General features: G+C 31.3%; 8 protein-coding genes and 3 pseudogenes across 18 annotated transcripts; 5 read left to right on the forward strand and 6 right to left on the reverse strand.

The window, feature by feature from the left end:
• The first annotated feature begins 2,742 nt into the window (after positions 1-2,742).
• LOC129292426 (extradiol ring-cleavage dioxygenase-like) lies at positions 2,743-3,876 on the forward strand (annotated as a pseudogene).
• A 2,323-nt stretch (positions 3,877-6,199) lies between these two features.
• LOC129291991 (extradiol ring-cleavage dioxygenase-like) lies at positions 6,200-11,868 on the forward strand. Of its 4 annotated transcripts, none has more exons than XM_054929481.1 (5): positions 6,200-6,528; positions 6,610-6,980; positions 9,814-10,111; positions 10,262-10,632; positions 11,460-11,868. In XM_054929481.1, exons 1-5 carry the CDS (start codon positions 6,298-6,300, stop codon positions 11,647-11,649), a joined length of 1,461 nt encoding a protein of 486 aa, XP_054785456.1. In that variant the 5' UTR covers positions 6,200-6,297; the 3' UTR covers positions 11,650-11,868. The 4 variants fall into 4 exon arrangements, with proteins under 4 accessions (XP_054785456.1, XP_054785457.1, XP_054785458.1 ...); XM_054929482.1 differs by having other exon boundaries at positions 6,202-6,528; positions 9,820-10,111; XM_054929484.1 differs by lacking the exon at positions 6,200-6,528 and having other exon boundaries at positions 6,841-6,980; positions 9,833-10,111.
• Positions 11,869-15,510: 3,642 nt separating this feature from the next.
• Positions 15,511-16,482, forward strand: LOC129292084 (zinc-finger homeodomain protein 4-like). Its single transcript, XM_054929604.1, has one exon. The coding sequence runs from the start codon at positions 15,712-15,714 to the stop codon at positions 16,432-16,434; it is 723 nt and encodes a 240-aa protein (XP_054785579.1). The 5' UTR covers positions 15,511-15,711; the 3' UTR covers positions 16,435-16,482.
• Positions 16,483-19,139: 2,657 nt separating this feature from the next.
• LOC129292218 (uncharacterized) lies at positions 19,140-23,147 on the reverse strand. The gene is made up of 6 exons (XM_054929779.1): positions 22,858-23,147; positions 21,552-21,612; positions 20,826-20,899; positions 19,893-20,010; positions 19,742-19,800; positions 19,140-19,218 (listed from the first exon to the last, which is right to left on the reverse strand). The coding sequence occupies exons 1-6, from the start codon at positions 22,998-23,000 to the stop codon at positions 19,140-19,142; spliced, it is 534 nt and encodes a 177-aa protein (XP_054785754.1). The 5' UTR covers positions 23,001-23,147.
• A 6,279-nt stretch (positions 23,148-29,426) lies between these two features.
• LOC129293229 (peroxidase 47-like) lies at positions 29,427-35,281 on the reverse strand (annotated as a pseudogene).
• A 2,384-nt stretch (positions 35,282-37,665) lies between these two features.
• LOC129293230 (PHD finger protein At1g33420-like) lies at positions 37,666-45,851 on the reverse strand (annotated as a pseudogene).
• A 115-nt stretch (positions 45,852-45,966) lies between these two features.
• On the reverse strand, positions 45,967-54,719 carry LOC129293227 (histone-lysine N-methyltransferase ASHH3-like). 7 transcript variants are annotated; one of them, XR_008589120.1, is made up of 15 exons: positions 54,417-54,719; positions 53,176-53,225; positions 52,480-52,609; positions 52,113-52,227; positions 51,156-51,255; positions 50,422-50,500; positions 50,147-50,318; positions 49,954-50,034; positions 49,729-49,855; positions 48,647-48,674; positions 48,404-48,476; positions 48,218-48,263; positions 48,068-48,140; positions 46,750-46,865; positions 45,967-46,332 (listed from the first exon to the last, which is right to left on the reverse strand). XR_008589120.1 is itself a non-coding variant. In XM_054931066.1 (14 exons), exons 2-13 carry the CDS (start codon positions 53,203-53,205, stop codon positions 48,069-48,071), a joined length of 1,053 nt encoding a protein of 350 aa, XP_054787041.1. In that variant the 5' UTR covers positions 53,206-53,225; positions 54,417-54,719; the 3' UTR covers positions 46,486-46,865; position 48,068. The 7 variants fall into 7 exon arrangements, 1 of the variants encoding a protein (XP_054787041.1); XR_008589121.1 differs by having other exon boundaries at positions 45,967-46,411; XR_008589119.1 differs by having other exon boundaries at positions 45,967-46,427.
• Positions 54,720-57,674: 2,955 nt separating this feature from the next.
• Positions 57,675-62,160, reverse strand: LOC129293255 (uncharacterized). 2 transcript variants are annotated; one of them, XM_054931117.1, is made up of 8 exons: positions 62,057-62,160; positions 61,830-61,941; positions 61,689-61,749; positions 61,094-61,132; positions 60,364-60,476; positions 58,881-59,121; positions 58,110-58,156; positions 57,675-58,012 (listed from the first exon to the last, which is right to left on the reverse strand). In XM_054931117.1, the coding sequence occupies exons 2-8, from the start codon at positions 61,935-61,937 to the stop codon at positions 57,833-57,835; spliced, it is 789 nt and encodes a 262-aa protein (XP_054787092.1). In that variant the 5' UTR covers positions 61,938-61,941; positions 62,057-62,160; the 3' UTR covers positions 57,675-57,832. The 2 variants fall into 2 exon arrangements, with proteins under 2 accessions (XP_054787092.1, XP_054787093.1); XM_054931118.1 differs by having other exon boundaries at positions 62,041-62,149.
• A 9,641-nt stretch (positions 62,161-71,801) lies between these two features.
• On the forward strand, positions 71,802-72,461 carry LOC129292427 (trypsin inhibitor B-like). Its single transcript, XM_054929979.1, has one exon. The coding sequence runs from the start codon at positions 71,802-71,804 to the stop codon at positions 72,459-72,461; it is 660 nt and encodes a 219-aa protein (XP_054785954.1).
• Positions 72,462-76,055: 3,594 nt separating this feature from the next.
• LOC129292428 (trypsin inhibitor 1A-like) lies at positions 76,056-76,733 on the reverse strand. Its single transcript, XM_054929980.1, has one exon. The coding sequence runs from the start codon at positions 76,731-76,733 to the stop codon at positions 76,056-76,058; it is 678 nt and encodes a 225-aa protein (XP_054785955.1).
• A 16,677-nt stretch (positions 76,734-93,410) lies between these two features.
• LOC129292429 (kunitz-type trypsin inhibitor KTI1-like) lies at positions 93,411-94,055 on the forward strand. The gene has a single exon (XM_054929981.1). The coding sequence runs from the start codon at positions 93,411-93,413 to the stop codon at positions 94,053-94,055; it is 645 nt and encodes a 214-aa protein (XP_054785956.1).
• Positions 94,056-136,097: the final 42,042 nt, after the last annotated feature.

Here is a 136,097-nt window from a genome sequence, read left to right on the forward strand (position 1 = left end):
CATATTATTATAAATTTTATTGTATGAAAATTGATATATTAGTTAACATTTTAAGAATTTATTTTTAATTCATAACAAGTGCTCTCTCTCTCTCTCTCTCTTTTTGGACGGGCAGACAAGGCGTGGAAAGAAGGGTTCAATTTATAATAAAATCAAGAAAACTTGTTAAATTTTAGCATCTTTTCCTATATGAATATGGCTGGGTGATAGAATTAAATTTTTGAGCACGTTTACATAAATGCTCTTAACTTTTTAAATTTAAGTTATTGTAGGATTTGATCTCACCATTTTTTATTTAAATTCTTTTACAATAATAGGTGATGGTAACTTAGGTCAATTCCAACCACATGACATTATAGCTAAGATAGAAGTTCATCAAAATTTATTGCTTTCTAATTATGGAGATCCATTGGAAGCAACAGTCTCATATACTTATTCTATTTTTTTAAAACAATTTATCTAACACTCAATATTTCAATGATAGAACAATTATTGCTATTACTATGAAAGTTATCAATCAAGTTAATGATTATATGTATTCATTGCTTCTTGGGTGAATTCCCTGAGTTCTTAAATTATGATTCCATTTACAAATCAATAAAAAATAGTAATTCTTTTGATGATTTGTACAATACCTAATTTCTTAATACAATCACTTGCTTTGAATTACCTCCTCATAAACTTTACTTAAAGGTTAAGACCCTTATAATATCGCTCCACAATATAGACCAAGCATTTGGTATGTGCAATACACACTACTCATATTGAAAGAAATGTCATAGAAGCCATAACTTTAAATAGCTCAAAGTAAAATAAAAAGGATTAATTTGTCGAATCGATATAAATCTTTCAAAAAGTATATAGTCTTTTCATATGTAAAGAAGGTAATTTTCAATAATCATTTCATTTGCAATGACGATCAACAAAAGTCAAAGATAATCATTGTGTAATATTAGGTTATATATATCAAAGTCAATCTTTACACATGACCAATTATATGTGACTCTATCAAGAATTAAGAGCATGGAAGGCTTGATAATTCTCTTACCTCACGGGACATGTATTATAACGAATGTTGTTTACAGAGAGATATTTAGGAATTTAGTGTAATGTGTTTAGCTTCTAAATCTATTCAAACGTGTTTCACTTTGCATATAATTAGATATTGACATAATCCTTTTTACATATGCTTAGTTATCACGATTTCCATACACCTTGAAGTAATAGGTTTCTTGATTTTTGAGAATGTGTTTAATCTTAACTTAGACGACATGTCTTTTAACCGAATGGGATTGAATTTATATAATTACATGCTTCCTGTGCAACACACAGGATAATAAACACTAGATATATATAAGAATATCAATGGCCATTATTATCTTGAAATTCAGCTTTTAGATTTTGAAGTGTTACATTGAGATTAATGATTAGCTCAATTTACAATGACAACTTTGATTATGTGAAATGCCATTAAAACTTTCTCCAACGATTCTTCACCCAAAAATAAAAAATACTAGTGATATAATATCTTCAAGCTTGACAGTTATTCTTATATTCTACTCCCTCTTGTCTACATTATAAGATATTTTTTTTTCAATTAAACTTGGTTTCAAATATAGGACACTTAGTACTTTTTAAAATTATTTTTTACTTTAATCTTGTAATAATTAATAGGGACATGAAATATAATCTAACTAAACACTTTGTCTCACTTTTCATAATAAAGGGGTTAAAGACATGTCTTTTTTTTTTAAAAAAAAAGTAAGCAAATAACTATTTCTATTAACAAGTGAAATGTGATTATAAGTGTTTTATAATTTGAAATAAAGAGAATATTTTGAACTGTATTATAAATAAAAGGGCATTTGTAATAGAATTGAGAAACAGACGAGCTGAGCCCTTATGACCTCAAGTTGATGAACTTGATTATCCTGAAATTGATTATTTTTTGAATCCTAGCTTTTAGTCATAGAATTTAGGGTTGAGCCCATAAACATGTTTTTATTTGTTTTTTTTTCAATTTTTAAAAATTAAAATTTTTAATTATAATATTTAATACTCTTTTTTAAAATACAAATTAGTATGTTCAAAAATTTAAAAATATTTTATTTTATAGGATTGAAATAAAAATGAACCATCTGAGTTCGAGCTCATTTTTCAATCAAGGCGTAAGCTTTAAAACTTAGTTTTTTAAAAATTATTTTTTTAAGTCTAACTTTTTATAAAAATAAATTTAAATAGATGGCTCGTTAGATCTCACCTTCATTCCTAAATCTAGATTCATTGATTGGACTCTCTGTTTTTTGGGCCCTCTGATCATTCTGAGGATTTAATCAAGTTGCAATGGGATCTCGGAAAAAGAAATGGGATGTTCTATGATGAGGCATACGCTTGTGAAAAGAGCAGCAAGAGACGGGCCACCTTCCTCTCTTTTTCTCAATCTATGACTGTAAATATCAGAGTTTATTCAAAGTCTCACTATTACTTTTATTTTGAGGTCACAGAGTGGGTGCCGAGATGTGTTGCTCAGATGCTATGCCACATCACCCGACCCCATCTTTTCAGTTGTTGTTAGAAAACATAGTAACAAACACTTACAAATTGAAGTTACTCTCTATGGTTCAGAAATTGGAGAGTGAATCTAGTTCAATTACCTTTTTGATGCCATGATGGACTCAGCTTTGAATAATGTCCTGAACTCATCCCATAATCCCCTACCACCATCCTAAACAATCCCAATCGATGTTCCTTGTTACTTTTGAAGCATATCCAGCACCAGGAGCTCCACAGTTGGCTAGGAGGGTGAAGGAACTCCTCCAAGCATCTGGTTTCAGCCATGTCGATGAAGATCGGACTCGAGGACTTGACCATGGCGCCTGGGTTCCTCTTATGTTGATGTATCCTGAGGCTGACATCCCAGTGTGTCAACTTTCTCTTTCATCTAACAAAGATGTGACATATCACTATAACTTGGAGGATGGAAGTGTACTGATCATGGGTTCTGGAAGTGCTACTCATAACTTGAGCACAATGAAGCCTCCTGGAAGCCCAGTTCCTTCCCGGGCATCAGAATTTGATACTTGGTTTAAGGATACCCTTCTTGACGGAAGGTATTGTTCTTTGTGTTTTCATATTCATAAATCATATTGGTTTGTGGCATGCTTGAGCTAAGTAAGCAAGTTGTTTGGGTTCTTCAGCTAACCGTGTGATTTAAACACTAAGGTGTCAACAAAAGATAGCACAACCAAATGTGGTAACTGTGCTGCAGTGTTTTTCTCAGGAAACTTTACATTCCAAAAGGTCTAAAAAATTATACCTATTTTTAATAACGAGTTACAACAAGATTTGTGGAGACTTTCTGCTTTAAGAAAATTTTTATTAAGATATTTTAAATCATTGGAAATAGTAATAGTTATTTTGAGATATTTTAACCTAAAAATTATATAGTTTTGGTTCTGAGATGTAATTCTCCCAGAAATAGATCATCTAAGTGGATGCTTGTCAAGCCAGCCACAGGCTATTTGCTCTTTAGTAAAAAGAACTCCTCACGTCGTACTCTGTACAAGTGTACATTGTTTTCCCCTCTCATTGGGTTTGTGTAGTATTAAAAACTGAGTCAATTTGGTTGGAGATGTAATTAGGGATTTTGCTTTAGACTGTATAGTTGTGTGCTTGAAGTTGAGAATTGGTAATGCAGATACGAAGATATAAATCATTATGAAGAGAAGGCACCTCATGCGAGGAAGGCTCATCCCTGGCCTGATCATTTCTTCCCATTGCCCGCAGCCATTGGAGCTGCAGGCGAAACTCATCCACTATAGCTGGGGCCTTGGCACCATCTCTTATGCCTCTTACCAGTTTTCTGCTGCCACCTAATTCTAAACTTTGATGCGTTATAGTTGGATAAATTTGCGAGAGTTGTATAGTGCATGAAGAGGTGGTGGAACAGATCAGAAGAAATGCACTGCACTGGTGTGTGTGTCAATAAATCCCACTATTTGAAATATTCACTTGGATTAATCTTTTACTTTTGATTGGCTCATTGTACCATTGATTTATATGCTATATTTACATAATTGTTCAGTGAATTTTTTTTTTTGGTCAGTAATTGTTCAGTGATTTATTATTTTTTGTATTTAATATTTTTTAAGGAATTGGTTAATGAATCTTTCAAGATAGGCTTAAGTTTATAGAAACTGGCAGGCTTCTGCATATTTCTATTTTCTAGGCATAGTAGTCAAATGGTTATTTATAATGTAAATAGGAAAGTATGTCTTTAAATTGTAAATCTTACTTACTAAATCTCGATCTGAAAAAAAAAATTAAATGATTTTAAATGTAAAACTTGACATTTTTATATCTTCATAATAGATTAAAATTCGAGATGATAAATCTAAACCTTTTTTTTTGGCCAATTTTTTGCTAGAAAAATCCAACATTTAAACATAAATATAAGGAAAAATAACAATAAAATTTCACTGAAATATATAAATGACAATTAGATTCTTCTAAATGCCATAATTTCTCTGAAATTCTCAAGAACCTTTTTGACATTATTGATTTTAAGTTAAATGACTAAATTGCCCCATGTTTAATATAAAAAAATAATGGGTTTATATGAAAAGTTATAATTTCTTGCTCAATTCTTACGATTTACAGAATAAAAGTTGTGATTGGTTAAATAAAAATTATAATTGATTATTTTCAAAACTTAAACTTGAATAATAAAATAAACTTTACATGAGAAATTATGATTTCACATAATAAAAATTGTAATTATTTGAATAAAAATTGTGATTAATTATTTCAGAACTTGAATTTCAGTAATAAAAGAAATTTCACTCAAGATATTGTGATTTCTTATTCAATTTTTCTAATTCACAAAATGAAAATTATGATTATTTAAATAAAAGTTATGATTGAAACTAATTATTTTTTGTCCTTGTTTATCAATCATAAAAGAAATTTCATTTAGAAAGTTGTGATTTTTTATTTAATTTTTATAATTCATAGAACAAAAGTTATAATTGTTTAAATAAAAATTGTGATTACGAAAATGGAGCTAAACCCTCTATTTTTATTTAGTCATTTAAATAAAATCATTAATTTCATAAAGTCATTTATGAATTTTAGAGGAATTATGACAATTAGATGTAAACTTGTTATTTATCCATCATTAACTTGCAACGTAATTTCAGAAATAATATAAAATAATTTTTTTTTAGCCAACTGAAATTATTTCAGATAAACCCACCGTAGAATGTGGTTAAAGTTAATGATTCAAGCCTTTCTCATAATATATATAAGTAACACTAATAATAATAATTATTATAATAATAATACAATACTCTCTTCCCACAAAAACAAAACCTCTGATTTTAACTCCCCATCTTTGCATATTTCAATATATAGTTTTGGGAAAATAACAGAATTAATTACTCTGTATAGGACCAAATAAATATGATAATACCCTACAAGATCAAATAACCTAAATGTAATCAAAATTTATTGTAAAAAGATAAAACTACCCCTCATATGTGTGTACAACTCCAAAAAAGTAACTTACTAGTGGAGAAAAATAAGTATTGTGATTTGGTAAACAAGTCTTTATTTAAAAAAAGTTCAATTTACATTTTAACAACAACCAATTTTTTAATTAATAAGTCCAAAAAATTTACTTAATAGTGGATAGAACCAAGTGTTGTGATTTGATAAATGAGTTTTCATTTGAAAAAAAAACAAGTCTTATTTTTATTTTAACAATAATAAATTCTCCAATCATAAAAAATATATAGAAGAGGTAGTTTTATTTTTTCACAATAAATTTTAATTATAATTAAGTCTTTTTTATTTTTTCAGTATAATGAAATTCATAAAGAAGTCAAAATATCGACATCAAACACCAATGAGTGATAGGATAGGGATAGGGTCATGTCATTCTATTCATTGTTGTGCTGGCAATTTTGAATCTGATAATGACAATGGAAACCTTGCTAGAACTTTTGGTGCATTGCAATGTCGACGAAGGCGGTCCGAGAAATACAAGCACAAATCTACGCATACACGCAAGAAGTATATAGATACATATAGTTTTTAATATAATGAAGTAATATCTTATCTTCACTCGGTGGAACGTGGAAGAGATCAAAGTCAAATGTCAAAACTTTGAAAATGGGATTCCTTGTTTCCTTACAATGGCGGATAATACCAAGTGCTGTTCCAGATGCTCTGTTTATAAAAGAAATATTCACATTGTTCATATATAATTTAGTATAGGATATCAAGGAAGAAGAAAATATGGGAGTGAAGGAGACGTTTTACATATCACATGGCTCTCCCACACTTTGCATTGACGAATCGATTCCGGCGAGGCAGTTCTTGACGGCATGGAAGGATATTTTCCCGCAGAAGCCTTCTGCGATTCTGGTCATCTCTGGTCACTGGGACACCAAATTCCCCACCGTCAACGTCGTCGATCGCAATGAAACCATCCACGATTTCTACGGATTCCCCAAAATCATGTACCAGGTTTCGCCTCTCTCGTCTTCCACTTTAATTACTATCCATTCTTGTTTGAATTTGAGCATTGACTGGGTATTCAATGAATAGCTGAAATATGCAGCGCCGGGGGCTCCGGAGTTGGCGAAGAGGGTGAAGGAGCTTCTAGAAGCGTCGGGGATAGAGCGCGTGGAGGAAGACAGGAAGAGGGGGCTGGACCACGGCGCGTGGGTGCCACTGATGCTGATGTACCCGGAGGCGGACATCCCGGTGTGCCAGCTGTCGGTGTCATCGCACAGAGATGGAAGCTTTCACTATGAGATGGGAAGAGCGCTGGCGCCTCTGAAGGAAGACGGAGTTCTGATCATTGGGTCTGGAAGTGCCACTCATAACTTGAGAGCCATTGGTCCTCGAAATAGCCCTCCTCCAACTTGGGCTTCTGATTTCATCGCCTGGCTGAAACACTCTCTTCTTAATGCAAGGTAACTTCCATCTCTGATTACTTGTTAAGATTACAAAAAATTGAATATTCACTGACTAAGATGATATAACATTATAATCCTATACGTAAAATTTACAAATCAAACCAACCTATTTGGGTGATGAATAAACCTCATTTTGCAGACTTACCTGGGACCAAGATCTTTGTTAATTTGTGATCTTTCCTAAGTAGGGTGAAACCTCATAACTCGATACAATGATGTGGCCTGATTTAGAATACCAACTTGGTGATTAAACACCAATCATATCGTAATATTCCAACATTACTCAAGCATGAAGTCTTGGATTCGAGCACGTGAATGTAAAAATGAATGAGTTGACTTTGCAGATATGAAGAAGTGAAGAGATACGAAGAGAAGGCGCCGTATGCTCGAATAGCGCATCCGTGGCCGGATCACTTTGTGCCGCTGCACGTGGCGTTGGGGGCTGCCGGAGAAAACGCAGAGGCGAGAGTCATCCATGAAAGTTGGGATGGTGGCTCCTTCTCTTACGCCTCCTTTGGATTTAAAGCAGGGACTCCCACTTGATCTGCATACGCATTTATGTTCATCCACTTCATGTTTTCTCTCTGGTCTCTGTTTTTATGTTCATGTCACAAGATTCAGTAAACTTCTTTTTTCTGTTTTTTTTAGTAAAAATATGATGTGATGAAAATCATTTAACGTTAAGAACTAAAATATGTTCTTACCCATATATGTATCAGAAAATTCAATTACACACACACCACAATGGATTCTTTTTTAAAGATAAATTATATCTAAATTAAATAACCCTCATCCTGTTTTAAACTTTATATTTTATTTTTTAGTGATTTTTTACTTTTATATTTTTAATTAAAATGTATATCGTCCTAACATTTCATATTGCTATATATAAATATAAATGGGATAAATTGGCCCACTGGCCAAAAAAAAATATTGTAATTAAAAATTTAAAAAATTTATCATTGATATAATATTGTTGACAAATATAATAAATTGACTATAATGTAAAATATAATAAATATTGTACTATTTACTTAATTTGGTTCTATAATATTGACTTTTGCATATATAACTAATGTTATAGGACTAAACCAAATAAATAACTCAACATTTATTATATTTTATATTATGACTAATTTATTATATTTGTTAATGATACACTAATGTATATTAACTTTTTATAAATTTTTAAATTTTCAATGATAAATTTTTTGTATATCAACATTAATAGACCATACTTCCAAATTTTCAAAAACTTTGTTCATATTTTTTGAGTACAAAATTTTTTTTGGCTAGTGGACCAATTTATCTAATAATATTTTAATTTTAACAAATTTATTATCATAGTCACACTCATTAACTATATTAAATTAAACAAACTTAGCCTTTTTCACAATTATTAATATTAAATAATTTAATATTCAAAATGACTATTTAATAAAATTTCATTCTATATTTAATAATAATAATTGTCATATTTAGAAAATATGGTGTTCAAGCTTAACTAAAATGGTTAAAAAAAAAACAAAGGGTGAAGGAAATTTAGCCAAACCGAAAATATCTCTGCTTCTCTAAGTTTCTCTCTATAACCACCCCCACCTCGCGTTTTGTTTTCGTATTAATGTGAAAAAAAAAAACTGTTGATTATATAGTTTTAATGTGTTTTAGTATATAGTTTTGTAGGTTTTTTTTGGGGGTTAATTTAAGCCTTTCCAGTTCCTGTTAGTTCCTTTATTTTTGAACATGTCTAAAAGAATGGCAAGGTGTAATTAACAATGTTAATATGCTTACCTATAATTAGTAACGTTATTAATTTTTAATGAGATGGAAGTATAATTTAACAAATTGAAATATGAAATAAAATAGGGTAAACAATATTGATAATTTGCTAAATAATAATTCCACCTCACTACAAATTAATAGCATTAATCATGCATGTGAATATATATTTAACATTGTTATTGTCATTATAGTGGAAATAAGAGGAATTGGTTAAGGATTAAAGATATGGGCAAAAAAGTTTTACTGCGATTCATGCATTCTCCAACATTACAACGGGATCAAACCTAAGGAATTGAGAATAATAAAATACAAAAAAAACACTACTTTTGATCCTTATATTTTGTTCAAGTATTGATATAGTTTTTGTATATTTTATTTTCAGTATTTTAAATCTTTATATTTTTCTCTATCTACAATGTTAGTCCCCTGCATTTTTGAAGGGATGTTGATGTGGTACAAATAAAATTAATAATATTAATATGTCAATTAACATTATTAATTCTATGCTTTCGATATGGAATTTTCAAAAAGTAAAAATTGAAAAAGCCTACATTTTTCTAATCATTTAATTAATGATAGAGGTTAATCTTTTTTATTTTATCTTATGTAAGTTTTTTTATGTTTTTATTAAAAAAATTTTGTTAGTATCAATTTAACATATAAATACAAAGTTAATGATATTAATTGATATATTATTATTATTAACATCATTTATGCTACATCAACGCTACATCAACGTTCGTTTAAAAATATAAAAATTAATATTATAGATAAAAAAATATAAAGATTTAGACTAAATGGAGGGACTAGAAGCAATGTTCCCCAAAAATAAAATTATAGCAACTACAACTAAAAGTCAACGACCAAAACCTGCTATTGTATTTCTCAGAAATAGTCAACGACCAAAACCTCATGTGGAGGCTGGTTAGGTGGGGTCCGGGGGAGATACTTCTCACCTTCCTACCTACCTATATTAGGATGGGATCTGTTTCCATTTTCTAACAAGAGCTGGCAAAAACTGAATCGGTTTGATATATACGTATATAAGTGACAGAATGAATAACCAGATTCAATCATCCAACACAAATCTGGTGAGAAGGGGATTAAAGATGCAAGCGATCAAGGAGACGTTCTACATTTCGCATGGATCGCCGATGCTGTTGATCGACGAGACAATTCCGGCGAGAGGATTCCTCCAGAATTGGAAGAAGGACGTGTTCCCGCAGAGGCCTTCCGCCATTCTGATAATCTCCGCTCACTGGGACACCGACTTCCCTTCCGTCAACATCGTTCCTCGCAACCACACCATTTACGACTTCTATGGCTTCCCCAAGTTCTTATACGAGGTTCGTTCCCATTTCTTCCCAGCTTCTCAAACTTCAGATCTCTCTCGCTGTGACAAGATTTAGGGGCGCTTCAGGGATTAATTTCTTCACTGATACTCACAGTAGCCGGCGATCGATCTCTGAACTGAAACTGTTAGTTACATTGTGCAGTTGGAGTATCCGGCACCGGCGGCTCCGGATTTGGCAAGGAAGGTGAAGGAGCTTCTAGAAGCGTCGGGGATAGGGCGCGTGGACGAAGACAGAACGAGGGGGTTGGACCACGGCGCGTGGGTGCCACTGATGTTGATGTACCCGGAGGCTGACATTCCGGTGTGCCAGCTGTCGGTTTCATCGCACAGAGATGGAAGCTTTCACTATGAGATGGGAAAGGCATTAGCTTGTTTGAAGGAAGAAGGCGTTCTGATCATCGGATCTGGAAGCGCCACTCACAATCTGAGAACAGCTAGCCGGAGTGCCGTTGCTGATGTTCCTTGGGCTGTTGAATTCATTGCCTGGTTGAAAGACTCTCTTCTTAACGGAAGGTACTATTATTATCATCTTTGCTTTCATAACGTATGGTAATGAGCCTTGTAATGCTACCAACGAGTCATAAAATTTAACGTACTCTTACACACTGGAGAAAAACTGAATATGTAAAGCCTTTTAGGAGTAACTGAAACTTGATAAGTTGGTCCCCAAGCAATATCATCAATCTATATATGCTGGTTTATTGCCAAATTAATGTTTAATTTTTCAAGGAAAAGTTTGACATGAACAATAATTATAATGGTAGATGAAATAATCATAATGGGATAAAGAAATTTAAGCCTATAGCTTAACATGTACTCTATTCTGTTTGATATATAATAATTTATTTTTTAGAATTGATAATTCTCTTTAGAAACACTTTGCATTAAAAGATTGATTATCAATTACTTTCTTCTTATTTTATTCTTCCATAATTTTTTATAATTAAATAGAGTAAGAAACTGCTGCATATACGGAGGGAAAAATATTTTAAAGGTGATACGTTAATAAAAATAAAATAAAAATTTATTTGTTTAATAAAACATCAATATCTTAACTTCTTTTCCTCGTTCCAAGTAAATTAATTAGAGATTATATATATATATATATATAGAGAGAGAGAGAGAGGAGAGAGAGAGAGCTATATGAAGTATACTTTTAGATGAAAAAAAAATACATTATTGGCAAATTTATAAGCATGTTGATTAATTGATTGACACCCTGATTATTTTCAAAGTTTGTGATGGAGGATTGTAATTTGCTTTATTAGCACTCTACAATTGAGTTGACAGTAGGATTATATTTTGTTGATTGGAATGTAAAATGAATATTAAAATTGCAGATACGAAGAAGTGAAGGAATACGAAGAGAAGGCACCGCATGCGAAAATGGCACACCCAAAAGCAGAGCACTTGTTGCCATTACACGTGGCATTGGGTGCTGCCGGAGACAATGCGAAAGCCCAAGTCATTCACGACAGTCTCCGTGGGGGCACCATTTCTTATGCCTCTTTCAGCTTCACTCCTCAATGATTATCATTATACTTAAGGATCCATGATCTTCAGTTTAATTAACTCTCCTAATTTCACCTGGGATAAATATATATATTTGATCATCACTGTAATTATCCTTTTCCATCATCCCAAATTAAAACATCCATCGTGTTTACTTCATCTTTTACTGTGTACATGCAACCGCAGAACTGCAATATATATATATATATATATAAAGAATCCAAGTATTGGAGACTCCCTCCTAATTTCTACATTATTGTCATTTATGTGTTTTTGAAATTGTATTCAAATAGAGTACTTATTAATTTGTGTAAACCTTGTTAGTATATCGTATCAAAGTATTTTTTGAAAACGTTTTTGAATTTGAATGTATGTCATAATAATGCTGATTAATTTTCTCATAAAAAGGAAGAATTACTATTAAATCTCAAATAAAGAAATAAATTATTTTGTCAGTCCGTTCACCAATCAAAATTTTATATGTAATGTTAAACTTTAGGTGAACATGATTTGTAACTAATAATTTTCTTATTTGAAATTTATAGTAATTTCCTAAAAAATAATTATAATTTAAAATCTTAATTACATGTTCACTCTTCATATGTTTGATCTTTTTAAGTAATTTTTTGATTAATTAATAATTAAAATTAATTTTTGTTAATTGAAGGGGCAATGTACACTGTAAATAATTTTACAATCCTACAAGTAAATTTAGAGGTAAATTTGCCATTTAATTCAATATTAAATAATGATATATTTAAAATTATTGGCAGAGTTTCTTTACCAGACCAAAACACACACACACACCTAGAGTTTATTGGGCTTGAGTTTAGCTATTACATATCTGAGAAGGATTTCGAACCAAAAACATATTTGGATTGGGTCAAGGATAGTCTAATGATCTCAATTTCACATGACAAGTACAAACAATGCAAATGATCAAGGATACATGATGTTTTTTAATGAATCCTGAATGTTTTAGGTGGTAACTTCTTAACAAGTATGTGTAGGTTGCTTCTTTTGATTTATTTTTTTATGTAGAAGGTTGAAATTATTTTTAAATGACTCAATATCAAAGATATATACGAGTACCTTTTTATTAATTTTACTCGATAACTAATTATCTTTAAAATGTTTATCTTTTAGACATTTACACACAGCTTGGGAAATGCAATTAATACATAAAGAATATTGGTTACATTACTAAATTTACTCCTAAGGCTTAATAAATATTGTTTTGACGTTGTTGTAATAAATAAGAGTATAATGAGAAAAAAATCTTAAAAAAGACTTCTTAAGGTAAAAAAAAATTCTTAAAAGATATATAAAATGAAACAAAAAAATTCCCTTAAAAAGACTTATTTTTAAGTAGAAAAAACAATGGTCTTAGTTTAATTATTGATAGATTTTATAGTAATTAATTTTTTTATGTGGAATTTCAACGTAATTTTCGTTTTCTATATGAACCAAATAATACTAATTTTATTATTTTTCTGAACACTTACTTTATTTTCAACTAAGAAATTCCGATCCCGCTAATGATTTGTACCTTATACACACACATACTACTCCCTCCGTCTGCCGTTATATGAAAAAACTGACAAATGCTTTTCTATTACAAATAAAATTATAAAAATCAGGCACGGAAACATTTATCATTATTTTAAATTATTCCCGATTAAAATTAAAAGTTTATTTTCACCAGACACAAACAGAGACTTCACATCACATATAAAGATTAATTACAAATATATTTTAATCCAAAATTTTAATTTCAAATATTATTATTACAATTAACTTACTTTTTTTACACTGGACGAGTTGGTTAAAATTTACTTAATATTTGAACACAATAAGAGCATATATTTGGTAGGATTTTAACGCAAACTGATAGAGTGGGCTGAGACCACCAACCAAATCTCAGGACCCTCCAACCCACTTTTAATTATAAATGGATTTACTCGTCGCAAAGCAAGGGATGATGATACCAGCTGTTCTTTATTATGTTTGGTTATGTATGATTAATCTATCCTTTTATAAGATCTTAATTAAGGTTTATCACGTTTCACAGTGTAAGCAAAGCAGGCATACATGAACTTCGCTCTTTTTAATTGTATGTTCTCTTTTTTTACATTTCAATCCCACCAACAAAAGACCTCCCTGATCTAACTTCCAATAATCCATCCATTAAAAATAAATTAATTTATCAGTTTGATTATGAGCAATAATTGACATGCAAGAGTTTGGTCTGACCTAGAGATGACAATGCAATAAGAATGAGATTTCAGATAAATATTGAAATCGAAACAAGAATTTATTTACAACCCAAATTTTATCTTGAATACAATCCTATTTAATATTAGATTTGAAAAATATTATTGATAATTTTGTAAATTAATATTTGTATATAGGAAAGATATAGTTTGGAGTTATTCCATTCCAACTTTGTCGTTTGAACCCAGAATATAAAGGTTGTATTTTCACTGATCCCATGTCAAATTTCAAGTAACATTGACTTATTCAACTCAAATAGAAGAGGAAGGTAGAAAAACCTGTAGATCAGACCTAAGTTGTTATCCCTATTCACCATTGCCATTTTACATTTGTACTTCAAAACTTTAATGATAAAGTGACCTTTTATGATGTTCTGATATATGAATCGTCTCTCTTCTCTTTTTCACTCCTTAACATTTATATTTAAATGGAGAGCTCTTTGTTGCTTCACTTGCAAAATTCCTATCCATACTACAATTCCTCACTCACTTCTATCCTTCACAGTCCTGTCAGGAGTTTTCTTCTATTTCGTGTCAGAGTCATAACCATTTCCATGATCGAATCCCTTTTCTTCTCAAGAGTAATCTAAGGTATTGTTCTGTTCTAGCTATATAAAGTTTGTAATTTTTGTTCTGTCTTGTAACTTACTTTTTTTTACACTGGACGAGTTGGTTAAAATTTACTTAATATTTGAAACACAAAAAGAGCATATTTTTGTTGATGTTGACGCAAATGATAGAGTGGGCTGAGACCACCAACCAAATCTCAGGACCCTCCAACCCACTTTTAATTATAAATGGATTTACTCGTCGCAAAGCAAGGGATGATGATACCAGCTGTTCTTTATTATGTTTGGTTATGTATGATTAATCTAATCACTTTTATAAGATCTTAATTAAGGTTTATCACGTTTCACAGTGTAAGCAAAGCAGCATACATGAACTTCGCTCTTTTTAATTGTATGTTCTCTTTTACATTTCAATCCCACCTACAAAAGACCTCCCTGATCTAACTCTTCAATAATCCATCCATTAAAAATAAATTAATTTATCAGTTTGATTATGAACATATAATTGACATGCTAAGAGTTGGTCTGACCTAGAGATGACAATGCAATAAGAATGAGATTTTCATATAAATATTGAAATCGAAACAAGAATTTATTTACAACCCAATATTTTATCTTGAATACAATCCTATTTAATATTAGATTTGAAAAATATTATTGATAATTTTGTAAATTAATATTGTATATAGGAAAGATATAGTTTGGAGTTATTCCATTCCAACTTTGTCGTTTTGAACCCAGAATATAAAGGTTGTATTTTCACTGATCCCATGTCAATTTCAAGTAAACATTGACTTATTTCAACTCAAATAAAAGAGACAGGTAGAAAACCTGTAGATCAGACCTAAGTTGTTATCCCTATTCACCATTGCCATTTTTACATTTGTACTTCAAAACTTTAATGATAAAGTGACCTTTTATGATGTTTCTGATATATGAATCGTCTCTCTTTTTCTCTTTTTCACTCCTTAACATTTATATTTAAATGGAGAGCTCTTTGTTGCTTCACTTGCAAAATTCCTATCCATACTTACAATTCCTCACTCACTGACTCTCTCATAAACCCAGTTTGATCTCAAAATGTTCTATCCTTCACAGTCCTGTCAGGAAGTTTTCTTCTATTTCGTGTCAGAGTCATAACCATTTCCATGATCGAATCCCTTTTCTTCTCAAGAGTAATCTAAGGTATTGTTCTGTTCTAGCTATATAAAGTTTGTAATTTTGTTCTGTCTTGTAACATGGACTCTAGCAATTATCATGTTGAATGTAAAAGGGCAAGCCCTTCTTCTTCTTCAACCATTAATGAAGAGCTTAAAGAACAGAAAAAAAATAGTAGTAAGGTACAAGGAATGCCTCAAGAACCATGCAGCTTCAATGGTGGACATGCAATTGATGGTTGTTGGGGAGTCATTTCTTTAGAAGAAGATGGCTCTCTTGAGGCTTTCAAGTGCTCAGCCTGCAATTGCCACCAGAAACTTCCACAGAAGGAGATTCAATGCTATTATTCAAATTCCTCCTCCTCCAATACTTTCTGTTATAGCTCTGATCAGCATTATCTCACCCCATTGCTTCCAAATACTCCTCAGATCACAAGCCCCATCATTCTGGACCATCTTTTATTGTCTCCCAAAAAAAGTGGGTCAAATCTTTCTGATCAGTCACATGATCGAGATAGTAATAGGGATCATGGGGAAGAAGATCATAGGAATCACTATAAAGAGGTGGGAAAACTAGGAGATGAGAAGGTGACGATGAAGAAGAGGTTTAGGACTAAGTTCAGCGCAGAACAGAAGGAGAAGATGATGAGATTTGCAGAGAAGGTTGGGTGGAAGATTCAGAAGCTTGAAGAATCTGTGGTCCAGAAGTTTTGTGAAGAGATAGGAATCAAGAGAAGAGTCCTCAGAGTTTGGCTGCACAATAACAAGAACACTTATGCCAAAAACTTGCGTACCACTGGTTAAATGTAGCATCAGTTTCTAGCTTAATGGATATGTTTCTTTGATTGGTTTAGAATTGTCTTTTGTTCTGTCTTGCTCTGCGATCATTCATATTTTGTTTCATTTCCTGCTTGAAGATTTTTCCCATTTATTCATATTATCTTGGATCCTGCGTATTTTTCTTTCTGAGAACAATGTAATTATATATCACTATATATTTTGCAACTAATTAGCTTCCTTTCTCTCAAAAATTCCCACGCCTCTTTAATTAGATTTTGATCTCTTATGAAAGAAAGAAATACGTTCTCTGAACGAATATATTGCATGAAGTTCTTGATGCTTATACTACAATGATAAGAAGTTTTATCCAACTAATGAGGTCAAACATATAAATATTACAATGTTATAATGCTCTATCAATAACAACTCTCAAAATATTCTCTCTTCTTTTAACAAGAAACATTATTTCTCAAATTTATCTTAATTATTAATTTAATCTCTTAAATTTATCGTAATTATCAATTTGATATTTTTTGCTAAAAGAGAGGAGATAACATAGTTAAATCTACGAACATGAATAATAGATATTAATTGCAGCTATGTAAATTAGTACAAAAATTAATTATTTAAGTAAAAAACTCAAAAATTTAAAAAAAAAAAAACATGATGTAAGGAGGCTTGATTGATAAAATTAAATTGAATTGAAGGCTACTTTATTCACATCCAACTATATACATCAATGTGTGTGTTAAGTCATTAATATACCTTACATGTTATATTAGTGTAATTTCTATTTTAAAACTTAAAGGCTAGCATGATAATTTAACTAAGTAAACGACAAGAATCAAGCTATACTGGATTAATATTTCAAGGATTAAATAAATAATTGAGAGAAAAAATTATAGATTAAAATAAGATTTATTCTTATTTTTTAACAAACTTTTTGGAACGTAAGTGTCATCCCCCAAATTTCAAAATGTATTTACTAGTTAAACATCAAATATTTTAAAAATTCAAATTCTTCGTCATCTTAGTAATTGTATCTGCTTAAGCACATTACACAAGTCAAGGCTATATATATTATGAAGCTAAGGCTATATTATGAAACAATGAATACCTAAGTCCTAAGGCATTATGTGATACCATGCATCACTAAAGACTGTGTTTTAAAGTGGGGAAATTGCGCAGAAAGGGTCTTGTATTTTCTTCTAAGAATGCGCAGAAAGGAAATTAACTTTGAAATGAAAGTCTATAATTGAACTTGAAGTCTTCCCCGGCAAAGCGTTAAGATTATGGCTTTGGATACCAATTATAGGAAAAGTGATTAAGAATAATTTTTTACAAAAAAATATATGATAATCATGGGCACTAATTGATGTTTCCATGATCCTTTTATGGTTGTAAAAAGCTAACAGCAATTGATAACCAGAACTCAATTATCTAAGGCGGCAGGTGGATTTGCTTCGTGGCAAATCTTTACACTTATTTATTTATTTTTTAAAGTTGATAATTAAAAACCAATTTAATTAGCATGAGTATTAGGTCTTTTGTCACTTGGAAAAGTAATTGAGGGTTTCATTTTCAGCTTGGTCTACCCTTAAATTGGCAAAAAAACATTCCAGATCTCAGAAAAAAGTTGAACAATTTAAAAATGTTTGTATTTTTTATCTTGTTTCTTTCAAAATAAGTATATTAAAATTTCAAAAAGTGATAATATATAAATCAGCTTTATTATTCAAGTAATCCATAAGAATGTATATCCATTTTTTCTATTAAAGACATTCTAGCATAGATTCTCTCTAGCGGAGACAATTAGAGTAATCTTCACAGAAATATGCGGAATGAAATCAATATGTTGCAACTTTAGGTGGGTGTAAAATATGTAGACGTCAACACAAAAAAAAAAAAAAAAAGAATTTATGTGCTGTGTAATGTGTTACATGTGAATCCTAAAAATAGAGTAATACTAGATTGCCCTATATTTTATACTCCTTTCTCTCAAATAAATTTTAGATTCACGAAAACTTAGAGCATTCATTGGCGCATGGGATGTATGATGGACCTAGAGATATAATTTGCTCATATCAAAAAATTTATCCTTATTTGAATGAAGAGAAAAATAAAGGGGGAATAAAATTAGAAGGAAAACTTCTAAAATAATAAAAAATTTACTTTTTTTTAATTTTTCTTAGTTTTATCTTCTTTTTTTCTTCCTGCTTTTCCTTCCATCCAGGCCAAGCCTCAATAAGAAAATAAAGTCTCTTGTCCAAGAAATCATCAAAGAACAACAGGCTATGCTGAAGAACAAGATCAATTCACACCTCATTTTCACTGTTATTAGCTAAATTAATAAAATATAATACACTTACAATTATCATCAAATGCAAATATCAAACGATCTCAACTATGTCATGTAAAAAAAAAAAAAAAAGCCCTCAATTTTCCCAATCAACACATACAAAATTGGTGAATTTGGTACCTAGAAATTTGATGATTCCTATTTCCTTGTAACTGCTTACTATCCTATTCTTCATAAAAATATAATATGAAGGAGAACATTTCCTCAAGTGTCCAACAATATTATGGAGATCTGGAAAACATCGTCGCATTATGCTTTCGTGAAAAAGTCTGATGATGACAAATAACTAAGAAACTTTACCAAAGTATTGGAGAATCTCAATCCATCCATGGTGGATTAGGAAACAATGCTAGAGTGTTGTGATTATAACTTACAAATCAGTGTCAAAGCAAGTAGCCATGATTTTTGAAACCATGGCTCTTGCAAAAGGGATGTAGCTCAAGCTATACCTGTCAAGCACGAGATCAGAAATGGGACGAATTATCAGATTGCAGGAACAATAACAAGCATAAGATGAAAATAGGATCATCATACTTCATTGTTGCAATTCAAATTCAATTATTGAAATGGTAACTACATTTTTGTTAAGCAGATACTTTCGAACGTGGACATAATTTAAATAGGCTGACTGACTATACGGTGTTATCTTCCTATCCTGAAGTATTCAAATAAAAGCACATCTAGAAGGTTTAATTTGTCATGTCAATGACTACATTACCTTAATTATACAGCAAAAGCAATTTTACAAACCTATCAATATGACCACGGGAAGATATTAATTTGGATCCTGAGGTAAAGGCACAAGGTAAATTTTGGGGGTGGGGAGAGAGGAGGGAGTGTATGGGGCTAACTCAGTGAGTCCTATCTACTATCACTCTCCAAATTTATCTGCTGCAATTAGAGAGTAAATGAAGAGAACTGAAATTAAATATGTTACTAAGGATAAGGAAATTCATGAAATTTTTGTCATACCAAACTAGAGCCCCAAACTCCAAAATAATTGCTAGAAGTGTCAAAAGTTTGTTACGAACCTGTCAATGCAAAAAGGGGAATATGATCATGGGCAATATGAAAGAAAGAATCCTTTTGCAAGAACATTATGAGTAGATATAATGTGACTTACATATAGAGCACAAAATAAGGCGATTATCATACTTGCTAGGTATAGAGCTGTTGCATAGATACGAACAGGATCAAGCATCATTGTCAGCTGCCTCTTGGGACCAATGAGGAATGCTGTGCTGCCATTAAAAGACTCTAACTTAGCATCCGAAGAAACAGAACAGCCATGGAACTGAGTTTAACAATAAGTATAAAAGAGGGGCCGCAACAATTCAATTGAGATTTTTAAGAGCAGCATGAAATATTAATGCACAAAAAGCAATCACATCATTATCAAAAACTCGAGTGAACACGAGAGATGATGAGAGAAAAAATTAATTTGTAAGTTAACAAAAAAACTCAGATAAACCCACAAACAAACTTCAGCAGAACCTTCAGAGAACTTAACTCTAGCACTAGCAGTCCTCTCAACCAAATTAATCCAGTCACTTATAGCAGAGAAGAGTTGATGATGTAAATTAGACCAAGTCATCTTAATTTTCAGGCTTGGTGATCTTAGCATAGTAATATACATTTATTTATAAAATTGTTACACCATAGTTAGAAGAAGACACATTACACTATATTTTATCAGCATGGAATTTCATCTCCAAGAACTGAAAGAATGCCGCATGAAATCAGTATCTTCTAAAGCATTGATAGTAAGATCCAAGTGCAGAAGGAAATGAGAGAAAATGAGAGAGATATCTTGTAAGAAAGGAGGGCAGCTCCTTCCTCCTCATTATCAAACTTCTAAGAAGCAATGGCTTAGAGGAGAAAAGATGAGAGGGTAGTATCAAAATAAGAGGATGGATAAACGTGTTCCCACCAAAAAAAAAAAAGAAGAAGTTCAAAATTCATGAATTCATAAGCTGTGGGAGTGGAAGAGCGTGAATGAATAGAATGATCAAACAACATCATGGTGTAATTATTCCTTTGTAAAGGTAGAAGATACCTTCCAAGTGAAAGCAAATTGCCAAGAGTGAATGTTATCCCAAACTTGATTGGATTGAAGAAAACGAGCATAGACTGTAAGATTAAAAACAAAAATCAAACAACTACCATCTTAACAATTACACATGTATGCAAACTAAATCTGAGTTTGGAAACTGATAACTTCATGAATCTAGATACAGCAACATTCATTATGATTCATAAGCACAATATAGACTAACTCTTGAAAATTAGGCAATTTGAAACCAATATGCAAAAGCAAAAACTAGTAAAATTTTGTAACTTCTAGCTATTGACCTTTGGAAGTTCTGTTTTACTTCTTCCAAATCCAATGCTCACTGTTTTTGATAATTCAGCTTACATAAGAAAATGCAACTTGCACGACCCTGACAATAAAAATTTAAACGGCTAAAATGCCTAAATGAGCATTTCAAAAGAATGTTTTTCAAAAGCTGCAGTACAGGATATCAATAAGTGATGGTATGCTTTACAAAAAAAAGTGATAGTTTAGAGGAATTCTCATTAAAGAATGAGTTTGTCGGAGTCAGCTTCATAAATCACAAGATGCCCATAGTACATCCTCTAGTTTTACATTTCACAATTCAGTTCTGCCTTGAGCAATCTAAAAGGATGAGATCATCTTCTAAAAAAAAAAAAATTCACCTCATATTAGATGAGTTAAAATACTAAATAGTTCATCAGTAAAATCACGGTGTGAAAAACTTACCAATAGTGTAAAAGTAAACCCAGCAACAAAACATATGGCGAAACCATATAATCTCTGCTTGATCACAAGCAGTGAGTTGATTAGTCAAACTGTGGAAAGATGTAGTATACAGATATCAATCAAACTTTTCAAATTTCAGAGTGACATGTGAAAGTTTGCATGAGAAGGTAAACTTTAGGATGGTGACTTATAATATATAAAAGCTAGAAAATAAAGAAACAACAGGGCATGATCCAACAAGTGCAATGGCTAACATTTAAATAAAAGATCGTCATTATCCTCCTAAAATAATATAAGTAGACATTTTAATACGAAATATAAAGAAAAATTTATCATCACTCGAATCCCGTTTTTTAATATCATTATTTTTGCTGAACCCCACATCGTCCATTAAGTAATGTATTCCAATAACCATCTCATTTTGTAACTATCTAATATGTTTAGCAAATAAAATTGCAGAAGTGTGGGAGCCATGTAACTCCTCCAGTTTATATCAATAATTGCATCCCCAACATAGCCAAACTTGCAAGAGGCTGTTTTCATTGGAAGAATTGCAGACAGGCTTGGAACTTCATGACTATCTACTTGCACCCCAAGCTTATCTGCTTGCACCTTGTCCTTTGATTCTTCAGCACAATTTCAATCCTAAGGAGGGACATAAGAGCAATTACCCATTTCTTTTAAGAACATTTTTTTTTTGGAACTAGAAGGAGAGGTACTAAGGCCCTGAAATTATAAGAGAGATTGAACCAGCAGCCTCTCACTTAAAAGAGAGCATGCATGCAATTAGGCTACAAGTTCATCGGCTTTCTTTCAAGAACATTGAAATAGTTTTTTTACTATAAATGTCAGACGGAACAAAAATCAACCTTTAGCCCATGTTTTCTACTAGTGTCCAGTCAGATCATGGATTTTTAGATATCCTCTAGCTCATTGCCACCAATCACTTACACAAAATAATGTCCGGGTTGATTTTAACGCAGTAGATCAAGTTAAATTGAAACATCTCAACTTCGAAACCAACGAAAACGTGGACTCAAATGTTCCAAGAACGAAGTCGTTAGAGCCAAGAAAGCGAAATGAGTTATCAATCGCAAGGGATCGGCGATCAGACATAAGCCGCTGAATAATAATAAGATAAATTTTATTCACCAATTTCCCATCAAAAGAACGAAATGAAAGCCAACTGAACGAATTCCACAATTATATCTGAAGTCCAGCGTAATAATTTTCTCGCTTCTCGGTTACAAAATCAATCAATTATAGAAATATCATCAGTGGATTCCATGCAAGCAAACACCTGTTTGTGGACAAGGTGCAGTTCTGATTAAATTCATCCATGAAGGAGAATGAGTTGCTCTCCTCCAATACTGCAGTTTGTTGTTCGTCTTCCACCTCCATTCCCACCATTTTCTTAACTTTCTCGACAGCTTTGTTCATTTTTTCCATTATTGTCCCGCACTTTCTCGAGAAAATGATATATACGATGGATCTGAGAGAATTACCAGGACGAAATCTCAATTTAAAGGAATAATTTGGAATTGATGACGGACAGAGTCTCTCTGCTTCACTTGTGATGAAACTCCACTCCGGGCGTTTTTTCTTTTATTATAACGCGTATCCTGTGAACTATGCATGCATACAAATTATACTTCGCTTTATAAATTATTTTACCAAAACTATGACTGCCAATAAAAAAATAAAAAAAAATTAAAAGTATATAAAATTTTAAATATATACAATATAATATTTAAAAAATAATTTTATATTATTTTTTTACTCTTATGAAAGATAATTTTAAAAATGCTTGTTAAATATTAATTAAAAAGTCATACTATAACTTATAAATAAAATTAATATATTTTAAAATATGATCTTATAAATGAAATTGAAGAGAGTATATATTAATCTATGTAAGGGTGTTTTAAAGCCTTTATGGGAGTGTCTCATTTTATTTTAACAAGAGAATGATAAATAAGAAATTTGTAAAATATATTAATATCAAATAATATTTTTTAACTATTAATGTTTTTAAATTTAATCTTCTATACTATATTTTAATATTTTTAATTTGATATTAATATTTTATAAAATTATTATTTGTCATTCTTACTTTTTTTTTTTTAAAGTCATCTCATTCTAATAAAAATGGGGACAACGGGAGAGGATCAAGATGGGACCAGAATATCCTGATAAAGCTGACATGCAGGGAGCCAAGACAACTTTTGGACAAGAGAAAAAGCTAAATATAATATTAATTAAAAATATTAAATTATGTAACTTGTTAAGTATAAAAAATGAGATTACTTCGTGTTGCTTGTATTGCTTCTTCCGTGCCATTTTCGAATATCTTCCATATGAGAATTTTGGAAAGCCTTCTATATCCTACCTTGGGAAATAGTTTGTCTCACTTGACGCCCTTATTCTAACAATGTCCATTTATCTATTCTGCTCTTGTACCAGCACTTGGGCAAGTATGCATTTGTTGCTGTTATACAATTTAGGAAAAATATCATTTAGCGACCATGGAACCAATTTAATATCAAAATAAAAAAATGATAATAAAATATTTTAAATTATGCAAATAATATTTTAGTCTTATAAAAATCATAATTCTCCCTGAAATTGTTAAGGGATTTTCTATTATTAAAAAATTAATATAAATGATAAAGTATTCATAATTCGAATATTAATTTTCATTCACAATTTTTAATTTAAGATTCACAACTTTTTTTTTAAATTGTAAGAATTTAACAATAATTTATAAGTTTACACTTGAAATCCTGATATTTCTCAAGTGTTGCAAATATCAATTGTCATTTATAATTTTTGTTCTAAGATTCATAACATTTTTTTTTTAAATTGCAAAATTTTGACAACAATTTGCAAGTTTGAATTAAAAGCAATTTTATCATTTATATTAATTTTGTAATGATAAAAAAGTTTTTAAGCACTTAAGAGAATTATGACATTTTGAGCGATCAAATACAAATATCATTTACACATACAAAGGAATTTTATTGTTATTTTCTCTTTCAAATAAGGACAAAAAGATTCTGAAATGTCATTCCAAGAACAGAGGATTAATCTGAAAAAAATTTTAAATGAAAAAATTATAATACATTACTTTTCTTTTTCTTTTTTAAAATTTGTCAACTAACAAACAGTTTCTTGTTAAATATAATGGATATTTTTTTAATTAGTAAATGATTACTGATTAAAACATCATCTATATTTGTTCTTCTCCACAACCTAATTTTTTTCAAATTCTTGAACTTATCAATTCTCAAATGTTTTTGTTAAATGAAAATAGGTACTTGTGAATTAATAAATAATTACTTATTAAAACATGGTCTAACTTGTCCCTATTAACAATCAAGTTCTTTCAAACTATTAAACTTGTCAATTAGCGAATGACTTTTTGTTAAATGCAAATAGGTACTTATTAATGAATGAATGATTACTTGTTAAACTTAATCTACACAATTATCCCTTCCCAAAATTAGTTCTTTCATATTTTTAAATTATCAATAAACAAATGACTTCTTGTTAAATGTAAATGAATATTTGTTAATTTAAAAATGACTACTTATCAATTAAAAAAAAAGAAAGCAAGAGTATTATAGTTTTTTTATTTAAAATTATTTCAAATCAATCCCTAATCTTACAGTGATATTTTAAAATTTTTTTATCTCTGAATGAAATTAAATACCTTAGTGGTACTTAAATGCTATTTTCCAATAATTCATAGTGTCATGGCAGCTGGAAGAAAATTCGTTCCGCACAATAGTTGTCTTCCTCTTTAGACTTGCATCAATTCATGGGAAAGAAGTTAGAACATCTAGTCAAAAGAAAGAAGAAGAAGAAGAAGAGTTAGGACATTAATTTTATTGTTGATATTCTTTTTCTCGATTTCTTGACTAAATCTGACCTAGGGTTTTTCTACTCGTGATAATGAGATGGTCATGTATTAAAAAAAAGAAAATAAAAATATACACTAAATATAAAGAAATAAACCATAATATAATTTATATAATAAAAGATATATATACATATGCATATAATATATGGGACGAGAAGTTATCTTGAATCTCATCCTGTCCTAAACTCTTTCATGTCTTGTCTCACAAAGTTTCATTCACTTTTTTTTTGTTTTTTGTTTTTTTGTTGTTGATAAAGACACGTTCTAACATTATTGAAATGGAGCTAGGCTAGATGCAACAAATATAAAGTTGAACACTCCTAAATGCGTGTATATATATTCAGTGAAATGAGTAGGAAATGACATCTAATGTAATGTAATTACTTAAGAACAAATAAGTTATGCTATTGGTATTGAAAAATTAAACAAGAGTTTTGATTTATTTATTGTAGATTTTTATATAAAGTCAATTTGATTTGATTGATTGAGTCAAGTTGATGTGAGTTAATCTTAACCCTTTCAAATCAATCGAATTGTGGATCAAACTTACATGAAATTAGATTTTAGATTAAGATATTTCAAATCAATTAAATTGAGTCAGGGATCAAACTTACATGAAGTGATATTTTAGTGCCAAGGGTCTTTTTTTTAAAAAAAAAATTGTACACAAAAGATTGTCACGAATTCTAATTTGTTTTGGATCATTTTTATCTTTTAATTTAAAAAATTCTTCCTCCCAACATCCTGACATTAATGCGCTTGACATTTGTCAGTGTGGGTTTCACTTTTAAATTTTTTAATATTTTTATTATAAAATATTAGTTGTAAGCTTCACGTTATATTTTTTTATAATTTTTCTCATCTCCCTCTCTTAAACAACTCTTCACTGTCTCCTCTTATTCATCATCTTCTAACTCATCTCCCTCTCCCTCCCTCCCTCTATGGAACTCCGATCTTCTAACACGATCCACTGCATTCACCTTCTCTTTGGTTAGCTCTATGCCTGCAAGCTTATCGACAAGCGCCTCCTCTCCTATCCCACCGGATGCCCTTGCATGCCTACACAATGAACTCAAATACATGTCTCTCTCTTTCCTCACCCCAACATTCTCTTAGCTTGCCTTCGTTCTGAGTCATCACCTTCATGGGCTGTGCCAGTTTCACTTTCACCAGGCTTCTCGAGCCACCTTGGCTTGGAGCATGAACCATGCAGAATGACTCCCATAAGTGCAGCAAAGCCTCATCACTACATCTAGGAATCTTCTACGGTGCACCTATCTCGCTTCTAGCTTCATTCGGATAAGAAGGGCATGGAGTTCAGATTATCTCCTCCAGCATCGCCTATGGTGCACCTTGATGAAGAAAGAGGAGGAGAAGATCACGAAGAGAAAGCTTGAGTACTGCATTGAGCTATGGAGGACGTTGGTGGAGGGGAGAAGGGGGGGGGGAGAGGGAGAAAAATTGGGGACAGTGAGGGACAGAAGCAGAAGTAGGATTGAAGGTTGTTGTCCCATGCATGTCGAAGCCCCATCAAGCACCTCCCACAACTCAGTCGAGAGACTATCCCTTTCACTCAAACGCAGCGCGAAGGCCTCCAGAATTTGACCGTTACTCATATAAAGCACCCGTTCCCCCCGCATTGGTTTTAGAGCACTGCACAGTCATAGGCTCGGGTTCCTTGGCTAATGGTGCCACTGTCACTCACAAATCAAGTGGCTCGTTCAATCGAGTGTGTACAGACGGGATCCTCGACTCCACTGGGATAGTTGGTGAAATCTCATGAAATGCTTCTGCAAACCACCTTAGAGAAGGGAAGCTACAATAAGCTTCACAGCTTCAAGCCCATCATCAATGGCTTCTCTGTTCACCCCACCCATCGTAGGCCCTCTTTCTTCATCTCTCCCCAATTCTATCCTTGAAGGCGAGCACCGAATGAACTTGGAGATGGTGTCGGCCACAACGATACATGATATATTGGGAGAGGAGAGAGAAAAGGAGAGGATAAGAAATATATATTAAAAAAAAGTAATGTGAGGTCTGTAAATAATATTTTATAATAAATTTTTTTTACATTAATGGGCATCAGACGAGTTAACATTGAGGTGCTGGGAGATAGCCTCTTTTAAATTAAGGGGAAAAAATGACCGAAATTAAGTCTAGGAACCCAGATCTTTCGAGGGGCAAATGTGATTTTTAAGTCTTTATATTTCCTCTCTACTTCTGTGATTCAAGTTTGCTTTCATTGGATTGTTGAAACCTGGTGTGGAGGCTTTGTACAAACGTCTGATCGGCATCAAGAAGTAAAAATCTATTACATGCGAAGGGATTTCTTCCAAGCTCTCCTGAACAAAGTCACCAATCGCACTTTGATTTAGCAAGGTTACTCTTCACCTAATGCAATGCTTTACAACTGTCACTGTGTCAGCCTCCCTGCCTCCATCGTTTTCCTTTTTAATCCTCTTCCTGCTCCTTTTATTTGTAATATTTGGCCCAAAAAAAAAATCAAACTTCCATACATATTTCCATATTTTATTAAGACATCACCCAACAATTTTTTCTTGCATGAGATAGACTTTGGCATAAACTACATTATTTAATATATTCCTCTCTTGTAACTTCGTAAATCGCGATGCCAGCCCCTTTTTCTTGATTTACCCATAATAGTTTATGTGCCAAATCATTTTTTTTTATATACAAAGACGAAAGGCTAAAAAAACTAGCCTATGCCCCTGCTTCACAGTGCCCGAGTCTTCGGCCAAAATGGCATGATGTTCATTGGTTGCAGCTGAGGGGATGATCCCAGGCATGATGTTTCCATGACAATCCCATGTTCGCTATGTTCAACACTACAACCAGCAGGAACGAGGTCCAGCACCTCATAAAATCTGTCTCAAGCTCCACCTTTCGAAATCCCATGTCCTAGGCAAGTCTCAGACCATGTGCCAAATCACATTCTATAATTACGTAATATACACTAATTTAATAGTCATATAAAAATACAATTCAATTAATAATAGAGTTTGAAAACGTTCATCATCATAATTAGTTTTACACTAATCAAATATATTTTCTGTTCCACTAATGTAATTTATCACATTTGTATGAAAGAATATAATTTTGGTTACAGTTCCTCTGGTCTCCTATATAAGCAAAATCTACCCTAATTTATTGGTCTTAGATATGAGGAAAAATATATTGCAATTAATAAAGATTCTCATTTTTGGACCTTAGTTTAAATCAATTGTTTTATATAGTTGTAATTGGAGGAAATAATGGCAATAAATGATCATTAGTAAAGAAGGAATAAAGTTTAATTAAACATTAGTACTTCAATCAAAAAATAATCAATCTCAAACTCTAATTAAAAGAAACACTTTCTCAAGTTCTATTTATAAAGTAGAGAGATAATAATTTAAATTTTTTATATTTATAAGTAATGTCATTAAATTTTTATTATAGATTTTTTCTTTGGGAGAATTACTTTAAGATCCTTTGTGTTGTCATTTTTCTAAATTTAGTTGTTAGTAAATTTGGGAGTAATTAATTGTTTTAAGTGTGACTTGTGTGATTCTCCCTTTTTTTGTGCCTCATTAAATATTGATCAGAAAAATACATTATTTAAATAATATATATATTCAATATGGGCAAAAGTTGAAAATTTATTATTAAAATTTAGATTAATTAATAAGAAAATATATAATTATGAAAATATCAAGTAAATAGAAATAAAATTATGAATTTTTCATCTAAATTCTTTGAAACACTAAATCAAAACTTAAACTAACTTCGAAGTGATACTTTTTTAAACTTTATGAAACAATTATATTGATATATATATATTATATATATGAGACCGAAGGAGTATTAACTGGAATGAACTTGAAACCCTTTAATAAGATAGGTGGTTTGAAATTTTTTTTTTAAATTCGATGAAGCTTTAGTCCAATAATATATAGAATAGCAAAGAGTTATCATTTATTTTTTGAAAAAAAGAAGCTAACTATAAATTCTAGATCACAAAAGAAACACCATTCAGCACGTAGATCATACCAAATCTAACAGACAGGCGATTGAATAAGCAACAACAATAAAATACAACAGAGGTTGTCCTTGTTCACAAATACTCGAGTACAAACAGAAACCATATCATCGTCTCCTACAGCTTACAGATCATTGATTTCCGGCAGTTGGCTCGAACTTGGCCATTGGAACCTTGTTTACGTCAAGCAAGCCATCTTCACCATAGCTTGTTGGAAATGGAAGAAGAACATGGCCTGGTTGAAGGCATATGCGTCCACGAAGCTCCTGGTTTCTGGATGGCTGTACAGCGTCTGATCGGAGGTTAGGAGGCCGTTGTTCCTCGTCAAGGCCTGGAAGTAAAGGTTGTCGAACTCGTTCTTCGTGGCGTCGAACGTGCTCTGCGTTGTCGCCGGCGCTGCATGTGTTGGACAGTGAGGTTGCGAATTCTGAGTCCAACGTCGGATCTGCTTGGTTTAACCGGTTCTTGAATGACGAACACCTTGCCACTCCTAGTGTATGAGCTCCTGCACATTCCAATAATATCCATCATGCCATTACATATAGCTTCAATTCAAGAGACTTTAGATGCTTTAAATCAAATCTGACACAGATTTAATATTTCTTCCTTAAGTTGATGTTTGGTTGTTTTGAAACGTATATAAATCATATATTTAGTATTTTATTCACAACTTGCATATGGGCTCGGGGTTAGTTATGAAGATGAAACTTAGAAGTACTGAAAAACTGAGATTGAAAACTCTTGGTTTTAAAATTTGTTTCGCCTATTGATTCGGTCATTAAAATGTAAAATTTTTTTTTAATCAAGTTCTTAAAATTTTATACACAATTTCATATCCTTATATGATCTCATCGAATTAACACACACACATATGTATATATTGTTTTGTAGTCATCCTTGAATTAAGAGATTACATTACATGAGTGTCAGATATTATATATATGACTTCTCATTATAATAAGGATAAATTTTGTATAGTTATAAAATTGTAAACATTTGATAAATATCAAACTTTAGAAATCAAATTGACAATTGAAATAATTTAGAAGACCAAAAGTTTCAGTACCTGAAAAAAAAATTTAAAATTATAAATATCAATTCAAATTGTTGCAAATATAAAAATTTTGTTATAAGTCAGATGTTTAAACTTTACAGGTTCTTATTTAAATTGATAAAATCAATCATTTGGTACCTATAGTAATTCACTTCTTGAACTTTAATTTATTAAAACTCAATCCTTATAGTTTTAACTCGAATATAACTTAATTCTTAACTTGTCTCTTACAATTCAATCCCTATAGTTTTAATAACTTAAATATTAATTTCTATATTTTAAAAAAATTAAAATTTTAATGTTTATGATATTAATAAAGATTAAAAAGGTTTTGCAATTTAAAAATTAGTAATAAATTTTAACATAATTTTAATATTTATAATTTATTTTTTAAGATATAGAGACAAATATTTAAATGATTTAAAACTATATGGATTGAATTGTAAAATCAAAATTTAAATACTGAGTTACGATCGAGTCAAAACTATAAAGATTAAATAATTAATTTTTCCTATTTAATTACTTAATTATAAACAATTCAACACATGTCTAGTTAATAAAAGAAATTATTTGCTGAGCTGATAACAAAAGGAGTGTTTATTTACCAGAGAGAGCGACTATCTCGCGGGGAGTGAAACCACGTTGGCAAACACTCTGATAAGTTCGGAGGCATTGAAGGTGGGGAAGGGAAGATTGATTGTGTCTTCAATTTTGGACCTTGTTCCATCCTTTCTTCCTTTGGGTATGTCATACATTGGACCACCAGCCTGTTCGCGATTCATCATAACAATCTCATCTTATTCATCATTCATAACTACGATCCAAAATCTATTTTAATTACACTAATCACATTAAAAACACTCCATCTACACATATAAAAAGCTATGCAGCTCAAGAAAATCATCATAATTAAAGAAATATTCTCTCATATTTTACTTAGCTTGCTTGCAGATATAGGAATAAAGCATTGCACTTCTTAATGTAATTATTATATTAATAAAAGTTCCACCATAGACCCCTTAATTGTTATATAATATATATATCTATATGATTATGTTAACTTTTTTAATCTTTACGCTCTCTAAAATCCGTCCTTGATCGGATTAGAGCTGTTATGAAAGGCTTGAAATAACTAGCTAGCCCTTAAGGTGCCATGCTTAAATATTGAAAAATGTAGTTTAATTAGTTATTTTTCTAACTAAGACATGCCTCTAATGGCTTGAGAGCTAAATTACTTAAAAAATTAAGAGGTTCTTCAAACTATTTCATGATGAAGTTAGGGAGAAATTAATAAAAAAAGAGCAAGTGAGCCCCGCTCTTTTTGAGACCCACTCCTCTCTTTTCATTCCTAGATCTCTAACTTTTTTTTTTTTCTTGGTTGGAATGGATCATCTCTCTCCAACTTTCTTTGAAGAGTTATAGAAAATTCTGGTCGTACTTCCCATACAAACATAGGGAAAACAGAGGAGAATAAATTCATATCAATTAGTTATTATCAAAACTTAAATTAAAAAAATATCCAAATAAATTGTTGTTAATTTAAATTTAGTTATTATTAAAACCTAAATGAATACTTGTTGATAAACATTAACCAAGCTGATAAATATTCATTTGAATTTTAACAAGTAATCTTTGATTGATTGAATTTGTTTCATAATCCTTAATTGCTATTTTTCTTACAAAAATATGTTGGCTAAGAGCCTTCTAAAGTTTATTAATTATTGGCTTACCTTATCTATCTTTTACAGATGAATCAAGTAAAAGAAGTCTAAGCATGTTCTAGCAATCAACAGGGATACATTTTTTATGTCCACTTCTTACATCCTCCTATCTACACTTTTTCTATCCTTGTCATATATATATATATATATATATATATATTCATGATGCAATATATGGATTATTGAATTTGTACTAACTATTTTATATACCCTCTCCGTTAAAAAGTAAGACATTTTTAATTAAATTTAACCCCAATAAAGTAGTTATTTATTTTCAAACTAACCCTATTTTTTCTTATTTATCCTTATTTGATAGGGTGTTTCACTTTAAATAAAATAAAGTGATTTATTAATTAGAGACACTTTAAAAAAAAGACAATAATACCTTAAAAGATTAAAAATGACTAATATTTTTAATATCTAACTTCTCAAAGAATGTTTTATATTTTTAAATGGAGGGAGTATTTTTTCAAACCATAATATAATATATTTTCTATAAACCGTGCTTGATTTGAAATATAGATATTTTGTTAGATTTTATATTTCTTTAATTATATCCTTACTTTAATATACTCCACTCAAATAATTAATGAAAATGTCTTGAAAAAGTCAAATATTAGTATGATTGGAAAGATGTTAAAAAATTTTAAAAATAAGATTTTAACCAACTTTTTAAAAGTGTAAATTAGTTAACAAATTTATATGGTGTAGTGTGGAGGCAGTAATAAATTAGATTTCAACAGGTCTAAATTAAATTAGAATCGGTAGCATCATCATATAAAGATCTTACAAAGAAAACGGCATCTCGAGCAGCCATTGCGAGAATATCGGCACAGGAAACCACGCCGGGGCAGTGTGTGTTTCAAGCTCTTTCTTGATCATATCAATGACTTCGTAGCCTCTCAAGCTCAAGTTTCCTGGTGAATCCTTTTCTGCTGTGTTATCCTTAGTAGAGTCAATCAGAATTGATCCATCACATCCCTGTTTGTTAATAGCAAGTAGTACAACACAGAAGCAAGCAATTATGTAAGTTCCATATCATATATATATATATATATATATAAAAGAATCAGTAAGCTGTATCTTGGCATGATATTTATAGAACAACTTGTTCATGAAACATGCTCGACATCCTCTAGTGGGGAATATTTTAGTCACTAACTGGAAATATTATTGATCAGTATCCACTATATCTCGTAGTGGCGGTTCATGTGGTGGTTGGTATATACACACGAAGTTGAAAATGTGGGATATTATATGATAAAGATGAAGAACAAGTGCTGTTTGAAATTATCCGGCCATTGAAGGGTTAAACAATAGTGCAATACGGTCAAATCTAGCCAGCTTTAATTCCTTGAACAGAACTTCATTTTATTAATTTATCGTCCTTACTTTCCTGAAAATTGTAATTATAAAAGTAAATAATTATTGATTAAATCTCATTTCCTTAGATATACTTTTATGATGATCTCTTCAAAATATAAATCTCAACTAGAATATTGACCCATGCATTACGCAAGCGTATCCTAAATTCCTGGATTGTGCTTAGGATGGATGTCTCTTTAAACAAGCTTATGTGATCGCTTATGGGATCATGACAAATTACAATTATCAATAAAATAAATAATTAAAAAATGGCTACAAATGAATAAAACATGGAACCCAAAGCAAGCCGCATCCATCAAATTTTACCACTATTCATAAGCTACCTGTTTTCTAGAATTATATTATAATTCATTAACTTCCTCTCTCCCACAAGGGGAAACAGTACTCCACACCAATTTACTCCTTTTTCTTTTCTTTACAAATTTCACGCACAAAAATAGGCACACCACACCATGACCATTTTACTACACATTAGAGTAAGTTCTACTTAAAAGCAAGCCTAGTGAGCAAATTAGCACTTTTTTACACTATGGCCACAACTGCATGGGTGGTTTCACGTTTGTATCCAATATAATCTGATATCAAGTGTTCAAAATTTAGCACTTCTTACATAGCCACTAACGGAACTGCATGAATGGTTTCATGTTGTAGGATGATGTGCCTAAATTTGTCGAGTGTACGTCTGTGGCTGTGTGCACGCGTAAGTGATATATATATATAATATACACCAGAGAGAGAGAGAGAGGAGAGAGAGAAGAGAAGAGAACCTGAATGAAGCAGTCATGGAAGTGCATTCTAACAAGACCAGCTGCTAGGTTTGGATCATTCAGCAAAGCTTGGTTCACAATGCTCCTAACAACAGGTTCAACGAAGGCGCAGCTAATTACGTAGTAATCCATGCTCAGACTATCCGGTCCAATCCTGAAACTACTTGTCACCATCACCTCAAACAGCAGAATCAAAGCCACCGACTTAGCCATCGCCATCTTTGAATGCTTCATAGACATTGATATGATTTGTGGCAGCTATGTTCTAAGATATATATATATATATATATATAATAGTGAAGGAAAGGAAGAATGAATTTAATTCTCGAGATGAGGGCGGGGATAAAATACTTGAAAAAGCAGCAAACTGCTGTATGGAGAGAGGCAATTATATGTATATATAAATGCTAACAATTAGAAGGGAAAAAAGTCGAAGATAGTGCTTTGTCATGTTCTCCTGTTCACGCAAAGCCACTTTTACCAAACGCAAACTGATCCTATTGGTCAAGGATATAAGCTGATAAACTGAATGCATGTTAATTGCTTGTAAGTTGACACATAAGGAAAATTCACATTCAGTGGCTGTCGAATCAGTGTTAGCCAAATTTACGGATTACAGTCATAAACTTTGAAATGCTAAAAAGATTATTTAACAAACGATGAAGCTGAAACTTAGGATGCAAGATGAGGTGGACAAAGTAAAGGTGGAAAAGACAAGAATAGGCACAAATCCCTTTCCTCTCAATCTCTTCTAGTACTACTGAGAATTTGTCAGAAAGAAAAAGCAAATAAACATTACCTCAAGCTTTTTAGGATTATTGAGAAAGAGAATTTAGTTGGGATTACCCCCCCGGGGAGCCTCTCTGTCACCCCCCCCCTCTTTTTTTTTTTTTTTCCTTCTCTGGGGAACAATTTTCCTAAACAAGTAATATAAATGAACATACGAAGCATGTCATATATTCTTGAAATAGTGGAGCAACCTAAACTTAGGAGGCATATTAGTTGGTCTATCACATCATCTCAACTAAAAAAAAAAATAAGGCCATTAAAATTATCTCTATATGATCAAAAATAAAAATATTTGGCATGTAATGAAATGGGCATTATATAGTGTAGAGCTCTTTAAGTCACTGCTTTGATATCAATGGGTGGTGAGAGGGGACTGGCATATCCCCATTAATTAATCAATACATGTGATCACTGCTTAAAGTCATTTGGTATTTCTTATCTTCACTTTGAATTGTAGATAAATATGTTTAATCGATACATTTACAACATATATATAGTGCAAAACTCGAATATTATACTTTGCCTAATCTTCACTTGCCGCCTGGTGGCTTCAAACAATCAGATCAATAGAAAGTGTTTGAACTTTCAAGGCTGATAGAGAAATCTCTGGACCTCTAAAACGATGAAGAACTCAAGTCCAAGTTTTGGGTTTTAAGTAAGATAAATATTCTAGTGACTAGTATGATGGTATAACCCTACTTATAATTATAAAACTACTCAATGGTGCCAAGACTTTATTCTAATGGGATCTAATGGAAGTCAAATGTAAGTAAGTGGGGCTGTTGTCGAAGTGCATACGACCTAGCTGGCTGCCATAAACAAAAGGAAGGTGACAAAACTTAGTGTTGTGATGTGTGGAGTGGGACAAGAGTCACGGAATTAGACAACTGTAAAGGGGAAAAAAAAGTATAATTAAAAATTGCGCATGAAGCCTAAATTTCAGCGCCTTGTGTAAGTGCTCAGGACGCTTCCAGGGTGCATGCATGTGGGCATAGTGGTCTTTTACTCCATACTATGTTCTTGCAAGGCATTTTCTTACAAGAGTAGAGTGATAGAGCACAGACAGATAAGGTACCCCACATGAATCTTAGTAATAATATATTAATCAACAAATTAATATTTAATAATTATAATTAATGTACCCCTATGTTAGGCACTACTATTGATGAATGTGCATATAGTCCACATGGGACCTTGGGTCATGGGATTCAAAACCTATACGTTTGTAAAGAAATTTTTAAATACATTTTCTCACAGTCACTTATCTAAAGAGTTGATAGAAGAAATATGAAATTGATATTTTAGGGATCTTCACCACTTGAGACATCTATGCCACAAATATTTTAACGATTACTTGTGTAATTGAAACATTATGAAAGGATTCCTCACGTCTCCTTGCAATATTGGCACAAGAAATTTTTGAGCGTTTGCATGAAAGCCTAGTTTAGGATGCACTTATATGATATGAATCTAGTATGTTAATACTCTGATTTTTGAAAAATAAAGGACACAACACTTCCACAATACATACATAAATTCATAGAACACACCAAAAATATAAATGAAATTCAAAAAATTCAAACTACAACCTTATATTTTCATTTGATAGTACTGAACACCCCAAAATGCCCACTAACCAATTGCTTACTGCTTGCTAAAAAAATAATATCAATCTCTACCCCTGACTATCATATGTAACGATGATAGCTTTTTTGCTTGGCTTATCAAAAGATAAGTTCATCACTTTCAAAATTGTAGCAGTCAAAGTAATTTCATAGACCGTTGAAGAAATGTAACTTCTTATAAGAATCTCTGACAAGTAAGAATCAAATTGTTGACAAGTAAAGTTATTGTTTTAAGAAGTACAAGATTTATTTAGTATCTTTAAAAAATAAAAATAATAATAATAAATTCTTTCAGTGGTCCTTCATTCATATTCTCCCTCAAAAACTTGAATACAAAGTATCGTATAATTTGGAGAGCGAAAACCCTCTCATTCAAGTGCAATACCAGCATCATATTCATAAAGGCACATAACGACTGCCAATCAAGGAAACAAAACCATCTTTTCTTCATTACAAAACCTAAATCCCTCTCCTTATTCAGCGCAGTCTTCCCTTTTTCTTACACTTCTACTCTTTCTAATAAACCAAAAAACATAAAATTTGATGCATTAATACTTAAATACGCCCAAAATACTTGAAAAAGAAATAATCTAAGAACAATTTCAACTTGAATGCGTTTATTAACTGATTCACAATTGACCAGACTTTAACTTATCCAATTCTAATAGCCAGATTTACTTCATAGTTCTCGTATGACTTTGGGAATTGAAACCAACCAAATGAGAATTTATTGCCCAGTTTTATCGCAGCAACCGGGGGAAACCTCACCAACCAAAAGAACCAGAAGTTAACATCTTTGCACAAAGAAATCTGAAGTTTGATTTTTCTTTTTCCATTCTTTATCCACTAGCTTTGTCAGTCAGTTAAAATATACAAAAATAAACAAAACGAGTTAGAAGGTAGAACCTGGAAGTGAAAACGATTAGATAGCCCCTATCCCATATGTCATCTTTTAGGCCCGGTTTTATGTACAGGTTCATCATTTCAGGCCTAAGCAAAATACATCAACAAACTAAGCATTTATATAGATGGAATGAGTCAATGCCTCACCTTAAGAGGCACTAGCAAGCTGTTTCCAAAGCCCCTAACTTTAGTATAGATGTTAGTCAGTCTCATCTATTCAGTGTCCACTTCAATTTGGCTTCAACTCAAAGTTGTGGCATCTTGGGCAAACAAACCTCACGGGGACAGGATCTGCATCATGAATATTAGAACACCGAGTGTGCCTCCACACTCCACACACATCACATGCCAGCATTCTCTCCCCATCATCATCTTTGGCTCCACAGCTGCAATCAACGGTCCACCTCTCAAGCCCACGTTCCCTTTGGAACTTGCTCAACACATTCTTTCCAATGCATTTTCCTCGGACACGAACCACTTCTGTTGATCCTATCACGAATTTGACTGGTGTGGAATCATCTGCACCGCTACAGCCAATAAGCTCGTCAACTTGAAATCTTTTAAACATAAGATATACATCTTGAAAAGCACTCGATGCTTCAGTCTTGAAGCCAGACACGGTGGCATTCCAGGGCAGGACAATTAATTCCGTGGGAGGACTTGCAAAAGCTTCATCAGATTCATCAACTAGCTCTACCTGACATGAGAGGCGTATCCTATTCAAGTTTGTCATTGGCAACATCTCAAGTCTATAATCTTTTACAAAATGCTTGCAGTCAAGAAGTTTCTGAGTAGAGCTCATTGCAGTAGTCCTTGTCCCCTGAGAGTCATGGCTTAGCATCTTATGCGGATGAAGCAAAGACTCGTACACATATCTCAAGTCATGAAGGAGATTCACTTCAGATGGATACTTAGAACGCAAAGATTTATTGCTTGCAGTTGTCCCATAAGAAAGGCTGTTCCCTGCCTCTAGTCTGCAATAAATAGAAGTGCCATAAGAAACGTTGGCAGCAAACAAATTCAGATGAATAAAATAATTCTAGAATGCAACAAGGACAGGAAGATCTTCCAAATTACACCAATCAATAACATCAAAGCATTGAGAAAAACAATGATGTGTTTAGGGCTCATTCCCTATCAATAGTATGTTACTGGATGAAAGCATCAATCTGAGTATTACTCTAAATAAGCAAGGGTTCAACCATAAGCAACCACAAATACACAGGGATCGTGCATGACCTGGCGCCTTGGTCTTTATTGTGTTTAGGGCTCATTCCCTATCAATAGTATCTTAGAATGATGTTCGCGCGAGGTGTTGTGTAACAAACTAGTGAGAGGAGAGGGGGTGAGAGAGATATGAAAGAGAAGAGTGCATGAACGAATAGCTTTAAGATTATTCCTTTTTACAGCTTGTGCACGACAAAGTCAAAAACTATCACCATTCACCACCTAGAGTACACCATTTCTTGAAAAGCATAAAACTAGGCACTATAAATAAATTATTTTCAAAATCATAAAAACCAAAATACCAGAGACATGATTTGTGACCTCTTTTTGACGCTGAATTTAAATATTCCTCTGGACGATGACCTCCTTTTCAAAATGGACAAGACACCAGAAAAAGCAGCCTACAAGAATCAGAATGAAGTCTAACCTGTACTCAAAAGCTCCAGTAACAGGATTGCATCGGGTATTAACCACCATTCCACCAAATATTGCTTTTCCTCCTAGTTCTCCAAGACAGTAGTCAGAAGCTCTGGAGAGGCCACTTTGCAGACAGCACCCTTAAGAGTACGCCAGCTCACCCAATTGGATCCTGACACTGCACGGAGCACTCTAGCATTGCTCCCTCCACACGTTCAATGTCACTCATTGATGAGAAACATGACACTCCTGCAGCATTACATCTGCGCTTCTTGCAAGTGACATCATCAGCCCTTGACACTGTCATGCGAGCATCATGAATCAAACCAATCAAAAAACAAAAGAGATCCCTTATATTTACAAGCCCAGTTTCGGATAAAGACTGATAATATGAGATTGTGTCCTGCAATCGTGAATCAGGTCTCTGCCCTTCAGAGAGGAATATTGACAATGGTAGATTGGAAAGGCATTCAACTGCAGACTTGTATGCTTCATGCGTGAGACCATAGCTACCAGTGCCAAATTGGTAGCCCCAATCACCATACCAGGGATGCCCCTTTGTAATAGCATGGATCAGGCGGTACTCCAGCCCATATTCTTTGAAACATCCATTAAGCTAACTTCTCTGCCGAGGTAAAGATGAATGAACCAATTTAAGACCTTAGCTCATAGTTATATTTAAAAAAAAAAAAAAAAAATGTACACAGGATATGATAACAATGAAGGCGGCTGTGTATTTAGACAAAGAGAGATGTAATTGCCTTTTGTAAAAAAGGATATGTATAATCGTATGACTCCATTTCCCAAAGGTCAAAATCCTTGCAAATGCCTATTATTTTGTAAGTCTAATTCCTAATCTTAACCCCTACTTTATAGGAAATTTACATTTTAAGAAAAAATAGTTGTAAACTTGTAATGTCCTATAATAATCAATTTCTCAATGCAGACCTATATAATATTTCCAATGATATTCTCAAGTTGGTGACAGAGTATGTCATAGATGAAAGACAAGGGAAGCATTTACTTAAAGAAAGACAAGTAGAAGCAGCAAGAAATCGATAGAATTTTCTTGAAGACTAAAAGAACTACTTAATGACAATAAAGGAAGTAGAAGTTGTAGACTTATGATTAGAACAAAAGATCCTAACCTGGCTCCAAGTGACTTGCAGAGACGATCCCAGAAGTTCATGATATGACAACCAGAAAGAACTCTTGAGCCCCCTTCCCTGCCATTAACCCGAAGAAGGTGCCCCAACCATTCGCATGAAAAACACCATGTAAAAGATGGGTTGTGTTTTCTAACTGGTGATACACCCATTCTTCAACATCATCTGTGGTCGTCACATGGTTGCATGACTTGCACCTGAAGATAGAAAACATCATACCCCACATCAATGACCACATAACCAGCTATAATTTTGACACGCTAAAAGAGATCAATTAAATCACAGACACATCAGTGCACTGGTCGCTCCAAACCAACATGAAGAACCCATCAAATTTGAAGCTATCAGTACATTTTGGTGAATTACAACAAATTAAACAATTGACAAAAGCCAAATAACAAGAAAAAAGTATTTAATGAAAACAAAACTTCAAACTTACGAAGCATAAGCTAGGAGCTAGCCATGTCCATTAATCTAATCACCTACTAGAACTTAATCTTGAAATTCTTTTCCTCACACAGCCATGGGACTGAGGTGGAAATAAGGACATACAATCTATTGGCCTCTTCCTTTCATGGCAAGCACATTATCCATGACCAACCACAAACATGAAACAACATTCAGAGTCAAAGCCTGTCATAACTAATAAGCAATAGCAAATCCAATTACACATTTACACGTTTGTTGTAAGAGCATACCAGACACCAGTTAAAAGATTGACTGCTCTATAAGTTTAAAATCAATATGATTCACCTTCATCAAAGCATCGTATCATGAAAACAATAATGTAGCTGAAAAAAGTATACAAAACAAAGCTATACCAGCAACCTATGGACCCAAACTATACGATATTTCTCGTAGCTTTAACATTACCACGGTACGGAACTACTGGGGCCATTCCAAGCTGAAAAAAATCAATTACAAGTACGTCCGTTACCAATATACTATATTTCTACACAGGATTGAATAGCCTTACTTCAACAATTTACCCACTTGGATTATGCAAAAAAGGTAATCCCATTCACCTACACTAAATTGAAATCGTCCGTCCTAATTTACAATCCTAGATTCGGGTATCAGTACCACAAATCAAAAAGTGTCCTACACCCAAGCAATTGAAAATAATAAAACTTCAGAAGACGACAGTCTCAAAACACACCCCCCCAAAAAATAATAATAATAATAATAATAATAAAGGGAATCTGAAGGTACTCACCTGGATTCTGACAAGTGCAAGATATCTCCACAGCACATGCATGGCTGTGGTACCCACCGATGGGAGCTACCATCAGCCTTGATTATAAAGTGGCCAAATTGGTAGCCCCAATCACCATACCAGGGATGCCCCTTTGTAATAGCATGGATCAGGCGGTACTCCAGCCCATATCTTCTTGAAACATCCATTAAGCTAACTTCTCTGCCCGAGGTAAAGATGAATGAACCAATTTAGACCTTACCGGCTATAAACATAGGCGGAGTTTACCTTAGCTCATAGTTATATTTAAAAAAAAAAAAAAATGTACACAGGATATGATAAACAATGAAGGCTGGTGTATTTAGACAAAGAGAGATGTAATTGCCTTTTGTAAAAAGGATATGTATAATCGTATGACTCCATTTCCCAAAGGTCAAAATCCTTGCAAATGCCTATTATTTTGTAAGTCTAATTCCTAATCTTAACCCTACTTTATAGGAAATTTACATTTTAAGAAACAATAGTTGTAAACTTGTAATGTCCTATAATAATCAATTTCTCAATGCAGACCTATATAATATTTCCAATGATATTCTCAAGTTGGTGACAGAGTATGTCATAGATGAAAGACAAGTGGAAGCATTTACTTAAAGAAAGACAAGTAGAAGCAGCAAGAAATCGATAGAATTTTCTTGAAGACTAAAAGAACTACTTAATGACAATAAAGGAAGTAGAAGTTGTAGACTTATGATTAGAACAAAAGATCCTAACCTGGCTCCAAGTGACTTGCAGAGACGATCCCAGAAGTTCATGATATGACAACCAGAAAGAACTCTTGAGCCCCCTTCCCTGCCATTAACCCGAAGAAGGTGCCCATAACCATTCGCATGAAAAACACCATGTAAAAGATGGGTTGTGTTTTCTAACTGGTGATACACCCAGTCTTCAACATCATCTGTGGTCGTCACATGGTTGCATGACTTGCACCTGAAGATAGAAAACATCATACCCCACATCAATGACCACATAACCAGCTATAATTTTGACACGCTAAAAGAGATCAATTAAATCACAGACACATCAGTGCACTGGTCGCTCCAAACCAACATGAAGAACCCATCAAATTTGAAGCTATCAGTACATTTTGGTGAATTACAACAAATTAAACAATTGACAAAAGCCCCAAATAACAAGAAAAAAGTAATTAATGAAAACAAAACTTCAAACTTACGAAGCATAAGCTAGGAGCTAGCCATGTCCATTAATCTAATCACCTACTAGAACTTAATCTTGAAATTTCTTTTCCTCACACAGCCATGGGACTGAGGTGGAAATAAGGACATACAATCTATTGGCCTCTTCCTTTTCATGGCAAGCACATTATCCATGACCAACCACAAACATGAAACAACATTCAGAGTCAAAGCCTGTCATAACTAATAAGCAATAGCAAATCCAATTACACATTTACACGTTTGTTGTAAGAGCATACCAGACACCAGTTAAAAGATTGACTGCTCTATAAGTTTAAAATCAATATGATTCACCTTCATCAAAGCATCGTATCATGAAAACAATAATGTAGCTGAAAAAAGTATACAAAACAAAGCTATACCAGCAACCTATGGACCCAAACTATACGATATTTCTCGTAGCTTTAACATTACCACGGTACGGAACTACTGGGGCCATTCCAAGCTGAAAAAATCAATTACAAGTACGTCCGTTACCAATATACTATATTTCTACACAGGATTGAATAGCCTTACTTCAACAATTTACCCACTTGGATTATGCAAAGAAAGGTAATCCCATTCACCTACACTAAATTGAAATCGTCCGTCCTAATTTACAATCCTAGATTCGGGTATCAGTACCACAAATCAAAAAGTGTCCTACACCCAAGCAATTGAAAATAATAAAACTTCAGAAGACGACAGTCTCAAACACACACCCCCCCCAAAAAAAAAAAATAATAATAATAATAAAGGGAATCTGAAGGTACTCACCTGGATTCTGACAAGTGCAAGATATCTCCACAGCACATGCATGGCTTGTGGTACCCACCGATGGAGCTACCATCAGCCTTGATTATAAAGTGGTAACGTTTCCTGCATACTGGGTGGTCACTCCAACCTAGATAAATAGTTCAAAAGCAAAGGAGAATTAGAAAACAATAGCCACACATCCAGCAGTAAGATTTCGTTCAATATTATAATAATAATAAAAATAATAAATTGAAATTGTATCAGCCCAACAAAAGGAAAAAAAACAGGAAAACTAATAATAACAAGGGGCATCATACATAAAAGGAAAAAAATTCACTAAACATGGAGCATTCAGGTCAAAACCCCCGGCACTGGGGCGGGGGCAAGAAAGACGATGGTTATGAATTCCATTTTAGTATTTTACGCATTCAGTAACAGCACCAACAAAATTTTATCGCAAGGAATGTGGCCCCAAAAAAGAAAAGCCGTCATAGTGGTCCCGCAACAACGACTGCACAGAAATTGTCTTCCATATCTAAAATAAAAAATCTTAAACCGACATATGGCCCTGCCGTGCTAATAAAGAAGGAATAAAACCGATAAGAAAACAGAGACACTGCCATTGGGCTACTCTGGATGGGCCGCACAGCCTCATGTATCATCAGACAGTTCCCGATAAATTGGATTCTCTCGCTATTATATGCGCGATAAGTTGTCAACTTGTGATCAACTTAATGATGCAGGTCAATTGGTGGGCCACAACCTATTTACATTGTGATCTCAATTATCACAATTATTTTTTTCATCGATCAGCTTTATTTTTGGAACTACGTTATTGTTTACCGTTTATAGTATTACTATTATTAGTATTACTAATACCAATTACTAATAGGGTAACTTTATACATTTAATATACTTATATCAAATTAAATTATACTATGTAAATTTTAATGTATTAATTTAATTAATGACAAGAATTTATTATAACAAAATAATTTATAAAAGATCCAAAAGCTTTGATTTAATTAAATACAAGTATTTTAAGTATATAAACGTAGGTGTATAAGTTTGCCTTGCTATTAATACTACTATTATTACTAATTATTGCTAATACTAAATACCAATACGATACGTTCCTCGTCATTATCGCATCACGTCAGTTCTCGTCTATTTGTTTAGGAGAAAATATTTAAAATTAATGTTCAGATCATAATTACCACGATACCCGGGACCTTTATCAACCATTTTCTCCTGGGCTCCCAGACGGAGACGTGATTGGAAACCGTCAACCGGGAGAAACTGGAAAACGATGAAACCAAAGCGATCTAGCATGGAAAGAGAATCGGTCACCTACTGGCGAATCAACTCACCAACAACTCGACACTGATCGCAGTACACTGCTCTGGATCTGGCCACATCCTCTTCCACGACGTCGAGGCAGACCACCGACGGCGTGGAGTCCGGTCCGTCCGTCTGGTCTCCGACTCGGAAAAGGATCTGCCACGTCAGCAGGTGAGGAAACAGTGCTGACGGAGGTGGCAGCAGCGCATGCTTCGAAAGGAACGAGCGCACGTTCGTCCGGAAGGGTCCACCACAGCACTCATCCGCCACCAGTGACGGCGACGGAAAAGTGAGGAAGTCATAGTCTGCCGTGACTCTCGTCTTCATCCGCTTCAATGGCTTTCCTCCACTCACAACCATAATGATAATGGCCGAAACAGGCGTGTCTTGCACGGCTCACCGGAAAGGCACGGAAGGTTCTAGATTGGCGGTGGAAGTAAGAAATGGAGGTCGAGGATCGACGGAAGCGTGATCTGCGACGATCGGAACGAGAAGCAGAGCGAGAAAGTGAATGGAGGGATTCTCGATTTTGATTATGACGTACCGTTTGTGCTTGGATCTATGATTTCATCTTCGTCGTCCGATTAAGCACGCATCACTTTCCAATATATGAGCATACACAGATACAATCAGAAATGCTTCTGAGAATGAAATTTCAAGGAGCGAGATTTTAGTTCTTTCCCCCCCTTCCTGTCATATAATCTCGTTGGTCGCCACCCGAATTTATTGCTCCAGAGAACCACGGGATTTCTTTTTTGAGAAAATATTGATACTGAAATTTCTAACGTGTATGCAAAAACGAAAGCTTGAAAAATTTACAGAAGCTATTTTTTAAAGTAAATTCCATTTTTTGTAGGAACAAAATCAACAAAAACTTTGTTATAAAAAAATAAATAAATAAACAAAAAATTGCAAGCTTTGCTTTCCGATAGAGAATAAATATATGTGAATGTATATCATCGTACAGTCTAGCCTAACACTATTTTTTCTTATCATAAAAAAATAAAATGCCATCTTGTTACCCCAAAGAGAATAAAAAACACCTAATCCCTGGGTAGTTGGGTTTAGCTAGTCAAACACATCCAGAGGGATGATGAATTGATTATACAACATAGTGACTCATCGTATAATTAAGAACTATGCAACTACTCAGTATCAGAAGGAAACCAAAGCATGAGTAGCTAGGTTGAGTCTAGCTTGGTATGGAGATTAGCTTCAAGAACAAATTTACCAATGGCGACCTACCAAAACCCGTTGTGCAAGCAGTCAGCCAGAGAGAGAGCAAATTTAATTCATACTTGCATCGAGAAGACTAGAAAGCTGCATTACATGTGGTCTAGCAATGAAGGTTATGAATGGGTTAGGAAGAGGATAGGTTCAAAGTACTGCTGTGATACAGTGAATGACACATGCCAATGCAAAGCATTTTTTTTTTTCCCTCTCACATGAATTATATTTTAGATCGCCTGCCATCAAATAGCAGGAAAAAATTGTATTGATTACAGCCATTGCACAAATTTTCAGGAAAAAGTGCAAGGTTAAATCCTATTCTTATAACAGAATCAGGATTTGTACAGACGACAACATTTCTGTCACTTTAAACAGCATTATCTTTTCACTAATATAATACAGTTGACAATGGAAAATAAAATTAATACCTGCAATCAGCTGGGTTATAATTGGTCTATTCTGCTTCATATTTCTGTTAATCAGAGCCTCAAAAAGAACTATGCACATGCAATCAAAAAGATGATCCCGATTTTCAGCTCTAAACCTATACACCAAAACAGGAGAACAAGTTATTTCCCACCCTTTTAAAGCTCCCAATACTGGTCATACAAGAGTATTAAAAGATATGTTAATGACATCAATAATAACAACAGAATGAAACGGCTAGTTTCCATGCTTGGTAGCAGTGGAAACCAAGAAAAATGACATTTAACTGAGACTGACTATGAAGCCTCGTGAAAAAAAAAAAAAAATGGAACCATGATGACGGATCAAGGGAGGGAGGAAAACAATCTTAAAACCAAATGACAAAAACCTTCGGTCTTTCACAGAAGGATGAATGCTTTACACTGAATAAAAATTTAAATTACTTGTGACACAAGCATGATATCGAGATTAGTAAGTCAGATGGTAATAACATACACGTAACTTAATATGTTGAGAATGGGATTACATTTACATGTTATTACTTCTGGTCTAATTTTTCTGGTAAGGAAATAAAAGGCGTCGCTCACTGCTTCATATGTTTGGCTTAATTATTTCACATCCACGAGCATAACTGTCCTATAAATTGAGGTGCCCAAATGATTTAAGAAGCATCATTCTACAACATAAATGAAGCAACGGCTACCGAGCCAAACAGTTAACAGCAACCACCAAAAGCAGCACAAGCAACACACAACTATGACTATCAAGTCAAAACCCATTTTACCTGCCTTTCCCTAATAGAAATGGTGAAACAATGGCTGGGGGTGTAGTAACTAATGGCAACCAAGCTAATTGCTCAAGAAAATATGAGAAAAGCCTGAATTGATGGAATTGATTTAGCTAGAAAAAGCCAAACCACTAGCATGCAGAGAAAAAAAAAAAGAAAACTAAATGACAAATACAGGGAAATTAAAATACTATAGCTAGTTTGAGAGTTGAGATGCAAGAAATCTCGCCCAACAGCTTCTTCAGAACTCATCCATACCTTCACTCAGATTCTCTTTCCTCATCTAAACCTATCTTTATCAGAACTGCCGAACACACCTATCCTAAGAGTAACGCGTGCCCGCTGCCCTACTCCAACCCAAGTCCCAAAACCATAACATGACAACTTCCTCACAGACTCCTTAAGTAATCCTTTCTGTTCCATCCAACAAACAACTACAAAATGGCAACCTAAAGCATTGAAACGAAGAACAATTTGTACATAATCAGCACAAAATTGTATATTTGCTAATTTAATATAGTTGCTATTCTTACCTCACAGTTTCACAAGTTCCCAGTCTTCTTCGGATAGGTCACAAGAATGAACAGTGCCATCCTCAAACATGATCTGCAAAAACAAATGCATATAAATTTGATCCTAAAGCTACTCTTCATTGTTGAAAATCAATCCAAGGAATCTCTTACCAAATGCTTTTTGGAATATTTATCAAACCGCCTTATAATCCCAAACCTGGAGCACAATGTTAATGAAAAAGATCACAATCCAATCATTTAGACAAAAATATATAAAGATTAAAGAGTACTAATTAAAAACATCATATGCATTCAAACAGGATATCACATTTCAAAAATAAACAACTTAAAAGCTACCTCTCACTTATCCTAACAACTTGACCAATGCAATTGTGTGAGCGCTTTTGTTGACCAACAACATGAGAACTTCCTAAAATGCCAAGCACAACAGAAAACACAGGTATTTAGTGACATATAAAGATGATCCTGAAGGAGATAGTGACTTAAAAGATACAAATCATAGTTTCTATCAAACAAAAAATCAAGTAGCACAACACTGACAGAATTTTTTTATTAAAAGAAATTTAAAAAAAAAAAAACCTGTATGCAAACGTCCATTTTGATAAACCTGTCCCATACAAAAATTACACTATCAGTTCAAAAGTGGTAAGACAGATCTAAATATTACAGCACATTGCACATACTAATACCAATAAAAAAAAAAAATCATTGAGCTGATCACTAAGGGCCTATTTTGTTGATTAGTATGGGAATTGGAAAGAGAACGGATGGAGTGAATGATTGGTGGCACCTTAGCAATGAAAACACCAACTTCATTACTTGGGAATCATTCTAAATACTAGTTTAACCTCTTTTTTTTTTTTTTGGTTCAAGATCGCGATTCATTTTCACATATTCATCCATGCCAAAAACTTTAGTTACATCCACATCCTCCCTGTACCACTACATTCGGCATCTTCTCTAGAGTAACATTTATTATCAATGGTGTCTTTTCAAGTAATCCATTTCCTACTGAGAGTGTGATCTCTTTGTCGCATTGTGTCACAGCTTAAAAGTTGCACAGCCTCCCCCCCAACCTAAAATATTTTTTCCCAATTTCCCTAAGTTTGAAAAAATCTAGGCCCAAACCAATATGGCTAGCAGAAAATATCAGAAGATGATTAAATTGCCATTTCAACGTGCTTCATGCATTGATTAGGAAGGGATAGGAATAGCAATTTTTTTCTGTTCACAAGAATCTTTATCAGGAATGCCATACTTGGGGGCAGAGACGGGGGCTTGTTTCCCATTTTGGGGGGGGGATAATATGCCAGGGTACAATGCTTTATGCCCTACACAGGTCCTGTCCTTAAAGATATGGTGACTTATCCATCACCAATAACTGGGAAAAAAATCATGGCAAGAAGACCCATATTTACAAGAATGACAAAATAAGCAAGGCATGTCTTTGATCACAAGTCTGATTTAAATAATAATAATAACAATACAGTACTGGAAATCTGCAGAAGTCAATTGTTATTTAAGTTTATAGCCCAATTTAAAAGAATTAGCTCCCAAAAAATTCCTTGATAAAGAAGCTGAAATAAGGTTTAGTTTGACATAATTGAAACAGATGAATAAAATTCTGGATATAATTACTGTTTTGGAGAAAAGGAAACCACCTGATATGCAACTAATTTTAATGCAGCATCAGAAGCCATTTTGGGTTTGGGTGGTCGAACCCCCAGCTTACGCCTGCATGTAACAGCACCACAATGACAATCCTGATCTGCACCAAACTGAACAAACCTGCTATATATTTAGCATCCACAATAATGGCCATCAAATTATCTCAGGCTATCCTCAACTGTAAAAGTGCAAATAAAGAATGAAGCAATTGCTCATACTGGTAATCATATGTCAGATGTTCCCCCTTTTTAATGTGACGAGTTGCAAATATGCCAATTCTTGTTTCCCCATCGATTATCCTTGAAAAGGAAAGAAAGTAAAAGGCAGATATAAGATGAAGCATATAAAAATACCATGTAAGATTTGAAATACCTAATTGCATGACCATGTGAGAAAGAATTAGTATTCAACCATTTCTGCATCTCAGTGTTGGGGCAGCAACTATGGTTGATATATCTTGATTTGTTTCCCTTGAATGTTGCATCAATCACCATATCTCGATTGATTTCACATAAGTAGAAGTTTGTCTCCCCTCGAGCTTTCATATTCCAAAGCCTATGTTCACATTCTTTGTCATCAATGACTGCTTGAAAGAGGCAACATCTATTAATCTATTAATACATTTTAAAAGAACACATGCAAAAATTTACTTGTAAACAGGAGAATAGTTATCGATCATTGATCACCTTCTCCTACATATTCTATCACAAACTCCCCTTGTTCGATATCCTCATCTGCCACAATTCCCGAGCCACATTTCTCTGTCTACAAGCAATACCATAACACTCAGTAAACAGTATGCTAAGCAGAAACATTTGAGAAATGGCTGTGATTTCATAGCTTCAAATAATCCTATTAGAAAATTAGCAGATAGATGCATTTCTGCACAAAAAACAAAGGGAGGTGGAAAGATAGGGAAGGAACAGAAGTGGCAGAAAAAATATGACTTCAGAATGAAAATGAAATTTTTAACATAACAAATTTCAAATTTATTTTTGCATTTTATATTTATGATTAAATTATATATTTTTATTAATATCCTTGACAGAGATTAATAGGCTAAAGACTCCTTAAGTTTTAAAGTTAGAAAGGGAAGATGGAAAGACTACCTTTGGTTGTCTTAATTAATAGTAAGTATATGCATTAGGATGGGAATACAAATTCAGAACGAGTGCCGTAATTAGATGATCATGCCAAATGCGGTAGCAACTACAAACAAGCAACCATCAATTAAGTGAAGGTTACATGCCCATAAATCGAAATATGATCTTGGAAGAAACTAATAAGGCCAATATAAGAATACTAGACTCCTTTTCATAGGAGGAAGTTAAAAGTTGCTAAAAAACAACCAGAGAAAATACTGCAGGATAATTACATCATAAAAAAATAAATTAAAAGAAAAGCAGCCTTGAGCCAGTACCTCTACCAATTTCATCTTCTTCACAGGTCGATTCTGGAATGGTTTGTTCAAGCAGGAGCTTCCACATTTACAGCCTGAAGAGCAAGTAGAAAACAGCATCCTGCAGGAACAGTCAACACGATAAACACATATCACAGCTGCATATAAGAGCACTTTAAGTTGCAAATTTATTATCAATAAGTAGAGATAGGTTTTCCCAGCATTTTAAGAGGCTAGAATCCCTACTAGCAATCCTTCTGGTGACTCACACCTGCATAATACCTCTAACCCTCATAAAAGTCCTCACAACATACTTCCTCTTTCTCTCTATTCCACCTCACAAACTGGCATGGTTAGCTATAGGAAAAAATTCCCTGATTTACCCATCCTTCCACCTCATCTTTTTTTTTCCAACAAGCCTTATCCCACCAAATGAGATCAGCTATATGGATCGTATACGCCATTGTGCTTTATTATTTACAAAGCTTTAAAAAATGTTGTTAAGAGGTTTCAATCTACAACTTCTAAAAATATTCTTTGGCCTTCCTCTACCCCTCTTAATAGGAGTCAAAGTTATCTATTCCACTCTCCTCATGGGTGCCTCCTGCGATCTTCTTTGTACATGTCCAATCCATCTCAAACCATCTTTTTTTTCCGTTCAAGAATATTTCTAGATCCCATCAGCCTTAATCTTAGATGGGTCACTACTACACAGGCCAATGAAAAAACAACCATACACAAAGAAAAACCATAAGAAAGCATGAATGGAAGGAACAAACCTACCTTTCCAACTTATACAAAACTCCTACCTAAAAAGGAAACTAAGAAACATGCTAAAAGCAACAAATATAAACCAAAAATTAACCAGTCAAAAGGGTGACAAAATTTGACCATATGCAGGAAACTATATAAAGTAGATATGTTTAGTTTTTCAAGATAAATACTGGAACAAAAACAAATGTTGAAGACAACGCTTACCCACAGAGGCAGTCTTTACCACATACACTAGAAGATCCAACTGAGGGAGCACAGGAACAGAAAATGCCATCATCATCATCAAATCGTTTCCTGACCTTCTTCGTGCGATATATATCTTAGTTCATAAGGACCACCAAGGACAAAGAAAGATATCATAATAGACAAAGCACGTGAAAGCAAGATAAATACTTCAGAACAGAGAAGGAAACTGTGACATACTATAGATCAGATGTCACCTGAATCATCATACAGAAACACCCCAGCAAAAATCTTAATATAAATCCAAACAGGAAAACTAAAAGCAGATGCATGATATTGAACCAGATATGAGAGGCATAACAAGTTTGCCAAAATTAATAAAAGATACTGCGTTTTATAGAGATGTAGGGCATTGGCTTCGACTTATTAAACCAATCTGGAAGTTCAAAGTCTACAGGTTCCCGGAGTTCCTTCATCAACATGTCAAATACAACCTTGAAGCTAGTTTGCTCAGACTTCTATTAAACAGCAAAGGAATGAACTCAATCAGTAGCCCAAATTCAGATTAAAAAGAGAACTCCTCATTGATTACAACCTGAATGGAAATTGTAATCATGAAAGCATAAGGCCACAATAAAATGTTGTCAAGAAGAAAAGGGTGAGACCCTATCAAATTTTTTTTTTTCAAGGATAATGAGATTAGAATCAAGAAAAAGAGGAAACTAAAAAAAAGAAGTTATGCTATTTAACCATGGTTAACTTGACAGTCGCACACGTGCCTTGCAGATATGCATGATACAATTAAAAGCTACTTAACATAAACTAACTTCAAAACACTTTACCAAGGGAAGAGTATGGTTTGAATAAATTATTAGAATTTATTAACCATGCTCAATAGAGGCCAAGGACATTCCACTGTAACTGCAAAATTGATTTCTAAAAAAAATATGCTGATGCTGTAAAACAGCAATCAGACAACCTTCTTCGTGCTAGACATAGTCTTGCAAAAATCACCAGATAAAGTACGGGAAAGAAACTTCACTAAAGAAACGCAGATCATAAATTGGACATTGGAAATTCACACCTCAGTATCCACATATGGGACTTTCTTCATCCCCTCAAAGCATAATTTACCTACATCATGAAGGAGACGTCAACATGAAGTGGAGTATTTTAAGGGCAAGAAAAATATATCAAAGCCAAAATATTCATAACCGATAGAATATATTAACATTTTTCAGTCTCACATTTTAGAAAAATAAATCTGGACTAGATGGAAGCACATTTAGATTTTTCTAACATATGAAAGTAAGGAGGGAGGGAGAACACAAGCTCAGCAGCAAAAAGATGACTCAGCATTGGTTCTTCTAAATTTGTAGAAAACAAGACAGAATGAGAACCCATAGACGATGAATGCAAACCTCTATACGAAAGAAAATACAATCAAGATAAATGCATTAAAAAAAATTTAAAAAGATATGAAACTATTCACTCAGCATACGTGTTAGCAAACAGATTCCTAATCATCCTGTTCCTGTACAGTCCCATTAGGCATTTGCACTGTTTCGTTTAAAAATAAGCATAGAATCTTCAATAATTTGTATAAATATATCTTCAGTCCCATTTCACAAATGAATTATATTTGTAAATTCTATGATGATAATAACCCATGTCTTTAGAATAAAAATCCCAAATATGCATGAAGAACCTACGGTGCTTTTCGGTTACACCACTTTGGGGATCCCCACCGATTCCAAGTTCTCCCCTTCCACTACTCTGCTGACACCATCATTTACTCCCTATAGCTCTTTTCAATTAATCACGCATCAAAGTTTTCGAAAGTACATATTCTTTGTAGTTTTATCAGTTCCTTACAATTGCATCAATTCATCCCCTTAAAAAAAACAAAAAAGAAATGTTACAGTACATACTATACTTCAAATGAAACAAGGGAAAGAAAAATTTGAAAATGGAGACAGATTTTGAGGAGAGAAGTGCGATATTTACAGAAATTCCCAATCATTTTTCCCCAAGAAAGATATCAAATTCTAGGACTTTTTTCTGTTCCATTTGCTTGAATTGCTCAATCCAAACGGAATGAGAAAACCAGTCCAACGCATTCAGATAATAGAAGCTCCCATGCCGTGTTAACCAATAATTTTTTTTTGGCAAAAACCCAGGTAAAATCCTTCCGAATGTCGATGACTACCAGTCAAACGAAGTAAATGGGATGGTGCAAACAAGATATGAGAAACCAGAGCCAAACAAATCAGTCACAACCCAAAGCCAAGAGTACACAAGAAGAGTGAAGGAGAGAGAGATTACCTACAATAGGTCCAATATGAAAACGGAGCTTCAGAATGGCAGAATCGTTGAGCCAAGGATATATGAGGAAGGTATCAGATGCGACAAATCCGAAATCAACTGCTGAATTTGATATGGTAAGAAGAAACTGTAAACAACGGCCGAAGGAACAAGAAAGAAGAGATAGAGAAGAGGCTGACAAGTTGTGAATCTGGGCGCGGGATCGGTGAGAACCTTGGATAGAGCAGAAAGTACATGTAAAAATATCGGATCCCTGATACGAAAGTAGTGTATAATTTTTTTTTTTTTTTTTGTGGCAAAAAAGAGTCAAGTACCGTATAATTTGACCGGAGAAGAAACGGGGTTATGCCCTTTTATGACAGCAATAAAGCCCCTTCGGGAATCGCAATGCTGCCATATTTTATAATTATAAAATAATTTCAAAAAAATGTTATTTGCCTACATTTTAGATTAAGTTTAATTTAACTAAAAAATTCTTACCATTTAAATTGGAAAATATACATTTCAATATATTAGATTTATTATATTATTATTAATTATTAACATGTGCGTGTTAACTAGATTTTATTCCACACGATCCATGGGATATTTGTTAGATATATCAGGGATTTAATTAAATCTTACTCCATCAAGTATTTTCTATTAAGAGAATTTTAGATGTGGTCTTTTATTTTATTTATAAAAAAAATATCTTTTTTTATGTATTTATTAAAATTTTTCTTATATACTCTTATTAATAAATGAGTCACCAGTCAATTAATACGACATTAGTTAATTTCTTAAAATAATTACTGAATGAATGAGGGTATTTCTCAAAAATAAAATCACATTTCAAACATATTTATAACCTCTAGCTTATTAATTAAGGGGTAATTGATTCAATTGGTTAAAAAATTGAACCAGTTTATCATAAGATTTTAAATTTGAATCTTGTGATGTATAATTATTTAAGGGAAAGTATAGTTTTGGGTCACCACACTTTGCTCACATTTTATTTTTAGTTTTTATATTTTTTTTTGTGTTTTAGGTCTCTACATAGAGAGACATAAAACAATAAAAACTAAAAATGTAGGGATCTATAATATAAAAAAATGAAGAGACTAAAAGCAAAATGTGAGCAAAATATGAGAACCTAAAGGTAGAATTGGGAATACAGGCGGGCCCGGCCCTTATGACCGAGCCCTAAAGCCCGGTTCTCTATTTTGAACCATGTTTCTCAAGCCCAGCCCTTGTGAAGAGCTCAGGGCCGGGCTCGTAAGCCCTTTTTCAAAAAAATAAAAAAAAAAAATTAAAATTAAATATTATAAATTAATTAAAATATTCTGAAATTAAAAAAAAAATTCTCATAATTTTTAAAAATTAAACAATACACATTTAGAAGTCTAGTAATAAAATTTAAATCTTGGTTAAAAAATAATTTATTTTTTATAAATATACAAACATAATAATTATAGAAAAATAAAAAATATCAAAAATTTTATACTATACACTGATATTTATTAAATTATATTAAATCAATTTTAGAAGAAATTAAAGTTAATAATAATATAATGTGTGTAGGATTAGGTGAATAAGTCATTGGCTTCAAACACATGTTTCACCAAAAAAAATAATAATATAACAGGGCTTGAAGGACTACTAGAGCCCGAGACCTTTTTTATAGGGCTTATCAGGGCCAAGCCCTCAAGCCCGATTACTTTTAAAAAAAATTATTTTCAAAGCCCGAACCCTTATTTAAACAGGGTCTCCAAACCCGCCCTCCAGGCCCGATCCTTATTCCCGACTCTACCTAAAGGTATATTTTTCTTACTTTAAATAAATATGTCAAAATTTTCTCTAATATGCCGTAAGGTTACCATTGATGATGATGATATCACACAGTGTTGTTATTAAAAAAAAAGGGAAAAAAAAAACTTCTAGCTTATTGTGGCCACTTTCCTTCATCTTCGTAAGTTAAGTATTTTGCTTTTGATGTATTAATTTTTATAATGATAGAAATTTAGAAATAAGAGAAGATTTAAATATAAAAATACATTTCTTTATATATTTGATATACAATAATACTTAACATAACACCATAAAACAGTATAAGTAATTTTCAACAATTATGGACTTAATATCATATACGAAGTACAACATTTCCCGTTGCTTATTTTAATTGATCCATTGATAAAAAAGTTAAGAGAGGAAAAAAAATATTAGACCCTTTTTTAGAAAAAATGTCGGATTATTACCAAAAATTTGAGGAAAAAAAAAACATGGGTTAATGTGAGACCTAGTTCAAAGAAAAATGTTGGATTCATTAATAAAAACGTGAGAGGAAAAACCAACGTGGAGCTCATGGTCATATTATTATAGTTCATATCCATATAAGATTCAATTCATATTACTATAGTAGTTACTGTATGAAATTACATTTAAATTTTAGTGTGGTACTGATATTCGAAAATCACATAAAGATAAAAATGTGTTAATTAAAATACACAATATTTATATACATATAATAAAATATAAAATAAATTGTATATTTATAAGCTATGAACAAACACAATTTATTTTCCAAAAATGTGTTTAATTTTTTTTAATATCATGTGCAAACAATAGTTTTATTTTTAAATTTGATAATACTTTTTTTGAGTTTTTAAATTTAAAAACAATAAATGTCTCTTTTTTTGTCTGATTGTTCACATGTATTCTCTTATTGGACGTAATTTTATTTAAAAAACAGTTGGGTACTAAATATAAACTCCTCTCATAACAAAGATTTAATCTTAGTTTATCATATTGTGAAAGACTAATTCCTTTCACTAAACCCAACTACTGTTAATCAATAAATGTCTTGTTAATTCTATAAAGAGAATTGTTTATTTATATATTTATGCCACATGATTTTTTTTTCTTTTTACCAAGTTTTAATTGAACGTATTTGACTGTGAAAATTTAAGATAATGCAGACAAATTTTTATAATTAAAAAGTATGAAATAATATACCTAAAGATTATAAAATAGGTGGAGAAAATACAGATAAATGTAGTTACGAGCTTACGAGTGACTCTATGGTTGATTAATGCATCGCTACAAGCTAACTCTGTCATTGCTTTGGGGAATGGATATCGCTGGTGCCTAATCAGTAATTCACTAATCAGGTAAATATAGTTCAACAATTTGAATTAAGAGAAAGTTTTTAGCATCTGCTGTAAATAAGTGAACTTATAAGTTATTTCACAATTTAAAAAAAAATTATACACACAACTCAAATATCTAATACGTACATGTAATATTCAGTAAATATGAGTTCCTCATTTATTTTTAATATTATGTCAGCTCCCACACATTATAGCAGCATGATGAATGAGTGATAGGCAGTGTAATTATAAGTATCACATTGTTATAGCACACTATCGAGTGGAAGGTGGTCAAAATTTAAACAAATTTTTGTGCACTTTTGGCACCAACCTGCAAGTCAGTGAAATTCTCTGAGATGTCCTGAGTACATTCTTATCCTTCCCTCGACCCATTGTTTCCACTGCCTCCTCTGAGCTCGAAAATGAGTGATCTAATTCATTCTGTGTCAAAGCCTGAGTTTCATTTACAGCCTGAAAAAGATGAATTTCAAGCATGAGGAAAAAAATAAAAATGACACTGATTTCAGAATAAATTAACAGTCAAAATTGCTTTAGCATTAAAGCTTACCCCATCATAGCAATGTACTTCAGTATCTTCTATACCATGCAAGTAATCTGGCAATGGCACCAACAATGTTACTAACATTTTGAAGGAAAAAAAAAAAAAAAAGGGAAAATTTCAAGTGGGAACCCTTAACTCAAGATAATGAAAAAGAAAACTTCAAAATTTCTGAAATTTCACTAAAGAACCTATACGGAATTTCTTTTGAATTTGTGACAGAAATGACAAAATTGCCCTCATTTAAATGAACAATATAAACGAATTATTCGCTCCCATATTGTATGTTGTTAATTTATTTACTAAATGTTGTTCGTTTCTCTTCTTTACTTGTTTATGGGCCTACTTTCACTTGAATTCATTCCAAGGGCCATAAACAAGTGAAGTAAGAAAACAAACAGCATTCCGTAAGTAAATAAATAATATACAGTATGGAAACAAACAAGTCGTTTTATTATGAAACCAACACTTAGAATGAAATCAAGTAAAACTAGGGCTACAAACAAGTGAAGTAGGGAAACGAATAACATTCTGTAAGTAAATAGATAACATACAGTATCGGAACGAACAAGTCGTTTATATTGTTCATTTAAATGAGGACAATTTTGTCATTTCCGTCACAAATTCAAAAGAAACTCCGTACGGGTCCTTCAGTGAAATTTCAAAAATTTTAGGATCCTTCTTTTCATTATCTTGAGTCAAGGGTCCCCACCTCAAATTTTTTCAAAAAAATACTCGAGTAAAATGCAAGATGGAGGTATTATAGAATCTGATAACAACCTGAATATGCTTGATCCTTGAATATCAGAAGACTTCGAGGCATCAATAAGACAGAAAATGGGTGGTGATCATCAAGCCATTTACTTTTCTCAGTCTCTATAGTTCCATCATCATCATTTGTGGCAATGGCATCATGAGCATCTAGTTTTAACCTGGAATGGGGAGTGAAGTCCATGACAACAGGAGACCCAAGGGAAAGAATTGCCACTACAGGAAAATAGGCAGGGCCATCCTGGTGTGGCTGTACAAAAGCAACAATGTTCAAGACAAATAAGAAAGGGATCGTAGAACAACAATGCTGCTTAGTGTTTTGCTCTGGCGAGAAAAGTGTTTTGTTCCAGCGAAAATCACGACCATGCAGATCAAAGCTTCTTGTTGATACTAATATAATGGGAAAAATGCGAAACCCTATTATCATCCTTTAGGACTTAGATCCTTCTAAGTATTTCAATTGTCAAGTAGCATGCTTCCACTGATCTGCAACTTGAGCTTCATGCTTATAGTGTTCCTTTCCACAAAAGAATTTTTGCTTCCTTTCAAATCACTAGAGAATATTGGTCCGGAAGGCTCTTTTATGCAATCTGAGTGTTTTAAGGTGAAAACTTTGATGGAATTTTGTTTCAATATTATTTTGTCTAGAGTTCCTATTTGATATCAGGATTTTAAATAAGGTGTCTTATTGCCGCATAAGCCTTGTGTTAAAATTTTAAACGCTAATATTTAGTTGCAGATTACTGAGAAAGTGTCACATAACAAGTAAAGAACCAAGTATAATATGTGTTAATTGCATCAGCTAGAAGCCGACAACTATACAAAACGATCTAAATCCACAAAGGTGATAGTTTAAAGGGAGATAAACTGGCAACAGACCAGAAAAAGTAGATAAATGACACAATCAGTTGACAGGAAAAAGATGGGAAATTGTTAATTGTTCGACAAATAAATGCAAGAATCTTTAACAAAAATAATATCAAATCCTTATGGAGTGGACTTCTCTCCTGATACATCAAGTAGATAATTCCTAATGCTCTACACTATTTCTTAACTCCTACCATAATAGGTAGACAAGTTTTATGTGCATTATACAGAATTTGAAAAATAAACAGCACTAGTCACGACTAATGAATAGTGCAGTTTGCTATAAATTTTATTTTATATTAATTGATAATGATAATCGATATATTGATTCAAAATAAAATAATAAAAATTAAATTCTAAAAATATGGAAAGCATAATAAAGTGATGTGCAAAACATGTTATAATACATGAGTGATTATCATCCATGTTGAGAGGGGGGGTTTGCAAATGGCCAAAGTTGATTTACATTTTCCCAAAAATAAACATACAGAATAAAAATTGAGGTTAAAGAGTCATCAATGAAACTTTTAATGCAAACTCACAATATATAATTCAATGCTAAAAGAAAGGGAAGGGAGAAATACAAATGAATGGCTAAAAGTGGGTGTTGATGCTAAGCACAAACCATTATGCCTTGGTTAGATAGATATTCATTGATGAGAACATGATTGATTGCTGATGGGAATAGTCCTGATCGTTCACATATTTTCTGGGTAAGGTTTGTTAACCACGGAGGCACTGCAAGAGAGACAGAGAGGCAGAACTTGTGATATCAGCAGGACATTAAGAAACAGTCGCACATTTTTAAGATTGCTTGTAGCAAAACATCCTATCTTATTCACTAGGAAGTTGGATGTGTAGAGTGATTTCTTCCTCTCTTCGAGAGATTAAGACAATTTCAAGAACAAAAAGAATAATGTCATGTAGATTAATGTAAACTTGTTGCATTATCTTCACAGCTCAACAACACAACATTTTGCAGAAAACGTACAAACCCATCATTATCTAGCGTTTATAAAGACAGCACAGTAGTGACAAGGCCAACATTAAAAAAAAAAATCATAAAATATACTTCAAACAACTGAAACAATAACTGGTGAAAAACAACAAAATAAACTAAAAAAATATAACTATTGCAGGCGTACAAAAGTTTCCTATTAAGAACACACTAGTTGCACCAGGTCACAATGACAAGGTTAAAAAGTTTCTCATTATTTCAACAAATGACAGGTCCAAGTGCTCAGTTTTCAGTGCTTGGAAATAAATATGTGCATGCATGTGTGTGTGAACAGGCAAGAAAGACTATCATACATGAAGCATACTAAGATTAAAAAAAGCACATGTTTCCCACTTACAAGCTTGAGGTAGAAGCCCCTTCTCATGTACTACACCACCTGCCAACAGACATAGATCAGAAAAGCAAATTGACATGAATAAGAATGAAAGCACAAAGTCTACGCCAACCTTGAGTAAATTCGAGAATTCAATCATTCCTGAACTAAAAGAACAAAGTAGTTCTGCTTAGGGACAACCCATACCTGATGAGTTCCAATAAATTTCAATCCCTTAAGTCCATATACAGGAATTGTTAAATGGTAATAGGCTTGGGTGGTACTTATTTGAGACTTTTTAGGGTTTGGGTCCGGGACAGAGATGTTATATTACCAAACAATCCCTTACCTGTGTGTATACATGCATACCTATTAATTTAATTATTTCTCACAAATTACGTTTGACAACTATTTGTTTGAGATATGGATTGCCATTGATATATCCAAGAAAAGACATCTAGGAACGAGAATGGATCTAATTTGTTCGTGCAGGTCCAGATTTAGTTAGTATGGTGTTTTATCCTGCACCCTACCCTACCCATGGTCATTCCTGAATCTATACTTAAGTATATTCTATACTGAAAGGAAAGCATACGTAGAATATGAAAAGTAAGCATACCCCAATTCTGTAGCCTTCTATTCTTCAATGACTTCCACTTTGACGGAGGAGCTGCATATATCTGGAACGAACAAGAAAAAAAAGTCGGAAAAAAAAACACACAAATCCGTAGAACTGCCAGAAACAGAATAGGAATGCTACATTATTGAGAAGAAAATTCTCTTCATTATCGGTGATGAAGTTGGGTATGTATAAAACAGTTGGCAGAGTGCCAACTCTGTAATCAAGAAATTTCTCATTTCCTTCCATCAGTCTGCAAAATCAGGGTTTTCATGTGAAATAACCCGCTCGAAATATTCAACAAAGCTTTGACGCGAGAGAGAGAGAGAGAGAGAGAGAGAGAGATGAGTACAAAAATGAGCGTGAACCTAAGGGGCGCCGGAGATTGGGAACGACACGCTCAGGTAGTCGAACGGCGTCTGCAGCAAACGGATACTCAGCATGGGAGTGGGGACTCCCGTTTCGGATCCGGATCCTCTGCCGTGGTTTTTTAACAGTGGTGGGCCATGCATGCATTTTATCCAATGGTAAAAGGAGAAAGATACATGAAAAACGTCTCATTTGCAAAAATTTATATTTATTAAATTAAAATTTTTACGGAGATTTGTAATTTTTTTTATTTATTAAAATAAAAATTTACAAAAATTACAAATTTTTTATGATAAATATGTTAATCACCAATTTAAATAGTACATATGCGATTAGATAGTTAAATTGAATATTATTTTTAATTTTTTTATAAATTAAATATTTAAATATATTCTTGACAGATATAATATTAAATTTTTTCATAAATTTTATAATTCTTTATTTGATAAATAAAATATAAAATGAATAATATCCTGACGCCTTCTGAAAAATACTTTTTTAAAAAAATTTATAATTTAAAAACCAAACCATTCAAAGTAAATTTAAATAATTAATTTATAAAAAATATTAATATTTTAATATTAAATTTGGATAATATAAATTAAATGTAAATCGTCTAAATTGATGATAAAACAATTTTATTAAAAATATAAAATATGATTGTAAGCTTTGTAAATGAAAAGTTTTCTCATATATCTCTCTTCTTTTTTTTTCTTTTTAACCATTGAATAAAATGTATAATCATAATTGTCCACATTCCAACCATTACACAGAAAATCACTATACAAGAACCGGATGATTACAGTTAAGTCCAAAAATTAAACCGACAACAGTAAATTTGACAAAATTTTACATTGTTACTCATACATCATGTGTATTTTCTTCTTTTTTTTTTCATTCTATTGCCCAGATCTTGCTGTGTGGATTATCATTACTAACAGAAATCTTGTAAATATTTTAAAAATATCTTTAATATATTTATTTAACACAACTGCATATTCAGAGACTCAAATTTGAGACTTATAATAAATTGGTTCAACTTGAACCAGGGGAGGTCATTGCCAAAACTAAAAAAAAAAATCATTTTATTTAGTAATTTTGACCTAGTTATAACCCAACTTGTAACATCTTGATTTTTTTTAGATAAAAAAAAACATTGTTGTGAAATTTAAATTTTTATTAAAAAAATGATGATAATAATAAGAATTTATATTATTTGAGATTATTCAGAAATAATAATATGGTTAGACATTTAATTATAAATTAAAAACTTAGGTTTAAAATTACATAAAAAATATCTAGTTAAGATATAATTTTAAGATTTAAAATAAAAAAAATTGTGTGAGTGTGAGAAAAAAAAAAGAAGGAAAGCAAAAAAAGAAAAAAGAAGGAGGTTAGTCCCATATCGATTAGATGTGGGAATGAAATGCACCTCCTCATGTATAAAAGGAGGAGGCATATCACGTAGGAAGTGTAAAGAAAATTTATGCAATTTGTGAAAATTACAACTAATGACTTAAGATGCAATTTGTGAAAATTATAAATAATGGCCTAAAGATTTGAATAATTAAATTTAGACCTGTAGTTTTTTTTAATATAATTGTGGGACCTAAAATCCTATTTTTATATTATTTTTCTCTCTTCCTCTCACGTTGCTCGCCGTCTTCTCGCAAGGGAGGATTATTTTCTTTTTGTTCAGGTATGTTCCAATTTTCCTGTTTAGATTAGCATTTAAAAATTTATTTAATTATAAAATTAATTTTATAGTTATTTTCTAAATAATATTAGCTTTCTAGTGATATGATTATTTTGTAGGATAGAGTAAATATTTTGATTAATATTTTTCTATAGGATAGTTAATCTAATGATATGATGGATTAAAAATATAGGTTAAAGCTCTTAGGAATATAATAAATATTATAAAATATTTTCTTAAGGTTGAAACTCATGTTTAAGAATTTTGAGTTAAAATCTAGATCTATATTGTTAAATTTATGTTGAATCTGAGATGTAGGGATGAACCTCTAATTATTAAATACTTATTTAAGTATGAATAGGTATTTTTAAGGTTATAGAAAGGTGATTTGAGGTCTCAGGATAATTTTAAAATTTTTAATTTATTTTTAAACGAATTTTTAGAATATAGATGGATGAAATTGTGATACTAGAAGTGATTTGAGGCTTAAAAATAGTTTATTAGGGTATGAGAATTTTAGAAAAAAAATTAAAAAGTTAAATAAGGCATAAATTTTAAATTAGTGTCAATATGAATTTTAGATCTAAGACTTTCTAACTCTTTAAATTAGAGTTATTTATTAATTTCAATGTAAAATTAATATATAGTTTTGTAAAATAATTATGTAGATTATATTGACAAAGATAGTGGTGAAAAAGGAGTTGTGAAGGGGAACTTGTTATTCAAGACACAAGGTAACCATTATTAATGTATTGTGATGGGTGTGTTTGTGAATGGTTATGTGTTGTTTTATTGTTTGGAAAAATTATGAATTATTGAAAATAAATACTGTATATACTTGTTTGAAATTATTGACAAGTGGGTTAAAAATTTATTTTTATTTATCATGATGAGATATTATTGTTCTGATATATTTCTGTTTGGATATTTGAATGATGCATGACTTGTCAGGGTATTTTAATGTATGGTGTTGATGGGAATTTCTGTTTAGTTAATTATCACCACGTGGTAAGCCCTTATTGGACCCAATGAGTAGCATGTCACTTGGTTTAACTCACCTTTGGCCGGGTGATTTGGCGTACGAATATGGCGAAAGGAGGATATAAGGTGCAATCATGCAATTAAATACTTGTTCGGTTTGTTTGAAAATATTGTTCGGTTAAATGTTTTGTGTACCCACTTAGCAATCGCATGATTAGTTACATCCGCATATATCATTACATATTAATTTTGATTACTGAGACTTTTAAGTCTCATTTCCCGTGGTTAACATTTTTATAGGAGTGAGTCCGGCCAAGAAAGCACCAGAGGCGTAACTTTGGTGTATGAGATATCATCTTTTACGTTGCCTCTCATTTTGTATTATGCAATGTATCTTGTGCCAACCTAGAACATTTCTTATTTTGACAACATGTAAACTCTAATTCTTTTTATTAAATGCATTTATATGACCAAGAGAATTATGTTTGTCCCTCTTGATTTATGACCTGATTTAAATATCATGCCATGAGGATCTTGTCTGTCCCTCATGGTTCTAATTACTTTTTGAGATATTTTAAAACCTGTGATATATTGTCTTGGATGTACCATGGTAGAAATTTTTCTACCACGATAAGGGTATGATAAGGGTTAAATGAAAAAAAAATAATTTATTAAATTAATAATTTGCGCAAAATCAGTTTGTAAATTTGAGGGTGTTACACAACTCTTGAAATTTAACTTGTTGTAATTTGATCCATATAGTTTTACTCGATTGTAATACAGTTCCTAAATTTTAACTCTTACATCATGATCCTTATAGTTTTAACCATTTAAATATTAGTGCCTATATTTAAAAAAATAAAATTATAAAATTTAAAACTATTTTAAAATTTTAATATTTACAATATTTATAACAGTTAATTTAAATTATTAGTCCTAAATTTTAACATAATTTTGATCTTTATAATTTTATTTTTTTAAAATATAAGAATTAATATTTTAAATGGTTAAACTATAATGATTGAGTTACAAGAGTTAAAGTTGAGGAATTAAGTTACAACGAATTAAAATTTAAAGATTGAATTAAAATTATAAAGATTAAATAATTATTTTTTTATATTGTGCATATATATATATATATATATTTATGTGATTGAAGACAATTATATTCAAAATAGACATTGATCCTTTGTTTGGAAATTTGTTTTCTTTATTTTTTTTTAACTTTTCTCTCCCTTCAAATCATGTCTACTATGAGCACATCGTTGAATAAAAAGTTCAACCTTAATTGATCATGCTATGACTTGTGAGGAACTATTCCACCTCATTAGGTTTGAGCAGGCTAATGCTTCATCGTCAAAACTGTAAGGTGAAAGGGTGGGGGTGACACTATGGTCCACCCGGCCCAGCACAGTGAAATTATTGGGCTTCAGTTGGGCCTCGGTTCCATGGGCATGGCTGGGCTGCCAATAACAGACAACACATCGATGGAATTCTGCTTGATCTTGGATTTGCCTTGGCTTCAAATGCTGTCTCTCGTGTGGGTGTAATTATTCTCTTTCCAAAGAATTGTCGTTATTGAAGACTTTACCTTGGAACTTAGAAGGAGCTTTGGACTGGCTATGAATAAAGTTTTTTTCCCCCTTTGGGCAACACAGGATAATAAAGTCTTTAAGTGAAGGTGATCGACTAAATGAAAAAAAGAAAAAAAGATTTACATTAATACTCAAGACATAAATGAAGACATTGAGTAGCAAAAAAATTTTAATGATTTATTTGAATTAATAAAAATTTAAATTTAAGTTGAATCTCTCATTGATGTAAATTCAAAGATTTAAACCTATGTCATTATAATTCTTTTATAATTTTCTTCCATTGATTAGTCTTGCCTATTTTCTAATTATCTCCCGTTTTGTCCTTCCTTATTATAAAATGAAGAAAAAACATAACCATAAGTTTTTGCACTTTGCTTAAATTTTATTATAATTTTTTGCAATTTTTTTAGTATTCTAGGTTCCTATAACACCCCTCGACCTAGAACACCAAAAAATAAAAGTATAGGTATCTAAAATATTTAAAAAATACAGAGATCTATAATAAAACTTGAACAAGGTATATGGATTCAAAATTATGTTTTCTCTCAAAATCAAGGTAAACTTATAACCATCAATCTTTTACTTTAACTTTGTGTCGTAACTCATTTTTTTTTATTTGAAAACTTTTATATTTCCAAATTTAAACCCATTAATTCAAACACCACAAAAATTTATTAGATTTATAATTCTTTCTATATGAGTGATTTAGAAACACATTGTACTCATGCAAATGATATTAAAAAAAATGACAACAACATCCTTTTGAATTATATAAATAATATTTTAATATTTCAAAATGCCATAATTTTTTAAGGTCTTTAAGAACTTCTCTGTCAAAAAGAAATTAATATAAAAGATCAATTTTCCTTTTATTGAAGTAAAAATCTCAAAGCTCATAACAGATACTTCACGCCTTTGATTCACTAGTTTTGCTCAAAAATTTATAACTTTTCTTTCTAAGATTACAAAAATTTAACGTCAACTCATAAGTTCTCATTTAAAATCTTGATATTTTTTAAGTGTTATAAATATTAATTATTATTCACAAATTTTATTTTAAGATTCACAATTTTTCTTCTTAAATTCGTAAAAATTCAATAGCAATTTACAAGTTCGTATTTAAAATCTTGATATTCCTCAAACGTTGCAAATATCAATTGTCATTTACAAATTTTGTTATAATATTCATAATTTTTCTTCCTAAAATTACAAGAATTCAACAAAAATTTACAAGTTCTCAAGTATCTGTTCTGAAACTTGGGATTGTTATTTTAACTAAGAGTAATTTGGTCTTTTATATTAAATTTTTTAATAATAGAAAAATCTCTAAAAATTTCAAAAAAATTATGACATCTAAATAATTTAAAGAGATTTTAATATTATTTTTTCATGATATTATTATTCCCTGAGTAAATTTTATCCATATAATTTAACAGTGAAAGGGACTAAAAGAAGACAAAATACCTTAACGTTCAAAACGTGCTCAATCATATATGTATCATTTTCCGTTCATTAATTCAAAGGATTAGAAGGAAAGGGCCCACGTTTATGATGGGGGACAATTGTCCCCACTGACCCGAGGAAAATTTACTTAAGATGATCTTAAATAATTTTAATAATTTCTCTTAAAAAATTTCAATTGCCTGCCCTCACTACGAAAAATTTTATTTATTTACTTATAAAAGTTTACTTATTTCATTATCTAACATTATATATATATGCTTGTTATAAATTTAAATAGCAATAGTTTTAAAATGAAAGAGTAAAAAATTTAGAAAAAAATTGTTTATGAAAATTAAAAACATGATTCTAATAGATATAAAAAAATATTTACATAAGGAAAGTACTTTTTCTAATCATAATGTTATATTTTATAAATTTTTTAATATTTAATTTTATTACTTATACAATTAATATAATTTAATAGATATTTAACATTATTTTTTGTAAAAATATTAATATTTATCTTATGTATAAATTATCTTTCTATTGATTATTTTTTTTTTTTTTTGGGTCTGTAGACAGGATGAGCATGTGCGATTGTGCCCTGTGACATCATATGCGAAAGGCACATAAGAGCAAAGACAATAGGAGCGAAACTAAAACGTCCATATCCTAATTTCAAATAGGGCCCCATTTATGAATTTGGATTGGATTAATATCTTAAATTTATTTATTCAAATGTTTTAATTATAATTATTATATTTTATTAATATTTAAAAATTATTTAGATAATTTTTTTTAAAAAATTCAAATCAATTCTCATTGTCAGCACACTTTTCAAATATGTTATTTCCTCCAAAAATTTGAAATTTTGTGAATCTAATAGCTGTTTGAACAGTTGCTATTATATATGAGAAATTCATTGAGTTAGTATATTTATAACATTCATTAAATTCAAATCTTATATATACTACCAATTTCGTTTCGTCAATAATTGCACGGAAACCTCTTTATATATTCAATCAATCATTTCAAATAAGAAGTTTTAACTTCTAACATGACCGCATTAGCCACACTTCTATCATTACATTCATCATTCAAGAAAATTACATTTCTATAAAAGCATTTGATTTTTTTTTAAAAGGTTCTTCATGATTAAATAAAGTCATGCCCTTGATGATCCAAGTCTTCGGTTCATCAACTACTTTGGAATTACGGCCGGCATAGGTTTTGTGAAATTATACAAACTAGAATTTGGAAAAAAATAATTATGTAAGGTTTTATATGTCAAATTATCATATTAGATACTTTTTCTGTTCAAAAATATAAGGTATTTTTAATTGAATATCTCTTTTAATAAAGTGGTTACCTATTTACCTACTTTCACACCATATCTTTTCACATTAAACACCCTACAATAAATATAAAATTATTATCAATGAGGACACTTTAAAAAAAAAGTAATGATTATATATCGAAAAATTAAAAATACCTTATATTTTTTAACATCCAACTCCTCAAAAAATACCTTATATTTTTAAATGGAGGGAGTAATTTTATGAAAAATGAAATATATTTTAACCTATATATAACTGTTAGGAATTATATATATATATATATATATATATGGGGAGCAAACAACCGGAAATTAGGCGAGGGAACAAATGAATAAGAGGAGTTATTGAGCTTAATTTTATCCATATCAATTCAATTCCACCCATGGATACTTTGACACATAACAATATCTTATATATGGCATATTTAATCTCCTTAATTAGTTTATTATCTAAATATATATATATATATATATATACACATTCTCCAAGTTTCATGTCGATCGAGTATAGCGAGTGATGACAATATTTGGACTATTCAGTTATTAAATAGTGAAACACTATCACATGAAGTTTTCAAAAATAAGATACGATCTGGTTGAGTTTTATGACGATGTATTGAATTTTTATACTGATTGAATAATACATCCGTGTGAGACTGACCTCCTTTCAAATTTATATGATGATATTCATTAATTTATGGACATTGAATCCATTGATAAATTGCAGATTCCTCACAAGAAAAAGTAGTGGTAGAACCAGCCATGGCCCCCCCTCCCAAGTACAGGGCACACATACATTATTATAATACAATTACAAAGACTTGCATTATGTATGGCACACAAGGTAATAAGGTGTTGATGTGGCACTGCAAAGGTGATAAGGTACGCATTTAGCTTTGAAATAAGGATTGAAAACTATAAATTTTTAATAAGAGTGTTGCCTATCATATTTTTTTATGTTTCACACACACACACACTTACTTTTTCCCTGTTCATATTTATAAGGCAAAAAGATAAGATTTTTTTTTTCCACTCCTTTGTTCTTATTTATAGGATAGAGAGAAAGTATTTATTTTAATCTTATTTATAAAGTACTTCAATGATTACTATATCCATCCGTACCATTTTATCCCAATTAAATATTGAAAAGATTGTTATATGTTAGAGTATTTTATTTGTAAAAATATATATATTTAATAGGAATAAAGTAAAAAACTTGATTTCAGTGAAAATATTAAAAATGATTTATAAATAGAATCATAAGAATATACTTATAGGTATGCCATTGACTTTTTATCATAAGGTTATCATTTTATCCCTATTAAATGCTGATGCATGTTATCAAAACATGTATATTTAATAAAAACAAAGTTAAAAGCTTGTTAAATCTTCATACATAATTAATGAATTTTAAAATTTCCATGTGTTTTAGTGAAACAAGTTAAAAATAATTTATAAAGGAGAATATAATTTTACTTTACCAAAATTGTTTTCATATATTATGTAATTGTTTATTTTCTATTAAATTTTTTTGGCCCCTCTAAAAATTGAACCTGGTTCCGCCCCTGGGTAGAACGAGTACTCTTCCTTCCTATGCGATAACGTGGTCCAGGTGATAGAGATATTGAGTTATGAGCAATGTCCTTGTTTTGCACTTGAATGTATATCTAATATTATACAAAAAATTTTATGAAGCCTATTCATAAACTATAAACAATGCTCAGACTTGTTATTTAGCTTTTATTTCGAGTTTATCCTCTCATGGCTACTGTTGCTTGTTCAAACTTTGCCATTATAACTCTCACTATTTGTGATATGAAACAACCAAAAACTCAGGGAAAAGACTATTCTAAGATGTGGGACTCTGAAGGGTTGAGATGGAGTCTGCTTACACAAATAGAAAAATTGTAAGTTTATCTTTAAGGGTAAAGCTTATAATTGGCAAAATGATATATTGTTTTATATACCAGAAACACAAATATGAAATGTTTGGTAGGTAGAAAAATGTTTTGGAAAAAAAAAAAATTAATGCATCTACCTATTCTCTCCAAACTACAATATAATAGCTTGATTCAAAATATAGAGTATTGAATAAATGTTATGTGTATAAATATTCAATTATATCCTTACTTTATTGAATAATTAATGAAAATATTTTGAATAAGTCAAATGTTTTATTTATTACATTTAAGGGCCCCATTGAAAAAATGTGAAATTTTTTTTAAAAATCAAAATCTTAAATAATTTTTAAAATTAATTAACAATAATTTATATTGTGATTAAGAAAGAGCATTTTATTTTCCCGGCCTTTGCTTTCAGAGTTCAGACTTTATCCTCGACCAGTAATTCAGTAATTCAATATTTCAATACGGATCGTTCATTATTGAGAAGGGCATAAAGTGTTCACCTGTTGCACGATAAGAAGCCAAGTGCGGAAGATGGAAGGAGTAACCCTACATGCATAATTATTGTTTGGTGGCATTCTTATCCATCTGATTCTTTTCACGTGACTAAAAACTTTAGAAAAATTCTTCCAATAAAAAAACCTAAGAAAAATTTAATCGTTTATTACAAAGCATTTCGAGCTTCACCTTGATCACTCCCTCGTTACCTCTATAAATACAAGCATCCGAATTCCCATACACTCACACCCAAAACCAACAAACCCTATAGTCTTCCATAGCCACAAATCAATGAAGCCTACTGCATTCCTTTCCTTCCTCTTCTTCCTTCCCTTCGCCTTTACCGCCACCGTCGTCTTGGCGGAGGTGGTGATTGACTCCGACGGCGATATAATGAGAAACGGGGGCACATACTACCTGTCATCGGCTGCTCCTATCGGAGGCGGAGGCATTTTACCTGATACCATAATTAACCAGGGTGATCCCAAAACCTGCTCAATCGCTGTGGTTTCAAAATTGAACACTGAAGGGTGGGAAGTAACTATATCTTCTCCTATCAGAGCTGGCTTCATCTCCACCACGTTTCCTTTGAACATATCGTTCCCTCGTTTAGGACGTAACGTCTGCACCGGCGATTCAAGAGATTGGGTCGTCAAAAATTCCCTTCCTGTTGGTCAGCCTGTGATGATTGGCAGTGCAGAAGAATTTGGCTCTGCTTATGTTCCTGGTTGGTTCTTTATCAAGACCCACGACTCAGAAAAGCATTACTATAAGCTCGTCTTCTGTGAGCAAGGAAAAGATCGTTGTGGAAACATCGGCGTCAAACTTGATAATGCAGAACGACGGCGTTTGGTTGTCACCGATAAGAACCCACTGGTTTTTAAGTTTGACAAGTTTCACCAAAGCTTCGCCTCCGATTTGTCTATGGTGGTGTCAACTGGGAACCTCTAGAGCTGGAGATCCATGATCATAACAATAAATTAATAATGATAATAATGTAACGGTGATGGTGATGTAATTAATAATGTGAGAGTGGCATACTTATTGCACTTTCATATATTTTATGTAGTTGCTTATCATATGAATGAAAATTACATTATCATCATCAGTTAAATTTCTTGAGATGCTTCAATGCCACCCGTATCATAATGTTAAGCTTTACACAGAATGTTTACATTTCAGTTTCTCTACACTTACCTCTCCTTTGCACGTTATATCTCCTTATTTCAATCAGAGCCGTTCAAAATGAAATCAATTTGGATGGTTTTACTATACAAGGAGGCAGGAACCGGAGAGTTGGGGTACGGTAGACAAGAGAGAAGACAACCAAATAAACACGTTCGATGCTATGTGTGAATCACCAAATAAATTAGAAGAGGATCGCCACAAAGATGTCGAATGTCGAAGAGAACACTGAAGAAAGAATCGAATGTTGAACCCTATATATGTATCAGAAGAGATCAGGATGAGAGCTGTGATCAGGGGCGGAACTAGCTTAATAGTTAGGGGGGGCCAACTTTTAGAAAACAAAAAAAATTATAATTTGGAAATATTAGATACTAGATTATGTACAACTATATATACTTTTTAAAAAAAATTAAAACGTTCAAAATAAAATTATATAGCATACTTATGTTCGCTCTGATCCCTTATACTAAAGTACTTTTCAAAAATAAACGTTAGTCTAAATTATAAGATACCCAATTAAGATTTCAAATGATACTGCATTTTTACTCCCTATAATTTTAATGATTTTTTGTAACTTAAACAAGGCATGATGAGGTTCTGTTTAATTAATAAGGGTATTAGTGAATATTGGTATTAGGTAAATATTAAAATATTTTGTAAAAATAAAGCAATCTAATAATTTTTCTTAATCTACATGAAAAAATGTTCAGAAGTGTATATAAAGGGTGCATTTTCTAAAAGCCCTACTTAGTCTAAAACACCTAATAATTGATAGTTTTTATAATTATTTTTTCAACTATACTCCTATTTTATTTATTACTTTTTTTTAAAAAAATTATACATTGAAATTTTAATTATCATTATTAAGACACTTATAAAAAAATTTAATGAAAATATAACTGAAAAAATATACACTTTTTTAAGAGATTAAGATTTTACCTAACTTTTTTATAAAACTGTATGTATAATTTGTGTATATGTGTGTGTTTAATATGAAAGATTATTTTAATTGTGGTGTTATGTCTACACCCCCAATTTTTGAAATTACCGCGTTAACGTGTGATGAGGCTAACGTGTGATGAGTTTACATGATGCCCCCTCTCATCTACAAGACTTGAAGCCCCTGAGCAAGATGGAAGAAACAAAACAGGGAGATGGATTCGAAAATGGGAGATAATAGATGAAGCATTAGAGACTCTTATGAAAGCTTTACATTTCCATAGTGGGTTTCAAATTAAGTTTGCATGTCGGAAAATGAGAGACAACGTTTGGCAGGGAGAAGAAGAACAGTGATAGGAAGAGGAAGAATAGTGGAATAGTGTGGGTGTGTGGGAGATTGCGTGTGCGAGTGGAGCAAAATAAAGAGGAGATTTTTTTTTTTAAAAAAGACATGAAAAGATGGTGTAAATCGGTGGGTGGAGTTTCATTAGTAGGCATTTTTTGTAAGTCATGTTTGGCCTAAAATATAAAATATTTAGTAGTTTTTATATTTTTTTCAACTATATCTTTATATTTTTTATTTATTTTGAAAAATGGTCTATTAAAATTTTAATTGTCATTATTAAGGTAATTCCATACAATATTTAATGAAAGTATAATTAAAAAGATACTCCTTCCATTAAAAAATGTAAGGCATTTTTTAAGGAGTTGGATGTTAAAAAATGTAAAGCATTTTTATTCTTTCGAGATGTAATTATTACTTTTTTTTAAAAGTGCCCCTATTGATAATAACTTTATATTTATTATAGGATAGTTAATAAGGATAAATATAAAAAGATAGGGTTAGTTTGAAAGTAGGTAAGAACTTTATTAGAGGTAAAATTTAGTTAAAAATATATTATATTTTTAAACAGAGGAAGTATATGCTTTTTTAAAAGATTAAAATTTTAACTAATTACTTTGAGAATCATAAAATAATTACTAATACCCTATAGTATGGACCGAATGGAATAAGCATTAGTTTAATTATACGATCATTAATTGTTTCTAATTAGTTAAAAGTAGTTAAAAATTATTTAGTACAGAAAGATTATATATAAATTTATTGATTTATTAATGGAAAATATAAGTTTTTATAACATACCTTTTTTTATTATTTATGGTATTTTTTTATTGGAAGTACTCATATTCGAAACATTGTCGGATATAAAATATAGGCACCTTTTCCTATCAAGAATTTGATATAACATTTAAATATATTGTTATAATAATATTATTATTTTTTAAGAAACACCTATTAAATATTGACCCTACTAGGTTAAGGTCCTCGGTCTGCCACTAGTCCACCCTTAGCTATGATATCTATTAGAACTTAGAAAATTTAATCTGTGTTAAATATGCATATTTTAAAAGTAAAATACTCTAAAATTTAAAAACTTTCTCAACATTTAATAGAGGTGAAATGGTAAAGATACAATAAGGTGCTTTATATGTAGAATCAAAATAAATATTCTCTCCCTGTTCTATAAATAGGATCAAAGGAGTAAATAAAAAATTCTTAACCTTTTGCCTTATAAACATGATCAAAGAGAGAGAGAGAGTGTGTATTAATCATAAAAAAATATGATAGGTAACACTCTTATTAAAAATTTATAGTTTCCAATCCTTATTCCAAAACTAAGTGCATACCTTATTACCTTTGCAACGTTACATCAATCATCGGTCCCTATAGTTTTATCTTGTTTTGTTTTTAATTTTTATAGTTTTTTTCAATGCTTTTAGTTTCCGTAATTTCAACAAGATTAAGTGACGTTTGTTACATAGGTCACTATAGTTTCAGTGTTTTCAATTGTTTCAAATTCTATATGGACTAAAAACACAAAAAACAATACTACATGGATATAAAGCAAAATTTGATAAAACTATAGGGATTAATAATTATGTTTTTCCTTTAAAAAATTAAAACTATAAGAGCCAAAAATCATGTAAAATTGTAAGGATAAAAGGATTATTTTTCCCTAAATTTAAACATGAGTCATAGGCGAACAGTAGTGGTTCGGCTTTTGTTCGTTTTAAGCAAATTTTTTAGTTCAAGTCTTGCAAACACACACATATATACAATAAAAGCTATTACTTGGAGAACTTTGTGTTCAAGTTTAATTCAACTTGATATAGATTAATCAAGGATTATGACTCTTGAAAACTATTAGGCATAAAAAAAATTAACATTATTAATTGATGAGTGGCGCAAAGCATGTCAAGATGTTTTTTTTTTTTGAACAGATGATGATAATGGAATATTTATTAGTCATAGAGATAAACTGGTACATGCAGTAGTGGTCTACGAAAGTGAGAGCAACGAGTATGTCTCACATTATCATCATCATTATTTCTAGTTTCAGACGTTCACAGTATAGTTCACACCACCATAGACAGATCGGACGTGGAGCTTCTCCTCCATTCTTTGCGAATGGTAAAAACCAGTGGCTCGTTGTCAGTGACAACCAAACGACGCTGGTTCTGTTTGTCGACGTGGACCCCGACATCTTTACAAGCGTTTTCTTCCTCGCAGAAGACAAGCTTATAGTAATGCCTTTCCGAAACAATAAGCTTATACCTCTTGATAAAGAACCAACCATGAACAAAGGCATCACCAAATTCTTCAGCACTACCGACTATCACAGGCTTTCCGGTGGGAAGGGACGGCCTCGTGACAACCCACTTGGATTGATCGGCACAGTTGTTGGGTGGTAAATCAGCGAACGGTAAGTTTAAGGGAATGTTTGTGGTGAGGAAAGCGATTCTTAATGGAGATGATATGATTGTCTCTCGTCCTCCATTGAAGGGATCATCAACCACAGCGAGTGTGCATGAATGTGCATGCATAATGGGAGAAAATATAATCCCACTTCCTCTAACATGAGAATTAGGGTTTAAGTAGTATCTCCAACCATTTCTCACAATGTCACCATCAGTGTCGATCAGCACCTCCGCCGTGGTAGTGGTGAAGGCAGAAAGAAGGAAAAAGAAGGATGAAAATAATGCGGTAGGTTTCATATTGTTTGGTTTTGGTCCAGATTCAACGAAGAGAAACATCAATTTATAGAGGAGGCAACCATGATTTATATTAAACATTGATTTACAATAAAGTTTCAAAATAGAGATTTTATAACAGTTAGGTTCTCAATATTTTTTTAAAAAATAAGTTATAAATTTTGATTTAAATAGTTACAGTTAAAAATAGAAATCTCAATTGCAAATTGAGATTTATATTTTAGAATTTAAATATCTTATTTGCAATTAAAATTCCTGAATTTGTAATTGTTTGAATATTTAAACTGATTTTACAAAAAAAATTTATCTAGGACAAAACTATCATAAATTCATTATTTTGGGACTTTAATGTCATTCCTCCTAAATAAAAGATTAAAAGCTATACAAAAGCATAGTACAATAATTTTCTTTTCTGTGACAAAGCCAACTGTTAAATTAACCGCTCAGTGCTCAGCCCTTGTTGATAAGCATATGTGAGGAATTGGCGCATCTTCCAATTCCATAATCATCTTGGCCAATACTTAGGTCGAGGTAAAGAACCTTTTTTTCCCTTTAATGCAGACCATGTAATAAATTTGACGATTGATGAAAGTATTTTTTAAAAAAAATTCAAAAAGAAATTTTATATTCTCAATTTAAGAGGATTTCGAAAAAAGAAATCGTCGTCTTTGAATTTGTTTATGATTTGTTTCCTCTATATATCATGCGAAGCAAAGTGATTCAGAGACATGTAGTACAAATTATCGATATTATTCCACAATTAATCGTAATGGCAAGAGTGATACGTCTTGTCTTCTGTGTTTTTAAAGAATGAAGGCGGGGGATTTAAATCCTTTAAAATTAATATTCATGAATTCCTGTAAATTTAGTATATATATTTTTATTCATTTTATTATTTTTTATAAAATATAAAATTTTTGCACTTTTTTTAAAAAGTAAATTTTAGGAAATTCACATATTCTTCCATGGAAGGGACTGAGAGACGAGGACTTGAAATACATTAATCTTGTCATTGTTAATGAAGTATCAATGTCAGGTTTCGTGCTAACCTTACATTCTCTGTTCGCTCATGCTTTTTCCGTGGCACCAAAATCAATATCAACATCAATATTAATAAAATGTAGTGTAGATAAACGACACAAGTGTTCACAAGTCATTTTTTTCAAAAAAAAAAGAAAAACTAGCACGAATCCCATGAGATACACACATAATATAATAATTGAACCAAACTCAATCGTTTACAAAGCATTTGAAGCTTCACCTCGATCACTTCCTTGCTTTCATGATGATAAAGGAAATTAGATTAAAGATTTTTTTAAATATCTTAGTTACTACTCAACCACATCTGTTGAACTTTTGGCCATACTTAAAAGCTTTATTCTTTACTAAGATAACAAATTCACTAAGGTTGCATTTGGATGAGTGGATTTAAGTTGGAAATTTAAATTTAAAATCTCATATTTTAAATCTTACATTTAAAATTCATAAATTCTAAATTCTTTGTTTGGATAATATAAAAAATTCTAAATTATAATATTAAAAGAAACTTAGAAGACTGATCAAAGTTGATGGTTCAAATGGCCAACTTCCATTAGGATTAAATAGCAAAGGCTATTGGGACTGTAGCACCAATGATGATTGAGACGGGACAGCCAACTTTCACTAGGACCGGATCGATGGTGATAACAGGTACTAGATGGCTGCCTTCCACCGGAACTGGACTGACTGCGAACATTGGGACTTGATCGACCGCCTCCCATCGGGACCTGACCTATGGTGATCACGGGGATTGGACATCCTCCTTCCACTGGGACTGAACAATCAACTTCTATAGGGATTAGATCGATGGCAATGACTAGCATCGAACGTCAACTTCCACTAGAATCGTACTGATGGTGACCACTGGGACTGGACCAACTACATCTAGTAGGACTAAATTGATAGCGATGACTAGGATAGGACAGTCGACTTCTATCAAATCGAATGGCCGACTTTCATCAAGAAGTAGAAGTTAGTTGTTAGGTCACCGTTGTCGCAATTGGTTTGATTTAAGTGGAAATCATTCTTCTGGTCCCCATTGTCACCATCGGTCTGATCTCGATGAAAGTAGGTCATCCATCCCCATTATCATTGTTGGTTTAGTCCCGCTGGAAGTCAGTTTTTCGATCTTGGTAGTCACCTTTAGCTATCTGGTCTTTATCGTCGCCATTGATCCAGTCCTGGTGGAAGTTGGCCACCCAATCCGGGTGGTCACTGTCAGTTTAATCCCAATAGAAGTCAATTATTTAATCCTAGTGATCGCCATCAATTGAGTCCTTATAGAAATTAGCTAATCAATCCCTTCAATTTAGTCTCAGTGGAAGTTGGTTAGCCAGTCCCCGTCATCATTATCGGTTCGATCTTGGTGGAAGTTAGCCATCTCGTCCTAGTCGTCGTAGTCGGTTCAGTCCCAGTGAAAGTTGGCCACCCCATCTTGATTGTTGCTGTCGGTTGGGTTCCAATAGAAGTTGATCATCTAGTCCCAGTCAACGATGATGGCTTGTTTCTATCAACTTTGGTAGTTCGATCCAATTATCATTAGCAAGTCGATCAAGCCTTTGTGAATTTAGGTCAAATTGTAAAAGAGATTGATTAGGATTTAAAATAATAAAAGTTCAGAAATGATTTCAAATTATAAAGAAATTAAGGTAGAATTTGGATTTGGATTTGACAAATCCGAATCCATATTTTAATTTTCTAAACAATGAATTTAACTCAAATCTAAATCTAAATTCAAATCCATATGTATCCAAACATAGCATAAAGTCAATATTTATTCAAACTTCCTTGAAGCTCTCTTGCTTATCCAACATGATTTCAACCAGAACCATCCTTTCTCAGAATCCATCAACAAGATTGGGAATCTTATTATAAGAGACTTGATGATAACTATCAATCATACCTTTATTAGAAAAGCAAACAATTGCATAAACTGGCTTGCTTGTTAGGTTTTGAACAGAAATTTAGACTTTACAATTCTTGTCAATTCGTCTCTTGGTTGTAGGAGTCTTTTAAGCTTTGAAATAACTTAATTGTTGTTTCTTGCACTGTTTACGGTGGTCTTGTTATTTAAAAAAGGGGCAAAATACGTTAACGCACAAAACGCGCTGAATCACAAGTATGATTTTCCGTTCATTAATTCAAAGGATTAGACATAATACATGAGCGATTCTGCAGTGTTCATCATATGTGAAGGATATAATAAAACCAAACGGGACTAAAAAAAAAAAAAGCGTGCATATCGCATGTGTTTCGAATTGGACCCCATATATTATCAATTTCAGCCAATCAATAATTGCACGGATGCCTCTTTTTATAAATTAATCATTTCAATTGAAGAGTTTTAACAGCCACCAATGCATTGCCACATAAGCCGCACTTCTATCATTCATTGAATAAAATTATCACATTCATAATAGAAAAGAATATTAAGTAAAAAAAATCTTCCTCATAATTAAATATAATATAACAGGGACGTGCTTGAAGAAGATTTGAAGCTCAAAACAAAAGTATTAGTGAGGCACAATGTGTGTAATTGCCTCTTTGAAAAAAAAATACCCATCTTTATATTGTTTTTCCTGATTTTTTGAACTACAAAATTATATATTAAAGTTTTGTCATCAAGAAATTCTAATGAAAAGCCAAATTGATCTTATAGAGACAGAGACAGAGTTGAAAATTATCCCTTACAAAGTGTTTCCTGTCCTCCTCCATCTTAAATATTCTCGTAGTATGTGAATGATAACTATGACATGTGGTGGCAATAATTTTTTAGAAAAAAGTAATAGAAAAATCCAAAAGTTATGGCCATTGAATCGATTGATAAATATTGCAGATCCCTTACACAAGATAGGTAAATTATTCATGGAATTGATATTTTTCAGCGAGGTTTTCAATTTTAATTTGTTACACACACACACACACACACGTTTTTACCGCCAAGTCCAACTCAAGTATTGCCTTCTGTTTTTCACATAATTGTTTAAAATTAGTGACTTAAAACTTTAACTGTTAAAAAGAGACAGCATTACACTTAAGCTTTGCCTCCGATCAGTCTATGGTGGTGTGAACTGGGAAACGAGGACGACGACGACGTGAGTGTACATACTTGTTGCACTTTGTAGACCACTACTTTATATGCAGTTGTTTATCATATTAATAGATATTATATAATAATGTTTGGGTGATTCTGCACATATAATTGGAGAGACATGTTGCAGAAAAGAAAATCTTGTTTGGAACTGTAAAGGATATAACTCTTGTTTGTTTAATAGTTTATACTCCAATACAGTGAAAAGAGATCGCTGATGGGCTTCATATAATGCATGTACATGTACATTGTGCCATTCATGTTGCATTCATACACTGGACTTGCTTTTATGATGCTTCTCCACATAGAAGGAGATCATCCGCAAATATCAAACGAGAAATTATAAGCCCCTTACGAGTCACATTTGTCAAAACTCAATATTATAATGAAAGGGACTGAAAGAGACGAACATTGATATTGTCACTGTAAAAATCAATGAATTATCAAATAGTCTGATTCCCTCCTGAACACACTATATAAGTCATTTTTTAAATTTTACTTGGTCCAAAATATAATACATTAGGTAGGTATTATTATATAAATATATTTTTCAATTACATCCTTATTTTATTGAGTAATTAATGAGAATATTTTAAGCAAGTTAAATATTATATTTATTACATTCAAGGGCATGATTAGAAAGATGTAAAAAATTTTAGAAAATAAATATTTTAATTTTTTTAGAAACATAAATTAGTTAAGCCATATGTTTGCTCATGCATTTCACGTGGCACCAAAATCAATATTAATATTTGATAGAATACTCTTTTTGGACTATAATATAAGACATGTTCTAGTAGTCCTGGTTTGGTTCAAAATATAGGATATTAGATAGTTTTATAATTATTTTTTCAACTAAAGTCATACTTCATTTATTACTCTTTTTTAAAAAATAATGTATTAACATTTTAATTATCAATAATTATCAATATCCAATCCCATACTGTGGTCCCAATGGGAGAGAGCTGTTCAAATCTCTCTCTCTCTCTCTCTCTCTCTCTCTCTCACACGCACACACACAGAGAGCCTATTTTAAACTTTATAATATATATATATATATATATATCACTCTCTCTAATTCTTCTTATGTTTGTATAAGTCGGAATGCTATTCCGTTAATGCTAAAAACATATCAAAGATTCAGGAAATGTATTTTTTTTTAATTGTAAAAATTATGTTTACTCCATGGAATCTAAAAATGACTCACATTTTATCATTTTATAATTTGTGAGTAGAATAATTAAAAAACATTTTAATAATTGAAGCCATTGGAAACCCCAAATCAATAATGTGCATGTAGATGCATGTATAAGAATTAATTGCATTTAGATATGACAATTGACTTAAAATCCAAAACAATTAATTGAAATTTAGTGTCATAAATATTCAAATATAGAGTACAATAGTCAAAGGCCTCCAAATTGTTGGTTGTAGTATAAATTAAGCCCTCCTGATATTCTTCATCCACACTAAACTAATTAATTCACAACATACAATTCTTCAAACTCTTGTTAGTTCGATACAATGGCGAGGGCGGCTTCAACCATCAACTTGGCTTTTTCTGCTTTCATGCTTCTCATCATAACATCAGGTAACTCAATAACATTAATTAATTTCAATTCATCGGTTCCACTCGTTAATCTTTCATTTGGTTAAGGCCAATAAATATAATCAAATATACATGTGTTTGTATGGCTTGGGAATTAATTAGTGAAAGGATATTATATTGCAGGTTGGTGTTCAACTTCAAGAGCAGCAAGAGAAGCCAGAGAAGGAAGCGCAACAAATACATTAGGGTGCGTTAAAGATCAAGATTGTCTTTTAATTTGTAGTGTTTGGCCTGGAGGTCAAGGCTGTCCTCATTGTATTAATGGTTTATGTTCCTGTAAATGTCTTCCAAACCCAAACTCAAACCCTAGTTTGCCTCTCAACAAACCTTAGGATTTCTTGACGGTTAATTATATCCAAAACAATGTTCTCTATTTATAAACAAAATTTTTATTACTTCTTCTCAAGTGAAAAAAAAAGTTTTATTGTGCGTAAAAAAATGCAGAAGCTTCATTTAATAATATATATACTGTCAAAACCAACTATTAACAGTTTGTCTCAAGATATTCCTCCAATGTTCAATTATCTTGCTGCTCTTGAAGTTGAACACCAACCTCCAATATATTTATAACATATAGGCTTCTATTTATAACCCACTGTTAGGGTTATTTTATTATTTAATTTAGTTTGAGCAAATCCCTAAACCCTAGTCACCTATATACAATCAGCTAATTCGGGTCGTACTCACAACAAATATACGCTAACTCAATCTATAGGCCGCTATTTATAACCCACCATTAGAACTATTTTATTATTTAATTTAGTTTGATCAAATCCCTAAACTTAGTGACTTAGATACAATTAGCTAATTCAAGCCACACTTTTGAATGGAAATTAGATTTAAAACAATTTCTATAAATATATATATATATATATATAATATCTAACAGATAATGTAATGTTTATGCATATGATAAAAAAGTAATTAAAGTAGTGGGCAAGAGGAAACTGTGAATTCTCCTCTTGTTGGTAGAGAAGGAATATTTATTTTAGTCTATTTATAAGGCACCTCAATAATTATTATATTAATTTTTATCATTTTGCTCCTATTATATGTAGAGAAATTTATTAAATATATTAGTATTTTATTATAAAGTAGATATATTTAATAGGGGTAAAGTTGAAAACTTATTGAATTTTTAGATAGAATTGATGAGATTTAATATTTTTCTTAATTTCAGTGAAAATATTAGAAATGACTTAGAAATAAGATTAGAGAGAATATATTTTTGAACAAGATTAGTGCTTTGGCATCTGATTGAATGATACATATCCGAGTTAGACTGACCTCATTTTTAATTTACATGATATATTCATTAATTTATGGACATTTTTTCTGGCCAGAAAAAATTATGGCCATTGAATATTTTATTGATAAATTGAGGATTCCTTACACAAGAAGAAGTAGTGGCGGAATTCGAGTACTCTTCCTTCAATTCTCATATGGGAATTTGGTCCAGGTTATATAGAGATATTGAATTATGAATAATGTCCTTATTTTGCATTTGAATTTATATCTAAATATTATACAAATATTTTTTTAAGCCACGTTATTCATAAACTATAAACAAAGCGTGACTCATCACCCTCAGGCTTTGTGTATATATATGACACCCACTTTCTAGTAAGAAAGATAAATTTCATGGAATTGATGCTTTTGAGTGAGATTTTCAACTTTAATTTGTTAGTTTTATATGTTTCCACCACTAAAATCCACTCAAGTATTGAATGAACTTTGATGAGCATGTCAACTCAACGCTTAACAAAATCGTGAAATAATGTAGCAATAATCCATTAAAACTAGTGTAAAATTGCCACTCTGATGAATAGCATTATCAGATGCATAGAAACACAATCAAGAATTTGAATTTCTGAGGCACGTTCCCGTGACACACACCTCTTGAATTTAACAAATTCAAAACTCAAAAGTAGCTTAAAGAAAATAATTATGAGATAAACCAGAAAAAAATATAAATCAAGATCATAACAAGGCAAAGAAGATCGGTAACCTGCTGGCTTTGATGCCACATATTAGAAAAAACTGTATTAAATTAGTTATATGGATTTATCACATACAGAGTACAGTAAAAGACGATTTGGTGATGATTTGAATTAGAATCCCTAGCAATAGGGATTGGGAGAGATCCGTCACCAGTCACTAGCCAGGGTCTCAGAGAATCCTCCTAAAGCATAATAATTTGTCATATGGTAACTCAATTTATAAGCTTCTATTTATAACTACCATCAGGACTATTTTATTATTTAATTTAGACTTAATAAATCCAAAACTTGGATACAATCAGCTGATTCGGGCTACACGCATATATTTTATTATCCTTAATTATATATCATAACTTGATGATATCTTAAATGAGATATTATATTTAAAATAATTTCTATAAATATATATATATATATATAATATTTAATATCAAACAGATAATGCAATGTTTATGCACGTGATAAACAAGTAAATAAAGTAGTGGGCAAGAAGAAACTGTGGGAACGATGACCAAAGAAAAAGAAGAGGAAGAAAAGAGGCTGATAAGTTGTGAATTTGGCGTGGGATTGGTAGAACCTTGGCTAGAATATAAAGTTACAAATTTATCAAAAAGAAGTTACAAACTTGAGAATTGAAACTGCAAATTCTAAAAATTTGGCACTTTGAAATTGATTGGAACATAATTTGAATTATTTGATCTCGTTGAAGCTAATATGTCATTCTCCCTTGTATTTATTGGGTGTCGGAATTCTCACTTGCGGTATACCCCTCTCACATACTCCCCTTCCTGTGCCTTTGCGTACTACTGCGCCTGTGGGTGCTTCTACTTCCTTAGTACTTCCCCCATCAGTCTCCTCCCTCTTGCCAAACATATATATATATATATATATATTTATTTTAATTTTTATAGTGATTCTTTTGTCACATGCGCCCCACTTCCTTCGCTACCTTGTGCCTCAACCATTGGCGCTTTTCCTTTCTTCTTTGCCATGACAAAAAATAGGGATTTCAGATGAACCCTACTATAGACCTCTTATTGATTTTTTAGTTCGGATAAACACAGCGAGTATGAAAACTAACCCCAAGACCATTCATTTGGGTGAATATCTAGCCCAACATTTTCAAACCTACTAAAATAAGCCACATAATTGTAAGACTAGTCAAATAATAGCTGGCATGCCAACTAAGCAATTAACACCTCAAATAAACGGACATTAGAGGCAATAGATAAATTTGTCACTTTTACATCTATTCATGTCACATTATAAGTATCTATGCCTCTTTACCCTATATAATATAAACTCATCTATCATATGACAATAATAATATAATATTAAAATATGCAGAATATCATATAACAATATGATATAATAATAAAAAACCAGCAACAATATCAAACAAAAGTTGCAAAATATCATAATATAAAAATAACATGATAATTCAAAACGATATGATAACAGTAGAAGAAGCAGACTATTCACCAAAATCTAGATAATGTCAAAACAGTACTTGTGGTAATATTCTTTAGAATCAATTTCCTTAAACAACGAATTTAAAAAAAAAAAAAAGCACCAAAATTTAGATCGTCAGAACCGTCCTCTGAATCAACAGGAAGGATATAAAGGAAGCAATGGGATATTTGGATTCAATAGAAAATATTTAGATAGGAAGCAATTCAGGACGAAAAATTAATAAAAAAAAGATTAAAAAAAAACCTCAGATTATGCGGAGAAAAACAGAGCGCTAGAGAAGAACATAACACTTCTGGGGGAAAAACTCCACCTTAAATTGTTGACCAGAGAAGAAGTAAAACGGAGCACTATCATTCACTGGAGAAGAAAAATAGAGCACAACAATGACAATCCCAAAAAAAAAACTTTGGTGTATACTAATGTGATAGTTGATCAAATGTATAGAGGCCTTGGTACATATATAGTTGTGCGTGAACTTGAGCAAATAGATGGGTTTAGAGAAGAAGTGGTACTGGACAATATCATTCTGTGGAGTTACAAAATTTTTCCTTTTAAAATATGTCGGAGATTGTTGGATATTTAAATAGTTTAATGATCTTTCAAAAGGAACATTTATTTTGATTAATAATATTAATTATCATTTAAATCTATTTAATTTGTAATTTATAACTTGCCTAATGTCATTTAAAATTTTTTAATTATATTAATTAATAATAATTGCCTAATGTTCATGAGCTTTTGCTTATAAAAGGTAATGCAGAGCACATAGTGGGTGCTACTATCCCAAAACTTTGGGCACTCTCACTCTCCTCTCCTCCCTCCCCTTGTGTTTCTTATGAGTTACTCCATGATTTTTATTATTATGTCACCTTATTCATTTTATAGGAAGGTTTCACTTAATCTGAAAGAGTTCCGACAACTGTATTGAAAATAATTCAGAATAGATTTTTTATAGGATATGCCAGTAGAACGACATAGCACAGTTTAAGAAAGTTTTGAATTTGAAGTAGGAAATAAGGTAAACATTTATTACGCAATGCTATTTGGAAGATTGGATAGATTTTGATTTAGTGTTTCTTGATTTTAATTGTAATAAAATTCTCTGAATCATTGATTTAATGGATAGCATGGATTTTACCACGTGGGTATAAACACCCAATGCTTGTAGTTGCAACAGACATAGAATTCAAATCTGAGTTATGAGGAGCTGCTTATCAATTTCAATTATTACCATTACTTGTATTTATTGGGCGTTAGAATTTTCACCTGTGATATGCCCCTCCCACATAACCCCTCCCTCCTGTACCTCTGTGTTACTGCATCCCGTGGTTCTTTCTACTTCCTCGGTACTTTCTCCCAGTCTCCTCCCTCTTGCCAAACATATATATTGATTTATTTTTAATTTTTATATCAATTAAGTTATTAATATTATAATATAATTTAGATTTCTAATTAATCAGTATATAATTATATAAATATTAAATGAATCACTATTATACATATTTTATTTGTTAAATAGAATTCAACAAATTTAATAATATTATATACATTTTTATCAATGTTTGCATTTTAAAAAGCAATTTCCTAAGTTCTTTTTTACAAGCACTCAATGTATTATTTCACTTGCTGCTCCTTCATTTGTTTTCACCATGCTATTCATTAGGTAGGTACTTTGCTCAAATGCGAGTTCATTTCAGTTAAAGTTGTTTCTTCGATCCACTTTTGACTTAAAATGAATTTTTCTTGTGTTTGTTTGTTGTGTCTGCTTTGAGGCCCATGTTATCATGGGTCACTGTATGATCATCAAGAAACTTAGTGTGACTTCATTTGTTGGTTGGTGTACTGGACACTATCTCCTCTCTTTCTTCTTTACCATGGGGGCCAAGGCTCTTCAATTCCTGTGGGAAATTTCCACTTGCTTCATACTCCTTAGACTCCTCAAAGAGTTCAAATGTATAGAGGTTGAGAAGCAAATTTTCTTCGCAACTAATAGGTGTCCAGTTGTTGCAGGAAAGCTTTCAAGAAGTGATCGTTTTCGTTATATCTTTTCTTGTCGTTCTTTTTAGTTGTTGGGCTTTTATGTTTTTATTTTACTGTTTCATGCTGCTTTTGTTGAATTTCTTCATTTTGGTTGTGTCGGTTATTGGGCCTGAGAAATCAAACTCCTGATCTCCGAGACCATCCCATGTTGTATCTTTTTCCCCCCTTTTTACTGTTAACACATATTGATTTCTATTGCAAAAAAAAAAAAACAATACCTTTTATAATAATTTATACATTTAAAATTAATTTTGACTATAATTAAAAAAATATTTAATTTTATTAAAATCAATTTTAAAATATAATATTCAAATGTAATAATATTATAATGTAATTAATTATAATCAAAATCAATCATACAAATCAATTTCTTTCATAATCAATATTTTTAATTAAAATCCAAACACGCTTTAAGAAGGTTATGCTGAAATTTAAATATTATATTTATCATTAAAACTCTTAAATTTATAATTATTTAAATCAATATTTCAACACATTTTTATAAAAACTTTGATCAATAAAATAAATTTAAGGGACCACATCAATAAATTAGGAAAACTGAAAGGACATAAAATTTCATTAACCTTTATTAACAATCTAATTGTCATTAATTTTTTTATCATAACATTAATTTAATCTTTTAAGAATCATCATTCCCCCTTAAATTTATGTTGGTTGTTTTGTTTTTTCTTAAAAAATAAATAGGGTTCTCATTTTTCCTTCAAAAATTTTAAATGCATATCATATCATATTATGTATTTTTTAACATTTAATATGGGTAAGAAATTGATATGAGATAAGTATGCTTCATTGTCAAAACATTTTTTTTATATAATGCACATGTGTCTAGCTATCAAAGACAATTTTATTTAAGGCAGGCTGGTACTAATCCTTTATTTGAATGGATAGAAAAAAAGAAAAAAAACTATAAGTTAAACCTTCTCAAAATAATAAATAAATTTTTTGACCAACAAATAATAAAGAATTTTATCATTTTTGAAATTTTTCCCTCCCAAAACTGTTTGGTAGCTAAGAATCAAGAAGGAAATGGAATATGTTGACATATATGTTTGGTATGTAATAATTATGATATATTTGGAAGAATCCAAATTGCCCCTTCTTCCTCCACAACCCACCTTCTTCCTCTGTGATCTCTTTCTTCCTCCTCCACAAACCATCTTCTTGTTCTCAATGCAAATTCATTGCTTTTCTTCCTCTAGCGACGTTAGATGGTTTCTTCCTCTTCGTCCATCGCTGACAACAGCCCCCATTCTTCTTGATCTGTCAATGACCACTACTCACTAAGGACATATAATCCACTTCAGAACTGCCAAGGAGGAAGATTGAAAATCTCCATTAAGCTTCTCAATTCTCACCTTTGTCACTTGTTAAGCAAGTTGGTCATGGTGTAGCGATGGAATAGAGGATGGGGGTGCACCGTCAAAGATGAACAAGCAGAGAGAGAAAGATGAGCAGAGGAAGGGGTACATGATCATGGCTTCTCACCTTTCTTTGTAGTGTTCTTGTTTTGTTCTTTTGTCCATCGGCTTCTTTGGTGACCAATTGACCATCGATGGTGGGCTAGGAGGTAAAGGTGGGATAGAGGAAGATGAGAGTTCTTTTTAAGAGAACATTTTAATCTTTTTATACTTTAAAAATGTATATAAGATAAAATTGTATTAAGATTCTATCTACATATCAAATACATTGTTATAATTTAATTATATTCCAATTTTAATTTTGATTCTAATTTTAATTTCAATTTTAATTTTATTAAAAATTCTTTCATTATATCAAAATGAGGCTTAATTTTCTCCTCTCTCTATTTTTTTTTTTACCTTCCTCTCTATCAAAACTACACTTCAATGTAAGAATTTTAATTTTAATTTGTCATGACTTGCAAAAGCTAGTCCATTAGATTTGATACACCAGGCCCAGCACACTGTAACTATTGGGCCTCAGTTCCACCGGCATGGCTGGGCCACTTGGGCGCCTATTACATATGTCACATAGATGGAACTCTTCTTTACCTTGGATTTGGCTTGGCTTCAATGGTTACACGCGTGGGGCCGTAATTAATCCGTCTTCCTCAAGGATTGTCCGCAATGAAGACTTCACCTTTCTATGGGGTTTAAATCCAGGATAAAGCCTTCACGTGAAGGTGATCGAGTAAAAAAAAAAAAAAAAAACAGATTTACATTAATACTGATCAAGGCACCAATGAAGACAATACGTAGCAAAATTTTTTTTGACAATATATTTGGATTAATAAAAATTTAAATTTGAGTCAAATATTTCATTTAGATATATAAATTTAAGAATTTGAACCTATGTCTTATTATAATTTTTTTTTATAATTTTAAATTTTTTTATATCTTAATTATTTAAAATTTTTGTTATTTTAATCTTCTCGTTCTCTTTGCATTTTTATTGTTAGTACTTCTGTTAATTACTCTCACCTATTTTTTAATTATATCTTGTTTTCGTCTTTTACTTATTACAAAATAAAAGATAAGCTTGTAAATTAAATATTTTAAATTTAAAATTCAAATTTAAATTCATTAATTCAAACATCATATAAATTTATAAGGTTTATTATTTGTCCGATATGAGTGACTTAGAAACATATTGGACTCATGCAAATGATATTATTCCTCGAGTAAATTTTGCATCCATGTCATTTAATAGTGAAAGGGACTCGAATAATTAAAAACAAAAAAGAAGACAAAATACGTTAACGTACAAAACGTGCTCAGTCATATATGCTATCTTTTTCCGTTAATTAATTCAAAGGATTGGGCATATAATCCTTGTGTGCCAATTCTTCAGTGTGTCATTATATGCGAAAGATACATAAAACCAAAGGGACGAAACAAAAACGTCCATATCGTAATTTCAAAATGGGCCCATATATATTATTTGAATTCAATGATGGTTTAAATTTACCTATTTAATAAGTACATATCTCAATTATAAAGTTATAAATATTTTAAAATTATCAAATAAAATTCTCTTAAAAATTTAAATTAACTCTCATTATTAGAACACTTCTTAAATGTGTTGTTTTCTCTAAAAATTTAAAATTTGGTGCTTTTTAATTATCATGTGACATTTGTCCCAAAAAAAAATCATCATGTGATGAAATCTGTGATAATTATTTAAACGATTATTCCCTTTATTTAAAAATGTAAGGCATTTTTAATCGAATCTCATCCTCCAATAAAATAGTTACTTACTTTCAAACTAATCCTATTTTTTATATTTACTCTTATTAAACACCTACAATAAATATAAAGTCATTCATCAATAGGTGCACTTTTGAAAAAAAAAAGTAATAATACACTTCGAAAGACTAAAATTACCTTATATTTTTTAACATTCAACTCCTTAAAAAATATTTATATTTTTAAATGAAGGGAGTATATATTATCATATTTTGTGAGACCCTCATTCAATTTTAATATTTATGTTCACTCCCTGAATTCAAATATTATATAGACTACCAATTTCATCCAGATCAATAATTGCACGGATGCCTCTTATACTCTTTTTTTTTTTTTTAACCAGAAGGTGCCTCTCTATATTCAATCAATCATTTCAAACAAGGAGTTTTCACTTTTACCGGCCAGTATATTTAAAAAAAATTACACTAAAGGCGCACCTAAAAGAATTTATTATAAAAGCTCCCATAAAATTTATAAAATACTTCTAAATTTTAGATTTATGTATTTATAACTTGGCAAAAAATATTTATAATTGGGTAACGAGCATTTACAACTTGCAATAGATTCCAGTTACCCAATTATAAATGCTCTTTATCAAGTTGTAAATGAGTAAGATTTGAGAGTATTTTATAAATTTTATAGGATTACTTGATAATAAATTCTCTTTTGTGGGACTGAAATGTAATTTTTTCAATATACATATTGCCACATAAGCCACACTTCTATCATTCATTCAAGAAAATTACATTTCTACCACATTCATAATAGAAAAGCATATGAATTTTTTTAATTAAAAAAGGTTCCTCATAATTAAATACAGCCATGCTCTTGATGATGATCCAAGTCTTCGGATGAACTACTTTGGAATTACAGCGGACATAAGTTTGAGAAATTATATAAACTAGAATTTGAAAAAAGAATTATGTAAGGTTTTATATTTCATATGTCAAATTATCATATTGGATAACTTCATAAAAAATGGAATATAGTTTAACCCATATTATGTAACTGTTAGGAATTACGGGGACAAATGGGCAAGAGGAATTGTTAAGCCTAACTGTTACCATATCGATTCAAATCTACTCATGCATATTTTGACACATAACAAAAACTTATAGCATATTTGATCTCCTTAGTTTACATTATCTAAAAAAAAAAGATATTCTCCAAGTTACCTGTCGAGTGAGTATAGCGAGTGATGACACACTAGACGATGATTTGGTTGAATTTTATGATGTCTTGAATTTTTACTGATTGAATCTTTTGTCATTCATATGATATTCATTAATTTATGGACATTTTTTATGGCAAAAAAAAATTTATGGGCATTGAATTCATTGATATTTGGCCAAAGAAAATCCATTGATAAATGGCAGATTCCTCACACAAGAGAAAGTAGTGGTAGAACAAGCACTCTTCGCCTTCCCATAGGGGATAACGTGTGGTCCAGATGATAGAGATATTGCTTTATGAATAATATCCTTATTTGGTATTTGAATTTATATCTAAATATTATACAAAAATTTTATGAAGCCTATTCATAAAATAAACAAAACTCAACTCATTACACTCAGGCTTTGTGCATGAGTCTCATCACTTTCTAGCAAGATAGACAAATTATTCATGGAATTGATATTTTTTAGTGATATTTTCAACTTTGATTTGTTAGTTTTATATGTTTCTACCACCAAGTCAACCTCAAATATTGAAGGAAATTTGGTGAGTATGGCAACTCAACTCTTAACAAAATCGTGGAATAATAATGTAGCAAATAATATATTAAAATTAGTTTTACTCCTGTCCTTTGCTTTCAGAGTTCAGACTTTAACCTTGACCAAGCCATTGTTTCACCTTACGCAGGACATGGCAAGAAGCCCTTTGATGACGACTTAAATCAATATGGACCGTTCATCGACAAAGTGTTCACATGTCACACATAAGAAAGCACGTGTCGAAGATGGAAGCAGTTAACCTTACATGCATTGACGCTTATATAATTTTTGTCACTTTTTGGGGCAGGTGGCATTCTTATCCAACTTAGCTTATTTATTCTTTTCACGTGACTAAAAACCTTAGAAAAATTCTTCCAAAAAAAGAAAAGAAAAGAAAAATGCAATCGTTTACAAAGCACTTCGAGCTTCACCTTGATCACCCCCTTGTTACCTCTATAAATACAAGCTCCAAATTCTCATTCACTCACACCCAAAGCCAACAAACCCTATAGTCTTCCATAGCCACAAAACAATGAAGCCTACTGCATTCCTTTCTTTCCTCTTCTTCCTTCTCTTCGCCTTCACCGCCACCACTGTCTCCGCAGAGGTGGTGATTGACTCCGACGGCGAGATAATGAGAAATGGCGGCACATACTACCTGTCACCGGCTGCTTCTATTGGAGGTGGAGGCATTATAGCTGCTGCCATATTTAACCAGGAAGATCCTAAAACCTGCGAAGTCGCTGTGGTTTCAAAATTGGACACTCAAGGATGGGAAGTAACCATAACTTCTCCTTTAAGAGCTGGTTTCATCTCAACCACGTTTCCTTTGTACATATCGTTCCCTCATTTAGGACGTAACGTCTGCACCGGCGATTCAAAAGACTGGGTCGTCAAAAATTCCCTTCCTCTTGGACAGCCTGTGATGATTGGCAGTGCGGAAGAATCGGATGCTGCTTCTGTTCGTGGTTGGTTCTATATCAACACCTACGACTCAGAAAAGCATTACTATAAGCTCGTCTTCTGTGAGCAAGGCAAAGATCACTGTGGAAACATCGGGGTCAAACTCGATAGTGAAGAACGACGGCGTTTGGTTGTCACCGATAAGTACCCACTGGTTTTTAAGTTTGACAAGTTTCACCAAAGCTTCGCCTCCGATCTGTCTATGGTGGTGTGAACTGTGAACCTCTAGATCCTGGAGATTCATAATAATAATAATAACAATAATAATAATAATAATAATAATAATGTAACGGTGATGGTGATGTAATTAATAATGTGAGTGTGGCATACTTGTTGCACTTTCAGAGACCACTATTTTATGTAGTTGTTTATCATATGAATAAAAATTATATTATCATCATCAGTTAAATTTCTTGAGATACTTCAACGCCACTGGTATCGTAATGCTAGGCTTTGCAAAGAGGAAGGAATAAAATAAATCTTGTTTGCAACATTATAGAGCCTCTTTGTTGTTGAAAAGAAAAGAAATGGACCGGATATATAAAATAAAATTGACTAAAATAAGGCCATGGATTGATAGAAATGTAAGAAAGATAAGGAGAGGAGAGAAATGGACTAATAAAGAGGTAAGAATCTAGATTGATGACCTTATTTATGTCAATCTCCATATTTACATTTCTATCAACAATATCCATGAACTTATTTTATTTTAGGGAGAATTTGAATAAAGGACCCTTGACCAAACTTATTTACATTCAAAGCCTCTAGATGTATTGCTTTGATATTAAATTTATGAGAAAATTGACAAAATTGCCCTTCCTTTAAAGTAATATTAAAATTTCCCTACTTCATTTGTCAATTGCTCCAATTTACTTGTTTATTTATTTATAGAGTATTGTTAATTGGCCTACTTAACTTGTTTTCGTTTTAGGTGTTTAAATCATCATAAGCAACTTGTTGATTCTTATACTTTATGTTTTTCATTTACTTACGGACTATTATTAATTTTCTCACTTCACTTGTTCATTACTAGACTTTCACTTGATTTCATTTTAAAAAAATAAACAAGTAAAGTAAGGTAATTAATAATATTTGATACGTAAATGAATAAATGAAGTATGATAATTAACAAGCAGGACAGTCTTAATATTAATTTAAATGAAGGCAATTTTCTCCTTTTTCTTAGAAATTTAATATCAAATCAATACCCTTGGACTACAATGGAATTTCAAAAATTTAGGGACTTTGAATGTAATTAAGTATGGTTAAGGGGTCTTTATTGAAATTCTCCCTTTATTTTATTCTCTAGCTATCAATTTTTTACGTTCTGTTCCAATCCAATAATCAAATGGGTCATTCATGATATAACTCTTGTAATTTGTTTAGAAGTTTATACTTCAATTAATATGATTATGATTTATGAGTAAACAATGAAAAGAGATCGCTGTTAGGCTTCATACAATGCATGTGTCTATACGTGGTGCCATTATTGCACAACGACAACAATTTAATAAAGATAATATATATTTATAGTGCGAAGTTAGCCAAACCTAATTACCTACTGTTAATTAATTAAAGAGAACTATTGAACTTGAAAAATAGACATAAAGAAAAATAAAAATGGTACTCCTAAAGTATATTCAAACAAAGAATTCAGTGTTTGAAATGCTGGTAAATTCTGAAAAACATTTTGGTTGATATGTTGTGATATAAAAGTTTTCTTTTGGCTGGAGAAGCTACAGGCGCCTGAAGTAATGGCCGATTTTTCAAGCCTTTTGATGCTAGGTTTGGGGACATGACGTATACAATTACAAACCCTGCAACTGCAGGGGATTAATGACAATGGAACACCATAAATTTTAGAAATTTTAGAGGACAAAAGTTAATTTAGAAAACAAGGATATACTATAAATTACTGGAAAAATTATGAATGGCTCCCAATTGAGATTTATTTATAAATAAGTTTTTCAAATTTAGGAAAATACTTTCAAGTCTCATGAGACTTGGCTGTCATTAATTCCACTTCCAAATGACACAAATGACCTTGACCTCATACTTCTTTGACTAACATAGACCGAACACCTTCAGGTATTGATTGGCGGCTAGAAAACATTGATCGGACAATAGGCGTAGATCAGTTAGAAAATATTTTTTTTGAAAAAATATTTTCTTTATTGAGATTTTAATACTTTAATATTTACAAGTCAAATATCTCTTACACACATATATAAATAAATAAATCTTCAACATGTCAATTTTCTTATATTTACCAGTCAACTTTTTAACATTTACAAGTTAAATTTCGCAGGTTTATTTTAAAAAGTTTCACTGGACAAAAAATAATTTGGTTTGCACTCACTCAAGGTTATGTCATTAATAGATATGTATCCGGATGTGATCCTTACTTTTACTAAATTATTGCTTCATTTGAGATCATAACAGTTATCTTGTTGTCCTGTATTTACTGAGAATTTGGTTGTATTCGAACTCTTGCCACCAGGCCATGTTCTTAAATAAAAAAAAAAATGGTGATGAAATTCGAGAAGAGGGGAAGAGAAGAATACCGAAAGATAATCGTTAGAGAAGAGAGAAATGAGAGGGACCGAATCGGATGTCATAGACAAGAGAGAAGACAACCAAATATCTTCGATGCTATGTGTGAATCACCAAACAAATTAGAAGAGGATCGCTGCAAAGATGTCAAACGTCCAAGAGAACGCTGAAGAAAGAAGAGACAGTTGAACCCTATATTTCAAAAGAGAAGATTATTTTTCCTAAATTTAAACATGAGTTATAGGCAAACAGTGGTTCTGTTTTTGTTCGTTTTAAGCAAATTTTTGAGTTCCAGTCTTGCACACACGTGTGTGTGTGTGTAATAAAAACTGTTACTGGGAAAACTATGCATACACCTATGTGTTCAACTGGACTTGATTTAGATTAATCAAGGACTAATATGACTTTCGAAAACTATTAGGCATTAAAAGTATTAACAACTGCTAAGTGGCACAAAGCATGTCAAGATTTTTTTTAACTGATGATGATAATTCAACATTTATTAATCATAGAGATAAACAGGTATACATATATAGTAGTAGCCTACGGAGTTCGGGCAACAAGTATGTCTCACATCATCATCATCATCATTTCTAGTTTCAGACGTTCACACAGTACAGTTCCCACAACCATAGACAGATTGGAGGCGAAGCTTCTCCTCCATTTGTAGTAATCCAGAAATTTTGATAAAAATAACAAAAATTGTGGTTAGTTATTTTAATTTATATTTATTGGATTTTGGAAAAAAGTTACCATGAGAGAGAATTAGTCAAGTGGAAATTGAGTCCACACCCTATTTACCAAGTTCTGATCCTGAGTTTGAATTCCAATAGCCTAACAATCTTTTTTGTGTTCTGGCCAGAGAGAGAGAGAGCTTGAAAATTTTCCTTCCAGAAGCTTAAAACCTTCAAGCCAGTAACCTTTGTCATTCGTCTTCCTCTTCGTCACTCGTGACCGTGGAGTTCTTGTCTCTGCCGCTGCAGAGCCGTCTTCCTCTGTTTTGCTCTTGCCATTTTGCGTTTGTGTTGAGGTATAGATCGTCAGTCCTTCCCTCTCTTATTCATCCTTCAGCTTCGCCTTCTTCTTCTTTGCTTTATGCTTGCCGTGAATCACCATTGTCGAGCGTGGGAGTCAGATATTCCTTTTCCCCTGCTTCTTTGCCCTGTCGTTGTTGTTTGAGGTGTAAGGCTTGGAACCCATCTTCCTTGTGATTTTTGTGGGCGTGTGTGTGTGATTTAGTGAGTGAAGTTGTAAATTCTCCTCTTTTGTGTGTTGAAATGGTTAAAGTAGTGAAATTTGCCTCTCTTTGCTGAATCTGTACATGTGGATGAGAATTAATTGCTATGAAATTGATCCTTCCTCTCCATTTCTATGCGTTGTGTGAATGTGTGGGTGGTAGAGGTCTAAGCAAGGTGGCATTGTAGAATTGTCTGGAAGAAATTATTAGGATGAAATTTGAAGAGGGGAGCTTAGTATTAAAATTTAAAAATTTATGTTTGCAAGGTGTTTGATAAAATGCTCATTGGAAGAGTTTTATTTAATTATACATTTTTTAAAATTTTATTAATTATGGTGAGAAGTATGATTGATTCAAATGTTATTTAATTGAGCTTTAACTCAAAGGTTGCAAAGGAATTTGATAATGAAAGTAATCTGTAGATAATTAAATTCTTTGGAGTTATATAGTTATTGAGAAATTGTTGGGTAAGAATTTGAATGTTAAAAAGCTTTTTTATGGGATTTGGAAATAATATACATTTGGTATTTTGACAAAAAAATTGAAGAAGAGATTGCATTTTAATGGACTATTTGGCTATGGCTTCGGAGAGACTTTTATGTGTAAAGTCTTGTTTTTAAATTTTCAAATATATTATAGCTAAATTTTGGTGGTGATAATGTTGGAAGGGAATTATTGAATTTGTTGAAAGTCTATTAAAACCTTAATATAATTTATAAGGTGTTTCAAAGAGGAGAAATTTGAATGAAATTATAAGAGGTAAACTTTGAACTCTGAGAATTTTAAGTAAGTGAATAGCATCACAATTGATTTATCCATAAAATTATTTTAATGAAATATATTATATTTTATGTAGATTATTTTAATAATAACTATGTTACATGTTTGATATTCTATTATCTAAATTTCTTTATCCTGTGAAATTACAAATTGATGGTGAGGAATAATTAAATTATGCCATGTGCTTTTATTTTCTTTATGAAGTATACTTTTAAGATTGATAAAATTATTTTTATCAGCTTTGTTAATTTTGATTACTCAATAAATGCAAGCCTTTATCATATCACACTTGACAAACATGAGATAGCAAAGCAGTGTGAGTGAGCTATAGTCACGATGGCGAGAGACAAACGCGAGGTGAGATATTTCGACAGTGTTCGATGAAACGGAGCATGGTAGTGGGAAAATGAAGCTACAGATTCATGATTTTTTATTTTATAAGTTTAGGTTTTTTATTCTCTGTAAGCTAAGAGTCCAAACTTATTTTAGACAAATAATTATGTGTTTTTCATGTTACTGATTTGTGATACTATATCATTGATGTTCGACTGTATATCAATTATAAATAAATTTATGTCTGATTGTCTGGTTATATTGATCTATGATATTGATATATTATTATATATCACTAATATATAAGCCATGTTAGCAAAAACTTATCAATTTATTTATTATTGATATACAACCATATATTAATGATATAGTATCATAGATAAGTAATAGAATTTCTATTCAATGTCTAATGTCCTTCTTGTAATATCTGGGAAAAACAAAGAGGAAAAGTTATGTGATAAAGATGGTGATCTAAGCAAATTATATCAAAAATTCTGATGAAAAGCACTGTATGAGAGATAAATATAATGACCCAAGAAAATCAAATCAAATCAAAACATATGATGAAGAAAATATTCAGAAATGATAAATTAAATAAGGAGCACGTACAATATGATTTTTGATATAAAAAATAAAAGATACAGTCAATTAAAGTTTAGTTAAATTAGATGTATTTTGTTTTAATAATAAATTTATTCTGAGGATGAAAAAGAAAAAAACACATTTAATTGATTTGATGAATAGGCCATATTCCAAAATATTCAAAAACCTCTCCCATAATTTATGAGAGTTGTATTTTTTGACACCATTGAGCTAATTTTCTCTAATTTATTTAATAAAATTTTAATATTTTTAAAGTGTCTTATATTTTAAAATATTAAATCTCCTTCAAAAATATTTTATATTTTAAGATAGCAGGAGTAAATAATAGTAATTGTTTCCTTTAATTAGGGTGAAAAAGAAAACTCACAATAAATGCATAAAATAACGGGTTGTTGTTTCTTATGTTTCGAGTAAAAAACTATATCCAAATACCAAATAAATTTAATAAACTTTGTTAATATGTTTGCATGTAATTTTGTTAAAAAAAACACACTTAATAAATTAAGATAGAGGGAATACTCATTTAGTTACAATACAAATGAGACCCGTAGCCTAGAAAATACAATTACAGTTTTCCCAAGGAATTTCCCGATTAAGGTGCATGTATAACCATTTTTTTCTTCTTCCTAGAGATTAGAGAATGTGTGAATGTTCATGTCTCAGATTAATTGCATTTATTATAAGAGGTTTCAAAATCCACAACAATCAATTGAAATTTATTGTCATAAATTATAATTATAGTCAAAGGTATCCATTGGCAAAACAAAAGTCAAAGGTCTCCAAAGAAGCCACCATGAATTTCAAAACAAAACCAACGCAATAAATGTTGGAGCTGAGGGCGTGCGTATAATGGTATTACTATAAATTAAGCCCTCCTGATATTCTTCATCGTTCACACTCGTTCATTCACAATATACAAAAACATAAAAACTCTTAGTGCAAATGGCGAAGTCTTCAACCATTAATTTCGCTTTCTTTGTTTTCTTGCTGATTGTGACATCAGGTTAGCTCAACATTAATTCATGTTACACTATCTTGTTTTCTAGTCTTTCATTTGCTTAAAGCATGTGAGTGTGTGTTAATGTGTATATACTACACACGCTCCTTGTAGTCCTAAGTATAGGACACTTCAAACTAAGTCATGCATCTTTAAAAAATATATATATAATTTCTTCTCTTTTTTTCCAAAAATACAAAATTCCTTTGTTTCCAATTTTATCCTTATTAACTATATTAATGGCGGAGTTTCGAAATTGCATATGTAACTTACATTACACTAAACGAGGATAGATTTAAAAAAGGATTAGTTAACTTTGCAAGATTACTTACATACATTGTAAGTAGTAGCAAATATATATATATATATATATTATAAAAATATGCGCGCGCGCGTGTTTTTATTTTTATGGGTTTTGGAAATTAAGTGAAATGAAATTAAGCAAAGGAGACTACAAAAATTATATTGCAGGTTGGTGTTCAAGGGCAGTAACGGAAGTAAGAGGAGGTACACCTATAATCTGTGGCACTCAATATGACTGTATTCCGATTTGCGGGGCTGGAATTTGCGCATTTTGTGTTAATAATTATTGTTTTTGTCAATGTCCACCATCAACTTCCCCTCTCACCAATCCTTAATTAATTAGGGTTTCTTAATCTTGTTCATGCCTCATATATATGGTTGTATTGTTCTCTCCGGTGGTTCCTAATCAAGACCTCTAATTGATGCGGCTTTCATCAAATTAATTAATAGTACTGAATTTTAGTATGTGTTGTGTCTCTGTAATCGATCTTCCTGATCACCTTGCTATGCTTTGAAGCACTTCTCTTGGCAGTTTGCAGCAATAAAAAAAAAAGAGTGGAATATCTACAATCTCGAGTTCAAATCCTAGAATATATAATCACGTTAGATAAATATACCAAATTAAAGGAATTCCTGAAGTACCCGTGAGTTTGTCATTGGTAATAATGGTCCACACAGTAAGAATTCAAATTAGTTTGGATAAGAGGTGGTAATACCTTAGATTTTCCAAGACACTGGGTGATGGAATATAAAAAGAAAAGAAAGATGATGATGACAATCTTTATAAGAAATTTGGGGTTAGAGATCCATATGGGTGAAAATTTTAGGAGGAAGACATTTTAAAAGATGTTGAAGAATTTGCATGGACAATTTTTAATGGAGGTCAAATGCAGATCTCTATATAATATACCCTCAAGGACGTCCTTCAATATTTGGTCCCTCCAAATGTTTCACCTGTTTCAATTCTCTGTGGTGCAGTTTAGTTTGAACCCAGATCTCGAAGAACCTTCTTCTTTTCGATGGGGCTGCATGCCTGACTGTGTAAATTGGAACCGTAATTGGAAGGTCAAATAACCATACTTGAAGAAATTGTTTGGAAACGGAGGATTAATGAACGTGTGTTTGATAACACATAACAGAGATGTTTTTAACGAATGTATTAAAGCACAAGCCGATGCTATCTTGCTGAGCCTTCGATTAGAGAAATCCCAGGATTGTCTACTCGCATGATAAGGAGGAAATTGTTAAGATGCCAAAATGCCAGCGAAGTCGAGTTGATATAAATTAAAAGTCTCACATTAAATAAATTTGAGTTTAAAAATTGATAAAGTTGATAGAGGGATTGTTATGTTGTCAAAATATAAGTGGGCTTGAGTTGACATAGAAGTCTCACATCGGATAAAGTTATGCTAGATAATATTATTTTGTAAAACAACTTTAAATTGCCCTTAATTAAATAAAATTATTAACTTTATCCTTAAATTTTAAAGTTAAACATGTCTCCCAAATGGACTAATTGGATATGTGAGTATTTTTTTTTTAAATAACTCATTAATGCTTCATCAAGTTTTGTATATTGCATATTAGATAAGATGGTCATTTAAGAGGAGTGAATTGAGTGTTCTATAAAATCTTTGAAAACTTTTCCCAACCAGAAAATAGAGTATGAATCAAAACAAAGTTTGACACAAAAAGATTTTTAATGTAGATAAAGTATAAGGAAGAAAAAACTTAACACAAGAAATTTGTACTAGTTCAGCCCAATTACTTGACCTATGCATAGTCCTCAAAATCACACTTTAAAGTTTTAATTAAAAACACAAGTTTCAATGAGTGATTGCTACCTCAATACAAGCAAAAGCACATCAGTCTTGATTTCAATCAAACAGATACTTACAGCACTTGTAAGCAATAAAACAATTAGGAAAATTTCTTCCTAAGATTTTAAAATAAAGAAAAATCTTTCCAAACTAGAAACTCTTAAAATAGTATATAAAAATATACTGAAATCTTATAAGCCAGCGAAAACAGATAATCATTTGAAAATATTCAATGCAGCTAGTAAAACAATAAATTCAATCGTTAATCTCTTATCTACCCGCTTGAATGAGGTTTTTGTTATAGTATGAGGATGATTATTACCATTAATGTGCTCAACTAGTTGTTTAGAGATGTTGCATTGTGTGTTTAAGAGTAGAAACTAAGCAAAAGTACTTTTTCTGTGAAATGCATTAAATGCTTGTTAGACACCCAAAAACTCACATTGGTCAGCCTTGCCAATGAGAGGATGAGTAGCTTAGTATGAAACATTGAAGACTTAGATTAGAAACACACATGGAAATAGGCTAGGACAACACAATAATGAGTCGGGTAGAAGCACAAGCTTCTCTTGAACTATAGAACTTGCATGGGTACAATTTAGACCACATGAGGAATAGGTTCAAGAAATGTATTGTAACATCCTTAAAATTAACTTCCTATTCAATTAAACTAATTGAAGGTAATTAAATGAATTTAAGTGTGTATTAGGTGTGTGGATGGTTAAAGAGGATTAATGAGCTTATTAGATTGTGGTTATAGCTTTAGGATCAAATCTAGAGCAAAGTTAGGCCACTAGGCCTTGAAAGAGGAAGAAAAACATAGAGGGTGTGTCCCTATACCACGCACCATGGCATGTGTAGTGTCCACCAGGGTGCAAAGACTAAATAATAAGAGTGAACCTCTCGATACCATTTACTATGGCGCGAAAAGCATGCATCGCGGTGCAGTCTATTTTTTTGATAAATTTGAGCATGCATCAATTCAAAAATTAAGAGAGGAAAAAGGGAGAGAACAAAAAACACGCCAATAGCTTTGTTAGGGTTTAAGTTGCTAGAGTTCTAGGAGCATTTTAAAGCTTATTACCACTTAGGGTCAGTCTCCCACGTCTTTTCCTTCCTTCCTCTTCCATTTTCTCAAATTTTTAAGCTAGGCTTTGTAGAGGGAAGTTGATTTTTGGACTATTGAGGCCATGGGTTTAAACTTATTGATTTAAATATAATTAATGAGAGTTAATTGTTTAAAATATTTAAACTTAAAGTTGGTAAATTTATGCATTTTTAGTGGTTGGAGGGCATTAATAGCTTTAATTTGGCCATAAATGAGGTGGTTGAAGATTGTTTAATGCCATTAATAGTGAGCAAAGAGTTTATTAATGTTAGTTAGAGCCAATGAAAGTTAATAAACTCAATAAATATAATTAAATATAAGAGATTGGGATTTTGAGTGTTTAAAGTGTTGAGAAAGAGTGTTGAGATTGTGTAAGAAATGATATTGATGATTATGATGTGATTACTTGTTGATTAATCACCCCAAGGCACCATTCAAGCTTAATAAAGCTTTGAAAGTATTTCTATTGAGGAGCAAACCTTTGACCTCTTAAAAGTTTATAGTAACTAAGTAATATTTGATTTAATTCGATTCAGCTATTTAGGTTAGGTTGGTTTATTGGTTTTAGTCATTCAACAATAAGTCTAACTAAATTGATCAATGCACACCTCTATATAAAATAATAAATTCATTCAAAAACTTATTGTTTGATGTTTTAATTTGGAATACGTATATTGTGGTAATGATCGATCTATATTTTCATATATGTTTTATTATTAAATTGACATTTTAAATAATAATACTATTTTTTTATAATAATTAGACATGTGATAGTTAAATTTATTTGTTTATAGAATGATATTTCAACTAATTTAATTTTTTTTGTGTAGGACATTTGTCATTTCTCAACTTTCAACGGCAACTATCTTTTAGCTAGTTTGACCATTTTCACTTTTTGTTGTGCTTTTAATGTCGTTGCAAATAGACTTAGCAACAAAAGCTCTTACAATGATATTGTGATGACTTTTTGTCACTTTTCAAAAACTTGTGACAAAAAGTCAATGTTTTTGTAGTGGCTTTTACTACTTTATTTATGCTAACCAAGGTGTATTGATAAGACAGTTGATAAGTGGGAATTTTATTGATATTTGCTGCTATATAATTTTAAAATTCCCACTTAATGTATTTGATGTGTACTCAGGAAAAGGAAGCAAAATGTCACAACCTTTATTCAAAAAGAGAAGAAATCATAGGGTTATAGTGCTTTTGGAGACATCCAAGACGATGCAAAGATTTTCAGGAGAGTCCAGGATGTTCAAGAAGAATTTAGAACAATCTAAAAATATCTAGAGAAATTTAAAAGTTTCTAGAAGGTTTTAAAAACTTAGAGAGAAATGTGGAGATGCCTAAAATATTCTAGAACATTTCACACATATCATAAAGATTATGTAGAAATGTCCTTGTAAATATTTAGATATTTGTTGTAAATATTTTTATGAAACATTTTAGATGATAAATGTAAACTGTAGGATTGGATTGATCTCCACCGTCCATTAAGGAGGTAGGAAAACTCTAGAATAAGGGGAAGTCTATAAATACTTTCTCACCCCTCATTTGTAAACAACAAACAAACAAGACAAGCCAAGTAAGTAGATCAATAAAACTTTCAAATTCATTTCAAACTCTCTACTTTTTACTCATGTGACTAGCTCTCTTAAGTCTCTTTGCCGACATTATGGGTTCGGCTGACTTAGCCAAGATCAAGAGGTTGATCAAGCTAAGGCCAGTACGGTTCAAGAAAAGGGAAGTTACACGGTCGTAATAATGTGGTATCAAAGCTAAACTTGAGTTTGTCCAATCGGGGGCCCCTCTAGTGGACCGCCTATGACAGGGGCATTATGAATTGGTTGGGAGAGCTGTCAGGTCTCACATCGAAGGGACTTGAGGAGGGTCCTGGCTATATAAGTGGATGTACTGCACACTCTAATAGGTTAACTTTTTGAAAGAGAGTAATGGTCCCATAACAAAAAAGAGACATAAAGAGGCTTAAAATTGCAAGACCCACAAGCCCAAAAAGGAATATCCCTTCATGGACAAAAGGAATACTGAGCCACCTAATCTCCACACATGGGCGAAAATGAGAGAAATATCACTATTTTCAAGCACCTCTGTTTGCGGACATGTGAAAATGAAGAGTTCTCCACATATGGACAAAAACGAGCATGAAGTAATCACCACCAAGTATCATGACCGAGACCAGAGAACAACTAAAGAGATAGTTATCGCATGTAGTCTATCAGAATTTTTAAATGCATGTAGTCTCATATTATGTATTTTTTAATATTTAACATGGGTAAGAAAAAGATATGAGATAAGTTTGCTTCGTTATCAAAACTTTTTTTCATATATAGTACACTTGTGCCTTTTTATTGAAGATAATTCTATTTAAAACAAGGTCAAGAGCTTGGAAGGAGCTTTGCCATGGCAATAGTTATGGGGTTTAAATCCGGGAAAAAGTCTTCAAGTGAAGGTGATCAAGTATATGAAAAAAAGACTTACATTAATAAAGGCAATATACAAAAAATTTTCTTAATATTGTGTATTGGATTAATAAAGATTTAGATTTGTGTTGAATCTCCTATTTAAATATATAAATTTAAGGATTTGAGTCTAGGTCTTATTATAATTTTTTTTTATAATTTGATATTTTCTTGAGAAAACATAACTTTAAATGCTTGTATTTTACTTACATTTTGCTATTAGTCCCTATATTTTTTTTTATACTTTTGGTTCCTGCACTTTTATTTTTAATTGTTTTAGGTGTCTCTAAGGTCCCTATACTTCGTTCATGAAGAGACCTAAAACAATGAAAGATAAAAGTGCAGGGACCAAAAATACTAAAAAAAGTATAGGGACTAATAAAATATGAGAAAAGTATAAGAATTTAAAGTTATATGTTCTCTATTTTTTTGTATCTTAATTATTTGAAATTTTAAGAGCTCCAATCATCTTGTTCTTTTTGAGTTTTTGTTGTTAATACTTCTATTAGTCTCACATATTTTCCTATCTCTCATTTTTGTCTATCACTTATTGAAAAATAAAAGAAAGGTAGGCTTGTAACTTTTACCTTTCTTGGACAGGGAGAAAAGTTAGGACGAAGGAAAATTTTGAGAGAAAACTCTTAAAAATAATTAAAAAAATTATTTGTAGAGTTTTTTTTCCTCCTAATTTACTCTCCTTTTCCTCTCCCTCCAAATTAGGCCTCAATTAATCTTTTTGCTTTTACTTCAAATCTCAACTCAATGTTTTCTTCATTTAAAATTTTTTATACTGGTTAAATAAAAAATTTTAAATATATGAATTTTAAAGGTAAGATTTTAAATATAATATTTTATAGGGAAAACATAACTTTGAATTTTTGCACTTTATTTAAGTTTTATTATAGATCTCTGTACTTTTTTTTAGTATTCTAGGTAACTATATTTTTGTTTTTCAGTTTTTTAGGTTTTTATAACACCACTCATGAAAGGAACTAGAACACTGAAAAAATAAAGTGTAAGCATTTAGAACACAAAAAAAAGTACAATGACTTATAATAAAACTTGAGCAAATTACAGGGACTTAAATTTATATTTTTCAAATTTTAAACTAAAATTTAAGTTTATTAAATCCATTAATTCAAACACCACGTAACAAGGGTATGATTTTTTTTTTTTTGGGTACAATACAAGGGTATGATTTGTTTTATACGAGTGATTCAGAAACATATTGGACTCTCGCAAGTGCTATTATTCCCCAAGTAATTTTCGTATTCGTGTTCATATCATATAATTTTTTTCGGCCAAAGAGGCATGTGCAATTCTGCAGTGTTCATCATATATGAAAGTTATTAATAAAACCAAACGGGACGAAACAAAACCGTCTAGATCGTAATTTCAAACTGGGCCCCATACACAAACACACACACACATTCTCACATTCATGGGCGGCACCCCATATAAAGCATGTGGGCAAATGCATCCCAGCACATAGAAAAAATTACTAGGAAAGATTATATATTTCAATAATTTGCAACTCTTGATTTAAACATTTTGCACCTCTTAATTTAATTTTAAAGATGTTTGGGTTTTAAAAAATTTTATAATCTTTTAAAGTTAGTGATGATATTATTGTTTGCCACAACAATAATAAAAAAAGCCTTTTTTATTATGAAATTTTTAAAAAAATGGTTACAGAATCATATGAGAGATATTTTTTTTAAAAAAAAAGAAAAGATATTTTTGTCTAATGACTTATATTGAAAAAGATATTTTTCTTAACATTAACAATGAAATAATTGCTTAAAAATTTCTTAATATGAAGCCACCTAGAGGATAATATTTTTTTAAATTATTAAATTTATTAATTTTAAAAATGGTATATCCTATGGTTCAGGCTCTTGGTATCGCCACTGCTCACACTACCAATTTCATTCGATCAATAAGTGCACAGATGCTTATTTTCTTTATTCAAGTAGTCCACCAATAATTACCCACAAAAGCCACACTTCCATCATTCATTCACGAAAATTGCATCTCGATCACATTAATAATAGAAAAACACATGAATTTTTTAAAAAAAGTTCCTCGTAATTAAATGAAGCTAAGTCATGCTGAATTTCAATCATCCTTGTATGTGTAACAATTTAGTTAGGAGAAATCTATCATTTGTGATCGGTCAAAAATGATAATGATATTTTCTGTCAGTACAACTTATTTATCTAAAAAATATAAGATATTCTCCCAGTTACATGTCGTCGATTGAGCATAGGGAGCGATGACACTAGACTATTCAATTATGAAACAGTAAAACACTGTCAAAAACCAACTATTAATATATAGTTGTCTGAAGATATTCTCGAAGATCTGGTTGAGTCTTATGATGCGCTGAACTTCTACTGATTGAATTACATCCATGTGAGACTGCCTCCTTTTTAATTTATATGATGTTCATTAATTTATGGAGATGATAGAGATATTGAATTATGAATAGTATAATAATGATGAATTATGTGGTCCAGGTGATAAAGATATTGAATTATGAACAATATAATAATAATGTCATCATTTTGCATTTGAATGTTGTTATTATGAACTATGAGTGACTCATCACCCTTGGCTTTTTGTATGAGATTCGCTTTCTAGTAAGACAGATAAATTATTCTTTTGGAATCCATATTGTTCAATAAGATTTTCAACTTCAATTTGTCATTAGTTTTATGTGTTTCTATTACCAAATCCAACTCAAGTATTAAAGGAACTTTGGTGAGCATGGCAACTCAACGCTTAACAAAATCGTGAAATTAAATAATAATGTATTCAATTAGTGTAATATTGCCTCTCTCTTTTTGTTAATAAAATAACAATATTCAACGTATATGGGGAAACAAGTTCCCTGCTCATGGTCGACTTAACTTTGGTTATTAAAAGAGAGAGACACCAGAGCAATTTTAGTGCATGGTAAGATTAAGATAATCAATTTAATTTAAAGGCATAAAAATATATTCAAACACCTCTATTACATGTCAAAATCAACTGTGAACTCAACCGTGATTTTTTTTTTAAAAATATCCAAACACCCGTTACACATCACAAAAGCAATTATAATCCTAAAACTATGATATTCTTAAAAATACCTGAACACTTCTATATATGTCAGAATTAATTATAAAAAAATATCTTTCCGTGGTTGATGCATGGAGTTTTGAGATCAATCTCTAAGTGGTTCAAAATGAGGAAAAAATTGTGTGATAGGTGATGTGTGCGGTTAATTGTTCATAGTGTAAGTTGGTATGAGTGATGCATAAAAATTGTGTGGATAGGTAGAGGTGTGAACGTGCAGGTTTAATATTAATGTTTTTTTTTTAAGGTATATTCCTAAGTTTATTCCTGTTGTTTTTTTCAGACTTTAACCTCGACCAAAGTGTTCATGAATTTAACTCCAGTGAGTGATCTAAGTCCACTTACTTACATTGGCAGATCTACATGATCATATAAAGGGGGGCAAATGCATCCCTTCACTTGGGAAATATTGTAAGTATAGCATGTAAATTTTGCAATTATGCAACCCCTGCTCTTGATATTTTGCACAACCTAAACTAAATAAAAACATTTGGGTTTGAAAACTTATTAAATATAAAATAGTTTAATGATTCATATACAATATAAAGAGCACATCTATATAAAAGATTATATCAACTTGTTCAATATAATTTTTAAGAAAAAATGATAATCAATCTATTTATGTTACTATAATTTTAGCCCTATAGTATAATTATTATTTTTAGAAACATATTAATTTTTTATTAAATTATCCCACACCCTTTGGTGCCAAATCCTAGTTCCACCAGCCATTGCTTACTTAATAAGTATTTCACGTGATATAATAACAACCATTTGATTTAATCAAATGATTGCATGAGATTTTGTCCTAAAATACTAAAAAAGTACCAAATGTTAAATTTTTGGAGGGAATAACATACATAATGAGTGTTCTAAATGTGAGGATTATTGTTTTGAATTTTTAGAGAAAAATATATCATGATTATTTTCAAGTATTAATAAAATCTAATGGTTATAGTTGAGATATATATTGAGTGAGTGAATTTAAACCATTCATTAAATCCAAATTTGTGTTACACATTAACTGTGGCAAGAAGCTCTTGATGATGACTTAAATCAATATGGATCGTTCATTATAATAATAAAGTGTTCACATGTTACACAATATAAACCACGTGTGGATGACGGAAGAAGCTAACCTTACATATATAAATGTATAATCATTGTCACTTCATGGTATAGGTTGGTGGCATTCTTATCCAACTGATGCTTTTCACGTGACTAAAATAAACCTAAGAAACATTCGATCGTTTACAAAGCATCTTCAAGCTTCAACTCACTCCCTCGTTTTACCTCTATAAATTCAGGTCATGCCAATCTCTATACATGAATTTTAATTATAAAAAATTTAAATTCAAGTTTAAACCCATTAATTCAACGACCACATAAATTTATAAGGTTATGATTCGTTCTCTGAGTGATTTAGAAACATATTGGACTCATGCCAATGATATCAGGGAGAATATAGCATTCAGGATCCTTGGAAGAGAATTGATAACATAAAGGACCCAAAGTGTTTTGAAATTACATGAAGGATCCAAAGTCCTTAAATGTAATTAAATTTTATTAGTTAATTACCTAAATGGTCTTATTTTCTTTTCTTTTCTTTTTTTTTTCTTTTTAAAAAATTCAACTGGCTGCCACCGGTAGAACTCCAACGGTAGCCTGACCACTATCACCAGTCAATAGTGATCAACTCTGAAAAGGGATAAGGGAGTTTGAACCCAAAATTCTTAATTCTCCAAAACATTGAAGATCATTGAGCCAACTAAACCTTTAATATATATATATATATATATATCGATAAATGAAGATAACCTGTCAAGAATTAACAACAGTTCATGGAAATGTTTGAAATAAATTTATAATATTAATATATATATATATATATATAGTAAAGGTTTAGTGGTCTTCTGGTGAACCAAGGAGTCTGGCCCCTTTCTAAAGTTGATCATTGTTGACCATGTTGTAGGCGGAGGAACTCTGGCAGTGGGCTGCTGTCGGCGACGGATAAAAGAAAATAAGGCATTGAGGTAATTGACTCATTGAATTTAATTACATTTAAGGATTTTGGGCTCTTCATGTAATTCCATAATACTTCGGGCCTTTCGTATTATAAATTTTCTTTCAAGGGCCTAAATGCTATTGTTCCATCATTATTATTCTCCGACTAAATTTTTTTGTAACCATGTGGGCCTTTTTTTGCTAAAAAAATAAAAAGTTTGTATCCATATGACCATGTCATTTAATAGTGAAACAGTGAAAGGGTCCACAATAAAAGAAAAAAGGGGGCAAAATACGTTAACTTACAAAACGTGCATATCATACGATATCATTTTCGGTTCATTAATTCAAAGGATTAGATGTGTGCGGTTCTGCAGTGTTCATCATATGTGACCATATCGTAATTTCAAAATGGGCCCCATATATATAAGAAGTTTTAACTTTTAACAGCCACCAATACATTACCACATAAGCCACACTTATCATTCATCCAAGAAAATTACATTTCTGTCGCATTCATAATAGGAAATCATATGATGGATTAGGGAAAAAAAAAAGTTCCCCATAATTAAATACATTCATGCTGTTGTTGGTTCAAGTCTTGGGTTCAACAACTACTTTGGACTTACAGAGGGCATAAGTTTTCGAAATTATACAAATTAGAATTTGGGAAAAGAAATGTAAAAGATTATATATATATATATATAGATATTTCATACATCAAATCATTATATTAGATAACTTCATAAAAAAAAAAAACTCTCTCTTTCCCTATTATAAGGTGCCTTCTAAAAATATTACTTTGGTTATTTATTACCATTTTTAAATTTGACTCCAATTATAAATTTAATTTCATGACTCATTGCCCATCGTGTATTGTATATTTTTCTCTTTTTATTTTTAATAGGGGTAAAGTTATAATTTTTTTCATTTTAAGACATTTAATGAGTTAACTATCATTTCTTGATTCTAGTGAAATATTTGTAAATGCTTTATATAATAGGGACCAGAGGATGTATAGTTTAACATATTAATCCCTATTATCCTGTGTATTGTTAGGAATTATATGGGTGAACCTATCCAGAAATGAGGAGAAAGATAAACTGGGCTAGAGTAATTATTAGGCCAAATTTTATCCATATCAATTCAAGTCTGTTCACACTCACATAACAATAGCTTATAGCATATTTAATCTCCTTAGTTTACATTATCTAAAAAAAATAAGATATTCTCCCAGTAACATGTCGATTGAGTATAGAGAGTGATGAGACTAGACTATTCAGTTATGAAACAGCAAAACACTACATATCAAGTTTTAAAAAATAAGACATGATCTGGTTGGGTTTTATGATGTCTTGAATTGTTACTGATTGAATGATACATCAATGTGAGACTGACCTTTTTAATTTATATTATATTAATTAATTTTTGGACATTTTTTATGGCCAAAAATATTACGGACATTGAATCCATTGATAAATTGCAGATTCTTCACATGGGATAACGTAATCCAGGTGATACAGACAATGAGTTATTTGCATTTGGATTTATATCTAAATACTATAAAAAATTTTATGAAGCCTATTCATAAACTCTAAACAATGCTTGACTCATCACTCTCAGGCTTTGTGTATGAGACTCACCTTATAGTAAAACAGATAAATTATTCATGGAATTTATATTTTTCAGTGAGAATTTCAACTTTAATTTGTTAGTTTTATATGTTCCTACCACCAAGTCAAACTCAAGTATTGAAGGAACCTTGGTGAGTATGGCAACTCAACGCTTAGCAAAATCGTGAAATAATAGCAAATAATCTATTAAATTAGGGCAATATTGCCTCTCTCTTTTTAACAATCAACGCAGGGTGAAAAAAGTTTTCTGCATCCGTGGTCAGCTTAACTTTGGTCATTAAAAAAAAAAAAAGACATCACAACAATTTTAAAAGACTCTGTGCTATACCAATGAGTTGTAGCTCGCTCAAAGGGCCTGATCTCCCCTTTGATGCAAGGAATTATGAGATCAATCTCCAAGTGATTCAAATTGGGGAAAAAAATGCGTGTGTGGGATACAACTTTAACCTTTAATTTTTAATTTATTCCCGTTCTTTGCTTTCAGACTTTAACCTCGACCAAACCAGTGTTCTACCTTAGGTAGGTCATGGCAAGAAGCTGTTGATGATGACTTTGAATTCGTTGATCAATAAAGTTAACCTCGATCACATAGCCATTGTCACTTTATGGGGTATAGGTGGCATTCTTATCCAACTGATTCATTTCATGTGACTCAAAACAATAGACAGAATATATTCAAGCGTTTACAAGCATCTTCAAGCTTACCCTCTATAAATACAAGCCCCGCGAGTTCTCATTTACTCATCACACCCAAAACCAACCAAACAATGAAGCCTACTGCATTCCTTTCCTTCTCTTGTTCCTTCTCTTCGCCTTCACTGCCACCACCGTCTCGGCGGAGATGGTGATCGACTCCGACGGCGATATAATGATCAACGGCGGCTCATACTACCTTTCACCGGCTGATCCTATCGGAGGTCCAGCCATTTTACCTTCTGCTCCTATCGTCGGTGAAGATCCTAATACCTGCTCAATCGCTGTGGTTGCAGAATTGTACACTAAGGGATGGGAAGTAACTATATCTTCTCCTTACCTTACTACTTTCATCTCAACGGCGTTGCCTTTGAACATATCGTTCACTCGTTTAGGACGTAACATCTGCACCGGCGATTCAAGAGCCTGGGTCGTGATAAAGTTCCTTCTTGTTGAAAAGCCCGTGATGATTGGTACTGCAGAAGAATTTGGTGCTGATTACGTTAATGGTTGGTTCCGTATCAGCACCTATGACTCAGAAAAGCATTACTATAAGCTCGTCTTCTGTGAGCAAGGAAAAGATCACTGCGCAGACATCGGGGTCAAACTCGATAGTGGAAAACGACAGCGTTTGGTTCTCACAGATAAGGACCCTCTGGTTTTTAAGTTTGACAAGGCTAACAAGAGCTTGGCCTCCATTCTGTCCATGGTGGTGTGAACTGCGCACCTCTAATAAAGCTGGAGATCCGTAATAAAAATAATGTAACTATCTCTAGCCATTGAAATAAAGCCACTAGCAGTTTAGGCTAGTTGGCCCTGGTTTCGTTTTGTATTGTTGCGCTCTGTGCAAAGCCGTGACAAGTAATATAAAGTGAATAGATATTATTTTCATGGAAATTTGTATTAAAAATATCGTCAAGCAAAAGATTTTGCAGATTCAATTAAGTTGGGAAAAACATAATTAGGAGAAAGTTGATTTTCCAAACTAAAATGACACTAGAAAATGAAGAAAAGAGAATAATTCACAAACTTGAAGCACAAATTTGAACCTAAAATTATTTATCCCCTTTACATTTCATAACACTAAAATTATCTTTTCTCCTAAATGCTTTTAATAAAAGATAAGTGTTAACTTAGGGTTCTAAAATTACCAGAACAAGTTCTCTTAAGTTATGAATAAGTATTTAGTGAAATTAATTGCCCAATCTCTTATCACAATTAATAAAACCTAATTTTAACTTCTAACTCTAATGTAGCTATATAAAGCTAGCAACTATGTCTTTATCTTACAACAAAACCATTCATTAATCTTGCAAATTTCAAGTTCTTGTACTATTTTATCTAAGTTTTACACTCAACCTAAGCCTCTTAAGCATCAATCAAGTGAAAGCAATAATAAAAGAGTAAAATAAACACATATATATCATTAACATAAAAAAAGAAGAGGAACTTAGTTTTAATGCATACAAGGGTTCAAAATAATCTTACAACAATAAGTTCAGCTGCTCATGAACATCAAAAAGCTACAAATACATAAAATATTCACATTCATAACAAGATTACAAGAAAAGAAATGAAGAAGAAATAAAAAAACTGAAGAAATGGAGCTTCAAATGTCTTCAAAGTTTCAACTCTTAGAGCCAACTCATCCAAAGTTCAAACCTCAGTACAACCAAGCTCTAAATGTGTCTCAAAGTTAGTGGAATGCATTTTGGGTTGAGCTCTTAGCATATAAGCATCATATCCAAGCATTTTTAGATAAATAAGATAGATCGTTTTGTTGACAGTGACAAAAGTCGCAAACAAAAGTTACAACTTTGATAATTTTATATTGTTTTCATTGTTAACAAAACTTATCCTTTTATGCACTTGATTTCTTCATCCAAAAGCCTTTCAAAAGCATCAACAAAGGTCCATAAATGCATCTGATCAAACATTAAACTAAAATAACACAAATTAAGCCAAAAATATCAAATTAAAGCCAAGTGTGAAAACCCGAAACAAGATGCACATTTTTTTAATTTGGGCAATCAAAATATATGCAATTGAGATAAAATATATTAGAATGTAAGGAAAACATGTTCAAATGATATGAAATTTTAGATGTTATCATGTATTAAGGACATAATTATAATAATGTAACAGTGATGTTGATGTAAGTAATAATGTGTGCGCGACATACTTGTTGCACTTTCAAAGACCACTACTTCATGTCGTTGTTTATCCTAAGAATACAATAAATGTTACATTATCATCATCAGTTAAATTTCTTGATGAGATGCTTCGGAACCATCGTATCATAATGTTAAGTTTCACGCAAAATGTTCACCCTAATTGCAGTTCTCTACATTTAACTCGCCTTTGCACGTTATATCTCTTTATTTCAATCAAAGTCATTCACCATGAAGTCAAATTTAGATGGTTTATTACAACGAGGAAGAGAGACATTGAGGGATAAAAAAATCTTGTTTGGAACTTCTAGACCGTGTTTGGTTGTTGAAAAGAAATGAAATAAAATGGATGTGTAGAATAAAATGAACTAAAACATGGTCATGCCAATCTCTATGCTTGCATTTAGTCCACTATATTCTCTATCAATTTATCACCTTAACCACTCTATTCCAATAACCAAATGCCCTTGAAGGATATATATATATATATATATATTGGGTTTGAGCTTCCTTCCTATGTAGAGAAAGACACAATAACAAAATCTATTATGAATCTCACTAATTAAAATGGAGAGAAATCATATTAGGTCATTATAGAGAGGTCATATTGAAGATTAAGGTGCACCCATTTTAGAGAGAAGAAGAGGAAAATTTATTTTTGTATGTTTACATGGGCAATAACAATAAATCGGCGTCATTTATTCTCAGTTTAGGTCTAAATAAAAAAGAGGAGAATTTCATCTTGCTATTCTTTAATATTTGCTTTCTTTAACCCTTCACATGTCAGTTCTATAATAATGGCTCCTCCAACAATTATCAATATTGTCTATTAGCCAAGGTGTTGGGCATTAACAATGGGACAGCAATTTATTCTTGCTATGCACTAAAGGGCAAGAATATACTATATCACGTACATGACAAGTGAATGGAGGAGGCAGCTAATGATAAGGTGGATACAGAGGTATGTGGAAGTAAGCGAAACAGAGGTGGTTACACTATATTAAGAGACAAGGCGATTGGAAAAAGCTGTGGATTATGTGATCATTGTTTCTGGCTTTCAATTGTTTTCAATTCAGTGTTATGCTCTAGTGGTTGATGAATCACTCAAGGTTATGTCATTAATAGATATATATACAGAGTACAAAAGCTAATTTGTGATCCTTTTACTTTTACTAAATTGTTGCCTCATTTGAGATCCAAACAGTTATCTTGTTGTCCTGAATTTACTAAGAATTTGGTTGTATTGAAATGAGGGGTTTCAATGCATTCGAACTCCAGCCGCCAGGCCATATACTACAAAATAAATTTAAAAAAACTATTAATATGACTCTTGAAAAATGAATACTATTAGGCATTAAAAAAAAGTTACATTATTTAATAAATGGTGCAAAGCATGTCAAGATTTTTTTCTTTTTTTAACTGATGATGATACAGCAACATTTTTTTAGTCATAGAGATAAACAGGGCACATGTTGTGGTCTGCGAAGGGTGAGCAATAAGTCTGTCTCACATCACTGTCACCACCACCACCACCATCATTTCTTGTTTCAGACGTTCACTGTACAGTTCACACCACCATAGACAGATAGGAGGCGAAGCTTCTCCTCCATTCCTTGCGAATCATAAAAACTAGTGTCTTGACATTAGTGACAACCAAACGACGCTGATTCTGGCTGTCAACGTGGACCCCAACATCTTTACAAACGTTTTCTTCCTCGCAGAAGACAAGCTGATAGTAATGCCTGCCTGGCCGAAACATTAACCTTATAGCTCTTGATAAAGAACCAACCATGAACAAAAGCATCCCCAAATTTTTCTGCACTACCAACCATCACAGACTTTCCGCTCAGAAGGGACAGTCTCGTGACGACCCAGTTGGCTTGATCGGCACAGTTGTTGGGCGGCAAATCAGTGAACGATAAGTTTAAGGGAATGTCTGTGTTGAAGAAAGCTATTCTTAGTGGAGATGATATGATTGTCTCTCATCCTCCATTGAAGGGATCATCAACCACAACGAGCGCGCATGAATCTGCATGCATAATGGGAGAAAGTATAATCCCACTACCTCTAACATGAGAATTAGGGTTTAAGTAGTATCTCCCGCCATTTCTCACAATGTCACCATCGGTGTCGATTAGCACCTCTGCCGTGGTGGTGGTGGTGAAGGCAAAGAGAAGGAAAAATAAGGATGAAAATAATGTAGCAGGCTTCATTTTGTTTGGTTTTGGTTATGATGAGCAAATGAAGAGAAGCATCAATTTATAGAGGAGGCCACCATGAGTGACATTAAACATTGATTTACAACAAATTCCCAAAATAGATAATTATAAGCGTTAGGTCCCTAGTAAATTTTTTTAAAAAAATAGTTTCAAATATTGATTTAAGCAATTTCAAATAGAAAACTCAATTTAAATTGAGAGTTACATTTTAGAATTTAAGTATCTTATTTGTAATTAAAATTCTTAAATTTATAATTGTCTGAATCAATATTTACGACTGATTTTACAGAATGTAAGTGGCTTAAGCACATGCAGCTGACAGAACTTAACTTGCAAGGGGAGGTTAGGAATGGCTTTTTAGGCTGCATTTCCATCATCAGTGCGCCAAAAAAAACAGAGAGAAAGAAAGAAACAGGGCAAGAAAGAAACCGCTCAGATCAACAATCATAAAACAAGCCTAAAATCAGCAAATGAACAAGCTGATGTCAAACAGAACTAAAAAAAAACACAAACGTATAAAGCACACCTCATAGGCTTTGATGAATCATTCAGCGTTTAAAGCTGGCGGCATTCATCAAATGCCTTCAAAAACCACCGCAACACGTGTGCGCGTGTGTGAGGAGGGAAAGAAGTGGGGGAGTATCGCAGCGGCTAGATAAGGCTAAGAGAGAACCTGAAACGCTAAAAACTGCTCAATGGAGGTCGATTTATGCATCATTGTCACAATGTCACCGTCAGTGTCGACCAGTACCTCCGCTGTGGCGGCGGCGGCGGCGGCAGAAAAGAGAAGGCAAAAGAAGGATGATCAAAATAATGCAGCAGGCTTCATATTGATCGATTTTGGTTGTGTGTAAATGAAGAAGAGAGAAGCATCAATTTATAGAAGAGGCAACCATGAGAGAGCAAAAGCTCAGACATCAATTTATACTTGTCATAGTTTACACCTTCTTTCAATTAGGTTCATATAATTTCAAACGCTCTAAATTATGGTCAAAAGGCTCATATTTGATGCTACTGAACAACCTAGTTGTACGTACTTTCAAAAAACAAAGTAGTATAGATCATTTTTCTTAAAAAAAAAAAGAATTAGAACGGAAAAGCGAAAAGCAAAAAGACGTGCTTAAATTAAATAAAAGCTATACAAAAACATCGTATTAAAGTGATTCTGAGACATGGCACAAGTTATCGACATTATACTACAATTAACTGTACTCGCAAGTGACACGTTTTGTTTTTTTTTTTTTTAAATGCAAGGGACCGTGAGACAACGATGTAAAATGCATTAATCTTGTCACTGTAAAAATTAATGAAATATCAAATACAGTATAATCCAAGTCCTACACTTTTTTTTAAATATTCTAGATCTTTATAACACCATTCATGGAAGGACTTAGAACAAAAAAATAAAGTGTAAAAATCTAGAATATTAAAAAAAAGTGCAGGAACCTATAGTAAGACTCGAGTAAAGTGCAAGAATTTAAAGTTATGTTTTTCCTTTTCTAAGTTAGCTGTTTGACCAGAAGCTGTACAGTACATCTCCCAAATATAAGCTATTTTTTTACCATAAAGACTGAACTAGCCGAAATAAATAATATTTATTTATCTATAAAAATTATTTTTATTTTTTAAATTATATTAAGTAAAATAGTAAAGAGACAAGGAAATAAAAAACCTTAGCCCAACTCACATGCCCCATTTGGTATTCTCATTGGCTTCCATTCAATTACTAAGACTCTCAACCCTAGCTATTCAGTCTTTCCCTCTCTCATTCCACTCAAGTTTTGACTTCATCTCACACTCTCAACAAGCTAGCAAGAAGCCACTTCTCCTGTTAAGCTCTGTTCATCTTAGAACCTCACCCTCCCGTTAAGAGGACTGTTATCAGTGCCAAATGAAGCTGGCGATAATGCTGTAACACCAAAAGCTCTGTGCCTCTATCTGTCGAGATTTATTCATTTGGCCCACTTCTTTTCTTCATCTCAGTTCGTCAAGCTCTGTTCAGCTTAGAACCTCACCCTCACGTTGAGCACTATCTGTCGAGCTGTGTTCATTTGACCCACTTCTCCTTCCCTTCATCTCAAACTGTCAAGATCTATTCGACTTAGTACCTCACATTCTCTACCTCTTTAGACCGAACCGAAGTATAATATTTTGGTTCGGTTCGAGTTCATTTTTATAGCCACCACAGTTTGGTTCGGTCTAAATACTATTGTTGTGCGGTCTGTCAATTTTATGAAATTGCAACTAAACCGAACTGTTTAAACCGATGCTCACTTCTAGGAACAATGCCAGCCACTCTTTCACCTGAAATACATAAATTTAGGGAGACAGAGACAACACAATCCATAGCCAAGTCTGTCCAGTGATCACAAAAACCAAACTTAAGGAGGGACATTAGACAATCCTACTCAACCCCATCACAAGCTTTTCTCATGTCCATCTTAAGGGCAAATTCAAATTTATTGCCACACTTCTTCCGTCGCAGGTAATGGTAAACATAATGGGCAATGATATTATGAATCAAACGACCCTGAATTACATATATAAATGAATATTACAACAAGTCATACATATGAGGAAGTGTACTATTTCATTTAACAATATATCTAAAGTTATACCTCTCGATGAGATCAGCAAGCAATGCTTGCTCACGAAAGTTCCAAATCTTGTAGACCACAAAGGACATCTCCATGGAATATTTTACAAGCAAGAATGAGGTCTTTACGATTCCTTCTTCAAACATTAAGGCCCCATTTGGTTATTAAAAAGAAATGAAATTGAATGAAATAAAAAAAATAAAGATAAAAATGAGATAATTAAAAGCAATAGTGAATCACATTCATAGAAAAGAAAAGTAATTTAGTTCATAGGGTTGGAAATCATGATTATAAGATTTTTGGAGGGTGTAATGATTCTCACATTTGTAGTATATTTAATGAGTTATATCATGCTTATCATGAGAAAGAAGGGTGATTTAGTTTGTTTTTGTGTTAATTTTTTTTATCCATTTCGTTCCATTCTTTTCTAGTAACCAAACGGAACATAAGTTTTGGCAAGGAAGTGCATTTAGTTGATAAACAAGGTGTCATGGAAATGAGGATGAAGGAGTTTCTGAATAGGGTGAAGTGAACTAAGTTGCTTCTGTGTTGTTATGACAAATGTCTCCATCATAGCATGAGTATTTAGCCTGCAAAAGAAAGAAAAACCAACAAATAAAGATATTAATCACAATAAATGGTTTCAAAATTTGCATAAATTAATGCCTAGGGTTCAAAATAGAAAAAGCAGATTACTAATGCCTAGGGTGAACCTCTTGGACATTTCAAAGCTCTTACCATCCTCCACTCTCACCGGCGACCACTAGAAACAAGAAGACAGATGAAGATATAGAAGGACAGAGAGACAAATCACACCAAAGTTCCAGATTTCTCTATTTCTCTCTCTCACACTTTGTAAACCGACTGAAATAAGGGAGAGGAGAAAGAAAAATAAATGTCATGAGGGAAGGATATTTTGGTAATTTTAGAGGAGCTAAACAAAAATAAAATCCCATTTTTGCATTAGGGGATTTGAACCTAGGACCTTAAGAATGACTAATACACACTTCCACTTTACCAACACTTCATATTGTCATAATTATTCCATACATAAATAAAATATATTCTAAACAAATTATTATATATTATTATTATTATTATTATTATTATTATTATTATTATTATTATTATTATTTGGTTATATATATTTTTTAAGGTTATTACAATTTAGGTACAAAACAAGATTCTAAAAAGCACTTTATATATATGGATGGAAGGAATATCTCCTAAAGAAATTGACAAATTAAATTATAATTAATGATAAAATTAATATCAACAATGTACGGCATACTTGGAAATTGGAAATTTTAATAAGAGCGGTTGCCATCAGCTGGTGGCTCAGGAATTGGGAGTCTTTGAGCAATTGCATCAAGCAACTGTTTGGGCACCTTAAATGTGAAGCCACTTTCAAAAAGCACATCATACACATTCTTAAAGCTCTCAAACTCTTTTTCATTTGATTCCAATTCCTTCATGAGATAGGACTTCATAAGGTTCGTTGAAGATTTGGGAAAATATTGCAAAAACTCAAACAGCTTCTGGTCTCCAAATTGATCATCTCTTGGAACATAGATTGAAAATGCTTGATCATCACCAAGTCTGCTCTCAGTGTTGGGATCTGCTCAAGTCGATAATTAACATGACCAAATGATAATTAATGAATGGCATATATAATTGCTAATGTATACTTTCGGTTCTATAATTTTACACGAGGTTTCACTTTGATCACTTGATTTGATAAAACATATTTTCAATCATTTAACATTAACACTATTAGCTTTAAATAATTATTTTTTTGCCAATCATTGTTTTTTTAAATTAAACTTAATGTGTTAAAATTTAAGAATGTTTTGTTAATATCTAAAATTTAAATGAAGGAATTTTTTGTGGATGAAATTAAATATGTCAGGATTAAAATACTAAAAAGACACTTTATAAAATTAAAGGATTAAAATAAAACTTCGTGTATAGTTAAAGGACCAAAGGTGCACTTTAACCCACATATAATTGATAATTAATTAATATTTGAGATAATTTAATGTTTAATCCCTAATTTTTTTAATTATCAATTTTGTTTTTGAAATTTGACTCAATACAACTCGGTGCTTATAATTATTAAGTTAATGAATAATTGGTGTCCAGCCAGAAAACTATAATAAGTACCAAGATGTTCAGAATCAGAAAATTGTATGAACTTCTAAGTCAAAGTTTAGGAATTAAATGGATAATTAAACACAAGTTTATGGATAAAAAATTATATTTTTCTAATTTAAATTGAATAAATTATATAAATCAAGTCTTACCTTACTTTGATGAGGGCCTTCCAGTTCTAACCCTGCGAGGGACGGGATGTCACGGGGATCCTCCAAGAATTGGACGAGCAAGATCTTCACTTTTATCAATATTATCCAAATTATTGTACATCATACTTTAGTTTAACTCAAAATTTCAAGATTCAAGTATATATTTTAGATATAATTACTATATTTAACTAATTTGTTAAAGTATGTGAATTGATTTTTTTTTCATATATTTAAAATGGAGAAAGTATTTGACCAAAAAAAATATCGATAAAGTATTTGAAAAGGGGGTTGTAGTTACAAATGAGATCCCTAAACTAGAAAATACAACTACGGTTTTCCCGAGGCATTTCCGGACTAACGTGCATGTAGAATAATTTTTCTTCCTAGAGATTAGAGAATGTGTGAATGTTCACATATCAGATTAATTCGACTTTATTGTCATAAACAATTCAAATTATAGTCAAAGGCATCCGTTGGGAAAACAATCAAAAGCGTCCAAAACAATAAATGTTGGAGCTGCTGGCGTGTTTATAATGGCATTACTACTGCTCTGGCCCTTTTTATATACAAGAGAAAGGAAAAAAAAATATCTTAGTCATAAGTTACATAATTAAATTTTCATAACAATATACAAAAACATCAAAACTCTTGGTGCAAATGGCAAAGTCTTCAACCATTAACTTCGCTTTCTTTGTTTTCTTGCTGCTCGTAACATCAGGTTAACTCACTATTAATTCATGTTACACTTCCTTGTTTTCTAGTCTTTCATATATTAATGCGCGCGCGCGCTATGCACACACTCCTTGTAGTCCTTAGTACATGACAATTCAAACCAAGTCATGTTTCTATAGAAAATTTAGTTTATTCTTCAGTTTTTCCAAAAAAAAAAAATGTCCTTTGTTTTCAATTTTGTCCTTATTAACTATATGAATGTGGCCGGGTTTCTAAAACACATTATGTAGCTTACGGTGAGACAAGGGTAGAGTTGAAAAGAATTAGTTAACTACCCTACAAGATTGCTTACACATATTTTAGACCAAATATTTTTTCCACAAACTGGCTTCTAATTAGGATGGGAGAGTATATAATTGTAGCAAATGTATATATGTGTTTTGTACGGGTTTTGGAAATTAAGTGAAATGAAATACAGCAAACGAGATGACAAAAATTATATTGCAGGTTGGTGTTCAAGGGCAGCATTAATGGAAGGAGAAGGAAGTAGAGCCATAAATACATTATTCTGCCGCAGTGAACAAGACTGTTATCAGTATTGCGGCCGCGGGGCTGAAGCTTGTGCAGTTTGTGCTTATCATTTATGTTTTTGTAAATGTCGCCCACCACCACCAACTTTCCCTCTCACCAATCCTTAATCAATTAGGGTTTCTTAATCTTGCTCATGCCTTATGCTTCTATTGTTCTCTCTGGTGCTTCCTAATCAAGGCCTCTAATAATCCTTAATATATGTTGTGTCTGTAATCGTTCTTCCTATTTATTATTGCCCCCTTGCTATACTACTCCGAAGCACTTCTCTTGGCACTTCCCACCAACAACAACAACAACAACAACAATAATAATAATAACAATAAGTGAAAGATTTAGGGTCTGTTTGTTTTCTGTTTTCATTTTTTATTTTTAAAAACTGTTTTATAATACAGTTTTTAAAATTATTTTTAAAACAAAATAAAATAAAAAATTTTTTGATTATGCCAATTAAAAAACAGTTCTAAAATTTAAAAATAGAATGATAGTGATGATTATAGGTAGTTAATGGTGGTAATTAATAATAAAAATTAATTAAGGTAACTATAATTTTTAATAATTAAATGTAGTATATTTAAAAAATAAGAAAAATAAAACAAAAACAACTTAAAGTTATTTCTATTTTTTGTTTTTAAAAACAAAAAACAAAAACAGTTTTGAAAATAACTAAATGAAAAACACTGATCCAACTTTTATTTGCAAAAACAAAAAAAAGTTTTTAAAAACAGAAAACAAACAAGCCCTTAAAGTCTTGAGTTCAAATTCTGAAATATGCATAAGCATTAAATAATGATACTAAAGGCATCTCTGAGACACATATGAAGTTACTGTTGTAATAATGGTTTTATATAATAGGAATTCATATTAGTTTGAATGGGAGGTGATAATATCTTCAGGTTTTCTAGAATATTGACTGACGGAATAAAAAAAGAAAAGAAACAAGATGTCAACATTTTTTATAGGAAATTTGGTGTTAAGGATCCACAAGGGTGAAAGGACCGACTCGTGAATATTTTAAAAGATGCCCGAGAATTTGCATGAAGAATTAATAGTGGTCAATTGCAGATCTATATATAATACACCTTTAAGAATGGGCATGACAATTGACCCACACATTGGAGGAGGAAATGAGAATATTGTTAAGATGACCAAATGTGAGTGAACTCCAGTTAATATGAAAGTTTCATGTAAAATAAAATTAAATTTAATAATTGATATAATTGAGGCAAGGATCATTAAGATGTCTAAATGTAATTGGGCTTGAATTGATATAAAAGTGTCACAAGAGATAAAGTTCGTCTTGATAATATTATTATTTTTAAATAATTTTAAATTACTCTTAATTAATTAAAATTATTAACTTTATCTTTAAATTTTAAAGTCAAACATGCCATGCAAATGAACTAATTAGATGTGTGGGTATTTTTTTAAAAAAATAACTCATTAATGCTTCATCAAATTTTGTATAGTGTATTATATTAAGAATTAAGCAAAACTTATAGATAATGTTTTATGCTAAGAATCGTTGGGGGGGGGGGTATATAATAAAGTAGAAGAAAATTCTACCCTCAATGTTAAGTGAAAATGTGTATCTTCTCGCTATTCACCTTTGATTTATTCTCTACTTCCATTTCTAGATTTGTGTATATTGCAAATGCTTACTGCTTAGTAAATCAAATTAATTTGAACTTCAAATTTTTCTTAATGTTCAGATAGTCAAATGCCTCTAAAAATCACGAGCATATTATGACAAAACACAAATAATAAATGTGCATGCGAGCTAGGTGTAGAATAAATTAATTCCTCATTATATCTTTCATCCCCACTAGCAAGTCCTCAATTTTAATTTTTTTTATAAGGCAGAGAAATAAAAGAATTTTTTTTATTCCTATTTATAAGTCAATGTCTTACCACAAAAATTTTCCTTTACCTTTATTAAATATTGGTGAGAGAAAATATGTATATTTTATATCGGTAAAATTGAAAACTTATCAAATATTTTGACAGATTTAATAACTTTTAAGATTTTCTTTTATTTTGATATCACATGTGCTAGAAGTGATTTATAAATAGTACTAGAGAAGTAATGCTCCCTTTGATCCTTAATATAAAGTAAACTTTGAAAGTTTTTTAATCCTTAATATAAAACAAAATTTGGGTAGTTAATTTTCATTTCCAATTTTATCCCTTATTTCTTTATTCTAGTTTGAATTTATAAGAATCCATTTGTTATGATTATTAATTGTAAAATGAAGTGTAAGATCAAAGAAATATAAAGTTGGAATGTTACATACTTTTTTAAAACAATTTTTATAATATAACTACGATTTGTTAATAATTTAGTTAATATATTATTATCGTTCTAAATTATAAAACACTTTTAAAAAAAATTTAACGTCTTAAAATATAAAATATTTTGATAAAAATAAATTTTTATTAATGATGCTTTTTTAATATTATTCTTCTTATATATTCTCTTTCTTTAATATTGTTTAATTAATGAAGTATTAAATGAAAGACTTTTTTAAAAGTTTTACCTTGAAAAAAGAAGGCTGTAAAATATATTTAATAAAATTTATTAATATTTAAAATTTTATTTAAAAGTATTTTATAATTTAAAATATAAAAAATTATTATGTTTGGTTGAAGAAAAAAAGGAAGAGATTTTTAATATATGAGAGGGGAGGTGAGGGAGAGAAGGAATCTCTTCAAATCTCTCCAATTTCGAAAGGGGAATTGATTAGTGTTTCTTCCCGAGGCATTCCCCAATTAATGTGCGTCTCTTAATTAATTTCACAACAATTAATTGGAAGTTACTGTCATAAATTCAAATTATTGTCAAACCTCAAAAAAGCCACACATATTTTAAAACAGAACAAAAACAATAAATGCTACTATGGCGTGCACAACTGCATATAGAATCATGATAGGATAAGTAAGCCCTCCTGATATTCTTCGCATAATATCCAATTCAAAACTCCTAGTGCAAATGGCAAAGGCTTCAACCATTATATTCGCCTTCTTCGTTTTATTGCTGCTTGTAACACCAGGTAACTCAATATTAATTCATTTATTATACTCCTTTCATTTTAAATTATAAGACACTTTTGAATAAATTTTTTTGTCCTAATTAAAATATAAGACACTTTGAATAGATTAAAATTTTATTAAATGCATCAATTTTAATATTATTCCTTCTCTTTCTAATTAATTTTAGTCCCTTCTCTTTTTAATATATTAAATTATTGGTATTTTAAAAAATTTATATTTTTATTTTAGAAAGATAATGTTGTTAAGTTTATTTAATAAGATTTATTGGTATATGATATTTTGTTTAAGAGTGTCTTATAATTTAGGATAGAGGAAATACTTTTTTTTTTAATGTGTCGATCATTTGGTTACGCACACAAATACTCTTGTAGTCCTAAATACTTTCTTCATTCCAAATTACAAGATATTTTTAGAAAGATTTGTCATCTTAAAATATAAAATATTTTAAAAAGATTAAAATTTTAATAAATAAACTTATTTCAATATCGCTTTTTCTCTTTCTATTTAATAATTAAATGTAGATTTAAGGTTGTTAAATGAATTTTATTTTCAAAAGTTTATATTTTTATTTTTAAAAAATAAGAATGTTAATTATATTTAATAATATTTGTTAATATGTGAGATCTTATTCAAAAGTATTTTATAATTTAAAACAGATGGAGTATTTCTTTTGATATTTATTGCAAGACACATTTATTTAACTTTTTCACCAAAATCAAAAAGAGGTAGTTAAGTTATTAACTTTGTTTTTTAAATATAATAAACTTACAAGTTTACCCCTTAAATAAATAAAAAAATTTAAATTTACATTACATTCTCTTTTATAGTTAGTGAGTTTAAATATGAGTAATATTGAAAAAACATAATCAATACCTCATAGCATGCCTTATATTAAGGACTGAAACTGAGTTTAAATTACATTGAAGGTTGGCGTTCAAGAGCAACAATAGAAGTCGGAGGAGTACCAATAGATCCATCCTGCAATGACGATGAAGAGTGTGTTTCGTTTTGCAAGAGCATAAGCGAGACTAAAGCCTGTCCAGTTTGTGTTAATACTTTCTGTGAATGTAAATGTCCCCGGCCACCAACCTCAAGCTTGCCTCTCAACAACCCTTAATTATAATTAGGGGTTCTCAATTAATCTTGCTCATTTAAGACTTCTAATTGATCTATGCTATTGCCATCAAATCAAATTAATAAGACTAATCAATATTCCTATATCTTCTTGCTCCCTCGCTGTACCGATCGAAGCACTTCTCTTGACACTTCGCACTGGCAAAAGAAGTTTATATAGGATACACTACTACATATAATTTTTCTATTTCATATACAAACACATTAAAGGTCCGTTGATTTCTGTAACTTTAATTATTTTGGTCGACAATAGATATCAATATTCAGTTTAATTATTCATTAATTAGTTGATGTAAAAGAAGATAAAAAATCCTAATTAATTAACCTGACCAAACTAATTATAAATGACATAAGCATTACAATTTTTCAAAAATTGAAATTGAAGAGTGTGTGTGTGTGATACGTACCCTGGTATATACATGTGGGAAAGTATACACTCCTTCCATAAAAAATATATGGCATTTTTTTGAAGTTAAATATTAAAATAAAATAAGATATTTTTTGTCTTGTAAATGTGTAATTTTTTTTGCCTTCAATAAATAAATTACTCAAATTTTAACTTATTCAAAACTTCCTCATTAATTGCTCATGATTTTTAAATATCAAGTATTTAAAGGCAAGGAATAAAAAAAGAAAGGGTATAAATGGTGAAAAACATAAAATTTACCAAATGCTCTATATTTTAGACTAAGGGGTGCTTCTAGAAAGTGACACGGGTATCGTGGTCAAAAGAAAGCATTAAATATGAGCAAATATAAAAAGATAGTATTAATTTAAAAATAATTAATTAAGTTATTGGGGATAAAATTTGACTAAAATATTTAATATTTTTAATAGTGTTGACTAAGTAATTGGAGATGAAATTTGATTAAAATTATTTTATATTTTTAAAGGAATGGAGTATTTGATTACTACCAATGTTTTAAAACTAAACCAAAAAATAAATTGAAAAAAGTCAATGGCTCACAATTCTTATGATTTAAATGGTTGTTGAATCAGTAATATAATACTTAAATAAAAAATATTTATATTCATATACAAATAAAACATATATTAAAAATATTGATAATATCATTCCCACTTTTATAACATATTAAATTTTAATTTTTTTTCATTTTTTTCACATTTATATCTATTTATTTACTTTATTTGTTCGGTTAAAGAAAATGAATTTTCAAATTTCTCTACACTTTGATTCATATAATGTCAATAAATAAATCATATACTCAAGGTTTTACAATAATAATCTAGAAGGTGACATTAATAACTTTAAATTGAATAAAAATTTATTATTAAAATAAGAGTATTTTTTGTTCTACAAAAAAAAGAGTATAAAGGAAAAAAAAGTTTAAAACAGTCCAATCATTCTGGATTTTGAGTTTTAAAAAATCACCCAAGTTATAATGAGCTAATTCCGGCCAACTACTAGAAGAGAAATATTTAGATACATTAGGTATGCTATGTCATCTGTAATCTATCCAATTAAAATGCTACAAGTGATCTAAATAAAAGCTTATATGATATTTTTTAATTGATTTTATTTTTATAACAAAATATATATTTAATTTCTTGCATTTTATTTCGCTACTATTATTAATATTAAAATTAATTTATATTTAATGACATCTAAACATCATGTTTTTTATTAGATAGATCATATATGATATGGTACACTTAATTTACTAAAAAAATTTTATTACTAGAATGGGTTAAATTGTTAAACTAAATCACTTTTTTCATTAAGTAACAATTGGAACAGTCTAACTGTCCTGACACCTTATCGGTCTGTCTCCAAAACACTGATTACCACTTACCACTGGGTCTTAGAAACATTGGTTAACACGGACCATTGATGCCCGGGGCCCACAAAATACAGCTAAGGTTTTCTTGTATTCCCGGATAAATGCACATTTATGTGTAAGACTTAATTGCATTTATGATAATAGATTTATAAAAATCCACAACAATTAATTGAAATTTATTCTCACAGATATTCAAATAGTGAAAGACCTTCAAATGACAGTATAAATTAAGCCCATCTGATATTCTTCATCCCCACTAATTCACAAGATACAATTCTTCAAATTCTTGTTAGTGCAATATAATGGCAAAGGCTTCACCCATTAATTTCGCTCTCTTTGCCATCCTGTTGCTCGTAACATCAGGTAATAAGTCAATAACATGCAAGATGATTTACATTATCAACCAAACATTACTTCTAAAAGTCACCTTATATATATTTAGAACTGTACAGAGCGTATAATTAAGTGATATCAAATGTATGTATATATATATATATATAAAATAAAAATACATACTATATGTTTTAGCTAAAGGAGAGGACAAAAATGATATTATATTATATTGCAGGTTGTTCAAGCGCAGCAAGAGAAGGAGGAGGAGGAAGCACAATAAATGCATTGTGCCTTGATGTTAAAGACTGTGATGCGTATTGTCGTTTATTCCCTTTGCCGGGTCAAAGCTGTCCTCGCTGTATTGCTGGTCTATGTTCATGTCAATGTCCCGAAAACCCTAGTTTGCCTCTCATCAACAACCCTTAATTAGGGTTTCTCAATCTTGCTGATGCTTATATTGTTCTAATCAATTAGACTTCTAATTGACGCTATTTTCATCGAATTAATAATACTGAATTTTTATATATCTTGTCTCTGTAATCGATCTTCCTATATGCTCTATCTCTTTATCTCTCTCTAAGGGCCATTGCTGTACATATAAAAATAAAAAGGAGAAATGTAAATAAAAAGAAAACAAGATATGTGCATTTTTCATGTCTTTTCTAAAAAAAATACTTTTCTACTTATCAAACATTTTATAAAGGATTATTTATAATAGAAAATCTTGACTCATCCTCAGCCTAAGATAGTTTATAAATCATATATATTTATTTATATATAAATCACTTGTATTTAGACGGCTCATGCAAACAGTGTTTATGCTCGGCCTATGTAACAAAAGCTTGTCATTTACAAAGTTCGCTCATAAAAATTTCAAATTTTTTTCAGTATTTGCAAAAATCCTGATCTCTTAATTTACAAGGTTGTAAATTTTTAATTTGTCTGGGACAAACGAGTAATTCGTGGACTCAAGTCAATTATATTAAATTATTAGTCCACAATGGTCCTGGACAAGCACGGGTTACCTTGTTTATTAATATTGTTAATCATTTTAAGTTTAAAGGTCAAAGAGCATATTTATCCTTAAACTGTTTTCAAATAGCACTGGGTATCCTATATTTTGATGTGGTGCAAAGAAATTCATCAATTATAAACAACATGGCATCTACAATTCTCCGTCCATTTTGCCCAATATCCGTTTACTATGTCTGTGGGACCCACAAATTTTCACACCAACTCACTTTCCCTTGCCTTTCAGTGATTCAAACCAGTCCCTTCTCTTCACCATCTTTGTTGTCTCCCATGGCTAAATGAAAAGCCCAATGACGATCAAGTTGAGAAAGGGAAAAAAGGCCGAATGAAGCTGGGAAGTGGGATAAGCAAAATCAGTTCATCATCAACCAAGTAAACGAAACTAGAAATTGAGCAAAAAGGTAGGAATTTGACGAAAGGCAGGGAGCATAGAGGCACTGATAACAGAGAACGTAAACACAGAAGAAACAATTTTCTTGGAGCTGGTGGTGAATCTTCACTTGGTTAAGAAAAGTTGTGCCAACAATCTCTGCTTCCTTAGTCTAATGAACACAGATCAAGTTTGATCAAACAGCCCAAAAATGCATACATATGCAAAAAGAGAGGGATATACCCTTTCTTTACTTTAATGAAAGGGAGTATAGTCCCTTATTATAGAGATTACTAGCCTTTTTGAAAATGAGCTACTTGTTGTAGATTGAATAGTGAAGAAGAAGAGGAAAAAGCGGATGGAGGAGGAGCTACCGCGCGCTCTACCTGAAGATGAAGAGTAACGAGAGATGGTACTTGCTATCATGATAGAGCGAGTTCGAGGATTCTCATTGCTTTTAATTTCATCTATGAGGTGTTGTCCTGGATCATGCTTTTGAATTGTCTCCATTTTGCATTCAAGATTGTGGAAATAAGGACAAAAAAATATCCAAGGGAAAGATAAGAGAGTTGGTTTGATGTGCTGAAACATCAAGGAAGACTAGAAGAGTGAGTCTGTGTGAAAATTTGTAGGTCCCACAGACATAACGAACGGCTGTTACACAAAATGGACAGATGGTTGTGGATGCTATGTTTTTTATGATTGATGAAATTCTTTGCACCACATCAAAATATAGGATATAGTGCTCTTCAAAAATAATTTAAAGATAAATATGTAACTCATGTTTTTACAAATGGTAAACAATGTAACTCATTTTAGATTCTATTTAAATAAATATGAAGTGTTAAAGTAAGAAATATGTCAAAGAATAGCATCAGCATCAGTAAGTTAGTAAGATATAATAATGAAGTATCAGGAATTCATCATACCTCCTCATTAATAAGGTGATTATTATCTCTTAATCCACAAATGCACATGCTGTCACAAGTAACTAAATGGAAGTCTAATATTCGTTCCCACATATATTTGTATGAAACATATGGTCAAACAAACAAAAACTTCACAATTGAGAAAACATAATTAGATGAACAAGTTTGATTTTGAAAATTATATTAAACTGGAAAAATAAAGAATCTAACATTGGATACGGTTGGGCTAGAAAAGAGTATATAGGTGAAAAAGACCTATAAACTCACTGCAGGTTTTTTGGACTAAAATAAAATGAAATGCTAAAAAATTGAAATGCCCTTCTATAAAAGAAAGAAAAAATGATTGACAACTAATATTGATAAATTAATAAGTAAAGTTAGAGAATTAACAACTAATAATTATGCATTTAAGATAAAATAATTAAACTAGTATGATTATTAATAAGTCAGGTAATTTATAATTGATTAATAAATTAATAAGTAAAAGTTAAATAATTAACAATTAATTATTAGAATGATTATTGACAGATTAAGTTAGATAATTTATAATTGATATTGATAAATTAATAAGTGAAAGAAAATAACAACTAATGATAGTTTTTTTTTTATCAAATTGAGTGAAGAAGTCTTATAAAGGATTCAAAAGTCAACTTAAGTAGTTAACAAGTCATGTTGACAAATTAACAAATAAAGTTATAAAATTAACAAATAATATTCTTAAAATTATTGAGTCATGATAAATAGCAATTATATATATTTTTATCCTTTTAATTTAGAATTTTAAATATTTATTTGAGGCTAATTAAGTTTAATAGATATTATTTAATTTTATTAACTAATCTTTATTTTATATTTTTAACTATCTAAATCTGTCGTTTTAAAATATAAATAATATATTTAATATTTTTGCATAATTATTATTTAATTTTATCTTATTTGTGCAATCTTCTAGATTCAATTTAAAAGATATCAATAAAATTATTTTGGATAAAAAAAATATGGGCTTACTTGAAGATCAAATCAAGAATTAAATCTTTAAAATTTTGTTTAAATTTATTTGAGTTATTTAGTGTAGTTTTTAATTAGAGTTATTTAGGATAGTTTTGTCTTTTAATAAATTATTAATTTTTATTAGAAAAGAAAGAAAGAGAGACGCACACCCACAGGAGATGCATCACTTTCATATATAAAAGAAGGAACATATGACACAGGAAGGGGGACTTCTTCTAGCAGCAGCAATCGCAGTTCATCTTTTTCTTTAATTCCTCTAGCGATGGTTTGTCAATTTCTCATTTCATGTTCCTTGATTTTTAGTTCTATGAATAGCTAATTTTTTTAGTGTGATGAATCACAAACTATGATCCTAATTTTAATTAGAGTCTTTAATATTCAGAGAATATTTTATTTAGCTTTATTCTATTTTCTCTTCTTCTCTTTACGTCTGAATTTTATGCTTTAACTGCTATTACTGATTAGAGTAGCTTTATTGTATAATTTTTGGGTTATAAATTTTATGAGATTTTACTTGCTATAATCGATTGATATAGTAACTTAAGAGTAATTTGGCTTAGCTTGAGTGATTATTCATACTTTATTTTTGGTGTGGCTAACATAAAATAGTTGTTAGGTTGTGAGTTAAAGGAGATTTTAATTAATCTAAAACTTAATTTCTTGTTTAATTTTTGAATGATAATTTGAGAAATATATAATAAAATTAAAATAATAAAGTTAAATAAAATTAATTTAATTTGTGGACGAGAAAGATTAAGTTTAATTGATTGGGTTGTCATTGATTGCACTGCTTGTGTTTGATAATTTTCATAGTTAAATTTTCTCTATTTATTTATTTCTAATTTAGTTTTTAATTTCATCATAAAAAACCCCCCACTTTTTAGCTTTTCATAAACATAATTCAAATAGCTACTCTATTGACTCTTAAAGAGACGACCTAGGTTACATTTACTGTAAAATCTAGTTTTTATTAATTTTGGTGCTACAACAGTAGTATCAAGTCATGAAATTAACTAGTTAATTATTTAACAAGTATTATTAAGGAATTAAAAAATTCAAGTAAGCAATAACAAAGAAAAGAAAGTTAGATAGTATAACTAGTACTTGTTAATTTTGCATACAGGCATTTCGTTTTTCCAGTCACTCATTTTAGTTCAATTTAGCCTAGAAATCCTGCAGAAAAAATTTCATATTTTTTTGGAACTCACTAACAAATATTTCTCAAAATTATCCCATATGTTAAAATACTAATGTTATATATATAACTTTGGGATAAAATAATTTTTAGTCCCTTTATATTTGGAGGTTCTATTGATTTGGCCCCTTAATTTGTATCATTTCAGTCCTTAATATTTTTTTTAGTTATCTCAGCTCCTCTAAGTTTTGTAAGATAAAATAACCCTAAAATAGTTGATGTGGAAGTTAGATTCCTGACATGGAATATACATATAGATTAAACAGAACACATTAGCCAAATCTATTAAGCCCTAATTGCTTACTCCCTTTGTTTTAAAAATGTAAGACATTTTTAATCTTTTGAGATATAATCATTGTCTTTTTTTCAAAAGTGCCTCTATGATAATAAATTTATATTTATTATAGGATGTTTAATAAGAATAAATATAAAAAGATATGGTTAGTTTAAAATAATAACTACTTTATTGAGAGGTAAATTTAATTAAAAATGCTTTTATTTTTTTTTAAGAATGAGCATATATGATTCATTTTATATTTTATTATATTGTCATCACTACCGTGATTCTACATCAACAACCTAATTTTCACATTAGCTTTTTTTGAAGGTTATTTATCATATAAAAAAATGTAAAGGACTGACTTCATAAGTGAATCAAACATTAAGAAATTAAAGGTTGAAGGATCAACAGACAAAACCGCCAAATACAAGGGATTAATATTGTTTTATTCGTATAAACATTTCTTTGATTACTATATTTCTTTTCAATTCGGCCGGCCGGCCCCCTAAACTAAAATTCTTGGCTTTGCTCTGCTCCTGCATCTTCATTTCCCAAAATAATGATATTGAACATCATGTCAATTCAACTTATTAAATAAAAAACACTTAAATTAGTATTTTAACCAGTTTAACGAAATGTTTCTTAATGGTTGATGTGATTATGATTTTTCTTAAAAACAACCAATTTGGTTTTTGATATTTGAAACAAAAAAAAAAAAAATCGTTTTACTTCTTCACAGCTTCGCCGCTTTTTGCCATCCCTTTCTTGTCCTTTCCCTTCTGCTCATATCTATTAATGCCCTGTCGTTACGCTCAGAAATTCCTTCAATGCATTCATAATGATTCTTGGAACTGTGGCTTCGAATTGTGGTTTCTGAATCACGTGTTATGTCAAGTAGAGCCGG

This window comes from Prosopis cineraria, unplaced genomic scaffold (genome assembly GCF_029017545.1).
Source record: "Prosopis cineraria cultivar Desert tree isolate PC_DT_omini unplaced genomic scaffold, ASM2901754v1 PC14, whole genome shotgun sequence".
Classification (NCBI taxonomy): Eukaryota; Viridiplantae; Streptophyta; class Magnoliopsida; order Fabales; family Fabaceae; genus Prosopis; species Prosopis cineraria.

Excerpts from the sequence above, each read along its gene's own strand:
- LOC129292084 (XM_054929604.1), top strand. The coding sequence starts at position 15,712 with ATGGACTCTAGCAATTATCATGTTGAATGTAAAAGGGCAAGCCCTTCT.
- LOC129293227 (XM_054931066.1), bottom strand. The coding sequence starts at position 53,205 with ATGAAGAAAGTCCCATATGTGGATACTGAG. Across the intron at positions 50,501-51,155 it reads AGAAGATGAAATTGGTAGAG|ACAGAGAAATGTGGCTCGGG; the intron begins GTACTGGCTCAA and ends TATTGCTTGTAG. Across the intron at positions 50,035-50,146 it reads AACACTGAGATGCAGAAATG|GATAATCGATGGGGAAACAA; the intron begins GTTGAATACTAA and ends TTCCTTTTCAAG.
- LOC129292427 (XM_054929979.1), top strand. The coding sequence starts at position 71,802 with ATGAAGCCTACTGCATTCCTTTCCTTCCTCTTCTTCCTTCCCTTCGCC.
- LOC129293255 (XM_054931117.1), bottom strand. The coding sequence starts at position 61,937 with ATGGAAGGAAATGAGAAATTTCTTGATTACAGAGTTGGCACTCTGCCA. Across the intron at positions 60,477-61,093 it reads GGGGCTTCTACCTCAAGCTT|TGCCTCCGTGGTTAACAAAC; the intron begins GTAAGTGGGAAA and ends TCTCTCTTGCAG. Across the intron at positions 59,122-60,363 it reads TATCTAACCAAGGCATAATG|CCACACCAGGATGGCCCTGC; the intron begins GTTTGTGCTTAG and ends GCTTTTGTACAG.
- LOC129292429 (XM_054929981.1), top strand. The coding sequence starts at position 93,411 with ATGAAGCCTACTGCATTCCTTTCTTTCCTCTTCTTCCTTCTCTTCGCC.
- LOC129292428 (XM_054929980.1), bottom strand. The coding sequence starts at position 76,733 with ATGTTTCTCTTCGTTGAATCTGGACCAAAACCAAACAATATGAAACCT.
- LOC129291991 (XM_054929481.1), top strand. The coding sequence starts at position 6,298 with ATGGGAGTGAAGGAGACGTTTTACATATCACATGGCTCTCCCACACTT. Across the intron at positions 6,529-6,609 it reads TCCCCAAAATCATGTACCAG|CTGAAATATGCAGCGCCGGG; the intron begins GTTTCGCCTCTC and ends TTCAATGAATAG. Across the intron at positions 6,981-9,813 it reads CACTCTCTTCTTAATGCAAG|TGACAGAATGAATAACCAGA; the intron begins GTAACTTCCATC and ends TACGTATATAAG.
- LOC129292218 (XM_054929779.1), bottom strand. The coding sequence starts at position 23,000 with ATGGAAAAAATGAACAAAGCTGTCGAGAAAGTTAAGAAAATGGTGGGA. Across the intron at positions 20,011-20,825 it reads AATTTGCTTTCACTTGGAAG|CACAGCATTCCTCATTGGTC; the intron begins GTATCTTCTACC and ends TTTTAATGGCAG. Across the intron at positions 19,219-19,741 it reads GAGTTTGGGGCTCTAGTTTG|GTATAGCTTGAGCTACATCC; the intron begins GTATGACAAAAA and ends CGTGCTTGACAG.